General features: G+C 46.1%; 1 protein-coding gene across 1 annotated transcript; it reads left to right on the forward strand.

Moving 5' to 3' along the window:
* The first annotated feature begins 13,543 nt into the window (after nt 1–13,543).
* Nucleotides 13,544–86,859, forward strand: LOC142574992 (uncharacterized). The gene is made up of 7 exons (XM_075683968.1): nt 13,544–13,634; nt 15,803–16,146; nt 26,322–26,483; nt 39,018–39,079; nt 42,400–42,608; nt 69,884–70,004; nt 86,776–86,859. Exons 2-7 carry the CDS (start codon nt 15,927–15,929, stop codon nt 86,857–86,859), a joined length of 858 nt encoding a protein of 285 aa, XP_075540083.1. The 5' UTR covers nt 13,544–13,634; nt 15,803–15,926.
* The last annotated feature ends 57,320 nt before the right edge of the window (nt 86,860–144,179 follow it).

Below are 144,179 nucleotides of genomic sequence, written 5' to 3' on the forward strand. Positions count from 1 at the left end.
ATTAAGTTTCTTAACAGTTATCTCTCACGTAGACCGGCACGTGTACCCGACTGACACGTGGTGTTACCATTCCTGAGCATGCGCAGATGAGTTTTGTCTTCTTCTTTTTTTACCTCAGTGCTCCCTTCAGTTGATAGTCGGCGTTCGTGTTGTCCACTTCTCTACTCTTGTGTCCTGTCCGCACGCCTCACTTCTTTTTTGCATAATGAATCCTTACCAACTAACTCAGCTTTCTGTCGTTCTTGGCAGATAACATCCCCGGGGTTGGGGCACACGTCCGCACGGTGGCCGAGCCGACCGCAGGCGTAACATATACCGACCTGCATGCGGTATAGAGTTCAGTGCATAATCGCCGATCCATAGCACACAAAATTGGGTACTCGATGACCGTCGAATGCCACGCTTTCTGCAGTGGTGGTGCCTAAAAGCTTGGCCGCCAATGCCAGTAGGTTTCTGTTGGTGACGATTTTCAAGTCGATGTCTTGCACCCGTCGGCCCGTCTTGCACGGGAACCCCGCGGATGACACCCTTGCAAGTGGAGTGTTGTGCCGCCTGTGATGCGCTGATCTCGTGGGCTTTGCCTTCGATGCAAATTTTCTTTATTGTGACGTTGAGGTTAGTGTTTTCTTTACCAGGAGTGCTAGCCACTAAGATAGTTTGTTTGTTGCTGGGGCCTAGCGTGTCCCACTGTTGCTCTACCGAGCTGAGGCCGGCTGAGCCGGCAATGGTGTAGGCAACCATCGTGGGGCCAACCCTTACTATGCTAAGCCCCCCACGAGGCCTTATAATAACGCGGATATCGTCTTTTGGCAATGGCGCCATTGTGCTCGCGCGGATGATAGTGTTTTTAAGGTTTTCGCGGCCGCGGGTCTGAGTTCCTGCGAATTTGAACACGCCATATGGCGGAGTAGGGTTAACGCTCTCAGGTAGGGCTGCGGCGCGGCGAGACGTGGCAGCCTTGAAGCCTTTATACCGGGTTATTTTCTCCAGGGCAACAGCCTCTCCTGTCACTTGGTATTCCATATTTTAGCACATAAAATGCAGCCAAAGTGGCAGCGGTGGCAGCGGCGGCGGTGACGACGTGGAAGAGGGAAACGCGCCACCTTCGGCGCCGCGCTAGCGCGCACCACATCGGAATAGAGGCTCCCCCCTCGTTAGGGCTAAAACCCCTTAAACTTCGTAAAGTAGTGCCGCGCTTTGAAGAACGCCGCCTCCTCCTCCAGCGCTCTGGCCGAAACCGACGCCGCGTCGCTATTGGCCTAATGGCATCACGTGGCCCCTTGCGCCGGCTTCGTTTGTTTACAGTCGCCCTTCACTGCCATCTTTGCTCGAGAAGCGGCGCTTGTTGACGGCATTCCTTCCGTTCCTATTCTGTGTTGTTTTTATCTTGTGAACGCCTCGAAGGATGTTTTGTGGCAAGTGCGACGTCGCTTCACGTCATTTTCAGTTATCATGACCTGCTGCGCGTTTGGATGCCAATATAGTTTTAGCAAAGGCAAGAATATATTCGGGATACCGTCCGGTAAGCGCAACGCGTTAAGAAAAAAGACATGGCGTCACCGAATCGGGAGGGAGAACTTCCGACCAACTTCCTCCGCGCGACTATGTGATGTAAGTTGTGGCTCTCTCAGAGTATTGTATGTGCCAGGCTTGCGTATTGTGCTGCGGGCAATAACGTAGTAGATATTGCACAGTTCACGGTGCATGTTGTCATTTGTACGCACGCTTTAACATGATTTATACGCAACGTCTGCTTTGCTTACATGCGCACTACGTGGTCGTGTTAGTCATATTTGGTGCGCTTAATCGTTTTGAACGCCAACCGGCTTGAGTTCGCGGGCACGCGAGGTTGCTTGCGATAACGTGATTACGAAATTTTAAAGATTCAGCGCAGTCCTTTTGATAAAATTTCAGTCTCGATCATGAAAGCGCCTCAGGAGAGCAACTCTCTGCCTTTTGTGGTTACTTACTAGCCTTCTTTAGATAGACTAACTTTGTTTGCCACATTTGTTCGTGTTCCTCGTTGGCGGTCGCCCGGTGGATTTGCGATACAGAGGCACCGATGAAAAGCGTGCGTGCTCTCCCGAAACCGTGTTACGCGGTGCGTTCGTCGTCGAGCGACCGCATCATAGGTAATTGAGACGTATGTGCTAATTCGCGTGAACTTTAAAGTGTGCGAAGCTTAAGATGCGGTGGTGGAGCACTCGCAAAGAAAACGTGCGGTCGCCCGCCCGTTCCCTGGCTGGTTTAGTCGTCGTTCGTGCTTAGTCGTTTGCTCGTTCGTTCGCACGCTCGTTTAGTCGTTTGCTCGCTAGTTTAATTCGCGCGCTCATATAGTCGTTCGCTTGCTCGTCTATGTTACTATTAGTTTGTACAGTCATTATGTCTAATTGAGACGCGCTTGCTGTAGGACTCTTAGGCTGGTACGTTTATTTACGAAATGGAGACAATAAATGGTGCACACGGACTTGTGACTGCAAAGGCAAATCTGTATGCATCTATGTGAAAATAAACTGTTAACTTGCAACTCGAATGCCGTTTCATATCATTTTAGCCTATGGATAAAACATCATTTCACTTGCCGCAATTTCGGCCGCGTCATGGCGGGGGGATTCTTTGCGCGATTATGACTTCACTAATAAAGTCATTTCTCGCAAATGTTCCTTCGAAGGGAGTGCAACCGTCCTGAATGCGTGCACCTCAGTGCAACTCGGTTCGCGACAAGTACGTCACTTAGTAAACGGACGAACCAACGCACGATGAAGTGTTATTCGTGATAAGTCATTAACCTGAAAAAATTACTGAAGGCCACAGTGGTCTTGTTTGAGATTGAGTCAAGCATTGTTATCGCGCTCCCGCTTCGCGCACGAATGCTAAAAACTCATTTTATTTTCTTGTGTACGCACAGTCCCGACTCGATGATCGGCTGCGGTATTTCTGTCGGCGTTGAGACACGAGAAACATAATAGCACCAGCGCCCACCTCTGAGGCTTTGCGCGCGCTTAGATTGGCAAGCACGCACGTTGGCGGCACTGTAGCTTGCGATACACTTTCGAACCTCCAGAGCAGTGATCTCCGTCAGCCTTTGTACGTCATAGCTCATACGCGCCGCGAATTCACATGGTAAGGGCGGCGCGGATTCTTTAGGCTGAGGGCTTGCTGTAAGCCAAGAGGTTGTCATTCGATGGTAAACGTGTTATTTACAACCATTCGCAACAAGATCTTGCGACACGCCCTTGACAAATGTTGTGTACCTAATTGTAGGGCACGCGATACATTCGCAGTCGTCAACACACAGCGTTAACACTCCTTCAGATACTTTCTTAAGAAATAGTCATCAAAAAATAAACAAAAGCTGCCGTTACCGAATTTGTACAAGCATCCGACTAGAATTTCTATGCTGTACACGAAGTTACGCGGAGCTGGAAAGCCAACGTGAACGCCTAAAGAGCACTGCCTTGCTATGCGTGCATTCACTCTGCGAAAGGTCGTCTGCTGCGCTCAAGCATCGTAGGTGGCGCCATGGTTGAGGAGGGAGCGTGAAAGAGGAGAAACGAGGAGGAGTGAAGGCGGAGGAGGAGAGTGGCACTACTTTACGAAGTTTCAGGGGCTTTAGTTAGGGCTAGCGAGGCGGCGGCCGAGCGACGATGGCAGAACCGCTTTAGACGGCAGAGATAAACACTCACAGTGTCTAGGAAAGTGTCCACAGAGTCCTTGCAACTTTACTAAGCCGTTGTGAAGAAAAATCCTGGTGATATCATGAAAATTTGCCACGGAACTACTGGTAGAAACAAGAGCCCAAATGAATACGTCCGCACACTCCGGCTTCTCATTATCGGAGATCTTACTATTTTTCTACAATATAAGCTCTAGGCAATGGTTACTGTAGTGTACATGGAGCGATCGCGGTTCAGAATCACTAATCCTTTTCTGAACCCCTTCAAAACGCCCGAACATGTTGGCTGCCCCGTCAGAGGAGGTTCCACGAATGTTGCGGAAATAAAGGCCAAGAAAGAAAATCCTATCTCTAGTGGTCATATACAGTGTGTCAGCCCTCCTGTCTGGCGCGTTGTACTGGCCAATATAGATATTGTGGACGTTGAGTGCGTTCTCAGCCCAATGTATGATCATGGCAAACTGCACTTAACCTCTGACACTAGTTGTTCTGCGAGCTATTATGCCGTACAACGGGCTTCAAATCGCGACTCCAATGATTTCTTGCTGTATCACTTGGGCCATTATCGGAATTAGGTGTGCGCGTCACAGCTTTTCCTTTTGTCCGTTTTTGCCATCCTTTACCTCAATCCTAAAACATCCACTGACCCTTCATTAAACAAATCGAAAGGATTTCCATCGTATTTAGTGCGCCCAACCAAGACTTGGCCCGTGCGACACAGGTAGCGGACGGAGCTCAGAAAGATACGTAGTGGCGTCCTTGCTTCCTCCTGCTGCTTGCGACACTCGTGTGCTAGGAGCTGCATTATCCGGATACCCCTCCGCTCCAAAACGTGTGGTTCATAGAATCTCAGTGGAACTGGCCTCTTTCATACCGTCAGAACCTCTCCATAGCTTTTGTCCAGTTGTTAAAACAGTCTTTACAAAAGCTGTTTCTGCTGCGCCAGGCCTGTAACCGTTTCCCTTGTAAAATGATACGCGTTCGTGACAAGGCGCTACATCGATTTTGCTGCCGTAGAATAGGCACACAAATTTTAAAGCTAATCCCTCTGGCAGGACCTGTTTTTCAATTTTTTTGGAAATGCATAGCTTTGGAAAGGAAGCGAGCGATGGCCGGACGGAACTGACTTGTCCTCACTCGATTTGCTCCAAGGCGAACTTCCGCCACCAAGCAAGTGCATGCTCGTGGCCTCGCTCAAATCTACTCTCCTTCCGGTTGGGTCCACTGGCCCCGACGTCGGAGGCATATCTACGCAGGAAAGAAAAAAAATGTTTCTTACTTTCGCCTGCCTGGCCATCTCAGCAGATCCGTAATGACTGTATGCGCATACTCACAGTCTATCCTTCTTTTACAGTTGTGGGGCACGCATTGTAGCCTCAACACTGGGACAATTTACGTGCGGAGCAGTCTGCAGACCACGGCGATAAATTGGAAGACTAGATGCAATCAGGCAGTAGTCGTCATCTGTCGGCGATATCTATGGTGTTCGCAAGTTCCGACAGCATTCGTGAGAAAGTTACGAGAATTAAGTTGCTTCCTTTTCAAGCGCAGTTTCATTCGACAAGTTTTACCGTCAGAGGATGTTTCTTGCGTAATATGGCTGCATTGCTGGGCAGAGGCATCTACCACTAAGAACCCAAAATGATTCATTGAATAAAACAGTAAAATTTGCATGTGCGCTCAAGAAGTGCAAAGAAACATATACAGGCGTGAGATGTAGTGTCTTCCGGAACATAGGCAGTTAAGTTCTGGCAGGAAGAAACTGCCTCTCTTCTGTTCAGAAGGCGGCATCATGGCGTACATACGACTCGCGTGCGCCAAGATCCTTCTGAGACTGACGCGGACTGATAGAAACTATAGCCGCAAGATAGCCTGACAGTACATTACACGGTTGCCGCTGCCAGCAAATTATGTATAGTTGATCGGTAAACAAATCTTCTCAACCTTCATGAACGCTTGCACAATGTTGAAAACTTGCAATTTCGCCTTTTTGCGCTTGACTCTTTTTATTGCAGCAAACATAGCGCGACGCGGAGTGTGCGAAGGCGACATAACCGGGCAGGCGGCGCCGAGCGCGCGGAATGCAAGTGGCCGGGTGACGCAAGATTGCACAGGACTCTTCGCTGGAGTGTCTTGACCGCTGGGCCTTTAGACGTGCGACGCGTGCGCCGGTCAAACTGTTATCATATTCGTGACGCCATCGGCCTACACAGGCATGCGGTTTCCCGGAGCACACGGTGAGCATTTATGCATAACATGTGTGCGCAGTGAAGACAGAATGCGTATAAAATAAAAAGAAGATAAACGTCGCGGTACCACGTTTCCTTACAGTAAATGAGGTTGTTCGCTGCGGTGGAAGTTTCATCAGGTAGATGAAACTTCCACTCTGGCGTTACATGCTGCGCCGAGCGAACGCATACTCTAATTCTGCATGTCTGCTTGAGGTATTTGCACGCGTCCTGGGCGGTACATGCCAGAGGTGGGCCTTAACGCACTTTTCATGCCAGTGTTATACTTAAGGGAATCTTGTGGCGCTGGGTGCGGTGCGGTGTTTCCAGAATACTCGGCTCGTTGCTTATTTGCGTCTCCGTTTAGCGCTATCTCTGCAACCGTGTCACATGTGTTCTCGACAGCCAAGATTCAGCGAGAAGACACTGAATCTTGGCTGAAGACAACTTGGGAGTCAAGTTGGGCAGCTGCGCATGTGGGGTACTTGCCAGATCAAACATCGTTTTTTTTTAACCATTCCACAGCCTCAGAGTGAAGAGACAGATAACACGAGAAATAGGGCAGGTATGAATTGAAAACCACCTTTTTGCCTGTTGCACATGAAGGCCACAAGCAGTAGATGGAGCCATAGCAGGCAAAGGGTAGCGGCGTTTAAAAGCAGACGGAGTGGGTAGGCTCAGCTTTCTGAAGGAAAACTCCCGGGGGGGGGGGAGGGGGGGGGGCTCGAGGCTCGAGTCAATGCACGCGGGCACGACAGCAGAGCAACCGTGCGACAAACGCTGGAGCAAACAGATTCAGACTGCAAATCACCGGGCATGTATGCATCAAAAGTATACGGAGACATTTAACAGCAGGAACCCCCTCAATATTAGAACACCAAAAAAAAAAAAGCGTCAAATCAACGCTAACTTACTATTTTCTAACTCTATAAATAAAACCGTTTTTGTTTTAGGTGTATCTAGAGTTAGTGAATTGATCAAACTCGAGACGTTTAGTTTCACAAGCACGTTGTTTGCTGTGGTCCTAATTTGTAATAAATCTATTCCTAAAAAAAAGGAAAGTAGTATCGTTGGACTAAGCTAGCTGCAAATTAGGTATTCCTATGTGTTTTTATTACGTCATTATTGTTGCAGGAAGAAAGGAGGCCCACGAGTATAAAATAATGTATATTTACAACAGAGGTATATGGCGTTCAGCGAACTGCCAGACTTCGTCTTCCTCTAGTCCAATTCAACTTCTTCCTTCTCTTCACCGTAACATCACACTCCCGGCGGAGTAGCTCCGTGCCGGTGCAAGTTATAGAGCCTCCCTTAATGGGGGGACATAGGGCTTGAGCCTGGCGACGTGAACAACATCGCTAGTAACGTTTGGAGGCACTGAAGGCTGAACGACTGGGGCAATCTCGTGAGTGAGTGAGTCCCGTCGGGCAGTTGGCTTAAGATCTGGTACGGACCAGAATAACGTGAAAGTAGTTTTTCCGACAAGCCGACGCGACGTAAAGGCGTCCAGAGAAGGACAAGGGAACCAGGTGAAAAATGGGCGTCTCGCTGCCGAAGGCCGTAGCGTCGCTTTTGAAAAGCTTGCGAGACTGTGAGGCGATGACGGGCGATTTCTCGGGCCTGCGCGGCTAAGTCAATAGCATTGCGAGCGTAACCAGTGCTGGGTGATTGTACTGCGGAAGGTAGCAACCTGTCAAAGGGCAAGGTGGGGTCGCGGCCATACAACAGGTAAAATGGTGAAAATCCGGCAGTGTCATTACGGGACGAGTTGTAAGCGAAAGTGATGTACGGTAAAGCGATGTCCCAGTCGCGGTGATGGTCGGAAACGTACATGGCCAGCATTTCAGTTAGCGTGCGCTTGAGTCGCTCGGTGAGGCCGTTCGTTTGGGGGTGGTACGCGGTAGCAATCTGGTGTGCTGTAGAACAGGAGCGGAGCAAATCATCGACGTCCTTCGATAGAAAGTAGCGGCCGCGGTCCGTCAGCAAATGGCGACGGGCGCCGTGGTGCAGGATGACTTCGTGTAGCAAGAAGTCGGCGACATCTGTAGCGCAGCTGGTTGGTAGCGCTCGTGCGATGGCATATCTCGTGGCATAATCTGTTGCTACAGCAATCCATTTGTTTCCTTTGATGGAAAATGGAAAGGGGCCCAGGAGGTCTAGGCCCACACGGAAGAAGGTCTCTGTAGGGATACGCTGCAGCAAACTAGCGGGCGGCATAGCAGGCATCTTCCTGCGCTGACATAGGTCGCAAGAAGCGACATAACGGCACACAGAGCGACAAATACGGGGCCAGAAGAAGCGGCGCCGCAGGTGGTTGTATGTACGAGTGATGCCCAGATGTCCAGCAGTAGGAGCATCGTGAAATTGCTGGAGCACGGCGAGCCGAGGGTGCTTGGGAACGACTAGTAGGAGCTCCGGGCCGTCAGGACGAACGCTACGACGGTATAAAGTTCCATCGCGCAAGGTGAACATCCGGAGGGACGGGTCGTTGGGCGAGGAGCTAAGGCGTTCCATAAGTGTTCGAAGAACAGAATCTTTGCGCTGCTTGTCGCCAATATGGAGGAAGCCGGAGAGGGATTGAACGCTGATGTCCGAGTCTGCATCGGTATCGTCCAGTTGATCCACGGGATCGCCGGACAGGCAGTCAGCGTCTGTATGCAGGCGCTCTGACTTATACATAGTAGAAAATGTATATTCTTGTAGACGCAATGCCCAACGTGCAAGTCGTCCAGTTGGGTCCTTCAATGAGGAGAGCCAGCGGAGGGCGTGATGATCGGTTACAACGCAGAAGCTCCGACCGAAATGGTACGGCCGAAATTTCGCGACCGCCCATACGAGCGCGATACATACTCTCTTAGTAATCATTGTATCTCATTGTACCATATCATAATCATCCGCCACCTACCTTTCCCTGTATTTCCCTCTTCCCCATTCCCCAGTGAGGAGTAGCAGGCTAGAGACACACTCTCCAGGCCGACCTCTCCTCCTTTCTCTCCATTAAAATCTACTCCTCCTCCTCCCTCTTAGTAATGGAGTAATTTCGCTCGGCCGTGGAAAGAAGGCGGCTAGCGTAAGCGATGACACGGTCTTGGCTCTGTTGACGATCAGCGAGGACAGCGCCGAATGCCATGACCACTCGCGTCAGTTCGTACTTCAGTAGGCGCAGAAGGGTCAAAGTGTGACAGAATTGGTGAAGTTGTAAGCCGCTCAATCAGGGTAGAGAAGGCTTTCTCCTGCAGTGGTCCCCAAGAGAAAGAGACGTCTTTCTTAAGAAGGTCAGTGAGAGGGTGAGCGATCTCGGCAAAATTTTTCACAAATCGCCGGAAATAGGAGCATAAGCCCAGAAAACTACGGACATCGTTTGTTGAACAAGGTACAGGAAAATTTCGCACGGCGTGAACTTTCTGTGGATCAGGTTGGATTGCGACGGCGTTTATCAGATGGCCGAGCATGTAAATTTTACGGCGATCGAAATGGCACTTGGAGGAGTCTAGCTGAAGGCCAGCCCTGCGAAACACGGAGAGTATGGTTGTGAGGCGCCCCAGGTGGCTCTCAAAGTTCGGCGAAAACACAATCACATCGTCGTGGTAATAGGGGCATGTAGACCACTTCAAGCCGCACAGGAGAGAGTGCTTCATTCGCTCGAATGTAGCTGGCGCATTGCATAAACCAAAGGGCATGACTTTAAACTGGTACAGACCGTCCGGTGTGACGAAGGCGGTTTCCTCGCGGTCAATCTCATCGACGCCAATCTGCCAATAGCTGGAGCGCAGGGCAATTGATGAAAAGTATTGGGATCCGTGAAGGCAGTCAAGAGAGTCTTCAATGCGAGGCAGGGGATAAACATCCTCTTTTGTTATCCTGTTGAGGTGACGTTAGTCAATGCAGAAGCGCCACGAGTTGTCTTTTGTCTTTACTAAGACATCCGGTGATGCCCTCGGGCTACTGGTGATGTCCACGGGCTACTGTATATACAATATTGTATACATTAAAAACTGGGGCCCTAGGATGCTTCCCTGTGGTACCCCGTTGCTTACGGAGCGAAAACGTGATTTGCAGCCATTTTTTTGTACCTGCCGCTACCGATGCCTCAGGTGACTTTGGTTAAGCTTAAGAAACGCTCCACGAAATTCACAGTACTATGGCGTTTTTAAAAGTGTGATTGCTTAAACTAATCAAGGGCTTTTTAAAGGTTGATAAATATTTGAATTAAGTAAAGTCTGTTATGATTTCTTTTTGAAGAGGTAACGTAGATTCCGCTTAACGTTACATAGAAAAACTAAATTCAAATTGAATTGTCATGTTATGGAGACCTTAAAAAGCTATTCATTGTTATGTGTATCAACTTTTTGATGCAGTTAGACAAAGGAGCAGTATGTAAATCGGCCTGCAGTTCGATGCAATATTAGAACGAGAACTTATACAACGAGAACTATAGCAACTTGCAGCTCTCTCAGGAGATCGCCAGAACAAAAGAATAGATTAACCGTATGTAGTAGAGCTGGCGCAATAATATTAGGCACGTACATGATGCATGAAATTTGCCCATGATCAGCGCCGGCGAAGTTGCTATTTCTGAGGATTAAAAACACTGGTACAACATTTGGCCCTGAAACGGGAAATTAATACTGAGATTGAGGTGCTCACGAAGGCATAAATTCTATGCAGGAAGTATTACGGCTACGCTTACGGCTAGTGTAATTATTGCTATCAATACTTGAGTCCCAGTGGTACCAGCGTTTACTTCAGAATAGTCTTTCTGGAAAGAAAGAATTAAATCTTTTCCAAATAAGTTCTGACGGCTAGTGTAAGTATTCCTATCAATAATTTAATCCCAGTGGCACCAGCGTTTACTTCAGAATAGTCTTTCATGCAAGAAAGAATTTAATCTTTTCCAAATCAGTTCCGCCTTTGTAGATATTGCACAACTGAACAGGTTCTTAACGTATGGTTTTTCATGTCTTCTTAATAGGCTATATGTTTTATTCCGGTGATTCTTAATCGCTGGTAAATGAGAGGTGCTTTATGTCCTAAGGAACATTTGAAACAGTACATTTTTATTGCTCATTGTTTCTTGCATTCTGATGTATGTGATGGCTTTCTAGCCTTAACACGAGGGGTATTTCTGGCGTAAGGAAAGCTTTATGTGGAGGCTTTTAATTGCGCCCGTTGCTGGCACTCATGCGCAAGTAACTTTATTGCTGCCGTAGACGGAATGTCAGTCAGTAGATAATAACAAATGAGAACGCTGCGTTACCATCTGGTTCAAGTTATTATATGCTACAGAAGCTTTATTTCTGATTTTGAGGTTGGTTAAAGGAGGAGGATGAAGTGAAGAGAGGAGGCAGGGGTTGTTTGTTAAAGCTTTGTATTATGTGCATGGGTGAGTGTCATTATTAAGTGATCCGAGAACTTGAGTCGACGGTCTTATTTTCCCAGTTCGTTCTGAAAGCGTCAATACATGTTGACGTAACAACCGTGGAAGCGAAGTGGCAATGTTTTTGCGCAACTAAGGCCGACTGCGCAGGATTTAACTGAGGCCGCCTTTCGATAAAGGCGAAATGGAATATCGCGCAGATGCCGCGCATTGCGTGCGCGGCGAAGAAAGACCAGGGGCTTAAATTGGTCCACTACGGCGCTCCTGATAACAACGTTGTCGTTCTGGCTCGTAAAAACCTAAAATTAGTACATAGTAACGTCCTCAACCGTATACGTATTGAGTTTCTCTCAACATGTTTATCACCTCAGCCTTCTTTCGGCGAGTAGCTTCACCGAAAAATGGCGTAGGCGATCCAACGAGGAAGGCTGCAAGCGTCATTTGGCTCAAGCAGCTGAAGCCAAGCACCGAAAGCGTGCTGCAAACTGAGAGTAAGAATGTCATCGTCGGTTGACAGGAAGAGCTAAAGCGAAACGGGCTAAGCGTCAGCTAGATGACGAATAGCGACAAGCAAACCTGAGGCAATGCGGCGAAAACGGCAATAGGTGATGACTAGACGTCTGTCTAGCAGGAGAGACTGCACAGGCGGAGTGCCAACATCTTCTGCACATTGGAGCAACGAATGGCTTCAAATGAGACTTGCGAAGTATTAATGCGGTGCCATTTCTGCCGGATCAGCCAGTTCACGACTATCAGTTTTTCTTTCAAATTTTCGTGCTACATCGCAATATCTGCTCACAATCTAGCGCCACAAGCAGTTCTGCTATTGGTCTAATGAACTGCTTCTCAATAGTTTGGCTTTACATAAATTCCGGCATGCATGCTAGAGCTGCCTTGTTTATTTAAAGTGTTTTTTGCTTCTTTTAAAAGTATTATGCTTGAAAACACGGGCTTGATTTATGCTGTGGTGTTCTTATTGTCGCCTCCTTTCCTTTACGTTTCGCTCAAAGTAGGTCTCGGCGGCTCTTGGAAGACAAAGGCCGAGCGAAACCAACGGAACGTCGCCCCTCAGGGCGACCGACCGCGGGAATAACATGCGTCGGAGTTGAGTAGAGACCACCCGTTGAGAAGACGTCAGGGGCCGCGTCGCGGCGCCATTTAGGCGTGGTGTCGTTCTGCAGGCGACTAAATAACGTTGTCTCTCTCTGTCTCCCTCTCGCTCGAAGTGTATAGGGAAAGGGGGACGGAAAGATTAAAAGAAGAGAAAGTCCACTGGTCCAGTCGGTCACACAGTCTGGATCACAGACGCTGACTATATCCGGTAGCTTTCAAATATCGCAGCAGCGCTTTTGTGGCTTTTTGTAGCTGCGATATGCGAGGCCATGGTCCCAAGATCTTGTTCAAGGTGAACGGCTTTCCATCTAGCCGATTGAGAGCTATGAAGAGGTCTTGCCTTTCATTTTGAAAAGATGGGCAGTAGTACGATAGATGTTCTATAGTTTCCTCGACACCGCAGGCTTTGCACTCGGCGCTATCAGCCATTCCAATCAAAAATGTATATGCATTGGTGAATGCAACGCCCAAACGTAAGCGCCACAGCACTGTTTCCTCATTACGCGGAAGACCTGGTAACAGCCGCAGTTGCATAGAGGGATCGAGGGAATGCAATCAATGTTGAGTGAATTCAGGTGTGTGCCACTTCTCCAATGTGAAACAGTGCCCTAGCTTGCCTAAGTGTTGGGCTGCGTCGGTCCGTGATAAAAGTATAGAAACAAGGGTTGCTCCGTCGTGTGCTTTCCTAGCAACTTCGTCATGGAGGTCGTTGCCGGAGATACCGCAATGACCAGGCAGCCACTGAAACACGTCGTCATGTCCTTTCGCGATCATGTGATGGTGCATTTCGCGTATCTCCGACACGAGTTGTTCACATGACCCGCGACGAAGAAACCTGCATACCCACTATGCAGGAACCACCAAACAGCAGTAGGTTGTAAGATAACGCGCAATATATATATATATATATATATATATATATATATATATATATATATATATATATATATATATATATATATATATATATATATATATATATATATATGTGTGTGTGTGTGTGTGTGTGTGTGTGTTGAGAGTTGTTTACAACCTACTGGTTCTTGTTGGTTCCTGCATAGTGGGTAAATGTTTTGGCTTGGCAGCACGAAGAATGCGCGGTCACGAGGTCGCGTGGAGAAGAAGAAGAAGAAGAAGCTTTGCAATAAGCCCACGTCGGCAACAGGCCACTAGATTTACGCCAAGTCGTCGCTTCCAGTGACCCGTTTTACGTCTCCAGGCGGCCACCGTCGTTCTTCAAGTAAGTGCTGACGCGGCAAGACCTCCACAGGCACTCTGTAAGTGTCGTTCTTTTTTCACTAGTGTCCATCCTCCTGAACGGCGTGCAACGTTGCTTTGAGACATTAACGTGGGGTCTACGAGTGCTTTGTGATTGAGCACCAGAACACCGCAATGCGATTACACATAGAGAAAATATAAAATAACTTGATGTCTTACTCTGAAGATTGCCTTCCTTAAAAAAGGGGCAACGATATAAAGTTTGAGCTATGTTTCAATTGGCATTTGAAGTAGTAGTTGGCTCTGTGAGCTATCCACAACCTCTACTTAAACGTTACACAACTTTAGCGCATCAGTAACGCTTTTATGGTCTTTGCGTTAGGCTTCCGTTTCGAGGGAAGCTTCGTGCGTCTTTCTTTTTTTTCGCGATAAGTGACGATTGAAGCTTAAGATACCGTACTTAGCGTATAATTTAGATTACGTTGGGCTTTGCGGAGTCAACGTCTGGAAACTGGGCAGTTTTTTTTATAATAGACTCCGTATTGAAGTATTTATCATTATGTGGAACATTTGCGTTCCTCAACGCGCATCCAAACACTGCACACAAGTGTTTTCTTACATTCGGTCTCTCATTGCCATTATTAATGTTACGGCATCGAACGGGAGGCACAAGTATAGATAAAAGATTTGGAGAGGAGAAAATATGCGAGACACACGCAGCGGTCAGCTCTCTCTTTCATGTGCTTGGTGATACCGCTTCTATCGTGAAAAATTTTACGATAGATTTGTAATATGGTTGAAATGACCAGCCTGTCCAATATAATTGCTTGATTGTTTACGATGAACAACCACGACGAAATTGCAGCTTTAGTTTTAAGTTCGTTGTAAACCACCAACATTTTCGAATGTCTAGCAAAGTCGCCCATACATCCCCCATGTCAACAATGCAAGGTACTTCAAGGAAGGAATTCTAGCTGCACTGCTAGCTGCTGCGTTACTTGCCCTTTCTTATTTTGCTGCTATAGAAATTTTGTTGAAAGCGCACGTGCCTAAAAAGCACACACATAAAAAAAAAACGTTGCTTCGGTCACGTGCAGGAAAAAAAATTTGCCTTATGCTGTATAATTGCCCGTAAATATTGTCAAAGCACGGAAACGAAACCGACTAAACTAAACAGTTATCTATGAAGCGACAACTTTGTGGGGGCTGAAGAAGGGCCGCTTACTGAAGCCGCACGAAGTTATGTGAGGTGCTTTTTTTTTTTTACCTAGAAAAATTATTTGTGACAGATAGCCAAATTACTCAATGAGGTCGACAAAATTGCTACGAGCAATGTGATGTGAACTGAAAATTAACAAACTTTCACTAATTGTTTTACTGATTAATTTAAAGCATATATATCAAGTTATGAATTGTAGCTAGTTAACTTCTCAGACATATGGACTTGACTCACTTCAAAGGATGATGTCCGTTTCGAGAAATGCGCTGTGAAACTTGAGGTAAAAATGTTCACTTTTTTTCATTAACATTTTCAGAAAATGCTGCTTTATGCATTGAAGCACAAAAGTAAATGGAACGATAATGCGGTTTTTCGTACATTTTGAAAATTAGTGTCACAGAAGTGGGGTCAACCTGAAAATTCGTTCCATGTGGATACGGACAGCGAACTCATCGATTAGCATTCGTAAAGTGCAATATATGCCTCAAGGAAATCACTTAACATGGTAATGAGTAAATTTTGCTTAATTATTCGCTTACGCATATTCATTTACCATGAAGTAATGCCAGCCTCGTCTAGTAATGCAGTTCAGAGGATAGAATTGCGCCAGCTCTCAGATTTGATTTTGGGAATTTTGGTGCAGCTATGGACAAAAACGAAACCGGGTATGACTGTACTGCCGAGTAGAAGTGCACTAAACGGCCGTACAGATTATTGCGTAGCGCACCCTGCTTTCTAGAAGACGTCTAGCCTCATCACTCACGCAATGTCTGAACTAATACCATTCCATTCTATAATACCCTTCCATCATGCAGTTTCACACAGCACTGTACGAACTTCCTGCCACATTTCCATCATCTTTGAAACACGGAAAGCAATGTTGAATTCCTCATAATTATCTTCGTAAATGATTTAGTTTTCATCCGCTAATTCTACGCCCGCCAGGTTCAAACTCTTGTCCCTCTGCCCAGACCACGCGCAAGACACCAGCCCTGCCTCCAGTCCTCTCGGCGTCTACTCGAGGCGGGCGCGGCTTCCTCAAGCCAGCTGTGGTCGTGCGCTGCCCTATCATCACCGGCGCTGAGTGCTGGCAGTATGGGGCGCACCAGCAATCGGCGACTTCCGCAGCATCGCACGATTAACGAAAGACCCGACGCATGCCGGCCTCCAGCGCGCGCTCAATCAATGGCGGATGGCTGCACCACCAGGCTTCTCACAGATGCGCTGCCGAGGAAGGCGCCAACCTTCTTCCTTCTCCTCCTCCTTACCCTCCTAACGCTGTCGATGATGGCGCCTGTTGCGTATGCCACAGAGGGTAAGTGCCCTCGAAATGTCTGGTCAATGCTCACACGAGTACGGCGTCTGGAGAAGCTAACATGAGCACACAGAATGGGAGGAATTTTCGTGAGAATATCGAATCGAAACGGGCTTCGTTGCCGCACAGAAAGACGTGGATGTGATAGTAACTCAATACGAGAGTACAAAAATTAATGGGTCCGACAGCACCAACGCTTTGAAAATAATTATCCACAATTCCGTTAGGAACGATCTCTAGATGACAATAGACTTTAATGCGATAATCACTGAGGCAATGTAGCGATACACTGTACTGCCACAGCAGAAATATTTGGCGTGTAATGCTTGTACTGCAGTCTGTATCCCCGCAGTCTGGATCCTCTCCCGCTTCCCTCTGGTACGCTACGCAATCTGGAGGCGCTGCGGTGAAGTCTACGTGTGGTGCGTGTGCATATGTATTCGAACAGGATTGTCTCAATATCTATGACCCGTGTTCAATTCGCCCCAGAACCCGGGAAATATTAGATAAATGTTTTTCGTCATTCAGCGGGTGCCACATACCCAGTGCCATATGCCCGGTGGCACAAGTTGGTGTGAAAAACCTAGAGAGACCTGTAAGCAATGCTGTCAAACGGGCCAGTTGACCGCGAGACTCTGTTCTTTTCACCAGTGGGGAGGAAACGGGACGCAGAGAGGAGACACACACACCGTAAGCGCTGCACTGCAACAAAACGTTTTGGAACAGAAGGCTACGCTAGCAAGCACCATAAAACGCACAACATCTTACCGCGCTTGTGTACACGCACCTATCCTCTGGCAGAAATATTAGAATCATATCTGCGCGATGTCGACACAATTGCAGCTAACCTAGTTGTCACCTTCTTTTTTGATGCAAAATGCCTCAAACACCAGTCTTTTACATTCTGCTTTAAACCTATGCAAGCCACTTGTGCTCGAAAAAAATATTAATATAAGCACAAATACCACAAACGGTGCGAAGTACCACAAGAATGGTAATCCCATTAAAAAATGTCCGACAGATGATCCCGAACATCGTTCCTCTTCAAAGCAGCCCGTGTATTTGATAAAACCATGAACTGCCCGTTGTTCCTACTCGGTGCAGCGTTTAGGCCAGGAATCTCACAGACAGGAATAATAACGTCTGAATATAGGAGCAAAAAAAAAACGGTTTATTTTATGTTATTTACATTGACTACAGATATGAAAGCCTACTCCATGTAGGAGCACATCAAATGTCTGAGAACACATCAGTTCATGTCTGGACACACCACTGCCCCAATGTAGTCCACTTTTAACGCAGTTTATTTTTCTAGGTGAATAGACAATGGGATGTGGTAACCTTGTCTCGGCCAATCACAATCGTGGAATTCTTAGCAAAATCCCACCAATTACGTCGCACCGTACCGCCAGACTATGCCTCCAATGTGGCGCGATCGCCCCCACATACGAGGCAACCACGTGGCAACCACGCAATTTGGGAACTGAAGTCGAAGCAGTTCTCGCGGAATCCCTCGACATCGACCCTTGCATCAGTTAGTATGCTCTCCGTGACTGTCAGATTGCCAGTGTCAGGAGGCTGGCCTTCGGGGTACTTACATCTTCCACAGAGGGCGGCGGCTATTGTCGCCTCGAATTCAGCTACTTTGATTGTGAGTCACAGTCTGTGTCAGGCCCCGTCTCTCTGGGCGATTGCTGATGATGGGGTGGCCTTGCGGGAAATATCTAAGGAAGGCCCATTGCCGTTTTCAGACGTAACACCGTTGATCCAAGTAGGCGTGAAAGAATTTAGATTTATACATGTACCAAAGCGCGTGCAGTACCCTTAAAACAGGTAACCGCGTTAAACACACAGGAGCTTTTGTCTTTGTTTTTTCATGCTTGCTACAAGATATGTAACAATGTTGCCCAGCTAGACATCCTGCTACGGAAGGACAGGCTGCTTGTACTATACGGCGTGTTTTCTCCTTCAAGACTGTACGAAACTATTGAAAGTTATGTGGAAGATAGCGTATTTCTAGTCCTTAAGTTGGAATACTCAGGGAAGGGCATTCCCCGCAGATGAAATCAAAGTTAATAGCTTAACTGAAGAAAAATTACGGATTTATGTCCTAAATATTAACTTTATGGCAAATAATGCATTTTCCGTTCTGTTCGCAAAGCGTATTCATGAGAAACCTATCTTTCCGATGACACCAAGTTCGATAGATTGATTGACAAAGTGTGCAGAGAACTACATTTTCGTTCCAGGGAATTATATGCTGCAATTCATAAAACGGCGCTTAGGTAAAAAAAAGTGTAAAAGTACATTTTTAACTCAAATTAGCTTGCGCTTATCTCAAAGCTAGTGCCACGTGCACAGTTAACTGCAAATTGATATGCCTGGCAAGCTCATCAGCTACAATTGGTAGATTGCAGTTAAGATATTTGCGTAAAGTAATCACATAAAATCATAATTAGTGATTATTTATTCATTATCTGCAAATGCGTCTCCATATCTTATGTAACTAATGTCCGCCGCTTCGTGTTCTCCAGCTGAAGGAATACAATTATGACATGTGCTGCAAGCTTATTTTAGAAATTCCATTTGTTGTCAAAACAAGCATTCCGAATATTATCCGCCGCCGCCGCGTTCAGGGAGACATTGAGGAACGCACTCGGAATCGCCGTTTAAGCACTAAGTCTATTCTGTCCACATGAATGCAGCGACACGTCTGCAATGAAGTTATCACTTCTGAGGCTTCTGCGTTTTTGCCATTTTCAAAACGAATAGCTTTCTTCAGCTCATTAGACTAGTTTCGTTTCCTCCTATCCAACCGCTTTCATGGGCTGATCCTCAAGGCAGTGCGGTAAAAGACAGCGGCTCAAAGAACTACATGCCACGAATGAAGAATGCGAAACACTGGCTCGTGACGCGCGCATCTGACACTTCAAATCAGCGCTTTGGCACGATAGAAGCGTGGCGGGGTTCCTTGCCTAATATTTAGAGCATTGAGCTGTCGTGCCGGCACTCATATCCCATCATCGTGCCGGCACTTGGAAGCTTCTTTGTTTACGCCCTTGACTTTCTTGCTGCTTCGTTGTGCTGCTTAGCCGAATGTTTCGCACCAAAACAAAATTTTATTAAATGACCGATAGTGGACCGTTGGGGCAACACCGCAGCTGAATGTTACCAGGCCACAATCGCACGCGTATTTCCATTGTGTCAACGCCAACAAGATGATCGCCGTGCTTGCAGCATTGCCAAGCACGGCTGCGCAAAAGCACATGCGCGCGCATCAGTTTACGCCAAGGACGCATGAATTAAATGGGCTGATTTATGGCACTTCAATCCCCGCTTAAGAGGAAGATTTAGCTCGGGTGCTCCTATCTAAATACATGTAAACGGAGAATTCGTTTTGCTCGGCAAGCACTGGACCAAATTTGACGAGCTTTGTTGCATTTTAAAGAAAAACTTCATATCTAGTGACTGTTGGTTTTGAATTTTCGATTTAGGTTGTCAATTTTTATTAAAAATTGGTAAAATTCCAAAACTTTCTGAAAACTAAACTATCAAGTTTACAACTCTGTAACTCAGCAACAAAAAATGGTGCCACAATTTTTCGAGTTGTGTACGGTAGAGTGTATAAAAGACGGGACAAAAGAAGGCACACCTGGACACACACAGTGCTAACTTTCAACAATATATATTATCGAAAACCAGGTCGAACTTGCACACTCAGCCAACATGAGTCGCAGCCACGTGAACAGATAAACATTCAGAGCGAAGCGTTTGTATAAGTGATATGTTAAGCATGCGCAAAAATTTCAGTTCTTTTTCAGAGAAAGCTAATGACGGTTTGCTGGTGCAGGAATCCCCTAGGGCATCTATCTGCTCGGCTCCTGTTATAAGTCTAGTCAGTTCGCACGTACTTCTTCCAGTAATGGCTGTTGATTCAAAAACAGGAGAGCGCTTATGTTGCTTACACTGAAGGGAGAGAAACCCGTCTGATGCAACTTTGGTGACTCTATGTGTTCGCGCAGTCTATCATTAATGCATATGCCCGACTGTCCGATGTAATACTTTCCACATGATAAGGATATACGATATATAAATGATGTCTTACAATCTCTAAACTTCTTCGCGTGTTTAACTTGGCAAGGTGGGAGCACTTTCTTTTTTTATCTGGTCTTGTTTTCCTGCACAAGGCGATTAGTTTGTTGCGTGCAGAAAAAAAGACGTTAGTGTTACCACGGCGGTTTCTTTAGGTTGTGCGACAACTGGTGGACATAAGGTATCACTATTCGTCTTTTTTTCTCACGGTTACTGTTTCCTTCCGCACTTGCAGAAGTCTCATATTGCTGCACTTACCTAAGTATTCCCTCTGCAACTGATGCCATAACTTGACTGGGATACCCTGCTTCGTGTAGCCACATGGCCTGTTTTGTGAACGCTTCGTCATTGCAAAGATGGCGTGATTTAGTAAGTGCGTTAGTAATACACATTTTTGCAGTTCCGCTTTTTACCAGTTAACCGTTGTTGTCACATCATTCAGCCAATTGTAAACTGGTAAAAAGAGGAATTGCGAAAATGTGTATTACTAACGCACTTACAAAATCACGCCATCTTTGCACTGACGAAGCGTTCGCACAAGAGGCCATGCGGCTACACGAAGCAGGGTATCCCAGTCATGTTCTGGCATCAGTTGCAGAGGGAATACCTAGGCAATCGCAGCAATATGGGACTTCTGAAAGTGCGGAAGGAATCAGTAACCGTGAGAAAAAAAGACCATCAGTGATACCTTATGTCCACCAGTTGTCGCACAAACCAAAGAACCCGCCGTGGTAACACTGATGTCCTGGGACTGTAGCACCGGCATTTCAGATCATCACCGAAGGTAAATCAAACATCAAGAAACTTGATCTATCCTTCTATGGGCACTCCGAACGTAACTTCTAGTTGACAAAGGCACTGGCGTATAATATTACGAACAGCTGAACTTTCTATTTCAAAGTTGTCTAGCTTAACATTGACAAACACTCAAAGAATCATCAACAGATCTAAATATTTTAACAACTTTTGTATCAATGACGCGTGAATACAGGTCTCTGTCTCACTTACCTAAGTACATGCTGCTAAAAACGGCCGCTAAGCAGGATCCTATACAGACCCCTTGTTTTTGAAGGTACGGAATGTTATTTTTTTGCATAAATGTTTTGCATAAACGGTTGTGCCCGCTTTCGTACTAAACATTACAGCCCCAAATTCATCTATACATGATTGAACACAAGTTAACAATTCATTTTGCGGCAAAGAATAATACTGGCCCTTCACATCTGCTGAGAAGGACTTTAGTTCCCGCGTTACACTTGGCCTCTGCAAAGGCTAAAACTTCCTCAGTGTTTTTCGTGATGAACGGATCTTTCATGTCGAGTAGGTTAAGTTTGTGTAATAAATAGACTGCAATGGATTTCTGCCATGTGCCTTTCTCCGATACTATTACCCTGAACAGGGCACATTCTTTGTGCTAACTTTCGCCAGTGAAATTTCCTTGCGTTCATTGAGCACGGCAGTTATTGCTTCATTAGCTTTTTTTTTGTAGCCACCACGTGAAAATAATGTAAAGCCTCCTTGTTTGTCGGCAGGTAGGATAGACAGTGCATTTTAAACTAGGTACGAAACAACGTTTATCGCTGGTAACTTCGAACTTTGAAGCTTACATTTGTTCCGGACGTCCACGCCTGCAGAGTTCATCCTCACGCCTTCGTCTTCCGGTGCACGTCTGGGATCTGCCACACGAGAGAGAGTAGCTCCGGTTTTGTAGTCGTAGCTTCCATTGCAAACCCAGATCCTCGCTCCAAGACTTGACGCGCTTTTTCTGGCAGGGTAAGTTCTTCGGGAATGTGAACCTTGCTACTTGTGTGGCTCGATGGCATGTGCCGCTCCTTGGAACCTTATGCCCGGAGCTGCCTCAGCTTATGTTCTCAAAGGTATTCTGTGACCTGATATGTCAGAGCCGAGTACTGATGAAGTTGGTTATTTTTAATTGCATCTAATGGTACATCTAAACCGGACAAAATTGATAAGTTACACATGAATCTGAAAAAAATAGTAATACGAAAATACAGCTTTTGCAGAAACATTGTAAACAACGTAACAAATTCACGTAAAATATAAAGTGACATATTGAATTTGTCCGTTAGAGTAACAAAGTTCAGGCCATAAATCAATATTATGCTTTTACCCGTCACTAGAATTTAACTTTCTCTCTCAAATGCAACAAATTTCATTAAAATCAGACCAGGGGTTATCTCAGAAAAACGTACTGATGTTTGAATAAGCCGCGTCGGAGTTGGGCCCGAGCTACAGCTTCCTCTTAAAGTTTCACTCGACATTAGTTACAAGGTGTGCATTGAATCTGGGTAATGTTTTCGTAGCATCCAAGGCGGACTTCCGACACTCGAGTTATGTACGTGGCGCCTGAGTATGGCGAGGCCGCGCAGGCCCCAACTCGAAAGCGATCTGCGATGGCGACAGTCTAGGTGAGACGAGGGCTCATAGATTTGGGCGCGCGGTGTTCTCGCCGCCAAGTTGGCGTTGAAGCGAGAGGCAGCGCGAAAGACAATGCGGTCGCTGCTGCTGCTGCGCTTCTTTTCTCCAGCGTTTTGATAGCGAGTGGCCGCGGTCATCGAGTATGATGTGTCCATGTTGTGCGCGCCTGACACCGTGCTTGTTAATTTAGATAGCAAGCGAATGCTTGCAAATATATACGGCCCACAAAGCTACTATTCATACTTCGCATAGCCATCTACCATCGCAATCGATGCCTCGCTTATCGGCCGTAACTGCCAATCTTTTAATAACGTTTTATTAGTGTGATGGGGCAGTTGTGTATAAGCGAGTTTTAGGGCAGTTACACTTTAATGCACCCTTGTTTTTTACGTCTTGAAAATGGCGCCTAATTACAGATATTGATCGCGAAATTCCAAAGCACAATCGAGGTAATAGAGACATTTAGTTCAGCGGGTTCACGGGCCGCTGCAGCAAGGGGAACAGTGGAGACACCACAGGGCTTGCGCACAACGCAGAAGCGGCAAGCGGGTTTACGAAGTGGCACTGACGCCCGCTCACGTGCTGTTGGAGACGCGAAGAGAACGAGGGTCTTCGAAAACGCCGAAAGAGTGGTTCCCCTTGAACTCACGCTACGCGCTATAGAGGACCACGTTGACCTTTAGATTGGTTATTGGAGGCAGCAAGGCGTGAGGAACCTTCAAAAGTGAGTATTTAAAGCGAAGCTTTTTTGCCGAGCTCAAGATACTTCTTTGTACGTGTCTTGCCTCTAACGCCGAATGCCCCGGACGCATGCTTCGACAAGCAGCATAAGGCAGGCTTTCTCGCTGGCAAGCCAGCGCGTTAAGACGCTTGGCACGTTTTGGTCCGCCGTTGCACTAGACGAAACTGACGTATCAGAACGCGACAAGTGGAGCACGACACTGTAGATCACCACTTAAAATTTAAACAAAAAGGTCACAGTTTCGCCTAAAAGGCGAAGCGTCGATTGCGATAGCAAATTAGTAGACAGCAGTACTAAGTAAAGATAGTAGTTTTATCGGCCTTATGAAATTGTAAACATTCGCTTACAAACTAAATCAAGAAGCATCGTGTCAGGCGCGCATAGGCAAGCATGAACAATTCACACTCGATGACCGAGGGCACTCGCTGTCAAAACGCCCACGCGAGGGAGTGCGGCAGCAGCAGCGGGTCATGTGACCTTCTTGGTGCCTATCATTTCAACTCAAACTGAGCGGTGAGAACACAGCGCACACGAAGCTATAAGCTGTCGACCCACCTGGACTCTGTTCTCCATCGCAGACCGCTTTCAAGAAAGGCCTGCGCGGCCACCCTTATGCGCAATTGCCGCTAGAGTTACTGTATATGGCTCCCGCAGGGAGCCACAGTTGTTTATAGGTTCGCCATATTGCAATTCACCTTTGTGCAGTGAAGCGAGCTCTTGTTTGCTCAGGGGCTATTTCATTTATTATACCCTCAAGATCACAAAGGTGTTACAGAGAGAATCCATCTCACAAGCTGTTTGTAAGCACTGTGGAAGGTGCATGAATTCTTAGCCAATAGGAAGGCCGAATGCCCCTCGAGATGTGCTCATCTGCGTCGCGTCGTCTGCTCAGCGTCTGCTTGCCATCATGTTACAAGCTCCGTGGTTAGTGGATTGACGCAAAAAAAAAAAAATGTTTTGACGCCGTGACCATACGCTGCGTTTACAGCATGCGACAACAGGGCTCCGCTTTACCTATACGCTTTCCCGGCTGTTGCCTTGCAGCCTTCCTGGCAAGTAGTACAGCCAAATGCCCTTACAAAATTTCCTCCTGCGCCACAGCGTATGCTCGCCGTCTATTTGGCATCTACTTGGCGTTTGCTCGCTACCGTAATCACGTACCATGCTAAATCTGGGTAGTAAATTAATGATGTAGTGAATAATTAGGCTTTTATGGCCTTCTACATCGTTAATGCATCACCAATGCTAATGCTCTAGCGCCACCTGCTAACTAGAAAGGAAACCAGTTTTACGGCTTGGAGCCGTGTCTTTAGTCCTAGCAACGTGAAAACAAACAGTCGATCTCAATCATTACGACAAAAAATACCTAATGATTTTACTTCAGCTTGACATGAGACTCAGCGATGACAAATTTCGCCGCTTGTTACTTGCTGATAGGGAGGAGAGCCAGTCAAAAACGCGAATTGGGATAGAAGCGGGTGGTCGGCGCTGTATGGGCGCTGCCATGTTGCCACTATTCGGGTGGCTTCTCTGCAGTAATTCGGAGTTGCACGTGACTGCGCTTGGCGAATGGCGACGGAGCGGCACGTAGGAAACAGAAGCCCAACTCTGGCCTCCTTCTGGTAGCCATACACCGCAGTTCTTGTTGCTGCCGAAGTTGATCGCCCTGACTCCTCCCTCCCCTCCTCCCGGTGTCATGAGCGCAACCGAAGGCATCTCGCTTCTTTCCCGCTTTCCTCCCTTGCCCGTGAGATCGAGCCACCATAATTGGCTCAACCTCGCACCATTTCACTGGTACTTACACCATATGCCGCGCGACAACGATGTTATCACCCTAGCCCTTTATATGGAACATCACAGCGACAGTGTCGATGACGGCAGAAATGCACCTGGAGAGTCTCATAGTTGCCATCGAAAGAATAATGCCAACGTTGCTTCAATTAACTTGAGCCAAACTTAAAAAATATGCAAATGCTCTACGGAACCAAGATAATGTTGTGCGCCGTCGCTTGGATGTACTCAGATTAATTTTATCATACCGCCTAATGAGATAATTAGTCTTCAGTAATCATACAACTTCTCAGTTGGTATATTTAGAGATAAAAAGTGCCAATAAGAAAATTATACAGTAACATGAAAAACTCACGATACAGCTTTGTGTTGTTCAATACGTACTACAGAGAATTGGTTTTCCGAGCATGAAAAAAGCATACGAATACACGCAAAGTGTCGGGAGTGGCCAATCGCGAGGCACCTTATCGTGCATTCGCGGGCTTCAAGATTTGACGCTCAGAAAAAAAAAACACTTATGTACATTGCTCGACTAAAGTGCTCGATTAAACTTTCGATACCACTTACTAAGACTTACACTACCATTTACACCACTTACGCTTCATTTCTTTCATTCAGCTCGAGTGCGGCGGAACGTGTCAACAGGCCGATTTTACGAAGTTTGCAGTGCACACGCAGTGACTCTGCCGGCACCGCTATGGCTGTAGTACTCTCTACTTCCCGCCATACCTGAGGGTAATGCTGAGGGTAATGCATTCGTGGAGTTTTCCGCTAAATTTTGGGGGAAGGTATGAATGCCTATGCGCAAACCCACACCTATGTAGCGCCATTTTCCTTCTAATCTCCCTGCCTTGTTGCCCGAAGGAAAAAAATGGATTTTAATGGTAAAAACACAACTTGATTCTCACCGTAGCCGCTATTCACTTCGCTAAACTGTAATGCCACCGGTGTGCATCGCGGCGGCAGTAGTGTATGGTGAAGCTGGTCGTGAAGTCACTCTAACTGTTGCATTTTGCTACAGTATCTTGGTATGCATTTTCGAAGCTGCGTCCTCTTCCGTCGTCTAACTATGTATCTTGTCACCGCATGACCGCTCGGACGTGCCATCCAGCCTGCCTGCGATCGCCAGAGTCGATCAAGTACGATTCACCCTTGTCCCAAATGTACACCTTTTGGCCTCCTGTCAACAAGACTGAAGAAGGCCTCGGATGGATCTACAATGCCGCGGACGCATTTGGCGGCTTCCTCATCCCGATGCCCAAAATACCCGCTGGTCAGTGGTGGGAATACGGCGTCCAATTGTTATTTGGGCCTAGCAATTGTGATCTTTTTTCGTAAGAGGACTCGAGCAACATATACGGAAAGCGCGACAAGACCGTGCATAAATAAGGTTTTAGGGTGTTAGTACCACGTAGAGTTTCTTCATTTAATTCTATGTCACACTCTGAAAAAGGGATAAGGGTATTTTAACCCGCTGTGGTTGCTCAGTGGCTATGGTTTTGGGCTGCTGAGCACGAGCTCGTGGGATCGAATGCCGGCCACGGCAACCGAATATCGATGGGGGTGAAATGCGAAAACACCCGTGTACTTCGATTTAGGTGTAGGTTAAAGAACCCCAGGTAGTCGAAATTTCCAGAGTCCTCCACTACGGCGTGCCTCATAATCAGAAAGTGGTTTTCGCGCGTGATATGCCATACTTTATTGGTAATAAGGGTATTATAAAAGCATCTTTTGACTTCCGTAAAACCTTTCATAAGATGAGATACATTGTTCACTCGGTATGAAATAACAGTGTGAATTGCTCTTTATACTCCGTCTTTTTGAGAGAGTTGAATGATCGTTCTACTTTTGAAGCAAGCAAAAATAAACCACATTGAACGCTCTTGCTTTAGTTGCAGTAAGTCGGGCGGGAACATGGCGATGTAATTTTCCCAGGAGCTTGTTTTGTCTGGCATCGCCATAAAGCATCCACATTTTTTTTTAGACTGGCAAGATTTGGAGAGGTATCAAGGGACATGTACTCAACATTCAACAAACTTCAGGCTCGCCGCTTGGAGAACTAAATTTGGGGGGCTGAAAGCAGTCATATTTTTCATGACCGTATATATTTTTCCTGAGCATTCTTGGCTGTAAGTGGCAAATATAGTGACAAATGTGTGGTTGATGCGTAGATGCCCATGATTTGGCGATAGGAGCCATATACAGGAAAAAAAAAAACTAAAATGTTTCCCCAAGTGGCCCTTGAGTAAACGGTGTATTTGACAGTGGTGTAATGAATTCTAATTTTACAAAATAAATGACAAATAAAGGCGCGACATATAGCGGGAGAAAGTGGAGCACTGCCTTATATGGCTGATTTGTAGACTTCCTCTAATGCCTGGCGAACTGTTCACATATATAGCTTTGTGCCTGCAGGCATTATTCTTCAGTTAGCTCAAAGAGTGCGATGCCGGATAACCCGCCGCCGTTGCTTAGTGGCTATGGTGTTTGCCTGCTAAGCACGGGGTAGCGGGATCCTATCGCCCAGCCGCATTCCGATAGGGGCGAAATGCGAAAACAGCTGGGTACATGAATTTAGGTTCACGTTAAGGAACCCCAGGTGGTCCAAATTTCCGGAGTCCCCCACTACGGCGTGTCTGATAATCAGATCATGGTTTCGGCACGTGAAACCATATAATATAATTTTTTTTAATGCGATGCGTACCGGCCGATCGTCATATGTAATTGCGATGAATATTCTCGCCTCCTTCGCGGCCATGTTGGTTGGTTGAGCCGTATCTTCATAGAGTGTCGAAACGTCTCCCAGCAGCGTGCAGCGTCTTCGGCCGATGAATCCTGCAGGATTCATCAGAAAACTACAGCACTAGTAGTGTAAATAAACAATGTAAAGCAATCGCACCTTCTGCGAGAACTCTCCGCGAATAAAACTCATCATTAGGTCCGTAGTATACATAGATGATGATGATTTCACGTACGTCCACACTTAAAACACTGTTTTGTTCGCAATCAATCTCTAGCATCTCTCAGACTATTTGACTTGCTTTCCATTATATTTGGCGACGTCATCTTTCCGTCTTGTAAATAAATTATGCTGACAAATATGGTGTCGCTATTTCTTTCTCTTTCGCGGTTGGTTGGAATCATTTGACACGCCGCATGCTCGCGAATACTACCAGTGGCCTTACGATGACAGGTAGCCTTACGCACCAACTTACACATCCCACACTACAATTAAAAAAGAAACCGGTAGAACGCGCAGCGCTTTCAGTGAACCAATTTCATTCCATACGTGGATACATATTGGCGCGTGGTAGTGACGGTTGAGGAGACAGCAAGAAAACTGCGAATGATGAAACTAACTTTATTGGGCGAACCTGTGCCCGGAAAAAACAGGCTACACTCAATGCTCAACGAAAACGGCGAACAGCGTCCGCGATAGTCGAAAATTTAATCACCGGGACAAGCACATCGGCTTTTATACATAAGTCGTCAAATGTTCCAGTGTAATCCCTGGGACCTGCGTGTCAACCACAAAGTTCTACACTATTCGTGTCGCGCATACGTGCAATCAGATTACACAAGGTTCGGTGAGAGACATCGGATGCAACCATCGATTACATTCCAGGAACTTCCGATACATGCAGGCGCGTCCTGCCCTGTGCGATAACATTTGTTTGGCAGTGAAACGTGGTCGCCCGATAAAGATAGGCAAGTACACGTGTCAATAACCCCCTCTTAAAAAAGCATCGACCCGATGCGGCAAACAAACGGAAATAATAAAGAAAAACATCCGTAGCAAAGAAACAACAAAATAAGGAAGTTCGTCAGCGTGCGTAAAAGGGTTTCGGACGCACCACGTGGACAACTTCAGATCGTGCGCAGCGCCGCTGTGAATGCGAAATACTGTCTGGCACGACCTCATAGTCCAGTGCGCCAATATGTCGGATGATCTTGTAGGGTCCGAAATAGCGTCGCAATAGCTTCTCATTGAGTCCTCGTCGGCTTACCGGGGTCCAAACCCAAGTATGGTCGCTGGGCTGCTACTCGACGAAGCGTCGTCGGAGGTTGTAGTGTCCGCTGTCGGTGCGCTGCTGGTTCTTGATCCGTAGGCGGGCGAGCTGTCGGGCTTCTTCGGCACCCTGGAGATCGGTGGCGATGTCAAAATTCTCTTCCTCGGTGATGTGCGGCAACATGGCGTTGAGCGTCGTCGTCGGGTTCCTGCCGTAAACCAGCTTAAACGGCGTGGTCTGTGTTGATTCTTGCACCGTCGTGTTGTAAGCGAAGGTTACGTACGGCAGGATGGCCTCCCAGGTCCTGTGTTCGACGTCGACCTACATTGCTAGCATGTAGGCGAGGGTCTTGTTCAGGAGCTCCGTAAGGCCATTCGTCTGTGGATGGTAGGCATTTGTCCTCTAGTGCCTTGTCTGATTATACTGAAGAATGGCTTCAGTGTGCTCCGCTGTAAAGGCCGTTCCTTTGTCGGTGATGAGGACTTCTGGGGCGCCATGTCGCAGCAGGCTGTTCTCAACAAAGATGTTCGACACTTCTGCTGCGCTACCTTTCGGCAGAGATTTCGTTTGAGCGAAGCGGGTGAGGTAGTCCGTCGCCACGACGATCCACTGATATCCGGTTGTTGACGTCGGAAAAGGTCCCAACAAGTCCATCTCGTTCTGCAGAAATGGTTGGCAAGGAGGCTCGATTGGCTGTAGTAGTCCCGCTAGTCTTGTCGGTCGTGTCTTGCGTCACAGAGTCTCGGCATGACTTACATAACAGGCGACGTTGGCGGTCAGGCGCGCCCAAAAATACCTTTCCTGTATCCCCTATAGTGCCCTCGAAAATCCGAGGTGCCGAGCGGTCAGATCGTCATGTAGGGCGTGCAATACTTCTGGACGCAGCCCTGACGGAACAAGAAGGTAGTTTGCGCGGACTGGTGAAAAGTTCTTCTTTACTAGTAGGTTGTTTTGAAGCGAGAACAAAGAAATACTCGCTTGAATGCCCTAGGAAAAACGTCGGTGTGGCCGTCCAAGTACTCAAGTTTTTCAACTCCGTGTCTGCTCGTTGCTGTTCAGTGAAGTCTTTCGCGCTTAATATTCCAAGGAAGGCATCGTCATCCTCGTCATCTTGCGGCGGCGAGTCTAAGGGGGCGCGTGATAGGCAGTCGGCATCAGTGTTTTCGTCCGGACTTGTAGGTTACAGTGATATCATATTCTTGCAGTCTTAGGCTCCACCGCGCAAGCAGTCAAGATGGGTGCTTTATATTCGCTAGCCACCACAAGGCGGGATGGTCTCTTACGACTTTGAATGGCCTGCCATATAGCTAAGCGTGAAATTTTGCTGTAGCCCAAACGATGACGAGGCATTCCTTCCGGATGTAGAATAATTGCCTTCCACTTTTTACAACGACCAGCTTGCGTAAGCTACCACACTTTCAAATCCGTCTTTTCTCTTCACTAGAATGGCACCGAGGCCTTGGCCACTGGCGTCAGTGCGGATTTCGGCATCGGCGTCGTCATCGAAGTGCGCGAGTACTGGGGGCGACTGCATCCATCGTTTGAGTTCTTGAATTGCGTCGGCCTTCGGCATTTCTCACTTGAACTCGACATCACATTTAGTTATATGTGGCAGCAGCTCAGCGATGCGTGAAAAGTCCTTGACAAAGCGCCTGTAGTAGGCACACATGCCAAGGAATCTACGCACTGCTTTCTTGTCGGTGGACTGCGGGAAGTTAGCGATGGCAGCTGTTTTCTGGGGGTCGGGGCGGAATCCAGACTTGCTGATGACGTGGGCTCGGAACAGAAGGTCATCGTAAGCGAAGCGGCACTTTTCTATCTTCAGAGTGAGCCCTGATGACTTGATGGCCTCTAGTACAGTCGCAAGCCGCCTAAGGTGATCGTCGAAATTTCTGGCGAATACGACGACGTCATCCAAGTAAACAAGACAGGTCTACCACTTCAGTGTTGCTAACTGTTGCTTCAGTGTTGTGTCTATTACTAGCTGGAAGGTTGTAGATGTCGAGCACAGTCCGAATGGCATGACCTTGAACTCGTAGAGGCCGTCTGGCCTGATGAAGGCGGTATTTTCGCGATCTCTCTCGTCGACTTCTCTTTGCCAGTATCCAGACTTGAGATCCATCGACAAGAAGTATTTTGCGTAAGGGCCGATCTAATGCGTCGTCTATCCGCGGTAGGGGTGCATATCCTTCTTTGTGATCTTGTTTAGTCGAGGATAATCGACGCAAAAACATAAGCTTCCGTCCTTTTTCTTCCCAAGGACAACACGGGATGCCCACGGGCTTTTGGACGGCTAGATGATGTCGTCGGGCAGCATTTCCTGCACTAGTTCTGTTATAACTCCACGGTCTCGCGTCGAAACTCGGTAAGGGCTCTGGCGGAGTGGTCGAGGGCACTCTTCGCTGATTATGCGATGCTTTGCGACTGGTGTTTGTCGAATCCTCGATGACGTCGAAAAGCAGTCTTTGTATCGTCGAAGCAGACTTCTGAGCTGTTGCTGTTTAATCATTGGGAGACTTGGATTTAGGTCGCAGTCTGGTTCGGGACCTATGGTCGTCAGGGTATATGTGGTTGAATCCGACAGGACAAATGCATTGCTGGTTTCCATAATTTCCTCGATGTACGCGATCGTCTTGCCCTTGTTGATGAGCTTGAACTCCTGGCTGAAGTTTGTCAGCAACACTTTCGTTTTTCCTCCGTGCGGTCGCGCGATCCCTCTAGCGACGCAAATTTCACGGTCAAGCAGCAGATGTTGGTTGCCCTCGATGACGCCTTCTACGTCAGCGGGTGCTTTGGTGCCGATGGAAATAATATTGCTGGAGCGCGGCCAGATGCTCACTTGATCTTCGAGCACACTCCAGGCGTGGTGACTACGAGATCTCTCCGCCGGTATCGCTTGGTCTTCCGACAGCGTTATCGATTTTGACTTCATGTCCATGAGTGTGCCGTGTTGGATCAGGAAGTCCATATCGAAAATGACGTCTCCTGAGCACTGTTGGGGGATAACGAATGTGGCAGGGTAAGTCCGGTCGTGAACGGTAATTCTTGCCCTGCAGATTCCAGTCGGCATAATGAGGTGTCCTGCAGCGGTTCGAATTTGAGGGCCTTCCAATGCAGTTTTAGCTTTCTTCAACTGGGCGGCGATGTGTCCACTCATTACAGAGTAATCGCCCCCTGTGTCCACTAAGGCGGTAACTGCGTGGCTGTCGAGAAGCACGTCGAGGTCGGTGGTTCATTGTCTTGCGTTACAGTAAGGTCTTGGATCACGGCTGCGTCGTGTTGATCTGTGGCTGGTACGTGGCATTGCCAGGTTGTCTTTCATTGGCGTATTCTCTGCTTCCAGGCTTCTTCGGGACGGTGGCATCTCGTTATGTCGTCGAGGTAGTCTCCTCGGCGTCTTCATCGGCGGCTGAGGATCTTCATCAGTTCGGCGAACAGCAATCGCACCTCCATCGGTTGGTGCTTTTAGTTTTCCGGATATGGCCTCGCAGACCGGCCTCGGGAGGGGCCCATGTATGGTGCGCGCTGCTGCGGCGGATAGCGGCATGGTGACGGCGAACGGAACGGTCGTCGAGGGCTCCGCTAAGTGGCGGCGAGCTAGTCGGCGATATCACGAGGTCGTTCACCAAGCTGTGGTGCGGCGCGTTAATGGCAAACCTTCTCCGTCCCATTTCTTGGTATGGGCAACGGCGGTGGCCATAAACCGCTTCTCCGGAGTGGTAACACAACGGGCGTTGGTTAGGTGCGCGCCAAATGTCCGTCTTCCTCGCGTAGCTGCGCTTGGCGACGGGTGGGCGTGCTGGCGGCGGCGGTGGTGGACGACGGAAATTTGGCGTTAAAGGGCCGTGGCGCGGCCGCGCAGGGTGGCCTTGACAGCGGGCGGCGGCGGTGTAGGTCATCGCTTCCGGCTGGGGCTTCGGTGATTCTGATTTCTCCTCAGGAACTCCAAGGGACCGCTGAACCTCATCTTTAACAATTTCGGCCATTTAGGCCACTTGAGGCTGCGACCTCGGGTACAACTTCTGCAGCTCTTCCCGTACAACGACTCCGATAGTCTCGCGCAGATCGTCGCTGGCCAGTCCCTGGGACCCGCGTGTCAACCACAAAGTTCTACACTATTCGCGTCGCGCATACATGCAATCAGATTACACAAGGTTCGGTGACAGACATCGGATGGAACCATCGATAACATTCCAGAATCTTCCGATACATGCAGGCGCGTCCTGTGCTGTGCGATAACATTCGTTAGGCGGTGAAACGTGGTCGCCCAATTTATGATAGACAAGTAGACGTGTTAACATAATAGTCAACATTCATTGTGTTGTCTGGATGCACACACCAACTCAACTAGACTAGACTGAAGGAAGCGCCCTTAGAATGCCTTCACAATTGCGCGTAGACTTTGTCACTGTCACTGTCTATGAGAAATGTCATGTAGCTTGCAGTCCATTTGGGGATGCAAAACTTGCATTTTGTTACCAAGGAATTCTTCTTACTTTATTACGAATACCATGCGCTCCTCACAGCATCTCTGCGTATAACCTGATGTGATATAGATACGGCTGCACGCGGCATGATTGATTAGGTTGGCGAACTAAATACTCATCTTTCAAGGACACTGCGTGCGATATTGTGCATACGAGCCCATAATATTATCACCTATTTGTCGCATGGACGACTGATAGATGAATAACAAAGTAGATGAGTTTTGATTACTAATCTAATCGTTTAAGTTGTCCGCGCCACCTTCACCACGTACTTTAAGACTTCCTAGCAGCGGAAATTTGGTGACACGCTTGAGCTTTTCACCATAGGAGCACTCTATAAGAATTAGGAGAACGCGTTAAACAGCGACAAACGAATCTTTCGGGGGAGAACAGGCTGAAGAGTTTTCTGAGCTATAGTAGTTTGGCTAAGTCTATAAATAGTTTTTTTGAATTAATATCGGACTTCATAACATTGTTCTAGAGCACGCTGTAGGGCGTGAGCTCCTTATACTTTATTTGTGTGATCTCTGCTAATGAAATTCTTGACTTTGGCAACCGCACTGAGCCCCTCTTATCATTTTGGAACAAGATGAGCAGCTTGAATATTTATTCCTTAAGTATTGCATTTCAGTCCTGACACGTGGTTAAACAAAACATGTGTGCTTGCATGAATTTTCGTCTACAGGAAGCTCCAGTCGGCAACTACGAAAAAAAATTGACGTTCAGGGGCTATTTCACTTACTAGGGAACATATTGGTGCCTTCGCTTTCGTGCTTAGGTTTCAGAACTGTTTCTGCAATTTTGAAGAGTAGCAACGAGTAGAAGTTTCGCCTTGAATGTGTGAATACCTTCAATAATTGAATAATTCTGATATTCAACAGTTCAATTGCTATCATACTTCATACCTCGGAAACAGCTCAAGTTTCCTTTGTAACCAGCAATTTTGGACATTGCCCCTGCGGCTATCTGTGAAACTTCACCGCAATCATCATCATCATCAGCCTGGTTACGCCCACTACAGGGCAAAGGCCTCTCCCATACTTCTCCAACAACCCCGGTCATGTACTAATTGTGGCCATGCCGTCCCTGCAAACTTCTTAATCTCATCCGCCCACCTAACTTTCTGCCGCCCCCTGCTACGCTTCCCTTCCCTTGGGATCCAGTCCGTAACCCTTAATGACCTTCGGTTATCTTCCCTCCTCATTACATGTCCTGCCCATGCCCATTTCTTTTTCTTGATTTCAACTAAGATGTCATTAACTCGCGTTTGTTCCCTCACCCAATCTGCTCTTTTCTTATCGCTTAACGTTACAGCTATCATTCTTCTTTCCATAGCTCGTTGTGTCGTCCTCAATTTGAGTAGAACCCTTTTCGTAAGCCTCCAGGTTTCTGCCCCGTAGGTGAGTACTGGTAAGACACAGCTATTATATACTTTTCTCATGAGGGATAACGGCAACCTGCTGTTCATGATTTGGGAATGCCTGCCAAACGCACTCCAGCCCATTCTTATTCTTCTGATTATTTCCGTCTCATGATCCGGATCCGCCGTCACTACCTGCCCTAAGTAGATGTATTCCCTTACGACTTCCAGTGCCTCGCTGCCTATTGTAAATTGCTGTTCTCTCCCGAGACTGTTAAGCATTACTTTAGTTTTCTGCATATTAATTTGTAGACCCACTCTTCTGCTTTGCCTCTCCAGGTCAGTGAGCATGCATTGCAATTGGTCCCCTGAGTTACTAAGCAAGGCAATATCATCAGCGAATCGCAAGGTAGTAAGGTATTCTCCATTAACTTTAATCCCCAATTCTTCCCAATCCAGGTCTCTGAATACCTCCTGTAAACACGCTGTGAATAGCATTGGAGATATCGTATCTCCCTGCCTGACGCCTTTCTTTATTGAGATTTTGTTGCTTGCTTCATGGAGGACTACGGTGGCTGTGGAGCCGCTATAGATATTTTCCAGTATTTTTACATATGGCTCATCTACACCCTGATTCCGTAATGCCTCCATGACTGCTAAGGTTTCGACTGAATCAAACGCTTTCTCGTAATCAATGAAAGCTATTCACCGCAATGCTCCAGCGTAAATGCATGGGCATACATCGATTTTAGAAGCCCGCCTCAACTGCAACGGTTTTTAGTGAGCAACGCCGATAAAATGCGGTCGTCTAATAACATGCCTATGGAAGTTTTTTAACCCTGAACCCTGCACAATGACATTACGACTAAGTGACGTAAATACGCTTGGTAATAAATGGGCGTCCCTGAATTTCGGTTCTTGAAATTGAGGCGGACTTTCGAAATATAATTTTTTTAGAATGCTGCCCGTTGAGTTATGCTTGAAGTTGAAGTTTATTTTCACCACCAACAGTACAGTGTGTTTTACACAGAACAGTTGTGACATGGAAAGTGGGAAAAAAGTTGCGCTGGTGCAGCTTGACTAGCCCCACCTCCCATGCGTACAAGGCAGCAGAACGACAGCAGAGCAAACTTCATACAGCGTTAACGTATGATAGAAAAAGCAACTACATTCTTTTTTCTTGGATCGTTGGCAGTCGGGACTCTGTGCAAAGACTCGATATCAGCCGCAACAAGCGCAATACCTATTTTTTCTCCAATTTTGATTACTATTTCAGCGAGGTTTTCGCTGTCGTTGTACGGGATGCCTTTGAGCTCTACATTTGCATGGCGGGAGCATTGTTCAAGGTGCAGCATTCTGCTCTCGTGATTTTTCACCTGTTGAACAAGATCAGCGCACTGTGCCTCTAGTTTAGCATTCGTCACCTTAGGTTCCTTGTTGGAAGCCTTTATTTCTTCACAATCAGCATTTATGGAAACCAAAGCGGCCTTAATTTCCTTCAGTTCTTTTCGAATATCCCGCTTGATTGTGTCTCTGAAGTCTTTAAATTCAGCCCGGATTTCACGCCTTAATTCATCAAAAAGGGCTCTGATCTCTTTCGCCATGCTTCAACAACAGAAATAGGCAGTAACACACTTGTGGCAGCAACAGCAGCAGCAAAAAGGCAAAAATCCAGAAACCACTCAGGAATTGGGCACAAACCTGCGTGAAAAGGTGTGCAGCGTTTGAGTCCCGTGAACTTCGCTGCCGCTACCACTGCCAAGTGAAGAATGGAGACGTTGTTCGGTCAATTTGTAGACTCAGGTTGCGGGGTTGGACCAATGCGAAGCGATGATCCAGGCAGCGTAACAATCATACGAGGGCTGACGTATGATGGCCTTGCTCAATGCAGTTGAAAATTGCTTGACCGATATCAGGGCATCGGAGCCACCACACCAAGCCGGAAACGAAAGATTCCAGTAGCCCTGCGTGAAAAGGTGTGCAGCGTTTGAGTCCCGTGAACTTCGCTGCCGCTACTGCTGCCAAGTCAATGACATCAATGTGCAATGACATCATGTTCGACAGAACGCTGAAGGGTCAATGTCCAAAATTCCTTGCATGTCACTTATAGCTGTGTGATTTCGTGCTACCAGGTAATTGGAGCGCAGATCCGGTTTCGTAGTTTGAATGCGCCACGTGGAAATTCGGCACATTTTCGCAACAAGAATTAGCGTTTAATTAGCGAATGACTTGTACTTACAGTGTTTCCTTGGTATCGTAAATATATACATTCCTGATACATCGAGAATATCCTTCACTGTAGGCTTTGAGGGAACCAGTTCCTGCTGTACAGGCCTGCCTGTTCAGTTTTCTTAGCGCCATTTGAACTAATCCTACCCAGCGCGAAACGTTTATTCCTATCGATAACTTATTTATTCACAGCGCGAAGTGCGTTTGCCAATCAATTTAGCTTATGCAACAAAAATTAGACGACTGCGAATCAAAATGACTGAAATATCTATGCTGGGCAACGAGATGAAGCCTGATTTGTGCCCACTGCTAATTATGGGTGGGCGAATATTCGAAGTTTTGAATTCAAGTCGAACATTGCTAACTACTCGTATTCAAAGAGGAAGTATTCGGTATCTTCGCATAGTTGGGCCTAACAAAATATTTCGCAACAACCGACTCTTAAAATCTGGTTACTGTTCTCTGTCTCCTAAAGAAAGCATCCCAAGTTATCACAAGTGAAACAAGGAAACATTTTTTTCCAAGCAACGTAGGAACATAATCGACAATACACGCTTTGTTTTCGGTGGTGCGGCGGAAGCCTGCAATACATTTGTTTGTTTTTCTGTTCTTGTAGTCTGTCGTCCAATGCTTTGCACTCTAATCATGTAGCAATTTTATCTTTCACGCTATAAAGAGTTACGTTTGCCTGGCAACGGGTCCTCCTACCATGTGTCTACGGCACACAGACCCTTCAGCAGCGTTATTTCTTTGCACGACTTCTGATCTATTTTGGCAACCGTTCATTTAGCGTTTTTTTGGAAAGCTAGTAATACAGAGCCATTTATTATTGGAAAGCTTGTTCGCGACCTAGCTGCAAATAAAGGCTTCAAGAGGCTATTTGCCAAACCTTTAACGACTATGACCGATATTTTGTTTAAAGCTGGTCCTTTGTCTTAGATTGTTAGCTGTCCTTGTTTCCCTAGTCAGAAGTACAAGCATCCTACTCGTAATTACATCGATATGCTGCAAATATATGCGTCTGCGTTTCACTATTCAATATTCGATACCAAATATTCCTATATGAAAAAACTGATATTCGCCCACCTCAAGCGCTCATACTTATGACATGAATTATCCGGATGTTTTCATGAGGTATTGTAAACTGTGGCGCTAGGATAAAATGTTTGAATTGTTATTAAATAGTCTGACATTCAGATTACTTCCGTGGCACATAGATTGTGTCCTCCTACTTATACAGTGGAGCTGTCAGCACCTCGCTGGGTTTCTCTTGACGTCCGCAGTTTCGCCGAGCTGGGTGAGAGAGAGCTGAGAAAGAGTTAAAGCAGATTATAAGATAGCATCGCGCAGCGTAGCGACGCGGCGAGGATGAGTGGAGCATAGCGGGTGAGAAGGAGCGGCGTGGCGGGACACAGGTGGCGTGTCATTGCTGTCCAATAAAAACCCGTGCGCCCAACTCGGCGGTACTCTTCCTTGCAGTGGAAAAAAAAATTATGCGTGGCTCTGCTATCGCAAACACCAAATTCCGGCGGATCTGGGGGAAGCCCAGCAAAGGTTAGAGTAATTGTGCGGTTTGGCACTACTTTATTGGCCTTTCGTAGCTCCGCTGGTTTCTGGTGTTTGCTATAGCAGAGCCACGCATATTTCGTAGTAAACTTAGTAGTGTGAAGGAACCGCCCAGATTGTTGTCTGACGGATCAAACATTCTTCCCCCTCAACAGCCATCTTGACCGAAGAAATGTTCACCGCACCAGCCGACTTCGCCAGATACAGCTTGCCAAATGTAAGCGTACAGTTCATGTGTTTATTCGTGTTCAGCACCGGTGTGTTTAAGTAGACCCACTGTGGTTGCTGAGTACCTTTGCTGTTGCGCTGCTAAGCACGAGGTCGTGGGGTGAAATCCCAACCACGGCGGTCTCATTTCGATAGGGGCGAAATGCAAAAACACCCGTGTAGTTAGATTTGCGGGCTCCTTAAAGAAACCCAGGTGGTTAAAATTAATGTATAGTCTCCCAATACGATGTGTCTTATATTCAGATCGTGGCTTTTTTACGTAAACCTCCATAATTAAAAACATGCATAAGTAGTTCGTGACATGTAGTAAGTGACGTGTGCAGCGAGATTGCCGTGAATCGTAAAGAACTCGGGCAAAAAAATAGGAAATTTAATGGATTCTTTTGTAGATTCGCTTTCAGTAAAAGATAAGTTAGCCTAAAGAGTTGTGCTTTTCGTTATTGTAATACATAAATGAGAAAATAATGTAGATATCATTAAAGAAACATACAAATAATGTATATGTGATCATTTTCGCATTATATTCACTTAAATATTCAAACTTACGGCATTTCTGTTATACTATCTGTATCGGTGGCAGTACTTGACATAGTGTGAGATTCTAGGCATTGCTTGGTGCTAGGCCGATTTCTGACGTATTAAATTAGATTAGCACCTGTGGGGCGTTGCCCCGGTGTACAAACGGAATGAGACCTACATGAAATATATTGCTCATAAATTAGCTCAATGTTCGGACGCGCTCTCCTGGTTAAGTCATCAGCATTACTTTGTATGTGGGTTGGCTTCATGTGCCTCTTGCTATGGAATGATCTAAATGGGGAAGAGTGGTTATATTCGCTGCCCATCGAACGTCAGTGAACATCCGGCTCTTGCACAGGGTAATAAGCAGCGTGCCAAGGAGCCCTTCCTTTATCCAATGTACGTGGCACAGGCGCAAGAAATGATCTCATTGCACACAAAAGTCAATACGTTCAAAACCACAACTTTAATTGCAGAGCGCAATGTTTAACGGCTCTTTTTAGCTAAAAGAAATGAGCTAATTTGCAGCTTCATGACCAGCGTTTAAAGTTTACCTATAATAGTTACGGTTCTCAGTTTTCTTCTTTTTTTTTTGAGAAGACTACAGACGACAAATGCCTCTTCAGCCACACATTTTCTAAAGTGTAGGAGCGTCCTACGCCGTGTAGTGAGGGAGCGACATCGTAAGATCGCCCCAAGCAGACGAGCTCGAAGAAGCCATGCGCATGAAGCCTATGTGGTGGATCGGTACTCCGGCTCGTTGGACATTCTACGTGCGCCCATGCTGAGAAAGGAGGAGAGCCAATAGCACCTTATCAATAGCCCCTGTAATTCTTGAAGTAGGCGGCGCGCACGTTTAACCTGACCAATTATGGGGGCTGCATCCGAAACACTCGGTGTAACTCGAGGCCAGGCGAAGCAGCGACACGATAATATCACCAGGGAATTTCTTGCTTTCTACGCTGCATGTAAATGTCACAAAATATAACCGAAGGAACAAGAAGTGCAGCCATTACTGTGAGGATAGAATACAGCTATTGCAAGTGACTGAAAATTTTAAAAATGTTTGCCTTTTTAAATGTTGTCCCAGTGAGCACATATGCTGGTATAAGCAGTGCTTGGAATGCGACAACTGATCAGCAATGCAACGGGATTTTATGTACTAGCAAGTCTTGTTAACCGATGCTTGACGGTGGATTGGGTTAATTTCCGCTCTAAGGAATGGCAATCTTGCTCGTGTTGGCGCATTGGTTATGCAACGCAGACATCTACGTGGCCCGTAATGGTGAATGTGGTGCAAGGCATGTATGCTGGGTAGGTTCTTCCAATTATGTGTAGGAAGTGAGGCAAAGTGATTGCCCCGCGGCCGAGTGGTGCCAGAGTGATACTAAACACAAAAATAATTTCATCGGTAATAATAAGTTACATTCACAACACACCAAAAAAGCCACTATTACCGTGCGAGGAGCATCAGTCAGACAGAAGAGACGCAGGAAGAAATGGCGGCTAGATGGCTGCGGCACGGTGAAAATCGCTGCGACGTCAGCTTGGGGCTATTACAGTTGTCACATGTAAACATGGAACATATAGTATTCTAATATATCAAGTTCCATATACCTTTAAATTCGACAGAATGGACGTCCAAATATGAAGAAAAACAATAAACTTTTCGTATATGAAGGCATCACGTTAAATTCGCGCTCTGAAGTTTTGGTGCGAAATTGAAACAAAAGCGGAACTAAGATCGCAGCTTTTCATGCCATAATCAATTTCCTCCTGGGAAGCTGCCGAAAATATGCTTTTTACGGAATGCTATATCGGTGTAAACAGATTTGGTGTTTTGGTACTTGAAAGATACGGTAGCAGTACGTATGCTCAATGCATCAAATTCCGTAATAATTTGCGTTCCTGGGTCATGCTGACTATCTACAAAATATGTTAATTGAAGGAAGCACTAAAGGTAAATAACTCTGCAATGCTCAATTAATCATATACGTTACGGTGAATTTCGTTTAATATTGCGTTTCTGTTAACTGTGGAGGGAAGTTTTCGTCGCTGGTAGTTTAACAAGCGAAATGCTACGTAAATAATGAAAACAATGGTTCGGTTATAAGTAACAAAGATTTTTTTTTTTGCTACGAATGCGAACCATGCGCGCATCAACAAACCTGAATAATCTGTTCCGATTTTCCTTGATTTGTAACTGTTTAGGGCGTTACACGGTTAAGTCTGTCCTCGTCTCTGCAACTGCTTGATTTTGCGATGGCGATGCGCTCTTACAACCGCGCTTTATTAAAAGGAATTTTTCGCGAATAACTCCGTAAAGCGTACTTGTGAGATAAAATGTGACCTTGCGTCAAATTTGCGCAGGAGAAAACTGCGGTAAGCATTTAGCCGTTTGTAGGAGCTCGTAATAGCATAGCGCATGCGTGCTCACTCCGAATATGTCCTGAATTCATAGCGCAGGCACAGTAATTACATGTGGAGGCACAGTTTCACTTAAAAATTCATAAAATGCTAAGCTTGCCTGTCCAGAGGGAATTTCCTTTGGGCAGCATTAGTATTGCTTATATAGCCTTCTCTCCTTCAACCATGTGTGCCCTATCCATTGGTGTCTGAATAGCAGTATTCCTTGCATGTTTTTTATAGGGTATAAACGTAGGTCAGAGTGAGCGTAAGACGAGGGGTCTAGGCATACAGCATTACAGCATTTCGTCATTTAGTTGCGACGGTGGCTCAACATCCTTGTGAGCGTGTCGGGAATGTGTCGCTGGCGCTCTCTGTGCACAGGCGCTGCGCGAGTTTCCTCGAGTCGTCATGGCGGCCACGCTTGGCATCTCTCTCGCCTTGGTGTTCCCCGTCTTCGGCTGCTTACTGCTCACGTGCCGCTGCTGTTGCGGAACCTGCGGAGGAGCTAGCGACGCGTTCGAGGGAGAGAGGGACCACGTGTGGAAGTGCCTCTGCTTCTTTAGCCTCGGAATCTGCTGCGCTCTTATGACGTAAGTTGTGCAACAGCACTTGCATCTGCGCTACTGCAGCGGAACCTCTGCCTGATCAGCTCAACCCTTTCGCGTCCTTTCACATGCAGGCGAGTTATGTGCGGCCTGGTATTTGTGGTGGCAGGAAGGCGGGAGCTGTGGTGTGCTCGACCTCGCTACAGTCATTTACCGGCTATTTGAGCAACTTTTAAGTAACAAGTATTGGTCAATTTTTTTACAAGATAGAAGTGTGGTTTTTTCGGAGCCATGGTGTAAGTTCTAGCCAGATCTCAGTAGATATGTGGGACATGGTAAATAAAGGGCTACAGTAATGTCGGCAACCTCTGCAAATATTCTCGACCTGATCCTTACAAACAATCCTGACCTTTGCTCTGATATCACCCACTTAGATGGCCTTTCTGACCACACCATTATCTCGAGCAACCTCACATGGCCGTTTAACACACGACAAGCCACCAACAAAAAAATCAGATGCTACAACAGAGCCAACTTTGCTATTATGAATTCCGAATTATTGAGTTTTTCAGAGCACTTTATTGACAGGCACCTATCATTCACGGTAAAAAAAAATTGGCTTTTGTTTCAAAAATTCCTCAAAGAACTAATAGAAAAATTCATACCTACCATTACAATAATAAAGCAACCGTACTGCTCCCTGGTTCACGTAGCAGCTTCGGCGTTTAAACGTTAAAGAAAACGACTCTACAGACGGGCCGATAAAAACGTTACGTCGGTTTCTTGGCTGCGTTACAAAGCCTGCGATAAAAAATACGAACATTATTTAAAACCACACGCCGTTTTGCCATAACCTAACATCTATGATTAAAAATAACCCTCGAAGATTCTGGCGCATCGTGAATCCCAAACAACATCCTGATATCACTCTTCATGATAGCAACAACATTTCACTTCCGGAATCACAATGCGCAAAACTTCTAAATGAGACATTCACGGCTTTTACCTGGGAGGATATTACTACCGCACCTATGAAGGATTGTATATTTGACATCGACATGCCAGAAATCGATGTGACCGTAGCGGGCATATTTTCTCTGTTGAATAAACTGAAAATTTCTTCTACATGTGATCATAATGGTATCAATAACACTATACTGAAAAATACACGCCATGGCATGTGTGGTATTCTGACGGCCCTTTTTTTCACCATCCCTCGCGACAGGCACTCTTCTCGATGGTTGGCGAATAGCCAAGGTAGCGCCCTTTTTCAAGTCAGGCGACCGTTCATCATGCAACTACAGACCTATTTCGCTAACGAGTACTATATGCAAGGTCATGGAACACGTCATTCACTTCCAAATTGCCAAATATTTAGAAAGCCACAACATAATATACCAGTATCAGCACGGTTTCCGCAAGGGCTACTCTTGTGAAACACAACTTGTAGGGTTTGTTCATGACTTACACTCATCCATTGACATTGGTTTACAAGCAGATGCAGTTTTCGTTGATTCCTCCAAAGCTTTTGATCGCGTTCCGCACAACAGATTACTTCTCAAGCTTGCATTAACCCTAACGTCCTCGCATGGGTTAAAGCTTTTCTTTCCTCCAGGCTCCAGTTTACTTCCGCTAAGAACTACAATTCTTCTTTTGCCCAGGTTACTTCCGGTGTCCCCCAGGGCAGCGTGCTAGGTCCTTTACTTTTCTTAATATATATTAACGATCTCCCTTCTTGCGCTACATCCCGGGCTCGTCTCTTTGCCGATAATGTCGTAATTTACCGCACAATTTCCCCTGATATCGATCACCAATGCTTGCAATCTGGCCTTGATGCAATTACCTTGTGGTGCTGCAAATGGCTGGTGCCGCTTAATATCTCTAAAAACATGTTAATGACATTTAAAGGCCGAAAGTCTCAAATTGAAAACAGTTACTTCATTAATAACAGCACGACTGAGTCTTCCACTTCCTACAAATATCTTGGCCTTCATTCCAGTCTGACCCAACGTAGCATCACCATATCAATTTAACCTTGGCAGCTGCGAACCGTACTCATGGAATACTTAAACGAACCCTCAAGCAGGCGCCACCACTCGTATGAAAACAAGCATATATCACAATCATTCGCCCGAAAATTGAATATGCTGCGGCAATTTGGCATCGCCATCAGGTATATCTAGCCTCTAAGCTTGAAGCCCTGCAGAACCGTGCTGCTCGATTTATTTTTTCAGATTATTCAACATTCACCAGCGTTACATCTTTAAAGAAACGTGCCGGTTTGCAATCCTTGAGCCTTCGTCGAAAACATTGTCGCTTATCACTATTTCATAAAATTTTCCACCACTCCTCACTTCGTAATGATTTTTTTCAGTCACCGCCGATTATCTTTCCTCGCCGCGATCACCCTAACAAAGTGGAATGCATTTTGTGTCGGTCATCAACTTTCGCTCAACCCTTCGTACCACGCACTATCATCGATTGGAGCGGTTCACCCTCATACATAGCCATGAAAACTGACATAGCCAAATTTAAGGAAACAATTTGCACTACTGTGACTTGCTGTTAAAAATGTTGTGTTTTCTGATTAAGTGGGTTTCCCTGATATTTTGGTTGCTTTGTGAGTTGTTGCTTGCTCCTGATGTTTTTACGTACGTGAAATTTTTTTCTTTTTTTCGGTTTCTTGGCTCGATATGATAACTACACTGCCTTGTTGAGCGAGAAAAAAAATGTCTTCTAAATGTTCTTCTTTTCATGTATGCTGTACATGAATGTACACTTGTGCTTTTCCTTGTAGCCCCCCTCCCCTATAAGTAATACCCTCCTTCGAGGTCCTTTAGTGGTGCTGTAAATAAATAAATAAATAAATAAATAAATAAATAAATACGTATATTTAAATATCTTGTTGCGCGGTATTGTGTATACGTGCAGTGAACTTTGTTTTCAGTGAAACTTTTTTCCGCTTTATGGATATCTTTGCATTTGTATATTCCATTATATTGCTACGGGGATGCTGCGAGTATAGAAAGACTATATTTGCAATATATATACAGGCTGAGCCAGAGTAGTTAAGATGGCTGACCATCAATAATACGCAGCAGCCAGTGTCTGCGATTTTCTTCGTCCTCTCTCTTCTTCCATCCTTCCGTAACAGGAGCACCGGGTGGCGAAGTGCCGTCTCGGCGCATGGTAGGCAAAGAATTGCGAGCGAAGTATAGCTTCAGCCGCGAAACGTGCACGACGTCAACAGGCGTCTGACTTGAGGATGCATCGAAGTGTAGCGGCGAAATCTCGTAATTTACGTCGTTAACTTGGTGTGCGACTTCATAAGGCCCCGTGTAGCGAAAGAGAAGCTTCTGAGAGAGGCTAAGCCGACGAAATGGTGACGATAGGAACACCCAAGCACCTACCGCGAACTTAACATCCCGTTGGGAGCGGTCGTAACGCTCTTTTTGTATATGCTGCGAGGCTTATAAACAATATCAGGCGACTTGACGTGGCATGTGAGCGCAATCGATGACTTCTCGAACGTACTCATTTGCAACACGCGGCACAGAAGGGAGCATGGGTTCAAACTGCAATGTGAGGTCGCGACCATACAAGATATAGAAAGGCGCATATCCGGCGGAGTCATGTCGAGACGAGTTATACGCGAACATCACGTAAGCTAGCGTGGCGTCCCAGTCGCGGTGATCGTTGGAGACGTACATCGACAGCATCTCTGTGATTGTTCGCTTGAAACGTTCCGTAAGACCGTTCGTTTGTGAGTGGCAGGCGGTGGACATAGTCAGCTTGAGATTACGGACTTGACCTCGCTGTTATTGTGTGGCCCAGTTTAGGCGACTGCAGCAAAGCGTAGGACGAGCCCACACCTGCTGTATCGGGCAATAACCGGAAATGAGGCACGCATATGGGTTCCGCGAAGAGGGGACGCGGGCAGCACTCACGCGTGAAGAGAAAGCGGATCAGTGGCTGCACCGTAGAAAAGGCACTAGAACTGCACCCCCGCTCGGAACAAAAGGCTAGAAGGGAAGATGCAAAACCGAAGGGGAGCGTTCGGGGAGAAGAGCGTGAAGATGAAAGAAGGGGGGTGCGCTAATGCCAACGCGCTCCCCAAATGTCCCGTCACGGAATTTGGGCAACGCGACGCTGCCGAGCCGCTTTGATGTTTGGCATTCGCGTGCCCTTGCTAAGGATTGCCGTGAAAATGGCGGTAGCTTTATCACTTAGCCGGCACACAGCTGCACGGGAGACAGATTTCTCAGTACTGGCAGGGTAGCCCGCTGTCCGGCGGATATGGAGTTAATAATCCGCTATTTCACGGAACATTCTCCCCAGCTTGTATGGCGGCCGGTTGCAGGTGAAAAGAGGGAAGACATCAGGGGCCGATACTCGCAGTCCAACGTAGGGGAGAGGGGGGTGGCACGTGTCTTTGAGAAATCCTATCCCCTGGCGTGTTCTAAAGAGTGCCACTGTTTCCACGAATGCCGTGTGCGGCACGAAAGTGGTTGTGCTATTGGTTACAATGATGTGAACTCGCATGTGTGATTGGCTGGTTTGCGAATTCTTTGTACAACTGAGGGCTTAAAAAGTCATGTTGTGTGGAAAAAAGAGAGCGGAGCTTTGGGCTTGGACCCGGACAGACGCTTCGGCGTTTGAATAAAGCGTCACTTCATCGGATAACGGCTCTGCCTTCGCGTTGCCACCGCGCACTCGAGTCATCGAGGGGCGCCGACTTCGGACCTTCAACACCTTCCCTCCTTGACTAGCATTGAAGTTACAAGAGGACAAGGGAAAGGAAATTAACTGACATCTTCTGCTCAGTGGCACAAGAGCGGAGGAGGTCATCGACAACTTCAGCTATGAACGAGCAGCCGCGGTCTGTAACTGTCGAGGTGCACCGTGGTAGAGAATGACGTCGTGGAGCAGAAAATCGGCGACGTCTCTTGCGCAACTAGTCGGCAACGCCTTTGTTATCGCGTAGCGTGTCGCGTAATCAGTAGCGACGGCGGTCCACTTATTCCATCAAGTCGTCGTCGGAAAAGAACCAAGCAGGTCAAGGCCTACCCGAAAAAACTGTTCAGGGGGAACTTCAATTAGATGGAGTCGTCCGACAGGTGCCATTGGAGGTTTCTTCCGGCGCTGACACAGTTTGCAAGTTGCGGCATAACGACGCACTGAGTGGCAGAGACCCGGCCAGAAGAACCGGCGTCGTACGCGGTCGTATGTTTGCAAAATTCCAAGGTGTCCAGCCATCGGTGCATCGTGAAGTTGTTTTTTTTTCTTTCTTTATTCAAGTTCTTTATTTGCATAATAATCAGGTTACAAATGGGGATTATACATACATACAGAGGGAGGTCCCATAGTCAATAGACTGTACAGGGGACCTCCCATTACAAATGAGTAGGATATATGAATACAAAGCAGCTATATGCAAAGACAAAAGACACCATGTTAAGTTAGTCACTAGCTTACGCAGTAAAATATTTAACGAAACAAAGCACTTATTAATATAATGATAACGATCAAATTGTTATATTGAGTGCAAAAATTTACGAAGTTTTGATTTGAATGTGTAAAAATGAGAGAATATCCTAATATGACACGGTAATGAGTTCCAAAGTAATGTGGCTGAAAAGTTAGTAGTAAATTTACCATAATTAGTTCTAGGTTTTGGTAGTAAATAGCTGTTGGTAGAAGCGAAACGGGTAGACGTGGAAAATGGATACTGGCTGGTAGTAATTATAGGGAACGGGAGCTTTCCGTTAACAGATTTATAAACAAGTATTCCAAGTGAGTATTTATTTAGTTTCTGTAACGATAAAATGCCGTTAGATCTGAGCAATGGAGATGCTTCCGATGTGTAGCTGCTACGTGTAATGATGCGAATTGCTTGATTTTGGGTATGCTGTAGTGGAGATAAATGTGTAGAATACGTGTTTCCCCATGATGATATGCAATAGTTAATATGCGTGTGAATAAAAGCGTAGTAGAGGGAGATGAGTGTCTTCATATTAAAGAAATTTCGAACTTTAATTAATATTCTAATTCCATATGCTGCCTTCTTTGTTAAGGATAAAACATGCTCGTCAAATTTTAGGTGTTTATCTAATATGACGCCAAGAAACAGTGCACTATCAGTAGGATAAAGTACACCGGAGGCAAAGGTTAGCGATGGATACACTGAGATATGTTTTTGTTTAGCTGAGAAGATGACGAAGTTAGATTTGGCAGTATTAATGTGTAGTTTGTTAAGTTGGCACCAAGTTATAGTATTTGCCGCGTCGTGATTAAGCTTACACATCAGTGAATCAAGACTTTTGTCTGAGGAGAAGATGGTAGTGTCGTCAGCGTAAAGGATACAGTCAGAGGACTTTAGGTACTTCGACGGATCACAGATGACGACGAAGGACAAGGAGCAACTGGGGGACGTCAAGGTTGATACTACGGCGGTAGAGCATGCCGTCGTGCAGAACGACCATACGGCACATGCCGTCTGTGCGGCCAGATTGCACTCTGGTGATGATAGACTGTAACAATGCGTCGCGTTGTTGTTCAGTGCGCATGTCGATCATGTCAGTCAAAGCCACCAGGCAGGTCACGGATCATGTGCAACAGGATCGGGAGGATCTATGGGGTGACGCGAGAGGCAGTCAGCGTGCTTGTGCAGGCGTCCAGTCTTGTAATGGACACTAAACGAAAATTCCTGGAGCCGCAGAGCTCAGCGACCAAGCCGTACAGTCGGGTCCCGAACGGAAGAGAGGCAGCAGAGTGCGTGATGGTCTGTGACGACCGAAAACGTGCGGCCGTACAAATATGGCCGGAACTTCGCCACAGCCCAAACTAAAGCCAAGCACTCTCGCTCGGTGATCGAGTAATTTCTCTCGGCAGGTGACAGCAGGCGGCTGTCGTAAGCTATCACGCACTCGGTACCATTCTGTTGTGGGCCAGAACAGCGCCGATGCCATGGCCGCTTCCGCCTGTGTGGACTTCGGTCGGTGCAGATGGATCAAAGTAGGCAAGTATGGGAGGGTTAGTCAGAAACCCGATGCGAGCGGCGAACGCGTGAGCCTGCTCCGGGCCCCATGGGAATGGCTTGTTCTTCTTTAGAAGATCTGTCAAAGGCCGAGCAACGTCGGCAATGTTTTTGATGAAACGGCAAAAGTAAGAATGCAGGCCGACGAAGCAGCGCACGTCAGAAGCAGAACGTGCCACAGGGAAGCTGCGTACGGCGCAAACTTTTTCCGAATCTGGTTGGACACCGGACGTGTCAACGAGGTGTCCCAACACGGTAATCTGACGGCACCCGAATTGACACTTAGTGGAGTTCAGTTGAAGGCCGGCTTTTCGGAAAACCGCAAGAATAGCAGCGAGTCTGGTAACGTGGCTGCCGAACGTGGGAGAAAAAACAATAGCGTCGTCAAGGTAACAAAGACAGATGGTCCATTTGTAGCTTCGCAGAAGAGAATCCATTATACGTTCAAATGTCGCTGGAGCATTGCATAGGCCAAAGGGAATGACATTGAACTGATATAAGCCATCCGGCGTGATGAAGGCCGGCTTCTGGTTGTCCATTTCATCAACTGAAATCTGCCAGCAGCTGGATCGAAGATCGATGTACGAGAAGTATTTAGCTCCGTGCAAGCAGTCCAAGGCGTGGTCGATGCCTGGTAGTGGGTAGACGTCTTTTCGCGTGATCTTGTTTAACTGGCAATATACGATGGAAGAACGCCAGGTACCATGTTTCTTTTTCACAAGGACGACAGGCGAAGCCCAAGGGCTGGTTGATTGTTTGACGACCTCTTTGCGGAGCATTTCGTCCACTTCTGATTGGATGACTAGACGTTCAGCATGCGATACGCGTTAGGGGCGCCGACGAAGAGGATGCGTGTCTCGAGCGTTTATACGGTGGTGAACAACAGATGTTTGGCCTAAAGGCCTGTCGCCGAAATCAAAGATGTCACTGTGAAACTGTGTCAAACTGGTGAAGTATGTCCGTGGCTTCTGCACAGGTGAAGTGAAGTGCAATCATTTTCGCGAAGTGAATCGGTAAGGAACCAGAGCTGTGAGCTGCAATTGGCGCTAATAAGCCACTAATAAGACATTATTAATAATTATAAAATATAATTAATAATAATTATAATAATAATAATTAATAATAAGACATTCAGACTCTCATTGTCAAATTCAGAACCACTAGAGACGCTGGCCATGAACATGCCAGGCGGAATCACTTGAGGCCACAGGCTGAAATTCAGAAGCGGTAGAACGACGTCGTTATTAGTAACCGTGACCGACGTATGCGGAACCGCAACGTCCCGGTTGAAAAGCACGTCGATGATGGGGCGAAGCACCTATTCACCATCAGGAACCTGTGGCTGGGCGGTAAAAGTGACGTAAGTAACTGCCTCGGGTGACAGACGCACACCGTGAAGCGAGTACAAGTGCGATGGGCAGGTGCTCAGAACATCGGCGAGTTCAGGCATTTCTAACTGAAGAACACCGATCGCGCAGTCGATGAGAGCAGAATGAGTGGATAAAAAGTTCAACCCAAGTATACCGTCGTGAGGGCAGTTGTCGATCACAGCAAAGAGAACAGAAGTAGGGTGGTCGGCTATAGTTAAACGCGCAGTATAGATTCCAAGAAGAACGAGCACGCCGCCGTTGGCCACACGAAGCACTGGGGCCGCTGCTAGGATGAGGACCTTCTTTAAACGTCTACGTAGCCTAGCATTAATCACAGAAACGTGGGCTCCAGTGTCGACGAGTGCTTGGAAAGGTACGCCGTCTATTTTAACGTCTATGTCACTTCTCCTTGTGGCACAAAGGATTTGCTTCTGTAGTAGGCAATGCAGCACCACCTACGAGGGCTCCATTCCTTCGTTTTCCGAAAGGGGGCGGCCAAACGCCACAGAGGACGAAAGGGGACGTGGCTGTGGCGAACGGGATGATGAACGACGTGTTTGTGGTGAATGATACTGGTGTCCGCGCGGCGATGCTGAGCCACTGTAACATGTGTTCTTAGAGTTGTCGGCGCTGTTAGACTCGGTGGTGGACAAAACATTGCGGGTATTTGCATCAAAACGGCTCAGATTGGTCGGCTTGCGAGGTGTTGAGGGCCACAGGGCACGTGCGGCGAGTTCCTGCTTTGCGGCAATCTTACGGCCGGGTGATTTGCCAAACAACCTTGTCAATTTTTGTTTGCATTGGCCCCAGCTGGTTAGCTCCTCTTCCTGGTTTTCGTACCACACTTTTGTCGTACCTCTTAGGTAGAACAGGTTAGCTAGCATGAGCATTGGGTCCCATCTGTTGATTCCACTCACGCTTTCGTACATAGCCACCCACTCTTCGACGTCGGCGCTTTCGATCCCGCAGAAAGTTCCAGAATCCGTGTTTTGCGCAACCACAACCGAGCGTGACAGCGATGTAGCTGGCGACGGTGACGTTGGAGGCGGCAACGACGTTGATCCCGCGTGCTCACCGTCATTCACGGTGCGGACGGTGATGCGACGTCCACTGCGGAGCTCCGTTCCCTGCCATAGTATCCCCCACTTCCCACCAATATGTTACGGGGATGTTGCGTGTATAGAAACGCTATACCTACAATATATATACAGGCTAAGTCACAGTAGTTAAGAAGGCTGACCACCAACAACACGCAGCAGCCAGTGTCTCCGATCTTCTTCGTTCTCTGTCTTCTTTCATCCTTCCGTAACAATATCTTCACATTCCTAATGTACGATGGCGAGTCAAATGAAAGTAAAACAACCCACCCCGCACACAATGGTTCGGTTATGATCTGCGAGGCATGCGTGTAGCACAGAGGCAACTCTCTTTTAAAAAAGTGAGACGCAGGTGTGAGGATAAACGTTCTTTTATGCTCTCATACAGTGGGCTGAACATAGTTGCGAGACATAATGGACGCTCCAAAAGTTGAAGATCATGATGTCGTGAGGTTTTGACAGCTAAAGTTGTTTCCCAAAAAGAAATTAGACGCCGCATGGCTGCCATGTACGTTGAACATTGCATTTCATGGGCAATTGTGTAGCGTTATAGCAAAGGGTTCGAAGAAGGACGTGAAAGTTGCAAAGGCAATCCAAGACCGAGCCATAGCCACCGTGCAATAACTACAACACAATTGTAAAAGTCGATGAGCTGAACTGACAAGAACACGGGATAAGCATCGATGAACTGGCAGAGTGTGCGAAAATCAGTCACGGTTCGGTTCACACCATAATTCATGCACGTCTCATTTGTCGGTTCTTGTGTGCGCAATGCCCAAGATTTTGAACCCCAGCCAGAAGGCAGAGAGGTTCGGCGCTGCCATGATTCATCTGATCCGCTATCACATTGATAGTGACGACTTCTTGTCTGCAATTGTGACCGGGTAAATCATGGTGCCACTACTACGAGCATGAAACACGATGGCAAAGCTTACAGTGGAAACAGTCGAATTGACCACCCAAAAAAAAACAACAAAAAATGCCGTCATTTCGGCCCGAAAGGCACTGTTGACTTTTTTTCCGATCGTCAGGGGCCATTAAAGGTCGTATTTGCTAAACCTGGAGGGCCTATCGATCGTTTCTGATATGGTGAAACGTCGGTTCGGCTGTGTGTACCAATATGGAAAAACGTGCTCCGCGACAATTCCCGTCCCCGCGTTATGAATGAGGTTAACACAAAACTTGTTAAGTTCAAATGGGAAACGCTGCAACATCCACCAGACAACCCAGAGTTGTTACTTTGTCACTTTCACCTTTTGGGGCAATTGAAAAAAAAGCTCAAGGGAACCAGATTCCAGATGACGTGAAAGAGTCAGCTACAGGCCTTTTGAAGCGGTAACCCAGGGATCTTTATGAGACGGCAATCACGTGACTCGTTAGTGAGTGGAACAAATGTCTAAATACTAATAGAGAAATGCTCAAACTTTTGGATAAATTACCCCATTTGTCATATATTCACATTGACTGAGGTTCATTTGACTCGCCCTCGTATATTTTGCAGAACTTCAGCTTTTTGTACGTCCTCTCTGTCGCGACTATTATTTCGGTGCAATTACAATACACGACCGGTGACACCTGCGCAATACATTGTAACAAAGAACAGCGTCATTGAGATTTTTCCCTGGCCGTTGCATATGTACTAAAATGTAAACAAGGTTCTTGAATGAGAAAGTTTCATTACAATATTTGTCCTCACCTTGTTCATTTTATGGTCTTTAATTTTTTACATAAGCGCCATGCACTGCTTTGCTGGTTTCGAAGTGATAAAGTTGTGAAGTTCGTGTGATATTTGCTGTACTCATTAAATATCACTTATTTCGGGCACAATTTTCGGGACATGCAAGTATATTTTTATCAAGAAATACATATTTTACTCGTCTTGACATTGCACGGTGTTCCATAATTCCTTTGCGGAATCTTTGGCGATGGCACTGTAGTTATTATACAGGCATTTGATCCTTCGGCAAATTCTATAAGGTGAAGGCCGAGTGGCAACGTGAGACCCCCCCCTCTCCTTTCCGAACGATATTTCTGGCTAGGCGATTGAGTACAAGCACGCAAACAGTGTTTCACAGTGAAAAGGCGGCTAAGGTCAGTCGTCAGCTTACACTTTCTTTTTAACCTTGGTAGCGAGAAGTGGCAGCTCTCCATAAAAAAAATTTCCGAGGCCGGGACATTCCGACACCAAGGGAGCGGTGTGGCGCAGATTAACTGCATCAGACACAGGTATTGCGATATTGCGGGGTCACTATATTTACAGAATGGAGCCAGACTACACAAACATATTGGGAACTAGCGAGCTACTAATATATTAGTATCCTTTCACTTGCTGAAATTGTGCATCTCTGTGAGGAATGTCACACTGCACATTGCACTGTCTAGAAATAATTCTTACAGGGGTTTTAGAGAAGAAACGGGATCATTTTATCAAATTTAGCTCAGCTTCATCTTGCCTCAGAATTACAATTACTTTTATTTCACAATATGCTTATAATTTTATATCATATTATTCAGGGAAAACACTTGTTCGGCAATGCAATGTCACTATGAACCAGTCACATATGTGGTCCAAATCCAGCTGCATGCGTATAAATGAAAAGAAGACACAAGCTGTCATATTCCGCCCTAAAAATAAACCATTTCCCTCATCCCTCGAGATTAAGCTAAATTCAAGACGTATAGATGTGGTTCAGCAATTTAAATGTCTCGGAGTAGTTTTTTCCTCCTGTATGTCTTGGGAACATCACTTGGACGATATCACAACAAAACCGGCTCAACTAACTGGGGTTGTAGGTCGGCTCAGATACGTTCTTCCACGGCCAGAAAAATTACTCCTGTATAATTCCATTTTTTACTCCTATTTAAGCTATTGTCATTTAGTGTGGGACACAGCCACAATTAGTTGTCTTCAGTGCATCTACATTTTGCAGCGCTCACCGACCGCGGATCTTCTTCTGCAAAGTAGTGTGCTGAGGATCCACAACTTGTACGAATACCGCTTGAGTGTCCGGTTTATAATGTAAACACGGAGAAACGTAAATGGCATACGTTGCCTTGCTGATTTGCGTACCCGAGAAGCAACCTACAAGACAATGTATGCAGAGAATTGGGTACTGCCCACCCCTCGAATAAAGTCCGGTAAAGAACGCCTACAATTCGCTCTTCCTTCCCTCTTAAATGCTTATCTATATAATAATTTTGATCTCTTCAGTGCGTCAAACAGTGCTTTGCGTGTTATGTATGTTACGATGCAGGTTCTGTTTACCTTTGTGGCGAATATTGTCTAAATATTGTATAATTTTGTTATGTTTTCCTTTGTACTTGTTCATTATTGTATAAATGTTATTAGACTGCAACACCTTTGTTTTAAAAGCCTTGCTGTGAAGCCGCTGCCAAGTGAAAGGGGGCTGCGGCTTTGTGTAGCGGTTTCTGACAGGTTTCTCTGCGCCTCCGCTGTCTTTATCTTTACAAGGCCGAAGTAAAGAATTTGAATTTAAATTTGAAAGACCGGGAAGGTGGGAGGTGGAAATTCTAGACCATGAGCAAAACGAGAACAAGGTAAAAGCGGGAGCCAGCATTTGGACAAGTAGATGTTGGCTTCCGTTTTTACCTTGTGCTCCTTTCGCTCGTCGTCTTACATTACGTTATTGCAATAAATCATTAACATAATCATCGTCACAATTTTTATGTTCACTGGCACGACGAAGGCCTCTTCCAACGATTCTCAGTGACCACTATGTTGCCTAAGCTGCTTATTCTAAGTTACGCCAGCTGATTTCCCAGTTTCATAACACCACCTAATGCTGTGCCACAGCCCACTGCATTACCCTACCCTTGGCACCGGTTCTGTTATCCTAAAAATTATGCAGATCCCACTCACTGTGGCAACCGATGTAAGCGAAGGTTTCCGTGCTGGATGCTTTGATTGACTATAATTAGCGGTGATGTTGACTGCTAAAGCTTAATTTCTTCAACGTTTAGGCTAACACGACAGTGGTGAGTTCATGTTAAACGTTACCTTGCGTGCACCACTGCCGTTTGTCTGCTGTAGTGCACATAACACAAAGGGAGAGGAGTTTGCTTGAGGCGTTGTTGTAGGCCACATTTTATAACTTCTGAGAGAGTTGAGCGTTGTCATTTCCTCACATGGCACATCGCATTGTGGCAGAAGCATTAAACTTGAAATAGATTATGGGTCTGTAGGTTCCAAAGGCACAATCGGATTATGAGGCAAGCCGTAGTGGAGGACTCCCGGATTAATTCTGACGCCGTGATTTTCTATAACGAGTTCCAAAATCTATGTGCACGTGTGTTTTCTATTTCGCCCTCGCCGAAATGCGGCTGCCGTGACTGGGAACAAATACACAACCTCTAGCAATGCCATAGCCGCAAAACTAACGCGGCGGGCGCAGAAGTGTTCAGTTGACGGTCGACCGCTTCCCTAGTGTCTCCTGGACCATGCGGAGTGCTTTAATTAATGCGACTCTGCTTCTGCGTGCCCTGCGTAAGTTACCCGCTTGGCATATTTTCATGGAGTTTATTTTTCAGGAATAGCAGCAACGTACCGTACCATATCTGGAACTTAAGCTTATCCTGTTTCCCCGCAACTCTGTCATATAGTAATGGGGTTTCCTTGCCTTCTCATGACACCTCCCCAATATCTTATATTGGAACTGCCTCTTCTTCATCTCCTTCTTCTCCTCTCTACAGTTCTATCTGCGTCCACTCTGGCCTCGAACAATAGTATAAAGGGAAGCGCTGCAGTTTCTGCAATGCTTCTGAGGAGAGTAACGGATAATTACAGCTGTCAAGCGGCTAATGTGGCGACGGCCAGGGAGCTCCAGAGGGCATCGTGCACATTCGACGCGGTGGGTTGAAAATGAGTTTCTCCTGTCGTCTTTTCCCTCTTATTCGCGCTGTCATAGTGTGCGCAACAGCGGCCCACTGCAGCAGCAGCAGCTGCAGTGGGAAAGTCGAAGGAAGAGGCCAAAAATGCTGCGCTTTAATAGACCACCGGTTGTCTCTCAATAAACTACCTCCTAAGCCCCGTTTTTTCCCTCCTAATAGAAACTAGAATATCGGCCATCGCCGTTTGCTCTCTCATCCACACCTTCCATCTCTTCCGTTCTCTTAACCTTACGCGTAGCATCTTACATTCCATCACTTGTTGCGCAGTACTTAACTTGTGCGCAAACTACTTCGTAACCTCCAGGTCTCTGCCCAATACGTTAGTACCGGTATAATGCAATCATTGTACACTTTCAACGATAGCGGCAAGCTCCCAGTTATGATTTGGCAATGCCTGCCTTATGCGCTCCAGCTATGTTTCATCATTCCACAAATTCCCTTTTCATGATCACGATCTCCTGGAAGTAATTAACCTAGGTAAACGTGCTTCTGCACCAATTCTAGAAGGTGACTGCCAATCACGAATGGTTGTTCTCTTGCCAGTTTATTGAATCTAGTAATTTCCAGAACTACTCACATTTTCTCGGATATCCTCAGTAATTTATTTTAGAGCGCAACTTTTCGGCGTCCGTTCCTGCGTTGAGCATCGCCGTGGCTCGGCGGCGTTGCACGTCGTGACCGAGCGACACAGCACAGGAAAAGATGAAAGCGAACGCGGAGCGCAGCGTGAAATGAAAGAGCGTACTAGGAGGAAAGTGCCGGAGGAACAGCGGGGAAACGGCCTGTCCATGCACTGAGTTGCCGACGGCCCCAGCATCTGTCGCCACTTGAGCGATCTCATCTGCGCTTCCGAGGGGGCATGGGGGGGGGGGGGGGGTGTTGGCAGGGTACCGTCATGTGGGGCCGGCTACGCTCGTCCATCGCCTCAGCTGCAGAGGGCAGTGCTTGAGGAGGATCACTGTTCTTGCAAGGGGCGATGGCGAGCGGCTAAGCGTAATGCTCGACGTGACACTCCCTTGGGTGTGGTCGCCGCTGACACTGGTGGCACGCTTTCCACGCGACGAAAAGCCGTTCGTTCTCGTCGTTGTTGCAACGAAAGCGCAAGAAAAGCGGAGTGCCGCGCAACACGGGCTGTACATGTACCTATGTATTGTAACGCAATTAAGAACTCCGCAAGTGAAAGAAGAGGAAGAGAAGGGCATGCAGAAGGATAGAGTAGTAGTAGGTCAGGGAAATGGTTTGTTTTGGAAGGGCTGAGATCTGGGTGGTGTCGTGTATCGCTTGGAAGTCGTTCAAGACACCGGACTCTCGTTAGAATATCTATAATACAAAATACTGAGACGCGAAATTAGAACACGAAAGAGCTGTGCCCAAATATCGCGTGAGTATCATAATCGTCGACGAATTTTTTTACTTACTATGTTTATTTTATTTTATTTACAGATACTGCAGTCACCAAAGATAATTTCAGCAATGTGATATCACAAATTCATGCATCAATTGAAACATGTACAAAATTGGGCTCATGCCAACAAGAACAAAAACAATTACGAGCAAAAAAAACTGACACTAGGAACATATAAAGCTGAAACATTGTGGCACACACACGCAGAGCAAATTGGTCACACTACTGCTAAAGAAAATGAGGGTTAAATAGTCACAGTAATCATTACTACAATAATTACAGTAAGCATAACTACGTAAATACAGTATATAATTACAGTTTATGATAACAACATATCTTATTATTTTTATGCTGTGTTATTTCTTTACGAGGTCATTTTCTTTTGGAGAACTTACCTACTTGCTGCTTTGGTTCCTTCCCTCCCACTTCAGTTGATGCTTCTAAAATCACTATAATTATGGTTGCATTCATTACCCCTATCTCATGTTCATCTTCGCGTTCAAAAGCAGCATATTTGTTGGCAAGCACCAGACGGAACTGGCTTGCTTGCAGCCTGATTTCATCTAGGTTGGCTGCTTTCTTCTTGACTAATTGCGTTTTGTCTCTTCCAACTGAGACCTATCCTACACCTTAAATCTCTGTTCACTTCGCACCGCCCGCCTCCCTAGACCCTACGTAACTCTTTTACGTCCTGTACTATGCTTGGGTCGGCAAAGTGCATGTAATCTATTTCATTTCTCGTTTCCCTATAAGGGTTTTCCAAGTCGATTTCCAGTTATTGAGTTTCCTGAACATGACATTTTTACTAGTAGTCGATTTCTTCCTTTCCATGAATTCTACAAAGATCAGCACCTGGACCAGGACGTTACACGAAGGCAGGCACATCAAGTGCTGAACAATATGGTCGAGAGCGCGCCAGGCGACAAGCGTCTTCTTCATCGACGCTCCTCTAGATCAGTAGTACCGTGACAATATGCTGCACGTAAACGCAATCATACCAGAGTGAATAGCCATATGCAACGCCATTTCGCTGCCTAAATTGGTAACAAAATGAGCAGTATATACTGCAAAATCAATTTTCTGAAAGCTGCAGGGCTGGTCAACTTCGAATTTTCTAATAAGCAGTCCTTAAACAGCACTTAAGCCAAGGACGCGTGCAGTCGCAGCGCAATATGTTGGCCGAGTTGGTACATAGCTAATGAAGGTAATGCAGCGTAATGCAGGATAACATACGGTAGAAGTAAAATTCACGGACGATTAGGATACTCTCCAATGCAAAATTTGAGCGCAGCTCTACACGTGCTTTCATTTCGCGTGTCAATATTTGGTATTATGATTGCATATTAGGAAGCGAACGCTGTGAGCAGTGCACTTTGTTTCCATACATACGGCGCGCGCTACTCTGGCGCCATATCGTAAACATCGTCGCTACGCATCCCGAGTTGCGCAACACTACGCATTTCTTTTCACGCTTTTGTTGCACCAACGACGAGAGCGGCGATTCGTCGCGGGGAATTCGTGCCACCTGTGTTAACGGCGAGAACCCGCAATGGACCAGCGTCCCATCGAGCCTTACCCGCAAGCGCTCGCCGTCGCCCCTTGCAAGACCAGTGATCCCCGTCACACGCGCTGGTACCGCGGGCTGACCTCACCAGCAGACGCCGTGGACGAGCATAGCCCTGCCCACCTCACGCCATCATGGCCTCCCCTCGGAAACGCAGATGAGATCGCCCACGCGGCGGTAGATGTCATGCCCACCGGCAACTCAGTGCATGCGCAGACTGTTTCCCCTCCATTCCTACTTCACTTTCCTCATCGCGTGCTCTTCTTTCATTTACCGCTGCGCTGCGCGTTCGCTTTCATCTTTCGCCTGTGCTCGTTCGCTCGGTTACGAGCTATAAAGGCTCTTTCACGACTGGAACGACAAAAATCGGTCGAGTCGAACACGTCCCAATGCGATTTTAGAGGGCCCATTTCACATGATTGCGATTTTAACAGTGTGACTGGTGCGACGCCCAGGGTTCCTTGCTGTCAGGTTCTGTGGCAAGCGCTGCATAATTGTTTTAATGAAACAAAACGTGCACATTATAATATATTTGACCTGTCTTTATTGGAAGCAAATAATATGCGCGTTTTGTAATCAGAAAACGTTTTGAAGTTTAAATTTGCTTTGGAGTGCGCAACGACGGTTGCGCACTCCAAAGTTCAGTGCGAAAGAGCATGTAAACAACATTTGTTCTCAGCTAATCATTCAGCGCTGTGTGTTGTCTCATGTGCCTTCTATATACATCCGTGTCATTCTTCCCGCCATTTAACAGCTTACAAGATGGCCTATCAACAAGCCCATGTAGCTACCCTCACCGCATAAGCAGTATTCGGAAAGTAGGCTGTAGCGAAGCCGTCGTGTCAGCGCAACAAAATCCTCGTGCTACCGGTGCTCACCGTCAGCTTCGGTAGATAAGGGGCCCAATAACGTAAGACTATGCCAATTAGTTTCTATTCCAATCTCCTGACGTCGAAGTTGCGTGACTACCGACGCAAGCATTGGGCAGTGACCTGCAAGGTTGTCTCTTTTGTTTGCATTAAAAACGAATAACATTGCCTACACTGAGCATCTCGTCTTATCTAATTGGCTGATAAGTGGCGAGGAGCCCGCTCTAGTGAAGAGAGATTCGATGTGGCTGAGAGGGTGGCGCCGGCGTCTTCGATGGTACGTTTTCCCTTACTTAGCTTACGGTGACTGGTCGAAAATCGCGGCGGCATGCAACGAAATTGTACGAATGACGTTAAAAAGCGTGCTGAGCAAGGAAAAGTTGCCTGAGCGAGGTTGTAACGTGCTCAAAGTGCTCCAAAACGTTACACGGCCACGCAGAAAAAATTATTGTACGCAAATAATGCAATGGTCTCCGGCAGGTGCGAGTAGCCAGTGTCTGAGCGATCAGCGGCCGCCATTTCTTATTCCTTTCAGAACGGGGTAGCCAGTGGCTATCGGAGAAAAGTTCAGTTTTGTTCGGCATATTATTGCATCTTTAACGCGTGCAGGTCACTTTGACGCGGTGAGTTTTCGCGGTTTTGTGACTTCGCGTGACAGGTGGCTAAAGTGGGTGCAGCCCGAAAACTTTTGACCAATAACCGAGGGCTAATGGCCAAAAGGCATACATTCAGAAATAACTATTTTTCTTTTGTGCAGTCCAATCATGCATAATCAGAGTGTACACGTCATATCAGATTGGGAGCTATCGGGGTTTGCGTGACGTCAGGTAACTGACAGACAAAGTGGGGGTAGCCCAAAAATATTTTTGACCAATCACGGAGAGCTGATTGCAGAACTGGAATAGAAAAGTTTGGAATAGCTTTACGTTATAGCGCCCAGGATGTGCATATATTGCTAGCGCTTGCGCATTGTGTTTCGAGTTCAGGCGCTTCTGTGGTTCTGTTTCTTGAGGGAGGGGTAGTCGTCTTTGCAGCTCATATGCTAGCTGGCCTAGTATCTTGCGGCAATGTTCCGAGCTCTACAGACAAAAAGTTTATGCCACAGGCTGCATTTCTACACTTTCTAGGTGCTTGTTCGTTTGCTTTTTCTCGTAGAGGTCTTCAAGCTTGGTAAAGTTGAAAAGACCTTTCATTGTTCCTGCGTGAGTGCTTCATGCCTGTGTGCAATGTGTGTTCCTTTTGTGCGTTGCCTGTAATTCATACCATACAACACCTTGGACACCAGTATAGCGTCTGCTATTTTCCATAGCACTCCCCATGCCCTTGATATTATTCGTTTCACCAGGTGTACAATTTGTGGCCAGGCGTGGCATAACTGTTTAATGCACGTGCTGGCTGTGCCGTCTTGATATTACAATAGCTGAGCACTCGAAGATGTTGACTTGCGGGTATGTTTGTCCGGCAATGTGAAGCACAGCATGCAATCTGTGGCAGTTCTTGATTCTAGTCTTATTTCCCACGCAGATGTAAGCTTACTTATCAGAAAGCTGCATGCCGAATAGGCTAAGAAAGTCGGCAATGTTATCGAGAGCTTGTTGAAGCATTCTTGATTTCTGTATAAGATGGCTTTCCTATAGACTGTGGTACTCCGCAGACATTAGTACTTTTCGTAGTATGCCTGTATGGTTAGTCTGGATGAGCCAAATGTATCCCCAACTCATACCTGGAATTTTCTGCCTTTCAAAAAGTTACGGTTGAACTTGAGAGCCCTACACAAATTTTCTCGCTCATCGTTCGTACTATTAGAGTAGCATGCCGTTACTTCATTAAAAGCCTCTTAAACCTTTTCAGTCTTTCTTAGGCACTGTTATAAAATGATCTGTAATAAAGTTTCTGCTGGTTACCCGAAACTCATACCTGCCAGAAGTGACAACTCTTCAAGAAGGTTTTCTTCGTACTGTATGCATGATGTAGTATGAGTATTCATGTATTTTTACATTTATACATTACAGCCAGCTACGTGATAGCTTACTTACTATGTCAATTCAATGCTGCGCACTGAATAAGCGTGGAAACGCTCTTGCCGCGCTCCCCGATTCCGGCAACTTTGCGCACGTACGGCCTTTTCTTGTGCTCACATGCCATGACGGGTTCAAAGGACAAGTGCGATTCGGGCTTGCAGCCGTTCTTCAATCGACAACAATTTATCCGATGCTGTGGCCCTTGAGTCCACCGGTTCCACTGTACGTGCTTGAACATTGTTGACGAAGAATAACAGCTGTACACGTCCGTGGGATCCAGCCCGTGCAAGTGCTACCAGTGTAATAGACGCAACGGGTGCGACTGTATAGGGCTCCCAATGCCCCATTATGTGCCCCACTGGACCAAGAGGTGACCAAGAGGCCTGTGATGGAACCTGCGACCAACTTCGTGTCGTCGTGCAAGCCCTGTGCGACAAAATCGCGTCACTTACAAGTGTGATTATTGATCTGAAAAAGGATTACGACAACCTTCGCTTGCATGTGGCCCAGAACACAGAGATACGGCGCAAATGTGTGCAGCAGAAATGTGATGGAAACCAATGGCCTCCTTTGTCGCTTTCAGCGACGTTCCTTTGGTGATACGCCGCAAGTCTACCTATCGACCGACTTCGCGCCGGTGCGTGAACAACATTTCAGCGTCAAATCGGCACCCACTCCAGTGGGTGGGTCGTCGTGGGAAGCTAATGTACGTCTAAGCCTACAACCTATTAAGTTCCAGCCCAAGACGAGGGCGCAGACGTCGCTGGGGGCAAGGACTTCTATACACGCTGGTTTCTGTATCGGGAGGATGTCCGCTTTTCGTGTCCCACTTGGCCCCCTCGACGACTTGCGATGAAATCTATGCTACGCTAAAAGAAGCTCATAGCAACAATGTTCACTGCCAAAATCTCAAAGCGAAGCATGAGAGTTATGCTTGTTTCCAGATCACAGTGAACGAGAACGTTTTTGAAAAAAAAATGTACCCGGTAGATATTTGGCCTAAGGGCTTCCTTTTCAAGCCTTTCTACGGTAGGCATGATGCATCCGGGATGCCAGCAACAAAATAACGTGGTTTCTTTCCGAACCTCATTATGCAGTGCTCTGCTCTTTCCAAAACGTTTGTCGTCTACGCAAGAAATCCGCCTATTTCTGTGAGAACGTGCCAGCCTGTTCATACCTGTCATACGCTTAACTGAAGATTGGCTTTGCAACCTTAACTTGCTGCCCAAGAATTACTTTCCACTGGAATACACAGTCCATAGATATGACTGCGTGTATGATGCGCATGGTAAATACGGCGGTGGTGTGTTAATTGGCATTGCGGAACAAACTTACCGTTATAAGGCCTGCGGCCCTTGAGATTGTACCAGGGACTGTGTGAGTTGAAATTCCTGCTAAAAGCGGCAAGAATTGGTTGCTCTGCGCAGCCTACTTCACCCGTAACATGAGAAAGTGCAGTTTTCTTAGTATATGAATAACTTAGTTGAAGTTATTGATGTTGAAAAGTATAGTGTGCTGGTAGCTGACGATTTCAATGTTCCGTCTATTGTTTGGGATTCTTCATGTACGACATCCCTGTTTTTATCATCCCCTCGCTGCGATGCGCTGTTCTTTATCGAGTTTCTTAAATTAGCGCAGTTTAACACGGTTCCAAATACTGGGGGCGATATTTTAGATACAGTTCTAGCTAATTTCTGCGTTGCAGATTTTTTCGTTGCTGTTAGCGGTTTGGTTCCTGTTGACCCTTGGCATGTTCCGCATGAATTCGCAATTTTCTAGAGGCTATTCTTGTGTTGATGGAGCCTGTCCAGTCACTGGTTTTTCCGAACGGCGACTATCTAGGTCTTTACCACTATTTGAATGATGGTGACAAGTCTGAATTGTTCCGTGACACAGATATCAACAAAGCAGTTAGCATCGTTACTGATAATTAAAAATGAGCTTTCGAAGCCTTCGCTCCCTGCAATTAGCTTCGTTCTGCTCGATATCCTACGTGGTTTTCTAAAGAATTACTTGGTCTACTTCATAACAAGCAAAGGTACCATAGCAAGTTCAAGAAAACAGAATTATCGGAGTGGTACGAAAAATTTAGTGCCTTGCGATGCCAGGTGAAATGCGTAATGCATAGAAAGAGTGATGCATATATTAAGGTTGTCAAAGAGCGCGTAAAATGCGATCCAAAACGATTCTGATCATATATAAAAGCTTGCACTTCAGAGCGGGTGGAAATTAATGTCATAAATCATCCATCTCGCAGCATTTTTATAAACTGCGACAATATTGCCGATGCATTCGCTGAACATTTTTTTTCTGTTTTCATTAATACGGCGTATGCGCCTAGCTCTGGTGGCTGGCAGTATAGCTTCAGTGACCATTTCAACATTTCATGTTTTACAGAACACGATATCGCGGCGGCCATAAGTAAGTTGAAACCGAAGCATTCTCTTGCTTACGACAGTATACCGAGTTTTATTATCAAAGGCTATATGTTTGTTCATCTTCTTACGCACATCTTTGATCTTCCTTTGCGTCGCCTCGTCTTCTTGCTGGAAGAATGCAATAGATGTGCCAGTTCATAGAAAAAGCAACATGAGCGAGATCAAAAATTATCGCCCCGTGTCCTCTTGTCTCCGTTTGCAAAAGTTTCAAATACCCTTCTGTCGTTTTTTAAGCATAATGTTAGCATATACAAAGGTGGCTTTGTTCATGGTAGGTCTGTGGAAATAAACCATGTTTCTTTTCTTGATGCTGGAACACCCGTTGTTGCTAACTGATGACAGACACGGTATACTTCGACTTGTCAAAAGCATTTTATCTTGTTTCTGCTGATTTGATTCATATACTCTTGAGTTACGGCATTAGTACTAGCCTGTGTAAGTTGATAAAAGACTACCCGTGAATCGGTTAAATTATGTTCGCGTTGGTGCTAAGTACTACGTGTCTTATGAATCAACTTCCGGTGTTCCGAAAGGTTCTGTATTAGCGCCATTATTTACCAATACCTTTGTTAATAGCCTCCAAGAATTTTTGTGTTGTTCTCGTCTTCATTTATACACATACGATATTAAACATTACCGAGAAATAGAATCAGAGAACAATTGTGAATTATTAGAGGATGATGCGAATTCTGTTGCGCAGTGGTTTGCTTCCATCTTTTTGCGCATTATTCCAACTAAGACACTTGTTTACTTTAATCACAAAATGTACACTTTACTATACGAATACTCACTTTATTTGTGCGAGTTGTACGTGCGACTAAGGAATATTGTTTGACTCCAGGCTGGCCTTCGAAGAATATGATTAAAGCATCGTTAATGCTTCCTACAGGAAGGTAGGCCTCATATCAAGAATGACTAAAAAGTTTATAGAATGTCAACTCTATTATTCTCTAGTATTCTTTTTTGTCAGCTGGAAATTACAGATTAGTTTTGTTGTAGGGAACTGTAATAATTTGGCCAATGTTGCAAATATTGGTCAAATTGTGTTCAGCGACGTATGTGTGCAGCGACGTTCCATTCGTGTCCTGTACGATCGATTTCTTGGACGCCGTCTATTTTATGCCTGTGAGCGTGTACTGTGCATGTTAAGCCTTACACTATGAGAAGCTTGATTGCGCAGCATTTGGACGACACACAAAGAAGAGAAGCACACACCACAGAGCGAGTGCGTGTCGTCCAAATGTTGCGCAATCAAGCCTCTTATATGCTATACCAACACGCCCAGTCCTCAACCTTGGCAAGTAACATTAGACCCCTAGAAATAAGGTGGAAGTACCGTGATTACTTATTTTTGTATAAAGTAATCCACAACTAATTTTTCTGTCCGCGGTTACTGTCAGCGGTAACGTTCTGCGTGCCTCGCGCGAACTTGCGTAATCGTAGCATTTTTTATGAGAACTGATCTTGCACCTCTTACATAATAACACGTCTTGCAAACAAAAAAAGTTAATTGTGTCATTATCTTGATATATTTAGCTCTACTATTTGCTCAGTGTCCGAATTCTCTCTTTGATTAATTCAATTTTATGTTGCATTTTCCACCAGTGTTGTTTGAGATATTCTGTTTTGTTTTTCGCTTTTATGTTCTGTATGTAGTACCAGTGCACCAATATTAAGGCCTAAAGCTGTACTTGGGCACTTTCAGAAAATAAATAAACGATATGAATAGAGATGATATAAAAATTAAATAATTATTTGCACCGTGTATTGAAGAATACATATTGTCGCAATGAATGTTTTCCACATTCGAAGTATCGCAAAGATTCTTGATTTACAATTGTACCTTTTGTTTTCGGTTGGTGCTAGTATTGCTTGTTAGATTTCGCATATACATGCCTCCCTTATACAATGGTGTTTGGCTTCAGTAAAAGATGATGAAATAAATATAAGTGCAAGAGATTTTTTTTTTTACCTTTGACTCCCATCGAAAGCCGACTGCTATGGCTGGCAAATCAGCTTCTCACCTTGTGTTATTAGCAGAATGCCATAACCGCAGTGGCAGGCTAATAAATTGAAGAACAATTCCGTTGTCGACAGATTTCTGTTTTCTTTTCTTGCCCCTCTATGTGGGTAAGAATTACAATAACTGTGTTATTACAAAATAAAAGGCTGTTCTTGGCCCCTTATTGAATGAACTGCATATTCTTTAATGTTGAAATACAGAAATTTCTTTTAAAACGCCAGGGTGAAATGTCCTTGCAAGTAGCATGTGGTGCTTCATTACGTGTAAAGGTAGTAATGACAGAAGATATCTTAATATGAGTTTACACACTAACAAATGTCATCACAAACCTATCAGTAAGTGTTATAATAAGTATGTTACGCATGGATATTTCTGTAGCCTTGATTAGCTGTGGTTGCGCAAGAACTGTTTATAGCCTGTTTTATAGCAACAAAGGTTGCAATTATTCACAGAAATGGACGCAAGTGGCTAACTATACTGCACATTTTTGATTTGCTTTTGTTTCACCTACACAAGAACAGGCTGTTTACGAGCTTTTCGCACTGTCGCAGGAGTTTTTTATGACTTTGCAGGTCGGTGCATTGTCACTGTACCACTATAGTTAGTCAATAATGTTATATAAGTGTTTAATTACAGTTCAACGTAAGAGGTTATACAGGTGCGGAAGGGTGTGAAATCAGCAACATATTCAAGGTTTATTCGTTCCTGTACATGGAGAAAAAAATCATCCATCAGAGTTGAGATACAACTTAATGTGCATGAAATATTCGAAAACAATTTGACGACACTGTTTATTCAAGCCACGGACTTAATGCTATCTTAGGAAATTTGTTACGATAGCCTGCAAAATCGGGATTTCAAATTTATAAGCATTTGATGAGATAACCTTTCAAGATGCATCGGAAAACTTACGCGTGCAAAAAACCTACAGGAAAAGAATACAACCAAACTGTCGCGCGTTCAGTGCAACGTTGAAACTTGGGGTGCTTTGTTGCCTTGTCATTCACCCTTGAGGAGATTGCCATTACTGTAAACTGCTCGGTACGCGCTATTTTTTTGTGCTACTGCACAAAATAACATTCTGGCGACCCCAAAATGCCATGTCATCTCATGGAGGTCGAGCAACTCGTAGTATTGGCAACTCGCAAAGGTGTGTCTATAGCATACGAAGCAAGCATGAAAATGCACTTTATTTGCTACGTAGCGTGTCAACGTACACATAGAAATGGGAGAATGGAATCGGCGGGACAAGTTCTTTATTCTCCCTTTGCGTACATACCTGATTCGGCAATCCACGTTTCCGCATATTGCACTCGTTGGGCGAGACGCCATTTCTCAAAACCGCGAAATAGCTGGCGGCGCAATTTCCACTGAGGATCACAGCGATTGCTGCGAAGGCGTGACGCTTCAACACACCGGTTGGTCGCAGCCGAAAAGGGGTGAGGAGGGGGGGGGAGGCGTTCGGCACTGTGACTGCGATCGTCGTCGCATGCGACTAAAATCGCACTTTCGGTGCGACGAAAATCGTATCATGCGAAACAGCTTTAACGCCGGCGAGGCATAACAACGCTCAACGCGAGAACGGTACCATAAGAGTTGCGCTCCAAAAGGAGACAATAAACGGGCCACGCTATAATGGACGCGTGCACCTGGTGGTTAGCGGATATGACGTTGTCCACATCGCGTTGCCTGCAATATTTTTCGGCGTGCCACGAGCACTCGAAGCGCTGCGCAATCTCGCCCGCCATGCTAATTTGGGAAACCTGTGTTCCGATTCATGTGTCACTTTCTGCAAGTGGCAATGGCAGTCGATAGCGTTGTTTACGGTTTGGTTGTCAAAAATACCGCACTTCTTCGAGCACTTCGTGACGCGTACACGCCTATATTAAGCGTAAAAATTGACGTGGAGGCTGCTTATAGCTGCACTACATGAAACCAGGTTCTTGATAAGGTCCCAAATTTCCTACCAGTTGACTTCTTTTCTTGAATGTGGCAAGTCGCCAACAAATAAGTAGGTTAAAGCAGGGTCTAGAATGAACGAGTTAAGAGGCAAGACCATGACGTTGCTAATTCATCTGTTTTGCTGCTATCCACAAGGCCTGGCTTTATTGAGTTCCTAACATGCTTTTGCCTGAGCAACTCCTGAACTCGAGGGAAGGCACTATTCGACCTCAAGTTAATGCGCTTTCCGTAAATACTGGCTATTGTAATTGGCTACCGGTAGCAAACGGAGCACATGGTTTTCTTACAGTTCTACAGTTCGGAGCATGAGTTGGAGGAAAGAAGTAAATAGAAATGCATAGGGCTCGCCGATAATTTCTCGCATCGTCAATGATGCCTCCGTGTACGTTCATAATGTGTTTCCATGGAAGAGTATTACAACTTTCTAGTAGTCATGGTCTTGCAGCAAACGAAAATGCGCTGTTCAGCTGTCCTTTTGGACCTACCAATGTGTCATTGCATTACGACTATTTTTAGTCACCTTGAAACTGATACCTGCCGCAGACTTGTGCAAAATTGCGATTCGAGCTCACTGTATATAGACATCAAGAAGCTACGTTGTTGTACAAGGTCATCGATGTTTCGCAGAGCTGCTGCAGGGTTCGCCATCATGAGCGACCTCTACATGTTTACGGGCATCACCAACGTGCTTCCTTTCGTCAACCGTCTTCTTAGGGACGTGGAGACCCTCTACAACAAGACTCAAAATGTGAGTACGTGAATTGAATCCTGATAAGCTGCGGAATTTTAATAATCTCAAATAGCTTGGCATAGAAAGAAGAGCTCCCGATTGCCAGTCAGCCTCTAGATTCTGTAATGGAGTAGGTTTATCAAGGTCAGTTATTCACAGGCGACCCCGATCTTGAGAAGGAAATTTACAAAAGACCAAAAATGGGTTGGAGTGCATGCCGCAGGCACTGCGAGATCCTGACTGGGAAATTACCAGTATCGTTGAAAAGAAAGGTGCCCAAGCACTGTATTCTACTGCTGCTAACATATGGGGCCGGAACTTGGAGGTTACAAAGAAGCTCGAGAACAACTTAAGGACCGCGCAAAGAGCGATGAAATGAAAAATGTAAGACATAACGCTAAGAGGCGGGAAAATAGCGGTATGGATCAAAGAGGAAACAGGGATAGCCGATATTCTAATTGACATTAAGAGAAAAAAATGGAGCTGCGTATGAGATTTAACGCGTTGGAATAATAACAGGTGGGCCATTATAGTTACAGAACGGGCACCAAGAGAAGGAAAGTGCAGTCGAGGACATGCAGAAAACTAGGTGGGGTGATGAAATTAGGAAATTGGGCACATGTGCAAGGTCGGAATGAGTTGGTGCAGGAAAGGGGTAATTGGAGATCGTTAGGCATGGCCTCCCTCCTGTAGTGAACATAAAAAATTGGCTGATGACGATGATGACCAACGTGCGCAAAGGTCCTAATCATTCTATGCACCCAAAGCTAATAATTTGCTTGAAAAAGCTACGTTTTGCTCAGCTCTCACGAGCACGCCGACATTATACGCATTGAGGCGGCATGAGAAAGCTCAGTGCACATAAAACTGTAGCTTTAATAATGGTAACGTTTACCTAAGGAATTCAGCTAAATACATGAAAAGAATGAACTCGTTTCGGTCCCCATAAGCTGCCTGGAATGCCATATGCCTTGATTTTGTAAAAAAGGAACTTAATGCCTACTTATTGTAGGCAATAGGTTTTAGTCTAGGCACTCATTAAAAAAAAATTCTCGAAATTCTGCAGAATGACGACGTTTCATGTTTAAACTGTACACCTTAGCCATAAAATACCAATATCACAATTCCGTATTTAGCGCTTATAGAGACATCTAAAGCAGACAAAATTGACTGTACTAAAGAGAACTATCTGTTATGCCAATACTGAGGCGGAATTCCACAACAGTCTCGTCTATGTGCGCTTGGAACTGATCTATTAAACGTGTCCACATTAGATGTTCGAATAAATTTAGAAATATTTCTGTAGAAAAAATGACAGCCCCTCAACAATAACAAGAAAAAAATTGTTCTCTGCAGTTAAGGAAGTCACATGTTTTTTCTTAAGTGCCAGAAATTTAACAATAATAATTTCAGTCGTCTGATGCGACTACTTCTGCGTTTAGTATTTATTTCTTTAGTTTTCGCCTTGGGCTAAAGCTTCCTTTCATGAGGTAATATTTGTTGCTATTTTGCAGGAAAGCGAGGTAAACATATTGAGATCCTCATATGCGTTTATGTTTTCATGTGATAGTATTCTATGCACACAAGACATTACTGCTATTTCGACAAACACTTAAATTGAAGTGTTCTCTGCACAAGGTTCAATAAGGGTCCGCTAATACTGTGTGACTAACTTCCAGCAATTGAAGAGGGTTGGGGGGGTCGAGCGTACTATGACATTTGATGTAAGTGAAGCTATCGGTCGCCCTCACATTGATTCACTAAAATCGGCAGTGATATCTACGGCGAATGTTTAACTTAGTCAGCGCTTAGGATCCGTCCTAGAGTGGTGAGTTGATGTTAAGCCTTCCTTGCGAGCACCTCTTGCTTTGGTCTATGTAGTAAACAGAAAACACAGCGAGATGTGTTTACTTGAGGCGCTGTTGTTAGCAGCCCATCAAGCAAACAATAAAAGTTAGCACTGTCATTGCTTCACATGGCACAAGGCATCATGGCAGAAGTGTAAATAATAATTAAGTTATGGAGTTTTACTGCCAAGCCGGCATTCTGATCTGAAGGCACGTGGCAATGGTAAGGCTGGCTTTAATTTGCATTACCTGAGATAATTTAACGTGCACCTAAATCTCAGTAGGCGAGCGTTTTTTGCATTTCGGCCCCATAAAGATGTGACTGCCGCGTTCGGGATGGAACCCACGTTATCGAACAATATCATTACGAAAATCTACCGCACAGAAGTATTGATTTCATCGGCGGCTGCTTCCGTAGGGTCTTCTAGAAACTGCGATGCTTGAATGCGACTTTACGTGCGCACCCCTATAGGCCTCTAGGGGTGCACCCTAAGTTTGAAAATTTTGCGCGGCGTTTATTTTGCAAAAATACTAAAAGCGTACCATAGGGTAACTTGCATTTTCATTTATTCACTTGGTCCACAACTGTTGCCGTGTCTAGTAGGAGCGTTTCCTTGTTGCCGTCTTACTTCGCCTTTTCCCACTTCCGCGCTGCCCAGATGTATACGAGGTACGAGCGAAGTGGCGAGGCTTTTATTCACTCGTTTCGTTACGATAGTGGCGAAATTATGGAAAGGGCCAAAGGAGTTTCTTGCCTCGCCTTTCCTCTCTGCCACACTTCTGCGATGTATATTGGGGGCGAGGACAAACGGAATCGCCACATGTCGGAAGTGCCCTGCTGGCGTAGCATGAGGGATAACGCGGCGCGCTGCTCATAGGTTTGCTCTCGGTGCTCAATAAAAGCACCGCACGGGAGCCCTTCTAGACATTTCTATAAGTACTCTCGAAACGAAGGAAGGTTTTTGCTTTCAAAATGATAATGTTCGGCAAACAGAAAGTACAGAATGCTTTACAGACACTATCTCTTTACAGAATACGTACAGTGAACGCAGACCACGCGTGGTCGCCACCATGGAGTCATCTGAATTGGTTTCATGTCCAGGAATTCTGGACATTCTCCTTCGGAACTTCACAGCAACGCACAAGTGTAACTCAATGGGAAAATTTTTTTTGACGATTATATTTCAGAATATCGGCTGAGGGTCAAAAAGTTTCAACCGACTACAACAAGAGGGTAGCCCCTTCTAACAACATATGTATTTTGGCACTTAGTGAGAACATTGGTGGTGCGTTAAAGCAGTTAAAACGGGTCAGACAGGGGCGGTGAAGACCCACTACAGGAAGAAATCGTTGTGCACCCTCCCGCCAGAGGGCTTAATGACTTGAAGAAGCGCCAAATTTAAACCATAAAGCGGTTTATTACAGTTGGCATTGAGAAGGTAATGGTAATTCAATTATGGGGTTTTACATTCCAAAACCACTTTCTGATTATGAGGCACGCCGTAGTGGGGGACTCCGGAGATTTGGACCACCTGGGGTTTTTTAACGTGTACCTAAATCTAAGTACACGGGTGTTTTCGCATTTCACCCCCGTCGAAATGCGGCCGCCGTGGCCAAGGTAATGGTAGAGGGAGTGCTATGCAGCCTGTTAGCACGCGCAGGTTTTTGAGAAGCAGCCGAGATGGTACCGAGTGGTTATGCGTGTGCATGTCTTGAGCGCGCCTGGGTATGGTTGTATGCGCCTGTTCGCTCTGTATATGATTGTGCGGGCGTGTGCCTCCGTATTTGCGTTTGCATGCGCGCGAGTGCGCGTACGCGTGTGTGAGCCTTCGCGGCGTGTGTGCGTGCACCTGTGCGTGCGCTTGCGGTGCATGCGTGGCCGCGTGTGAACGTGTACGCGTGCCAACGTGTTTTCGAATTTCAGCATGCATGACTGCTAACAAATGTGTGCGTGTTTGTGTGCGCATGGATACCTGTTTGTGCGTATAGTGTGTGTGTGTGTGTGTGTGTGTGCGCGTATGACGGATGGAGAGAGAGTACGTGCGTGTGAGGGAGAGTGAGTTTGTGTGCGGGGGAGACAGAAAGTGTTTGTGTGTGTGTGCGAGAGAGAAATAGCGTGTGTATGCGCGAGGGAGAGAGAGACTGTGCGTGTGTGTGCGTGCTAGGGGGAGAGTGTGTGCGCGTGCTAGTGCCTCCATATTTGCATATGCTTGCACGCGAGTGCGTGTATGCGTGTGTGAGCGTTCGCGGTGTGTGTGTGCATGCCTGCATCTGCGTGTTAGTGCATGTGTGCGTGCGCTTGCGTGCTTGCGGCGCATGCATGACGGCGTGTGAATGTGCACGTGTGCTACCGTGCGTATTCGTCTTTCAGCATGCATGCCTGCGGACAAAAGTGTGCGTGTTTGTGTGCGTATGGATATATGTGCGTGAGATGGAGAGAGCGTGTGAGTGCTTGTGAGGAAGAGAGTGTGGGCTCGTGCGAGGGAGAGAGAGTGCGTATGTGTGCGTGCGAGGGTGTTTGTGTTTTTTCGTGTGTGAGTGAACATTTTCCTGCTTACACCTACTCTTGGAAACAAACGCGGTGTGGAGGGCATCCAAACCCGTGATTAAATCCTCGAGACAAGAACGAATGACACTGCATTTCTTGCATCTCTTTCTTGAAGCGAACCCGATAAAAAAATGCGCCTGTGACGTCAGTATTGCCGCCTTTGGCCGGCATGGCCCCGTAAGAAGCTGTCAAGCAGTCCAACTTCGTTATCTTGCTTCCGTTGGCGGCAGCGCAAAGCCTTGAGATCAATGACGCGCTAAATCTGCACTATCATTCAATCGTGCATCGTTTCTGTGACCAAGCACGTTTTCGGCAACGCACGTTCGTTGCTACATTGACATTTCAACTTTAAACGGCTTGCCTTCGGCAAAACGATGTTAATAAATATCGACAGTCGTCTGGCCGCAAGGAACATGCTCACGGAGCCGTGTCATTCATCGCAATATCTCGAAAGGCTGGAAGCGGTCAGGTCGATGTTACCCACGATCTTTTTCCGCGTCAGTTAGGCTTTCAGAGAACGCTTAATTACAAAATATTTGTTCTTAGCTCTTACAGAAGCATGATTAATAAGCATATATTCACTCAACTACAATATGTCGAAGACAGGCTCCAGTCTGCTAATTTGCTTTAGCCACCCCAAAACAATTATTTAAATGATAATTAACATACATTCCTAAAATGCGCACACAACTGCTCAACTTGCTCCGTATCGGAGGTTACCATCTGAACACTCGAATGATAACAATAATGTCAGGAAGATTTACATTGATCTATTCCTTAATATTTGGTGCCGTTAAAGAAGACCGCCTGTATATTGATGGTGCCGCAGGCACCTAATAAAGCAGGTGCGAATACTCGGACAGGTTTCCTTGACGCAATTCAAGTTGATGAACTTAGAACAGATGCACCCAACCGTGCACCTCTGTCTTTACAATGTTTTCTCCTACATTGTACAAGAAACGGCTCAGCGCCACGGTACATGAAAAAAGGTGTGCGGGAGCATTATTTGCTCTAATAGATTTCTGAGCATTCGTGGCATCAGGCTTGGTTTCCTTGCGTCATCAGGAATGAAAGGAGCACATACCTAGGGGACGGACGCACGGACGGACGGACGGACGGACAGACAGACGGACAGACGGACAGACAGACAGACAGACAGACAGACAGACAGACAGACAGACAGACAGACAGACAGACAGACAGACAGACAGACAGACAGACAGACAGACAGACAGACAGACAGACAGACAGACAGGTTCGAAATGTCTGAATAAAGGCAAATAATGCTATTTACCTTAATAACAAATGTCTGGGGGAAAGCATTGGATAATGTTTTTCCGTAATTCGTAACAGATGGGGCAGTGCGGACCCGATAAGATCTGGGTTGGGATGGAAAATATCGGAATTTTAGGACGAGTGCTTTGCTCGAATAGATTGATTGTTTAAGGTGAATTATAATAAATCCTTCGGTTTTACGAGCAAAAACAACGATATAATTATCACGCACGTCGTAGTGGCAGACTCCCGATTAATTTTGACTACCTGGGCGTTCTTTCAACTTCCACACAATGCACGGTACGCTACACTTATTGCGTTTCGTCGTCGTGGAAATGTGCCCACCTCGGCTGGCATACCAACCCACACCCTCTGGCTTAGCGGCGCAACGCCCAAGTCACAGCTTTAGGGTGGCTAGAAATGGACGGCGTGAAAACCGGTCTCTCCAAGCTTGTCGCGATGCGCGATCACTTCAAAGTGGCACTGTTGTCGGGGGGGGGGGGGGGGCGACTGTAATATAGTTAATTAGGGTCTGATTTATCTTGCATGAGTAATAGACAAATCGCGCAACGGAAGGTCCACGGACTGATGTATGACAACGACATTCTGCCACTAGCGGACAACGCATGTGATTTAGACACTTGCGAATATTTATGGCAAAGCAGCGACAAACCTAGACCTTAAGTTTAGCGCAGAGAAATCGGAACTTACGATCTTTAATGAGAGGACGAATAATTACATGGTGTCAATTCAACAGCAAGTCATACGCATAGTCAAACAATGTATATACCTATGCGTATATACAGGGTGTCCCACGTAACTTGAGCCAAACATTAAAAATATGGAAATACAATGTAGCTGAACAGACTGAAGGTAATGTTTGCCATCGCTTGGAGATACTCAGATAAACTTTTTTATTAGGCTTAATTAAATAACTAGCCCTAGTTAATTATTCTACTTCTGAAATATTATAATTCGGTGAAAAGTGTCAATGAGAAAATAGTATAGCAACAGGAAAACTCCGAATCAAACAAAAAATGCAATGCCTCATAGCCCCGTCAGACAGAGGCTTCAAGCCCTCAGCAAAGTCAAGCGAACAGTGCTTAAATCCTTTCTGATCACGCATACAACATACAAAACAGCATGTCGAAAAATGTCATCATCAATGGCTCGTACCCCAGTAAGCAAGCAAAAAATGCAATGACTCATAGTCCCGTAAGTTTCATGGCTACTCACTTTGCGTGAATTAGCTGCGATGACACTGCCTCTGTTGTCGTTGTCGGTGATTTCAATGTGTATGTGTGGGTATCGAAAAGGGAACGGTTTACGCGTTCCACGAGATTCCACGAGAGATCAACACGGGTCAAAAAATTCATATTTTAGATTTCATTGAATATTTTATATTTCTTGCGCATATCACTCGGTAGCACTACAGTGAATGTGGCTCCTTTTTTAAATGATTATTTTAGGAGGAAAAAGATAAGCAGATTCTTCAGTGTGGAGGTGCCTATTTTATGCCCCAAGCATTTTCACAAATTCACAACGATGTGAAATACAATATGTTACAGCTACGAAGAATACATTCTTGTGTGTAAAACGTAAACGTAAAGAAGGGTCAGCTAGCACTGTTTGAGGCTTTCGTGCAAAACGGAAGTGTTTTAGAAAAATTGCTTAATTTGGTACAATCTTCAAAAGTTGCTATATTTACGATTTTTATCAACTAAACCAATCCACGTAGGCGTTTGAAATTCGCTGGACTGTGAGACCTTAACTTACTCAATAATTGTGCTGAATGTTCTTGCTGTATCACAAATTGCCATTTCTAGAATTCGCCTCAAATTTGAAGTATTGACAAAAATGAGCGCTATTTAAAAATCAAAATAAAAAAAACCATCATAAATTTTTCTCAAAATCTCGTAAACAAGTGTTCACAGGCACGTGGAAAAGAATATTGAAAAACATGTTGCATTATTTTGTTTGTAATCACGATACAGCTGGTAGAAATGAGAGCTTTGCCAGAATGCAGCAAGGTGCTAAGAAAAAGGGACATCGGGGTAAAAAGAGCGTGCCTAAGGCTCCGACTTGCCTAAACTTGACCGTGATCGCGACGTAAAAGCAGTTTCGACCTCATAATTAATACTTCTGCATAAAACTGCGTTTAGTACACTAGATATTTGCTTGAATGGGAATAAAGAAGCGTCAACATAAGTATTACGTGGCTTATTTTATTTAACAGCAAGTGCCTTCTCCTTGAAGCGGAGATAATTTGTACCTTCTGTTAATGGAGGTTTGTATTTATTTGTGTGCTACAGAATTAACTGTTAACTCGGTATGAATGTACACAGGTAACAGAATGTACAGCAGGTAAATGCCTCTGAAAATGTCGTACTGGTCATTACATGAACATCATTTTACAACCTAAGAGGCGGTGGTGGGAGTAGCGATGACGTTGGTTAAGGCAGGGTTAGCTGGCACATAGTGCCAGCGATCGCTTACTTTACCGCCTCTGAAGAAAAAGAAAAAAGGAACTGTTAGATTGCTATATAATGAAAAGTTCACAGTCCCTAAGGATCACCACTTGTCGGAAAGTTCACAGTTTCTTAGAAAAGCTGGAAAGAAGCACGACACTTCCTATTTCAGATACTTGGGTCTTTTGGGAAACATTACCTGTTCCGCGCACTCATAAGGAAATTGCCTTCTGTGCAAAGCCTCAAGTAGAGCATTTATTTCTTCATTGAAGTATTGGCAGGACCAGATGAACTCTCGGCCAAACTTGCTGGTATACAATGCATGGGATAGTTGCAGAAGCACCACTGACGAATGCTAAACGATGATAGCGTGCTGAGAACACGTCCTCAGTTTTCGAAACGCTGCAGTACTGGCAGCTATTCGACATTTTTCTATAGGACCAACTGATCCAGAGGGCCAAATCACGCAGTTCTAATGAAGCGAATCCAATACGCAGTGGCACAGTTGCTTGCTTGTTGACTTACTGACCCGTCAGTGTACACTTGTTTATGATCCGCATATGCCTCATTGAAGTGCTCTAACGTGGAGGCAGGTAGAGAGCACAAGGAACTTCGAGCATAGCCGATGTATACGCTCAGAAAGGCTTGATCCTTTTCCAATTACCTGCAGCAGTGCAAGACATTAATACAACGCGATCGAAGTTGCTGGCGTCTGGCTCGCTTAACCAAATGTGCCAAGACCGTATGCCTGGAACACGTGGCAAAGATTTCCACTGGTTCTTTTTGAGGCGGCGAAAGTTCTCTACTTCTTCCGCATATGCATAGAGCAGTTTTACGTTTTTCAGCGTTGTAGTCATTTGCGCCACCATTTCAGAGGCTGACCTAATGACTGTAGTGCTGTTTGCTCTGAGATTGTAGAGCGAGGCTTGGTGCTCTACTAAGCCACCAACGCCATCGCAAGCGTTTTTGCCATGTCCTGTGGCCGAAAAAGCCACTTCGTTGAAGCGTGCTCCTTCTGTGACAGCTCGTAAAGCTGATACTTGTTTTTGAAATGCCTACTGGCGCCGTCAGACACGTATGTAACATGTTTGTCAAGCTGAAGTTCTTCCTTCATGCACTGGTAGATTTTTTCCAGTGCAAAGCAAGCGTGTGCAGCATCATGACATATGTCATCACTGATTACAGCAAAACATTAAGTGGATCCTCTACTCGTGACGACACACGTAAATAGCGAGACCTGTTTTTTGTGCCAATGGTATGATTATGCCTCGTTCGGTACAACATCTGTCCAATTCTCTGCAAAGTCAATGTGAAAGACACGGGATCCGTGCTGTTGATTCCGTTTGGCGTCGTGTATTGCTGATGCTTGAATTCCCCTTATGTAATCATGGGTGATCCACTTAACAAGCCATACTCCAAGCTCCCGCAGAAAGGTAGTAGCCTGTGCTGTCTTTTTGACGAGGTCGCCATTTTTCCATACCGCATAGTTTACCTCTGTCTCTTCAGGGATTCCCAAAGTTGTAGTAGTTAAAGCATCCTCGTTTGCACAATAATCACAATCACCCTGGAAACAATCAGTCGTGGGCGAGGTGCAAAGACATAGCTCTTTGAGGTGGGTAATTGTGTAGGCACCTTCAGTGAGCTCTTCTAGCGCGGAAACACACTGTGTGGCATTGGTACAATATATATAAAGGCACACGTCTTGTTGTGGAGCAAGGAGAACCCATTTTGGCCAGAGAGAATAAAACTTTGAGAGCCGAATAGATATATCTGGATCGGCTTCCTTAACGAGACGATATGTCTCCCGTACCGAGCGGGTCATGAACCTCTTGGCAGCATACTGTTTGTTCCCATCAATCGAAACAGATACTACATCCTTTTTGTTGGGACTCTGCCGAGAACATCCATGCTCGTCTTTGGTATAATATTCCACAGCGGTCTGCACGTCTGTTGGGTTCAACCGCGATCTCTCAGGTGCGTCTGGTGCTGACCATATTCCACGCTTCTCGCGCCAACGTCGGGATTTGTATATCATGTAGGCTGACAAATTTGGAATGAGAGCTTCAACTTTTCAGCGCACCAGTTGGCTTGGGAACAGAGTCAACAAGCGCATTCGCTCTTGATACGAAGAGCACATGTCATAGGCTTTTTTAAAGTTGGTGAACCATTCGGTGCACACGCCGCATTTCGTACCTGAGGGGTCCAAATGGCGCTTGCACTCTACGAAGTGAGATTTCGACCTTGCAGTGCCACCGAGTTGAATTTGCTTTAGCACCGGGCGAAAGTTCCTTAGTCACGAATTCGACTTCTGCTGATGAACGTGAGGCAAAGTTTCAAGTGGATGTAGGCACTCCTTTCTACCTCCCAGTTCGTCTTCTTCCGGTAAAAATTCATCAGCTGTTTCAGCAGGGGAAGCATCGGAAAAATAGAGCATTTCTTTTAGTCACCGGAAGCAATTTTGGCATACCTGGTCGTCATCCTGTGCATGGCGGGCAGCTCGCGGCAAGAGTTTCTGCAGTGCAGATACACAAATGTCTCCAACCTTGCAGACATTTCTTTGAAGCGGTATTTTCTTTTTGTGCACTTTCAAGTAATCTGCACAAAAGACCCTATCACCGCTGTAACAGTAAGCCATCGCACCTCTACTCACACCTCAAAACTACTGCGAACACTGTTAGCGCTTGTCTATGATGAATGACGACTGTGGGATGTGCGCAGAACCCTCAGCACAAAACTGGCCTGTCGTCTGTCTCGAGGTCGTTCACGCCTGATACAAGCAGACGTAAAAATAAGAGCGCCTACCTGAACGAAGTGGAGGGGAAAATTCATCATCATCATCATCAGCCTGGTTATGCCAACTGCAGGGCAAAGGCCTCTCTCATATTTCTCCAACTACCCCGGTCATGTACTAATTCTGGCCATGCCGTCCCTGCAAACTTCTTAATCTCATCCGCCCACCTAACTTTCTGCCGCCCCCTGCTACGCTTCCCTTCCCTTGGGATCCAGTCCGTAACCTTTAACGACCATCGGTTATCTTCCCTCCTCATTACGTGTCCTGCCCATGCCCATTTCTTTTTCTTGATTTCAACTAAGATATCATTAACTCGCGTTTGTTCCCTCACCCAATCTGCTCTTTTCTTTTCCCTTAACGTTATACCGTTATAGGCCGTTATAACGTCATAACGTTATAGGTGAAAATTAAGGTGTACTAGATTGATTCCGTATCTAATCCAAATTCCTTTTTTATAATAGGTAAGATAACTGTGCCATCACCTATAGGTGGTGTTTAAGGGATGGTACCTACGACATCTTACTAGCTCCCCGATTGCTTCCGGCGGTTGCAATCAGCAAGAGCATGACGTTCGAGATTAGCTTGTGTTACCCAAAGAGCGCCATCGCTGGGGCAATAATTTGGACGCCTGAAAAACCATAAACTAAATCATTGCTTCCGAAACAGGGAACACGGTGTCTAATATCGGAGTTGTCGAGCAGAAGGCAGCTCTTCAGTAGACGGCAGACGGCAGCGCATACGAAACAACGGGAGTGTTCAGAGCTTATTCTGGTTAAGGCGGCGGCCGTACTGCCAAAAAATTTCAACGTATTCACTTCATCCTTCTGCCACTGCCTCCCGTGGCTTCACTACCTATTCTGCTACACTCTGCCAACACGATCAAGAGGAAGAAGAAGAAACTTTAGTAAAGAATAGTCCGGCAGTTCTTGATGTTGTGGCCTCAGGTGACGGCTCGAAGTTCTTGGACTCGAGCGGCATCTTTGGCTTACACGATCAAAAGAGGCGATTTTCACAGCCGCCGCATCTGAAAGCATGAACTAAGTATAGGCGCCAAAGATGGCCGAGGAGAAGCATAACTCCACGAATTTGTCGGAAATTCAGACATTTTAGAAAGGCGTCGTTGAAATAATAATTCTAGCTTACCAAAACTGCCTTTACGTCGCAATCACGGTCAAGTTTAGGCAAGTCAGAGCCTCAGGCACGCTCTTTTTACCCTGATGTCTCTTTCTTAGCACCTTGCTGCATTCTGGCAAAGCTTTCATTTCCACCAGCTGTATTGTGATTACAACCAAAATAATGCAACATGTTTTTCAATATTCTTTTCCACGTGCCTGTGAACACTTGTTTACGAGATTTTGAGAAAACATTACGATGGGGTTTTTTTATTTTGATTTTTAAATAGTGCTTATTTTTGTCAAAACTTCAAATTTGAGGCGAATTCTAGAAATGGCAATTTGTGATACAGCAAGAATATTCAGCACAAATATTGAGTAATTTAAGGTCTCACAGTCCAGAGAATTTCAAACGGCTACGTGGATTGGTTTAGTTGATAAAAAATCGTAAATATAGCAACTTTTGAAGATTGTACCAAATTAAGGAATTTTTCTAAAACACTTCCGTTTTGCACGAAAGCCTCAAACAGTACTAGCTGACCCTTCTTTACGTCTATGGTTTACACACAAGAATGTATAAAAAAATATTATGGGGTTTTAAGTGCCAAAACCACTTTCTGATTATGAGGCACGCCGTAGTGGAGGACTCCGGAAATTTCGACCACCTGGGGATCTTTAACGTGTACGTAAATCTAGGTACACGGGTGTTTTCGCATTTCGCCCCAATCGAAATGCGGCCGCCATGGCCGGGATTCGATCCCGCGACCTCGTGCTCAGCAGCCCAACACCATAGCCACTGAGCAACCACGGCGGGTGGCCACAAGAATGTATTCTTCGCAGCTGTAACATATTGTATTTCACATCGTTGTGAATTTGTGAAAATGCCTTGGGCATAAAATAGGCACCTCCACACTGAAGAATCTGCTTATTTTTTCCTCCTAAAATATTCATTTAAAAAAAGAGCCACATTCACTTTAGTGCTACCGAGTGATATGGGCATAAAATATAAAATATTCAAAGAAATCTAAAATATGAATTTTTTGACCCGTGTTGATCTCTCGTGGAATCACCACCCCCTTGCGATGCCACAGTGATCCGGCCCAACCGTACATCCAGCGGCGTACGTGCACCGATTCGACATTCTCAAAGAATGTGATTGCAGTTGTGAGTGAAATGACGACCCTCAAGACAATAAATGAGTTTGTACCTTTTGTTCAAAATTATGTGTCACCTCCGAGTCATGTGCTAAACATGTGCTGGTCAACCACCTTCACGGAGTGGAATGGCTCATGATTTTTTTTACTTTCTCTCTGTCTTTCTTTCTTCGTTTCTTTCTTTCTTCTTTCTTTCCTTCGTTCTTTCTTCCTTTGGTTTCTTCATTCATATTCAGCCATTGCATGTTTGCTTGCTTACGAGGGTATGAGCCATTCCTGATTATGTCGTTCTGTTTTCGGGAAGGAGCCATTGCTGCTGGTATTTTTTGTACAATTCCTCTACTTTTCTTGTATCACTCTTCTGCTTTGTATCACTGGACTAGACACCGCTTATTGGGGGGGGGGCGGTTATGAGCCATTTCTACGAGCCACTTGAGCCCTTCGCCTTAATAAATCGTGTGCCAAAGTAGCCGTGCGGTTTGGGGCTGCTTCCACCTCGGGCACTAGGTCGGAACTCATGTTTTCCAGGACTGCATACGTAAATCAACATTAATTCTAAAAAAAAAATCCGGTATTTTTTTCTTTATGTGTTAACCATAGACAGTTAAAATATATTCCGCAAAGAACTCCACCCCAATACTTCAGTACCTTTTGTTCTAACACACACGTGTGCGCTACTCTATTTGATACAATGTACTAAAAAAATTATCCTTTGCTTTCCGCCCGGCAGCTGTCTTTATTCTTAATGAAGCCAGGAAACCGACCCTGATGCCACCAACGCTCATATAGTAACCGGTAGCGCGCACAATGTTCTCGCACACCTTGTGTGATATACCGTAGCGCTGAATTGTTTCTTGTATAGCGTAAGAGAGTCCGTCGTAAAAGCAGAAGTGCACTGTTGGGCACATTTGCTTAAGTTGATGAACTTGAATTGCGCCAAGAAAACCCGTCGAAGCAATCGCACCTGCTTTTTAAGAAGCCTACTGCACCATGAATATCCAGGCATTTATTTTTTAACGGCGCCAAAGTTTAATAGAGCAATATAAATCTTGCTGACATTATTGTTATCATTCGAGTGTTGAAATTGCTAGCCTCTAGATACGGAGTAAGTTGATTAGTTGTTTGCGTAATATACGAAGGTACGATAATTAAATTGTCAATAATTGATTTTAGGCAGCTAACGGACATGAGTAGCTTGGAGCCAGTCCTCGAGATTATCTAGCTGAGCGGATAATTATTAAACATGCTTCTGTATTGCACAAATGTTTTTCATGTAACCTCTTTGAAAGCATAACTGATGCTGAAAAGGAACGTTTATAAGGGCGACCTGACCGAGCCCAGTCTTTTGTGATAATGTGATCAATGGTATCGCTCCGTGAGTACTGTACATACATTCCTTGCGGCCAGTCCGCTTTCGATGGACACATTCGTTTTTTTCGAAATCAAGCAGTCTAAAGCTTTAATGTCACTACAACAGCGAACGTGTGCCGCCAAAACTTGCTTGGTCGAAGGAGGGATGCACGACGCAATGATGGTGCAGATTTAGCGCGTCATCGCCGTCGAGAGGCAAGGGGGATAACGAATGCGAACCGCTAGCAGCTCCTCGCGGGACCGTGCCAATGGTGATAGTGCCGTCGAGACAAAATACAGAGCGGCAATACTGACTGCACAGGCGCTTTCACAGCGAAGCTGTGTACCTCTGGCCCGAAATGCATTTGTCGTGTCAGGGAGCAAAAATGCCGGCCGATCCCGGAGGTTGCGGAGTATCGGGCTGTCATGCGGCGGAGGTGAAGCAGGCTTCGAGTGCTTCGCCAATAATAATAATAATAATAATAATAATAATAATAATAATAATAATAATAATAATAATAATAATAATAATAATAATAATAATAATAATAATAATGAAGATGCATTGTTCCCCGTCGATGGGTATGCTGGAATCGCACACGGCCTCACGCGCAGAAGGCATTGCCATATATGCAGAGGAGGAAATGTATGTATACTACCGTACAACCTTAACTCGTAAAGGAGAGGGGCAGCGACTGTGGGGTTGTGTGCTATACAAACGAAAGACGGAATTATGATATCCACTGCCTATATATATTCAGGCGCACCCAACTGTGGTATTAAGAAGTTCATGACCACGCACTTTGCATTGGTTAGCCGCGATGACACTACCCTTGTGATCACCTTTGGAGGCTTCAATGTGGGCATTTCAAAACCAGGAAAGAAATGGTTCACTAAGCTTGTGCAAGAAGAATTTGGTTTGAAGTGCTAGGCCAATCGAAGTAACTCAATAAGTAACAACGCTCGTGCATAGATTCTACTTTGGCCAAGATTCTGTCTAAGGTTGTAACCGGGCCAACCCGTATATGTCGCAGTAATCACAAGGCTATCGTCACTACCATTACCAAATGGGGAAAATAAATACATGACCCGTTGTGTAATCCTGTCTGATGTGCTACAGCTTAGCTGGTCATCCACCTTCACAGAGTGGAATGGCTCCTAATATATATATATTTTTTCTTTTTGCGTCGGTTTCGCGTTCAGAAAGTGATAATGGTAGCAGTGCCATTCAACCTTGTCTCTGTGGTTATAAATAAGATTCAAGTAAACTCTAGATCCGCGCCGTGCTTGCTTAGTGTCTGTGGTGTTGGGCTGCTAAGCACGAGGTCGCGGGATCAGATCCCGGCTACGGCGGCAGCATTTCGATGGGGACGGAATGCGAAAACGTCCGTGTACTTAGATTTAGGTGCAAGTTAAAGAGTCGAAAATATTCCGGAGTCTCCCATTACCATGAGCCTCATAATCAGATTGTGAGCTTGACACGTAAAAAGCCCATAATGTTAACGTCGATATTTCATTTGCATGCGAAAATAGGTACAAGTAAGGAAATGCTAGCATCTCACACACACCTATACATAAAAACATATTTTCACCACACTCTCTCTCTCAAGCACACAGACGTAAAGATAACTGGCATCTTCACCTCCACGCACATTTAGACGCGCCCACGCATGTACACACACAGAAAAATGTGCGCACGCACGCACCGACACTGAAATGCGCGCGTACACAAATGCGCGTATGCACGCAGACGCATAACCGCGCTCGTTCGCACGCAGATTCAAATACGGAGACACAAGCGCGGGCGAACACACAAACTCAAATACACGCGCATGCACACTCAAGACGTGCACACGCATATACACTCCCTCTCCCTCCCTGCTGCCTCTCAATACGCTACTGCGTGCAGAGTGAATCACACTTGCACTGCAATTGCAGTTCCAACACCAGCTCTAATAAATCACCTTACAGTTTAAATTTCGGGCTTCATGAAGTCAATAGGGCTATGTTTTTATATATACTGACTACAAAATTGCACTTAGTGTAGGAAGTCGCCATTTTTTACTTGGCTTAGAAAAGTTTAGCTCCGCCTACCTACCTGTCCTGACGCTCCCGAGGAAGTTCCCAGCAGGCTCTGCTTCGCTGAGCACTATCGAGTAGTCCCACAAGCCATGACCAGAGTCCTGCCTTATACATCTACACCTGTGCCTTATGGTGACTGTGTTGTGTCTCCTCTCGCGCAAGTCCTCCTTGTTCATCACGTTGCTCTTCAGCAAACCATCGTCAGCATCACCAACAACTCTACCAGCCTTCAGCTCGTCAACTTAGGCATCCGTGACCACGTCCTAGCACAAGGCACAGCTTCTGGTAGGACGCTGTCTTCCTCCCAAGTTTGCCTATTTTCAACCTCAGCTGCTTATATTACGTCGTCTCCCGTTGACTCTTCTTTGCCAGCTGTTCTTTCTCAGCTCACAAACGTTATTGCTCCCGAACTTCCGCCTCACCACGCCAACTAGCTGCTATCCGCGTTCAGCGACATTTCTGAACTGGGCCGCCCTTTCGGCCTGACCTCTCTCACGACACACCATACTAACATGGGTGACGCACACCCTATTCACAGGAGACCATACTGTCGGTCCTTGTACGAACGGCAAGTCCTTCCAACGGAGGTCGAGAAGATTCTCTCTCGATGAATCGTTGAACCATCATCCAGTCCTTGGGCGTCCCCTGTCGTTCTAGTTAAAAAGGATGCCAGCTGGTGTTTCTGCGTGGATTATCGGCACCTCAACAAGATCACCAATAAAGACGTTTATCTCCTATCACGCGTTGACCACGCCCTCGACTGCCTCCATGGCGCGAAGTACTCTTCCATTGACCTTGGTTCTGCTTACTGGCAGACTGCGTCGGCGACATGGACCGAGAGAAAACCGCCTTTATAACACTCGATGGCCTATACACGTTCAAATTTATATCATTCGGCTTATGTAATGCTCCATCTACTTTTGAATGCATGATGGACACACTCCTTCATAACCTGAAGTTGTTCATCTGTATTTGCTACTTAGATGATGCCGTTGTTTTTGTTCCTACATTTTCCACGCACCCGGAGTGCCTCTCGCTCGTTCTTTCTGCTTTTCCCAATGCTGGCCTTCAACTTAATTCGTCTAAATGTCACTTCGGACGGCGCTAAATTACTATGCGCGGTCATATTTTTCATTCATGTGGTGTGCGCCCAGGCCCGGGAAAAGCTCGTGCCGTACAGAAGTTTCCCGTGCCAACATGTGCTAAATATGTCCGTAGCTTCGTGGGCCTGTTCTCGTACTTCCTCCGCTTCATGCACAATTTTTTCGGAGGTCACTCGTCCTCTGCTCTTCTGAAGACAGATGCTTCATTTTCATGGGGACCTGAACAAGCAACCGCCTTCTCGAAGCTTATCTCTCTCCTTACATCTTCATTTCTCCTTGCGCACTTCGATCAGACTGCTTCAAGAGAAGTCAGCACTGATGCCAGCGGTCATCGAATCGGTGCCATTTTTTGCCAACGTCAACGACGCCACGACCGCGTCATTGCCTACGCCAGCCGTCTGCTTTCTCCAGCTGAGCGGAATTATTTCACTACTGAACGTGAGTGTCTTGCACTTCTCTAGGCAGTGGCGAAATCGCGCCCTTACCTATGTGGTCGGCCCTTTACATTCACCACAGACCACCATGCGCTCTGCTGGCTTTCGTCCCTCAAAGACCCTACCGATCGCCTAGGTCACGGCGCTACGCCTACAGGAATACTCGTACACAGTTGCTTACAAGTCAGATCGTTTATACCAAGATGCCGACTGCTTGTACCGCCACCCAGACGATGTTCCTGCGACCTATGCTTCTGCTCTGTATTTTCTCTATTTGCTTAGCTGACCTTGCTACCGAACAACGCCGAGATCCAAGCATACGTGGTATCATGGAAAAGTTCACATCTAGGTCATGTGACCTTTCACTTGGTGTGTTCCTACTCAAAGACGACATTTTATATCGGCGTAGCATGTACCCCAGTGGATTAGATGGTGCTGGTCATTACGCGGCATGTTCGCACTGCTATTCTGTCCAAGCTGCACGATCTACCAACTTTTGGTCACCTCGGGGAATCAGTACGTACGACTGTGTCCGGCGACGATTCTTCTGGCCTGGTATGCACGGATCTGGCCGCCGCTACGTCGTTTCTTGTGAGTTATGTCAGCGCCAGGAGAAACCATATGAGCTTTCCCCAGATCTGGCTGATCCAACAACTGCATTGCCGTCGCAGCACATTATACAACTTGGTTCGCGTTCCCCAGAGCCCTTCCAACTGACGTAATTTAATTATGGGGTTTAACATGCCAAAACCACTTTCTGATTGTGAGGCACGCCGTAGTGGAACACTCCGGAAATTCCGACCACCTGGGGATCTTTAACGTGCACCTAAATCTAAGTACACGGGTGTTTTCGCATTTCGCCCCCATCGAACTGCGGCCGCCGTGGCCGGGATTCGATGCCGCGACCTCGTGCTCAGCAGCCCAACACCATAGCCACTGCGCAACCACGGCGGGTAAACTGCCAACTAGCGTAGCCTACTTACTGTTGTAATGCATAACGTCATTATTCGCCCCGGCGCTCCTCGTCAACTTCTTACCGACAGGGGTCGCTCCTTTCTCTTTACCTCGGTGGACGAGGTCCTCCGAGGTATGTGGAAAGGTGTAATGGTTTCAGGACTTACTTTTAAAATGGTGGTTGTTTAGTCTAAATCAGGGGTACAATCAGGACTCGATGGTGTTATGATTGGGGGTTCAATCCTATCGCTCGTGATCCGTTGTCAAGATTGGAGTCGGGCATGAATTAGAAGGTAGCTGGCCCATGCCGTCGTCCAACTTATCCACGCTGAGGACGTTGATGAAGGGAAGGACTGCTTCTCATCGAGAATGAAGAATATGGGTTTATTTACATTATCTATATCAGTCTAACATGACTGTTTGAGAAAGTACATCAGTCTAACATGACTGCTTGAGAGAGTGTCCTGAGCAGCCGCATAACAACGGTTTTTAAACACTTGGTCCTCCCCTGATACCCAGGTTACAGAAACGGCCGTCCAAGCACCGCAGGCGAGTTGACCAGGCACCGTAGGGGAGACGAAGCACCATAGCGGAGACGACCCGGCACCGTAGGGGCATTTATTCCCCGAACTGCAGCGCGCCCGCCAGCCGCCCATTGTCTGGCGTTTTGGTCGGCGCGTGGGAAGGGGTGTCAGTAGACGTTCCCGCGGCTCAGTAACAATAGTTGGTCCGCCGAGCCGGTTTAGTTACTATGGCGACTTCGTCAAACTCGGCTCCAGCGATGCAGAGTCGAGGACGCACGTATTGTTGTTCGCACATAGTCGACTTAGTCACGCCGTGGCTAGAGGTGTGCGGCGACGCTCCCGGAATGTTGCCTCCACAGTCGCAACTGGTTGGCAAAACTTGCACTGCAGCTGGCCGTTCTTAACAATGGGAACCAAAGATCAGTGGGTCGCCTCGCATTGGGCGCTCACGGGAAGACTACAAATGAATCTGTGCAGGGTGATATGGGTTGAACTAGTTTTGAAGTGAGGGAAGCTCGCAGTAAAATTGAGTATGAAGAACGGCTGAGGAATATGGAAGAAAGTAAATGGGCTGGGAGAGTGTTGAGATATCTGCACAGGAAAAACATTGATTCGCACTGGAGGAAAAGAACTAGGAAACTTACCAGCAAGTATGCGGCCTGTAGGGTGGGCAACACAGCAACAAAGAACGTCAAGCTTAAAGTCAGAGAGGCTGAAATAATCTCATGGGTTGCGGCAATGGAAAAGAAACCTGCCATGGGTAACTACTTAAGAGGAAAAAACAAAATCAGGAAAGAAACCATTTATGATAACTCAAACGGAAGCTCATTACTTTTCGAAGCGAGATCGGGATGCCTTAGAACACGTTAGTATAAAGCCTAATATAAGAAGGAAGAAGAAGCATGTGCTAGCTGCGGTAAAGCTAGAGAAACTATGGAGCATGGTTTATTAGAATGTGAAGACGTCTACCCAGCCGTTGATTTAGGCACCACCGGCCTGCTTGAAGCCCTAGGGTTAAGCGGGAGCAGTGGAAAAGTAAACATGTCCGCAATAGGCATTAGTAAGAGGCGATTGGAGGATTGGTGGAAGAAAAGTAGGGAAACGACAAAAAACGGAGACGTACAAAAGCACAGTTCGCAATGGGGGATCAGGAATTTTGGGTGTGGTAGTCCATGGTGTTTTTTTTATTGTTTAACCTAGGTAGGACATTAGGCAGTATAATAGCAAGAGCTTGGTGGCGCAACCCACCGCCCCGTTCCAAAGGGGATGCTCATAACATCCATCCATCCATCCAGCTGTGGGCGACTTCGTCCATCCTTATTCAACCAAGCACAAATTTACTAATGCATGTCATCCGCAGACCAATGGTCTTACGGAGCGGCTTCATCGAATATTAACAGACATGTTCTTCATATATGTTTCTGATGACCATCGTGACCGGGATACTGCTCGCCCGTTTGTCATATTAGCGTACAATTCATCACGCCACGACACTGCACGTTATTCGCCATTTTATTTGTTGTGCGGCCAAGATTCAGTATTGCTTTTTAATACAATACTGCCTACCCCTCAAGAGTCCGTGTCTCAGTATACAAGCGATGTCATTGCTCGATCTCAAGAAACACACCAAGTTGCTCACCATCGCCTTTGTGCTTCTCAGAACAAGAGTAAAAGCATTTCTAACAGTAGTCACCGGGACGCCGATTATATTCTCGGGGATCTTGTCCCTCTTCGATGTCCCACCCGCCGTTTCGGCCTCGCGGAAAAACTGATATCCCGCTACTCCGGTGCTTACCGGGTCCTCTGTCAGGTAACCTACGTAACGTACGATATGTCTCCGGTCACACCTACTACTCGCTCCATCCAGACTTCCCATGACGTCGTTCAGGTCAGCCGCCTAAAACGCTACCAGTCCTTTTCTGCATAAAAAGCAGCGGGACGGCGCTTCCACGCCAAGTGGAAATATGTTGCGCAGCTCTGCACAAAGCTGAGGAAGATGAGCACGAGCTTCGGTCTGAAGAAGTGAACGCTTTAATGACTAACCTGCTGTAGGCTTGGCGTTGTCAATTACTGCAAATTACTGTACATTCTGTAAATAAAAAATAGGGGGTTTTATGTGACGAGACCACGATCTGATTATGAGGTATGGCGTAGTTGGGAAATCTGGAAAATTTCGACCACCTGGGCATCTTTAACGTGCACCTAAATCTAAGTACACGTGTGTCTTCGCATTTCGCCCCCATCCAACTGCGGCCGCCATAATGTATACGCGCTACTCGTCTTGCTTCTCTCAGCAGAATTATTAGTCTAAACCTAACTTAACGGGAAGCTTTATCTCCAACCTGGGAAATCATTAATCCTTTCTTCTTACAACCACTGCAGCGCAATTCATGAGTTATGTTGAACTTAAAAGAAACAGTTAAAATTAGATTTCAGACAGCCAATTTTTATTTAGCTTCCACTTTTCTAAATTCTAAAAAAATGCGAGATCTCAAGAAACAATACTCAAAGTATACGACTCTGTACCTCACCAACCAAAAACGATATCGGAATTCTCTAAGCTGCACCTAATATTTCATTTAATGCAGACAAAAATGACATATCATATGCCACCCTGAAACACACCACTAACACCTGAATATGGTATTCGCAAAATCTTAACACGCATTGTAACTTCACATAAGTTATAAATTCAAACATCGAATTTGTCCGGTTGAGATGATCCAAGGGATGCAGTTTAGAGGGATGCGATATCAGTTTTTATCCGAACTAACGGATTTGTAAACTTCGTACTTCTTCTTCAAATTTGCCGATTTCCGATAATTCTTGTCAATAATGGCATGGCCTAGATCAAAATTATTATTGCAGCGATCACTGTGATCTAACGTTCTCTCTTGAATGCAACAATTGTTATTCATATCGGTTGAGCGATTTTCTCATAAAATAATTTATGCGTTTTACATGTATTTGAGCAGCCGGCATCGAAGAAGGGCCCGAGTTAAAGCTTCCTCTTATTGAATCACGCTGGTTCTTAGAAAACACAAGAAAACGCTGACTATACGGAAGCCCGCGGCAGCAGTTGTGCACAAATAAACAGAAAAAACCGCGAAGAAAGGGAACCCAACGCAAGCTTTGCGGGAGCTGTTATCTCGGCCAGACATCTCACCCGGAATGCCGACGAGCTGTTTGGCAAGGTGTCTACCAAAATCGTCGATTCATTGCAAGTCGAGCAAGTGGCAGGTTGTCTTCAAGATAAGGCTGATACATAAGCGCGCTCGTTTCCAAGTGCCGAGGGGAAGCAACAGTCTCAGAGTGTGCTTCTTTTTATTGAGTTTTCTTTAGTTGTGCGTCATGGCTTACGTCACGGCGCGAATTTCAAATCTTTAAGGTTGATACGCCACGTGGTAGCGAAAAAAGAAACTAAACGGCTGTCCAGAATTCCTGGGTATGCTTCCGTGAAACGTCGGCAATTGCCGAGAGCGAACTATGTGAAAATATGTTCTTATAGTTTGCTGTCTGTATAAGCAAATTAACCATAACAGAATGAAGCCTTAGTGCAGCGATCTCACGGTTTCTTGGTTACCGACGGCGCATCTGCATGCACGTCCGCGCACAATGCTTTCTTTTCGCTTCAAGCGAGTTTTCGCACCGTGACGTGAACTTTAGCCTGCAGCAAATGTGCATTTAACAATGGAAAAGCAGCCATTATTGCGTCAATCAAAGCGGTTCAAAAATAACGTCGTCATAACTAGGGACTTCTAGACCTACGGCTGCAACTTGTGATGTGCCTTCGCGGCGATTCAATTTTTTTTCTAATGTCTTGAACGTTTCAACATTATTTCTCAAGTTGTGTCGCACAGTATGTTTCTAGGTCTTAGAGAGCAATTGCCCGCTCCTTCTCTTTCTTAATCCAGTACATTATTCATTGTTTGGGGCCACACAAGCATCAGTATATGCCGTGCCTTTCTTTAATGTGCGTTTTACCGTTCCCTATCCATTCCGGTGAACTTGCCAGTATCTACAGCATCAACAATTAAGTTCATAGCTTGAAGCTTTATGACATTAGCCGGGTTGCGCACGCGGGCGAGCGCCTCATTGCGCGCTTTCTGCTACCCACCGAACGTCGCTGCCCCAACGTCGCATCCGAAATCTTCCTCGCTGAAGTGCTTTCTGCACACCCAAGTTGTAGCCAATGGCTGGTGGCCCGTTCTAAGTTTCACGATCGAAGCTTCATGCAGCTTCTTGTCATGCGCGTACGTGTGAAGGCTCCCTTGTGTGCATCCGGCACTGCGGCACCGAGCAGTAGCCTACCATGCTGGACACCTTCAAAGGCAGCCATTACAGATTATAATGCTTGCAAATTGTGTCAAGCACACACCTTAAGAATTTAAACCTCCCAGTTTTCTCTAAACCGTAGTGCAGGTAAGTTTTGACACTATCGTCTTCTGTTCGCTTCCGCGCTTCCGAAGAAGCCGACGCGGCTGCTGTATTAACGCGATAGCGTTAAGGAGCTAGTGTCGCAGAAAAGCCGGTGTCGTCGTCGTTGGCCATGAGCGAAAATGGCGGAGGGCAATTCATAAACAAAAACAACTTGCAAGATGGGCTGGGTAGGAATCGAACCATGGTCTCCGGAGTGTGAGATGGAGATACTGCCACTCAGCCATGAGTTCGATGGCTCAAAGCGGGACAAAAGCGCCTCTAGTGAATGCGGTGTTGCCTTAAAAACGTGCCGTAGAAAGTTATACTGCGGTGTATATCGGTAATTATGAGCATGCAAATTACAGAAGTCGCAGTTAAACGGGTAACGAAGTACGTTTCCGCTACATTGCTTCTTCGCTTGGCGCACACGCAGAGTCATCTTGCGGCAAACACAGAAGGCCCCCTCCTCGCAATGTATGGCGCTGTCCCGACAGGTGGCGCGCCACTCGCCCGCTTCTCCCCTTCGTCTCGTTTTAGCGCATTGGGGCCGTGCGGGGACCGGTGCGAGGATGCCCCAATACCCTTGCATTTAATAAGCTTTCTCGCTCTCTCCCTTTCCAACTTCCAGCGAGCGTCACTCGAACCCTCGTATTTAGGCGACGCGGCTCCTCTTTCCGCTCACAGCGCGATTCCTAGGTGGAGCGTCCGGTGCGGGGTGCCTCTCGCGTGATCGCTGCGCCGTAGCGTGTCTGGTGGGAAAGCGTCCCCTGTGATCTGTGCCGTGCTGCTGGTGAGGAGTCATGGGTCTGCGTGGTGCTCCCAAGCGAGATAGAGGACGATCCCATCGAGGCGTCAGCCCCATGATCGCGTCCGCCTTCATGGCGCGTCGCGGCCCGGCTTTCCGTGCCTATCACGTCGTTTGGCTCGCGTAGATCGTTTCTCTCTCTGAGACACTGTGTTTTTAGGTTCGTTCCGCTTGCTCAGGCGCACGTTTCGTCTTTGTGTGACTCAAGCGCATGCCGAGCGAATGAGTGGGTGGTGCGAACGGGGTGTGATAACGCTATCACGTTCCACTCTTGAAGGCGAAGCTTAAGCGTCCTCCAAGTTTTTCACGTCATACCTCATACCACGTTACGCACACGGCAGCACCAGCTTCAGCCAGCCCGCAATACACGTATTAAGCCACCTCACGACGTGTCGCGCAAAACAGCGACAGCACCAGCAGCAAAAGTGAAGTTGAAGAAAGAGGCAAAGAAAGCTTTGGTTTGAAAAGACAACATTTTTTCGAAGAGTTATGGTCAATAAATTATTCTGGCAAACAGCAACTATGGCCGGTTGATACACCTTATACCAAAAGGTAACATTAAGAACGACTTGGGAGCTGCGTTTCATCCTCATTTTTAAAGCGAAGCGTTCCTTGCCTCTTGCTTTGGATTTGCTACTACTGTTGCCGCTGTTGCTCCTCTCTTGCACTCTGCGTCGAGAGGTGGTCCAAAACGTGCATATGTATGGCAGACGAGTGGAAGAATAGAAAGGCGAGGCTATAAACTTGGTTGAACCTTTCTATCGCGTCGCATGTCCACAATGCTCTCTTGAGCTTCCTTTGCATGGCAACATTATCCCCTTCGCAGCTGTCAACATCCTTGAACACCGCAAAAGCATTGCAAAAACTATAGCGCTTGCTTTTCTACTAACGCGTAACATTCCAGAGAAGAGGAAGAAATAATGGTAGAGAGGATGTGTGGAGAGGAGGCAGAGAATGAGTAGAAACGACGCAGTCACGAAACGCGTGAAAATCTTGTCGCTCTCCGCACACAATTCCCATTCATGAGGGAAGGGCGGGATTTGGAAAAGGAGAAGTGAGAGGGCGACGAAACGCTCTTGCTAGTAGCGACAATGGTTGAAGACAAACTGAATAAAGACAAGTTCAAAGTATGATACCATATGTTTCTGTTATTTACATGATGCAAATTTTTCAAGTGGACAGCTGACGCGCCGCGTGCAGAAGCAAAGACGCATTAAATCACAGTACCATTTAGGCGACACGCGGTAGTGGTCGCTTTTCAAACCAACACTACTGTGGCCGCCGCGCCAGCCTTGCGGCTGTGGAATTGCTCCAGCTCGCGGATTTGATCCACACGGCTGCTACCGGGTGTCAGCAGGGGGAAATATATATTTTAAAAAATTCTCGTGTTTAGATTTATATACGTTAAAAAACCCCAGGCGGTCCATTTAATACGGAGTCCGCCACTATACGGTGTTCCTCATAACCCGATTCTGTTTTGGGCAGGCACAGACCCATAATTCAAATTTAACCTTTCTGCCACAATGTGATGTGCCGTGCGAGACAATGACAATGCTAACCTTCTCTGAGGTTATGAACAATAGCGCACACCACCACCTCAAGCAAACACATATCGCTGTGTATTCTGTGTACTACACGAACAGCAGTAGAGCATGCAAGGTTAAGTTTAACATCAACTTAGTACTTTTGTATTGAACTATATGCGCTGTAGAAAAAAAATTCCCGCCCAAGCACTCCCTATATAGAGATAGTTATTAACCAGCGAAGCTGAAAGGTACGGCCCCGGTGTTTATGACTGAGTTAATCTCGAGGGTTCATTAAACGACGGCTTGGTAGGATGCTGGATCCTTAGTGCGCTGTTGCTTCTTGCGCTCGGCTTGCGCTCGTAGACGAGCCCGTTTCCGGTTCTTCGCCGCGTTGCTGATAGTACGTATGACGCGTGACCTACCCATTTTGAAGGCGGAGAAAAACTGCTGCGCGCGAGCTAGGCTATGGCGGAGAGCAATGGCATCACTACTGGCGCAACTAACCCAACACCGCCTGGATAGCACAAGGCCTTTTCATGCCGATCGATGACGTCATGTTACCTGGCCCAACTGTCATGCAATCTAATATGGATGCTCCCGAGTAAGCAGCAGTCATGTTGATGTCAGAAAAACTGAGAGCTAGGCGAGCTGGTGTGGTTTTATCTCAACGGAAAAGTGTTCGAAAAAGATGTAGACGAGAAAGAGAGAAACGACAATCAATCAATCAGTGCAAATCAGTTCTTGGTTAGCCAGCTTTGCTGTTGCCACGTGTATGTTCTTTTCATTTTCTTGTGCACACTTAAGAGGGTGGTTCTCCTTTCAGCGTAGTTTGCTAGGTATTCTGTTTCTTTGGAAATAAAGTGTTAGTTTTGTCGTTTCTATCTTTCTCGTCTGCATCTTTCTTGCGCACTTATTTGTTAAGGTTGAATTTGACGTCACCGCTTTCATCACGTCAGACATATTTATGGAAATTTCGGGCTAGGTAGCGGTATGTCATGGGTCGTAGTAAACAGGCCTTGTGCTATCTAGGTAATGTTGGCAAATCGCACGCTTCTCCTTCTCTCTTTTTTTTTCGCGCATGCGCATGGGTTTGCGCTGGAAAAGCTTTTGGCGTACAAGTGACCGACAGATGGCCGGACGGACGGATCGGCTAGCCATATTCAGCTTCGCTGTAAAAACATTGGGCGCGTTAAGTTAGCTCGCTCCGCACTCCAAAGGAGCACTCTCGAGTGCGCTCTAGTGCGACGCCTTCGGAGCTTAACTGAACGGCCATTTTCATCTACTGTTTTCGGGTGCACCAACGCGCCGACTGGCGAATGTTATGTTGTTTCCGCATCCGCTATGGCACTTCGCGCTCTTTTCGAAATTGGCCCCGCCGACCGCACTCCTGCAGTTCTTCTTAGATGCTGAAGAGGTAGAACTTGAAGCGCGGCGACGGAGGCAGCAGCAGCGGCCTACTTATGCGATGCAAGCTCAACGTTCGCGCCAAGCTCAAAGCGCGACAACACCCTCCTGATCTTGCCTGAGAGAGAGATTCTTGTTGGGAAGGATGAAAACTTGGGGTGAAGTGCAGCGCGGTAACTGGTCTCTCAGTAGAGGACACCTCAACTGCGCTGCACAGTGGGGAAAGGGAATTGAAAAAGAGGTGAGAATGAGAGAGAGAGAGATGCCTCAGCGACGGCCGGAGCGGAAGGACCGTGAGGGCAAGATTATGGCCTCGGCGTATGTGGCGCTAAGTTGCGCCTAGTCGTGGTGGAGCAGTGCTTCCTGCCCGGCGAGAGCCGCGTCACACGTCTGGCGTACATTGCCGTCGATATTTGGGCAGTTGTCCAGCAGGGAACGGAGCGCAGCAGCGAGTGCGGTTATGACCTCGTTTTTTGGGTGGCTGCTCAAGGAGGTTGAGGGGTCGTGAAATGGCTTAGCCGTAGCTGCTTGGGCGCTGTGGCCACGCAGGGCGTCACTGTAAGATGGCCTTGCGGGGTGCGAGCAGACATAGATGGAGCGGCTGTATGCGGCTCGGTCGGTGCGGCGCCGGCCAGCTCTAACGCTTTTCTGCGTGAGAGGGGCCGCTCGGACGACGACAACAACACGGCTGCCTTTCTCTCGTGCTGCCACTCAGGACAGCGCGGCTGAGTCGACGAGTGACGGCCGCCGCAATTAATGCAGCGTGGCATCTCTGCGGGGCAGTCTCTTGTGGCATGCGACTCACCGCAGCGGAGGCAGCGGGCGTCTTGGAAGCAGGTGGCGCCGGCGTGGCCGAAGACGCCGCAGCGGTCGCGTTGGAGTGGCCGGGGCAGTCGAGCACGAACGGCGCGAAGTTGCTTGACGAGCCGCACGTTGGTAGGCACGACGCTCCCGACGAAGGTGACAGGGACGTTTGCGCCACTTCGTGAGCATGAAAGCACCACGACGGGGGCTTGAAGGTTTTCTGTGACCGTGTGGCCATCGAAGGAAGGGTTGACCCCATGGATGAGGCCCACACAAGAGTTGCTGTGTAGCGCCTTCGAGCGCACCGCCACGTCGCCGATGCCGCACACTTCGAGGAGGGGCGCCAAGTTGGCACCGCGCTTCACATCTCCGGCCATCGCTTCTGAAGGAAATTGACGCGAACGCATCTCACGCCTAGCATAGAGGACAGCTGGGCGGCGATAGTGTCCCGCGAGAGGGCCAGGAAAGTGGCTTTGCGCCCGATGGGCCGGTATAAAACCGTGACGGTGTGATCATGAGCGACACCGCTGTCAACAGATGGGGTTTGCGGCTCGAAGTCAACTAACCGTCGAAAACGACGTCTCCTTCTTGCGGCGTTTTTGGGCTGTACCACTGCCGTCTGGCTCGCTTGGGCGTCCTCGGCGGCCGCGAGCGGCAGCGGAGAGTTGCTCAGGATGTGCTCCCCTGTGCCCTCAGCAAATGGGGCAGGGGTGGGCGTACTCTCGGCCGGTTGTCGTTGGACGAGGGGCTGTCGTAGGCATCTTCGTCATCGACGGGAGCAGCCACCGCCGCCGAGCGCGAGCCCTGCACCGCCGTAGGTGCTGTGGGCTCCGTGTTGTTGAGCGGGGGCGACGAGCAGGCCGCCGGCGACGAAAGCGATGAGTAATCCGGCCGGGCAGGACTTGTCGCGGGCAAGTTGGTCCCGTCTGTGCGGGAGAGTGCGGTGTCAGCATCAATCATACTGGCGGTTGGCAGGAAGAAAGTGCCGGCAGTCTCAGTGGTGTTAGCGGTCGACGGGAAGCTGGCGCAGTCGTCGGTAGAGGCAGCCGAAGTGGGGGCCTCCTCGGCGGTGTCCGTTGAAGCGGACGATGCGTCGAGGTGGCTGCTGTCAGTCGTCTTCGGCGCATCGAAACGGAATGCGCGGAAGGGAGTCTCCAGGACAGATGGGATGTGTGCGGATGGCGTCGCACTCATTTGCGTGGGCGGGTATGACAGCGCGGAGCGCGTTGAGGCACCGATGGCGCACGCTGGCGTGCTTGCAAAACGGGCATCCACCGCGAGGGAGGAGGCGATTTGCATACGCGAGGTTGCAGTCCACGTGGGTGGGGCTGCAGGCCCGTAGTCGTAGTCGTCGCAGCGAGGGGCAATGCAACCGCTCGCTACGAGTGTCCACCGCGACTCTCGCCTGAGAGCAGCTTCAGACGCCCGGCTGCGCGGCGGCGGGAGAAACGAGTGGGCAAGGAGAACGTACTTGCATCAGTGGAAAGAATAGGAAACACGTAATTTCTTCCGGAAGCTGTAGCAGGCATGTGCTCTCGCGCACCGTTTCCAGGCTGGGGCGCGTTGAGCACGCTCCGTAATTACGCACCGGAAGTCGATTTAACTTAACGCGCCCATTCACTTTCAACATCAGCGCTCATTATCGTCAGTCAAGGCAAACAGCACAGAAAGGTTCACTTACATTGAATACCACATCGCGCGGGATCCGAATAATTTCTTGCTTCTTTTTAGAGCGCAGCTATTAGGTGCCCGTTTCTGCGGCGAGCGTTGGCGTTCCTTGTAATCGAGCCAACAAGCACAGCGAAGGATGAAAGAGCGAATGCACAGAGCAGCAGGGAATGAAAGATGGCGATAGCGAAGACAGCGCGCAGGAGAGCGAAGGACGTTGCAGCGGAACCATGCGGCGGAAAGCAGACGAGGAGGGTATGGGGAAACCGTGAGAAGCGTATTGCCAAGCAAGCCGGGCTCTGCGGCGACGATGGCTACGAGATGGCGCTGGAGTCTCGCTCTCGTGTGTTCAACGATAATGCCACCGATAGCATAAATGAAAACAAAGCGGTGCGCGTGTGGATCTCTGTCTGAGGCGGCCGCTATGGATTGCGCCCACGAGCTGCCTCTCGCGATCTCCCGATTAACGAGGAAGTTGCACCATACCTCGCTCCGTTTGCAGCGTGCCGCACGACAGATTGTCCGGCAATATATCGCGAAATAAAAACACGCATAGAGCTGCGCTCAAATTTGACATTAGAAAGTACCGTAGTCGTCGGTGAATTTTTTTTGTCTCCATGCTGAAATTGTGACACGCTATAGACATCCCCGTCTGTTTTTATGTGCGAGGCGCGCTTGTTCAGCACCCGCCATTCTATAGCGATACTTTATTTAAGATTTAATTTGTAGGGCACGGCTAGTGACAATCAACAACCTAGCTTTACGCCATCATGTCGATTCTTGATATCCAACTGTAACTGAACCACTTACTGAATAAACTGTGATATTGTGTGAACTCGAGCCTAAACAGCACCTTACAAAAGTACCTTTTGATGCGAATGCATCAAATCGGTCCTTGAGCGAAGAAGCTGGCGTTTGTAGCAGCGAATGGGCACCAAGTAACGCACGCGCCTCGACGAAGCAAAACGGGCGAAAGGGAACACTTGCTGCTCCGCTGTCGAACCAAGTGTTGCGTGACGGTAGAGGTGGGTTGCCTCGACGCGACGTCACGCTCGATCTCGGTAGCCTCTGCTATCAGCGCGTTCCTTGTCCGCGCAAGCTCTCGCCTGCGCTCTGTTTACGCCTCGGTTATACCTGATATATATATACACACACTAAAGCCAATATAGGCTGCTCGACGCTATCTCGCGCGTTTTTATACCGACGTACATCAGAACCGACTCGTCGTTCCACAACAACCATTTCCTGAGTGATCGCCAGATATATGCCGAATAACTTCCTGTCATTCAATAAGAATGTCTCTCTTTCATGCAGCCTACCAATTCGCGCTGTTTCGGTTTAGACAAAGCAATTTATCATTCGAGGCGCACTTGCCAAGTTTGCCTCCAAGTAAAAGTGCCTGCGATGCCTATAGTGCAGCTCTTATCTCACTCAACATACACAGCTCTATATACGTGCATCCGGTGCAATGCTTTCCGTTATATCAGCAATTTCAATGTCATGGCCGATCATGTAAGCAAAAGTAGCTGTTTACTATTTACAATATCCAGAATTGATCAAACGTGAAGTTGTCACCGGCATTCTGAGTGGTTGGAAGGCATAATTTCTTTAAAAAATGGCCGCCAGAGGAGCAGCGTGACCTCGAGCGGCTTTATAGACTAGGAAAACTGCCTTAAAATATTAAGACTTGAGGGGAAGCTTCGTTAACAAACTATAACACGGCAATCAGCACTCGTATACGACGAGAGAAATTATTGAGACGTGGAAAATTCCCTTGAAATAAATCTGGTTTGCGAGACAAATGCTTGTATGTATTGAATCTCTTAAAAGATGAGGGGGGAAATATGCGCTCACCGAGAGGGCATCGTCAGCACGAGACCACCACCAGAGGCACCTTACTGAGATGTAGAGAGCTTCGCGGCCGGAACAAAGTCTCCCCTCTCCGCCGGCCCAGGGTGGAAAACGCGCTTTCCGATCGTTCAAGGTTGCGCGGACATTGTATAGCTCTAGCGTCTAGGATTGGCCACCCTGGTGCAGTACTTGGCCACAACCTCCTATATGAATACAACAATCAAACCCCGGCCCTCAGTCCCCAGCAGCCGCGAAGCAACTGACCACGGCGGCGGTCAGATCTGTAACGCTGCAGAGGGTGCTAAGAATACCTGGCTCCGGACAGGCCGCCATTGGAATCTGAACCTGGCAACGTTTAACGTTAGAACGCTATCTAGTGAGGCGAGTCTAGCAGTGTTATTGGAGGAATTAGAGGGTAGTAAATGGGATATAATAGGGCTCAGTGAGGTTAGGAGTGCAAAAGAAGCATATACAGTGCTAAAAAGCGGGCATGTACTGTGTTACCGGGGCTTAGCGGAGAGACGAAAACTGGGAGTCGGATTCCTGATTAATAAGGAAATAGCTGGTAACATACAGGAATTCTATAGCATTAACGAGAGGATGGCAGGTCTTGTTGTGAAACTTAATAAGAGGTACAAATTGAAGGTGGTACAAGTCTATGCCCCTACATGCAGTCATGATGACCAGGAAGTCGAAAGCTTTTATGAAGACGTGGAATCGGCGATGGGTAAAGTCAAAACAAAATACACTATACTGATAGGCGACTTCAATGCCAGGGTAGGCAAGAAGCAGGCTGGAGACAAGTCAGTGGGGGAATATGGCATAGGCTCTAGGAATAGCAGAGGAGAATTATTAGTAGAGTTTGCAGAACAGAATAATATGCGGATAATGAACACCTTTTTCCGCAAGCGGGTTAGTCGAAAGTGGACGTGGAGGAGCCCGAATGGTGAGACTAGAAATGAAATCGACTTCATACTCTGCGCGAACCCTGGCATCATACAAGATGTAGACGTGCTCGGCAAGGTACGCTGCAGTGACCATAGGATGGTAAGAACTCGAATTAGCCTAGACTTGAGGAGGGAACGGAAGAAACTGGTACACAAGAAGCCAATTAATGAGTTAGCGGTAAGAGGGAAACTAGAGGAATTCCGGATCAAGCTACAGAACAGGTATTCGGCTTTAACTCAGGAAGAGGACCTTAGTGTTGAAGCAATGAACGACTATCTCATGGGAACCATTAAGGAGTGCGCAATAGAAGTCGGTGGTAACTCCGTTAGACAGGAAACCAGTAAGCTATCGCAGGTGACGAAAGATCTGATCAAGAAACGCCAATGTATGAAAGCCTCTAACCCTACAGCTAGAATAGAACTGGCAGAACTTTCTAAGTTAATCAACAAGCGTAAGATAGCGGACATCAGGAACTATAATATGGATAGAATTGAACAGGCTCTCAGGAACGGAGGAAGCCTAAAAACAGTGAAGAAGAAACTAGGAATAGGCAAAAATCAGATGTGTGCGTTAAGAGACAAAGCCGGCAATATCGTTACTAATATGGATGAGATAGTTCAAGTGGCTGAGGAGTTCTATAGAGATTTATACAGTACTAGTGGCACCCACGACGATAGTGGAAGAGAGAATAGCCTAGAGGAATTCGAAATCCCACACGTAACGCCAGAAGAAGTAAAGAAAGCCTTAGGAGCTACGCAAAGGGGGAAGGCAGCTGGGGAGGATCAGGTAACAGCAGATTTGTTGAAGGATGGTGGTCAGATTGTTCTAGAGAAACTGGCCACCCTGTATACGCAATGCCTCATAACCTCGAGCGTTCCGGAATCTTGGAAGAACGCTAACATAATCCTAATCCATAAGAAAGGGGACGCCAAAGACTTGAAAAATTATAGACCGATCAGCTTACTGTCCGTTGCCTACAAAGTATTTACTAAGGTAATCGCAAATAGAATCAGGAACACCTTAGACTTCTGTCAACGTAAGGACCAGGCAGGATTCCGTAAAGGCTACTCAACAATAGACCATATTCACACTATCAATCAAGTGATAGAGAAATGTGCAGAATATAACCAACCCTTATATATAGCTTTCATTGATTACGAGAAAGCGTTTGATTCAGTCGAAACCTCAGCAGTCATGGAGGCATTACGGAATCAGGGTGTAGATGAGCCATATGTAAAGATACTGGAAGATATCTATAGCGGCTCCACAGCCACCGTAGTCCTCCACAAAGAAAGCAACAAAATCCCTATAAAGAAAGGCGTCAGACAGGGAGATACGATATCTCCAATGCTATTCACAGCATGTTTACAGGAGGTATTCAGAGGCCTGGAGTGGGAAGAATTGGGGATAAAAGTTGATGGAGAATACCTTAGCAACTTGCGATTCGCTGATGATATTGCCTTGCTTAGTAACTCAGGAGACCAATTGCAATGCATGCTCACTGACCTGGAGAGGCAAAGCAGAAGGGTGGGTTTGAAAATTAATCTGCAGAAAACTAAAGTAATGTTTAACAGGCTCGGAAGAGAACAGCAGTTTACGATAGGTAGCGAAGCACTGGAAGGGGTAAGGGAATACATCTACTTAGGGCAGGTAGTGACCACGGATCCGGATCATGAGACTGAAATAACCAGAAGAATAAGAATGGGCTGGGGTGCGTTTGGCAGGCATTCTCAAATCATGAACAGCAGGTTGCCACTATCCCTCAAAAGGAAAGTGTATAACAGCTGTGTGTTACCAGTACTCACATATGGGGCAGAAACCTGGAGGCTTACGAAAAGGGCTCTGCTGAAATTGAGGACGACGCAACGAGCTATGGAAAGAAGAATGATGGGTGTGACGTTAAGGGATAAGAAAAGAGCAGATTGGGTGAGGCAACAAACGCGGGTAAACGACATCTTAGTTGAAATCAAGAAAAAGAAATGGGCATGGGCCGGACATGTAATGAGGAGGGAAGATAACCGATGGTCACTAAGGGTTACGGACTGGATTCCAAGGGAAGGGATGCGTAGCAGGGGGCGGCAGAAAGTTAGGTGGGCGGATGACATTAAGACGTTTGCAGGGACAACATGGCCACAATTAGTACATGACCGGGGTAGTTGGAGAAGTAGGGGAGAGGCCTTTGCCCTGCAGTGGGCGTAACTAGGCTGATGATGATGATGATGATGATACCTGAAACAAACGAATGTAGGAAGAAGAGAACACATTCGAAGGGGGAAAAAAACTTTGGGGGTAGGGACTCTCGAGTCTAGAACTCCACGCTCAGAGGCCCAGCATCTTACCCACTGGTCTAAATTAGCGCCTCATAGATAGCCGGCGTTTACACACTGCTTTATGACATTGTAGCAACCGTGCGTCACTTCGTTGTCCCCGCCGAGAGGGTCTGTGGGAACCAAGCTGGGTCTCGGACAGGTGCACCACCACTGCCACTCGGCAAATACGCTTTTAGTATAAATAAAGCCAGTCGACTATCCGTTCTCGACCTGTAAAAGTGTATATAACTTGCCTCTGCTAAACTGAGCTCCCAGCAAGTGGTCACACGGGACATTTACGGCTTTTTTTTTTCGAACATTGGCCATGGACTACGCTGCACCTATTTCTGTTTACAGAGACGACGCCACGATTACTTCGTTTGTCGTCGCCGCAGAGCTTCAGCTTCCCAGTTTTTGGCACAGGAATTCTCGAGTTTGGTTTACGCAGGTACAGGCTCATTTTGAACTACAGGGCATCACTTCAACCTGCACGTCATTGCCGCGCTACCCACCGATATCGCCGATGCCATAGACGATTTGCTAGCTGGTACGCCTTCTGCCGTAGCATAGGAGGGCCTGAAACGCACGGCCCTGCAGCGCCTCAAGCCATCGCAACAGACTACGCTCCAGCAGCTGCTCTCCGAGGAACTCGTCGACAAACGACCGTCACAACTCATGCACCGCTTGCATCAGTTGCTGGGTGGCCACACCGCAAGCATACGAGAGCCAGCTTCCAATTTTTCTTGAGCTGTTCCTGCAGCACCTTCTACAGATTGCACGCATGTTGCTAGCAGGTTCTCACGAAACTAGTCTCGATCGGCTAGATACACTCGCTGACGGCATGTAAAATTGCTCGTCTGCGGCATAGCTACCTATCGCCACTGCGAAAGCCTCAGAGCCAGGAAACCGACTGTCGCGTCTGGAGGAAACAGTCGACTGTCTTATCAGTGCACTGAATAAGCTGACGACGAGTGGCAACATTGGTAACCAACCTCGGCGCAACAATTCGCCTTCACAGTGTCGCAGCGCGCCTAGAGATTTATGCTTCTACCACCATCGCTTTTTCGAACAAGCAAGTCGCCGCATCCAGCTCTGTTCCTGGACGTGAAACGCACTGACCAGTCAATAACGGTTGTATGCGACATCGGCCCTCGCTCAAATGCCCTATTCTTCGTAGTCGACCGCATCACCGGCACCCGCCTCCGCGTCGACACCTGGAGGCGAGCTGTCTATCGTCCATGGTACGGCCGCGGATCGCCAGCGTGGCATGTCCACACCCACGCTCCACGCTTTAACAACATTGTCACTGCTTCGCATGGGCTCCGGTCAATAACGCTAGGCATGGGACTACGGCGCTTGCACAGATGAGCGTTTGTGACCGCCGACGTCAGCTCTGCCATTCTGGAAGCGGACTTTGTCAGCCGTTTCAACTTAGATGTTAGTGTTCGCGATAGGCACCTCGGTATACCTCGGTATACTTGACTCACCTCATCTGGCATCCGTACGTTTCGGCCGGTCTCAACGTACAAGGTGCTTGCTGAGTACGCGCAACTCACGAAGCCCCGAAGCGATACGCTGCCACTGACGCACAAAGTGACGCATCATACTGTCACATCGGCGGTAGACGTGACCCGCCTCTCTGCGGTAGTAACAGAGCGGGCGGTGGTCAGGAGCCCGCAAGATGTCTGTCTTCTTTGGGGAGTTTCGCTGGACGACGGGTGGGTGAGCTGGCGGCTGAGGCGGCCGCGGCGGACGGCGGAACTTCGTCGTCACAGCGCCCAGGCGTGAGCGCGGAGGGTTACTTTGACGGCGGCCGGCGGCTGCGTAGGTCATCGCTTCAAGCTCGCCCTATGGCGATTCTGGCTACCCTTCGGGAAGTTCCTGTAAGCGCCATATTTTTCTCTCGTGGCGTCTGCGATCAAGGCAACCTGAGGCTGCGAACTTGGGCACATCCTCGGAAGCTCCTCTCGCACGACCGCTCTTATGGTCTCGCGTATAGGTCGTTGGTGCCCAATGTATGAATTTCGGCGTAGCTTCCTGGGGTCGTGCCACGGTTTACAGAGTTTTCTCAATGCTAGTGGCCCCCCGAAGAAACTCTTAGATGGTCTTCAGTGGGTTACGTATTATTCTAGCGAAAAGTTCTTCATTCACACCACGCATGAGTAGGCGAACTTTCATCTCCTCGGACATTTCCGGATCGGCATGGTGGAATAGACGGTTAATTTATTCTGCAAGAATGGCAACGTTCTCCTTTGGAAGATGCACTCGCGCTTCGTATATAACCTCGGCCCTTTCTTTCCGGACAACGCTCATGAAGGTCCTCAGGAAGCTACTGCGGAACTAGTCCCACGTTGTAAGGGTGGATTCCCGGTCCTAGAGCCATGTCCTCGCGGCATCTTCCAAGGAGAAGTACAAATGGCGCAGCTTATCCTCAGAGATACGGTTGTTGAACGCCGAGATCATTTCGAAAGTCCTGAGCCAGGTTTCTGCATCGTCCCACGAAGCTCCACGTAAGGTAGGTGGCTACCTGGGTTGTTCAAGCACCATGTGAGATGCTGAAGCTGCGAATTTGACGAAATTCAACATTGCATGAGGCGGCCCTCCAATTCAGGCAGGTAGAGGACACCTCATATCGCCTACTGGAATCTGCACGGCAAAAGTTGTGGTTCGTGACAGGACGTACCCTGTGCCGTTTGTCGTCCTCCAATAGTGCTCGCGAGACGTAATTCTCGGCATGAACTTGCTGAGCCAGCACGGCACAATTATCGATCTGAGGTCGAAGTCGATAACAAGGTCCAATGATCAAGCGATACTGACAGAGAGCTCCCGTGTTCACGATGCCTTGAGTGCGCTCGAAGATCAAGTGAGCATCTCGCTTCGCTCCAGCATGATCATTTCCGTCGGCACGAAAACACCCGCAGACGTAGCAGGCGTCATCAAAGGTGATCGATGTCTACTGCTCCATCGGGAAATGCGCTCCTCAAAATAAATCGCTCGACTGCACGGAGGAAAAGCGGAAGTGAGGCTAACCAACTTCAGTCAGAAAGTTCTACACAATTCGTTTCACGCATGCAGTCATATTACTCAAGCTTCGGTGACAACACAACCATCGATAAAATTTGAGAAACTTCGTATACATGCGGGCACGTCCCGCGCTGAGCGATAGCATTTGTTAGACACTTAAAAGCACTCACCCGTAAAAGATAAACAAGTTCACGTGTCAATATCACCACCATCAGTCACTCTGTCACCGCGCGTCCCCGGAGGCTCACTGGACCGAGGTTGGAAGTCAACCGCCGTGAGTTCGAACACATGCTTTAGCTCGGCGGTATTAGTCCTTTCCTGCAGCAATTAGTATATACCTCTGCATTTCGTTCGAAAGCAGGACAGTGGCGACTCACGGCCTTGTGGCGATTACCGAGCTTGGAATGCCGTCACTACTGCGAACCAATATTCCGTTCCCCACACACATTACTTTGCGCTGGTCTCGTAGGAACCAAGATATACTGCAAAATCGATTTGGCGAGCGCGTACCCCCAATCCTGTCGAACCCAGCAACATTCCGAAGACAACAATCACTACTTCATATGGCCTAATTGAGTTTGTCCGCATGCCTTAGGGTTTCAAGAATGCGGCGCAAGCTTTTAAAAGGCCCATGGACAAGGTTACGCGCGGACTCGCGTTCATATTCGTCCACCTTGACATTCTCGTTGCAAGTCGCACATATGAAGAGCACAGAGAGCAGTTTCGCCTTTTATTTGAGCTTGTGGGTCAACACGGCCCGGTGCTAAAACCCCAGAAACGGATTTTAGGTGTTGAAGCCCAGAATTTTCTCGGCCGTCGCATTTCCCCCCAAGACTTGAAATCACTGGAATCACAGGTGTGGTTAAACGTTACCCTCTCCAACCACCTGCTGGAAGTTGCGCGAGATTCTGGGGCTCATAAATTTTCACAGGGGCTTCACACCATCCTGTGCGCAAGTTATTCAGGCGCTTACCGACTTGCTGCGTCAAGACTCTAAAAACACCTACTTTCCTTGGAGCACAAACACTGCTTCCATGAAGCCAAAACGCGGTTGGCCACTGCAATGTTGCTGATTCATCTGTTGTCCGATGCACGAACTCTCATTATGGCAGACTGGTCCACAAAGGCAGTGGGTGCAGTACTGCAGCAGCACGATGGCACAGACTGGAGGCCGCCGTGCTCCTTCTCAAAGCGCCTCAAACCTACAGAAGCTCGCTACAGCTCCTTCGGGAGGGAAAGGTTCGCCATCTATTGCAGGGTGAAGCATTTTCGTTTTTTTCTTGAAGTCTGCAGCTTTTCAATTCTGAGCAACCACAAGCACTTAAACTTCATTTTCGCGAACAGTTTCACGTATGCAGAACGTGAGCTTCAGGAGGAGGAGGAAAAACATTAAAAAAAGAAAGGACAAGCAGGTGTCTTTCTGCTGGTGCGGGAGGCGCCCTTAGTCCAGTGCTCCTGCCGCTCTTGATGTCTGCCGGGCCCGCCGCACCAGTTATTGCTGGTTACGAGGGTCCAAACTAGTCAGAATTGCTCGGGTTTGGGGTTGGGTATTTGCGGGGCTGCCTTGACGTTGGGGCACGCCCATGTGGGGTGATATAGGGAGGCATAGTCGCTACAAAGGGGACATTTGTATAAGAATAGTGTAGGGTGTATTGCGTGCAGTCTCCTTAAATGGGGGTATGTATTGGTTTGTAATTGTCGCCATGCTACTGCGTCTTCACATGAGAGGGTCTTGTGTGGAGATGGGTATTGTCGTCTGTTCAATCTGTGGTGTTGTAGTATTTCGTTGTATTGTAAAGGTACGGGCTCCATAGATGCGGCCGTATCCCTCTCTTTTGGCGCCCGGGAGGCATGAGCTCAGACTACTGCGTACGTACGCGTATTTCCATGGAGGGACTCGTGTTCTGTAGTCCATACTAATTCAACGTCCGGGAATCGAAAGGCTTGTTTGAGCAGTCGGGGGACAATCGAATATATTCCGCCTCTCGCGTAGTTACGGCAAGCTGCCTGGGAGTCAGTAATAATTGCGACGTACTCGCTGGTCAGACTAGAGATGATGGCGAAGGCGATGGATGTCTCCTCCGCTACGAGGACGCTGGCAGCGCGGACCGTCATCGAGACCACCCCTTGAAGGTTATGGTCGACAACACTGGCCGGCATGGCTTCGTTTTAGGGTTACTGCGCAGCATCTGTGTATAGTGTGGTGGGGAGACTGCCATATTTTGTCTCTAAAGTCTTTGCGCGAGCTTGGCGACGACCGGCATGATGTTCCGGGTGCATGCTTCTGGGGATAGGGGCTACCTTGATGTGCTCCGGAAAGTTGGGCGCCAGATGTATTGCTTGTTCGTGGCCTTTGCCGTGTGTGGGGTAGCCTAGGTGCGCTAGGTCTGTTCTACTAGTTGGTGTGACGGCTAGGCGTTCTCGTTGGCTTGTGAGGTGGGCGTTTGTAGTTTCTATTATTGTATTATGGACTCCTAGGGCTTCAAGCTTGAGTGTCACTGTTCCCAGTGGTAGGCCAAGCGCTTGCTTGTATGCTTTCCGAAGAAGTACATGTAATAGATCAGCAACTTTCCTTTACCTCCGAATTTCTCTGGTACTGAAAATCAGGCAGATCAGGCACTGTCGCGGATTCACATTGTGTCTGCTGGCCCATTGGATTTCCAAGCTCTAGCCTCTGCCCACCAAACCTTCCCCGAGCAGCGCCGATTGCGGGAAAAAGGCTCGTTGTTCCAGCTTGCGGAGGTGACAATTTTCTACGCAAGAACATTGGTCGCGTGCGACACATCACAGACAGCTCCTTGCCCGTTCGTGCCCCAACAGTTTCGGCGGCCAATATTCGATTCACTGCATCGGCTAAGCCATCCTGGTATCAGAACGACACAGAGGCTTATCACAGACTGTTTCGTCTGGCCAGGGATCAAGAAAGATGTTCGAAGCTGGGCTAGAAGCGGTCAATCCTGTCAAGCCATGAAAGTGACCCGGCACACGCGTTCCGCGCTGCAGCAGTTTCAACGACCAGAGAGCCATGTCGATCATGTGCATTTACACTCGGTGGGGCTTCTTCCGCCCTGCCAAGATTTCAGATACATCCGCACGTGTGTCGACCGGCACTCAAGGCGGCCTGAGGCAACGTCTCTACAAGACGTCAAGGCCGAAACAGTGGCGGGAGCATTTGTTTCTATGTGGGTGTGCAGTTGTGTTGTCCTTTGCAAATAACTGCTGACCGAGGCCGGCAATCCCAAAGCTCAATTTTTTTGCCCTGGCGAGACTGATACGCACGCGCCTTCATAACACCACGGCTTACCACTCACAGAGCAACGGCATGGTCGAACGTCTCCATCAACAACTGAAGGCGTCATTGACCGCCACAATCTGCAGACAGCACTGGATGGAAAGGCTACCTCTAGTACTATGGGGGCTGCAAACAGCAGTCACGAATGACCTCTGAATCAGCGCAGCCGAGATGTTCTATGGGTCAGCAGTACGTGTTCTAGGCCAGTTTTTCGGCACCCAGCAAGGCACTTCACCAGCGGCCCCGCAATACTTAGAGTGGCTCAACAGTCCTGGCTCAACCAGATTCACCCTAACCCCCCCCCCCCCCCCTCCCGTATCGCGCTCGGAAAGCCTGTGTTTAGTTTCCCGATAATGAAACAAACGACGCACGTCTTTCTTCGACGCGACTCTATAAGGCCATTATTGACTCTTAACTATGAAGGCCACTTTCGTGTCCTTTCGCTTTCAGCGAATACCTTGAAGATTGACGTTCGCTGTAAAGAAGTGACAGTATCGTGTGATCGGGTGAAACCAGCCTATCTTGAACGTTAACTCTTTATTCCTTCTTCCATTCGCACCTAAGGTTTCAACATTCTAGAGGTACGGGGAAGCCCCTGTAGCGGCCATACGTTGTAGCAGGGACAGTGCTCTGCTCGAACCGAAGCGGCTGTACGACAGGGGCACTACCACTTCCACTCTGCAAACTTGGTTTTAATCTTAATAAAGCCAGTTGACTCTCCGTTCTTAACCTGTGAAAACGTGTACTACTTGCCTCCGGTAAACCGACTTCGCAGCAACATTATGTTAGTTGTTAGTCGTCAAACCAGGCATGACGAAAACGGTTACGTAAGAATCCCCTCGGTTTACTCGGGAGCGTTCCCACTAGGTTCTATGGCAGTCACGCAAGGTAGCACGACGTCACGGATCGAAATGCACCAGATTTGTGCTCTCTAGCAAGCTTTGTCCAAGCGTCTCAGCGAAGTTGCTTTCCCGCGAGGAGTTCATAACACGAAGGATTGCTCAGCGGCTTCAATTGAACACAAATGATTTCGCATTTACCTCTGAGAAGAAGTACTTAGGTATCCTCACATTTTCTTTTCTCTCTCTGGAATGAAACTGACAAAAAAATAAAGGCTTTCAGTCAGGTAGGCCCCCTTCTCCGGAGCTTCGCAGTCATATTTCCTACAAAACTGTGGCTCTACATCATTCGTAAATACAAGCAAGCTTGCTACCATTTTGGCAGTGACAGGAACCTTGATGAGGATTTCAGCGTGATTTTTTTGTCAGGAGGCTGAAGTGTTCATAATACACTTACAAATTGGTGAGCGTCAAATAGCTAGCCAGTGGTGGGGAACATTTATAAATTTTAGTTGCTGAAATGAAGAAGTGCATGCTGGCTGCGCATTCGATTCTGATTACACTGCTCTGTAAACTGAAGTGGGTACCTTAAGAATGATGCATTTGTTTTTACGTTTTCCTCCTAAACTTCATTTGTTCGTTGTTTTTTTAGCTACTTAAGGTATGAGGACGCTCACGTATACCTTTCTTAATATTTCTGCGTAGCTCAAGAGCTCCGTGGATTTTTCGTAGAATATTAATTTCATATGTTTTCTGTAATTATTCGGAAGGTTTGCTAAAGACACCGACCCTTGTGTTTGCTTTGAGCAGCTATACTGTTTTGCTCTTAATTTGAACCTGAAATGAACCATTTTCGCTGAAAAGGAACCAAAAATTTTTGGCTCAACAGTCTGCCACTGCTGCTCGGTTTCGGGTTGCATTGTGCATATACGTCATACGACCAGCGTGGCCCTATGCTTTTGTCGTGCAGCGTGTTCTGTTTACTCCGCTGAGTTTCTCACTGCTTAAGCCAACTCTATACCCGGTTTTCTCTGCTCATTAAACTCGATATTCTCCAAAAACCTCTTCTCCGTCACGCTGACCGTTGAGTCAATTACAACCCTGTAACGTGCTCTGGCCTCGAAGATATTGTCTCACTACGAGGTGTTGTGGCTATGCTTCTTAACGTGAAGACTAAAGCATCACCTGGCCCTGATGGTTTTCCAAGTGCGTTCCTTCGTCGCTGCGCCGAAATGATCGCCCCAATCCTCGCATGCATTTTTCGCGCACCCATATCATCTTCGGATCTCATGGCCGACTGGCGAACGGCGCGTGTGGTGCCCATACACAGGAAATGTGACACATCGCTCATTTCAAATGATCATCCAATATTTCTAACTTCTTCGAGCTGTAAGTTGCGTGACCATATCGTCACTAATTCCATAATCAAGTTTTTAACAGATAGCAACATTCTCTACTCTTTTCAACATGATTTTAGGAAGGGCTTTTCTACGGTCACGAAACTGACCATAATAATTCGCAATTTTGCAAGCGTTATCGACAACTTTTGTGAAAGTGACGTCATTTTCTTTATTTTCGAAAGGCTTTCGACCTTGCTTCCCATGAGAAATTAATCTTGGGGCTAAAATACATTGGCCTCCCCTCTCTCATAATAAATTAGATTTCCGCCTACTTAGTAAACCGCACACAGTCGGTTTATGTTAATGGTCGCCACTCGCGCCGTTTGCCAGCTACTTCCGGGGTACCACAAGATAGTGTTCTGGGACCACATTTATTTTTCATTTTGTTAATGATATTTTTGCGCTATTACTGAACCAGCACAGATACGTCTGTTCGCAGATGACTCCATGTTGTTTATAAGCTTGCTTGCAAAGAGGATCAGGAACTTTTGAATATTAACCTTCATAACATTTATTCATGGTGTAATCTAGGAATTGGCCAGAATCATATGTATGCGTTAAGAGACAAAGGCGGCAATATCATTACTAATAAGGATGAGATAGTTCAAGTGGCTGAGGAGTTCTAAAAGATTTATACAGTACCGGTGGCACCCACGACGATAATGGAAGAGAGAACAGTCTAGAGGAATTCGAAATCCCACAGGTAACGCCGGAAGAAGTAAAGAAAGCCTTGGGAGATATGCAAAGGGGGAAGGCAGCTGGGGAGGATCAGGTAACAGCAGATTTGTTGAAGGATGGTGGACAGATTGTTCTAGAGAAACTGGCCACCCTGTATACGCAATGCCTCATGACCTCAAGCGTACCGGAATCTTGGAAGAACGCTAAGATAATCCTAATCCATAAGAAAGGGGACGCCAAAGACTTGAAAAATTATACACCGATCAGCTTACTGTCAATTGCCTACAAACTATTTACTAAGGTAATCGCAAATATAATCAGGAACACCTTAGACTTCTGTCAAGCAAAGGACCAGGCAAGATTCCGTAAAGGCTACTCAACAATAGACCATATTCACCCGATCAATCAGGTGATAGAGAAATGTGTGGAATATAACCAACCCTTATATATAGCTTTCAATGATTACGAGAAAGCATTTGGTTCTGTCGAAACCTCAGAAGTCATGGAGGCATTACGGAACCAAGGTGTAGACGAGCCGTATTTAAAAATACTGAAAGATATCTATAGCGGGTCCACAGCCACCGTAGTGCTCCATAAAGAAAGCAACAAAATTCCAATAAAGAAAGGCGTCAGGCAGGGAGATACGATCTTACCAATGCTATTCACAGCGTGTTTACAGGAGGTATTCAGAGACCTGGATTGGGAAGATTTGGGGATAAAAGTTAATGGAGAATACCTTAGCAACTTGCGATTCGCTGATGATATTGCCTTGCTTAGAAACTCAGGGGACCAATTGCAATGCATGCTCACTGACCTGGAGAGGCAAAGCAGAAGAGTGGGTCTAAAAATTAATCTGCAGAAAACTAAAGTAATGTTTAGCAGTCTCGGAAGAGAACAGCAATTTACAATAGGTAGTGAGGCACTGGAAGTGGTAAGGGAATACATATGCTTAGGGCAAATAGTGACGGCGGATCCGGATCATGAGACCGAAATAATCAGAAGAATAAGAATGGGCTGGGGTGCGTTTGGCAGACATTCTCAGATCATGAACAGCAGGTTGTCATTATCCCTCAAGAGAAAAGTGTATAATAGCTGTGTCTTACCAGCACTCACCTACGGGGCAGAAATCTGGAGGCTTACAGAAAGGGTCTACTCAAATTGAGGACGACGCAACGAGCTATGGAAAGAAGAATGATAGGTGTATCGTTAAGGGATAAGGAAAGAGCAGATTGGGTGAAGGAACAAACGCGAGTTAATGACATCTTAGTGGAAATCAAGAAAAAGAAATGGGCAGGACATGTAATGAGGAGGGAAGGTAACCGATACTCATTAAGGGTTACGGACAGGATTCCAAGGGAAGGGAAGCGTAGCAGGGGGCGGCAGAAAGTTAGGTGGTCGGATGAGATTAAGAAGTTTGCAGGTACGACATGGCCACAATTAGTAGATGACCGGGGTTGTTGGAGAAGTATGGGAGAGGCCTTTGCCCTGCAGTGGGCGTAACTAGACTGATGATGATGATGATGATGAAACAATTGGACATGAAGCTGAATTAAGAAAAACAGTACACATGCAGATAACCAAAAAGAAAGACGTAGTTGGGCGTTGCCCTACAGTCTTCCCACTCTTCCTCTCGTTGAAGTAAATTTATAAAAATATTTGGGTGTGACAATAACTACCAAAGTTAGTTGGAATTCTCATGTCTAAAAGTATGTACTGCACATTCTCGAAAACTCTATTCTTCGTCATAAACTAAAACAAGCTCTCCCATAAACTAAACATCATGCATACCAATAACTGATGAGGCCGACAAGAGAACATGCATGCACCGTCTGGGATCTGGGTAATAAACACAATAATAGTGCACTAGAAATGATTCAGCGCAAAGCAGTTGGTTTCATTTTTTCCAAGTGCCGTATAACTAACTCACCAACAACTATCATGCACGATCATGCTGTACAGACATTACAACTAAGGCGGGAAATTCTAAGGATTAAATTTCATTTTCTACTCAAAAATAAACTCTCGATCCATCCTGTTCCATATGCCCGACCATTAATCACAAGGCAAACCAGACATCACTCTGAATCCTTAACTCTTTCTAAACAAGAATTAATGCCTTTAAATTTTCTTTTTTCCCGTGTATTATTGAATAGTGGAACGCACTACCATTATCATTTTTAAGGAGCACTGACTCAAATGATCTGATTAATTTTTGATCTGTTAATTTCGGAACAGAGATGTCAGCATTTTCTTTGTTTTCTTTTGAATGCTTGTATGATTATCCTTTGTAATTTTACCACTCCTGCTTGGGTCCGCAGGGGTCAGCAGTATATATGTAAATAAACAAATAAATTGTTAATAAATATCCATCTCGAGGCGTTCTTACAGCAGATGCAAAAAGGCGTAGGACTTCTCAATGTGCAAGCTAGTTATACGTAATGAGGCATTTTGGGAAATATACGTCTAGATAGAAAGAACACAAGAGCAATCTGAAGCCCTTTGCAATACTTAAATACAGCGTTTTGAAATGGGCGTATGGGGGATGACAAGCGCTGAGCAGCAAATATATTTACGCGATTGATAGGCGTTACAAGGCTGTTTCGTGTGTACACATGCCCTTTCATGCATTTAACGCTCGTTAAAAACACCCCATAGCGAAAGTGTTAGAGAGAAAATCGACGCAAATGTAGGAAATTAACAGCAAGAAGAGTGGTAAATGAATGTTGACCAAGAATGGGAGAGCAACCTGTTGAAAAGCTGTTTTTATATAAGCGTATGCCGTTGAAACGTAAATGGGTTAAGGGCGCGTTCCAAGCAAACGGAACTCTTTTGCTGCAATGCAAGGTGCATCTCGTGTATGATCGTTCGTAAAATGAAGCGGCTGATGATGAAAAAGCGTTCTTTTTAGCCATAACATGATCTACTACATATAAGACGCGTATTACTTAATATTTTTTTGTGTCAGCATAAGTAACGTTTTTGAGAGCTGCCTTCTTTAACAGAAACGTGAAAGTTCCGACGTTGACTTGCCAATGATACAAACCAAAAACAAATTGATACGAACGAGTCGATCAACTGCGGTCATCCATGATAGATTTGTGTCGCAGTAATGGCCACCTGTAACCACCTTTATTATTATCAGAAAGATTCCTCTGCTTCAACAACGCACAAGTTGTCGAACACGAATATCAAAACAGCGGCAATGTGGCTAGCGTGAGGCGCCAGCCGTGAAGTTCCCGGCTTCGAGTCCACCTCCGTGTGTTATTTTCGCAGTTTATTTGTTGCATAATTGCTTCTTTTACTTCAGTATTAACATGCGGATAAGACATTTAATTTTTAATTTTGCTTTTAGTTTCACCAAACACCGTTTATTTCGGTTGGTCACGAGTGCTCGTATTTGCACTCTAAGGGTGTTGTCAGTGCTACTAGCCAATTTATACCTTTTGGAGCGTGAAAATTCTTACTGTGAAGCCACATTGCGAGAACGTTTTTAATGTAACGTGGCTGTCCCCCCGGCGAAGCAGACCCGGTGCTTTTCGGAGTGCCTTTTTGCAGCAGTACGGGTCCACGGAGCTCAGGTTTGTACTGAGGTTGCGGGTATCATTGCCCAATATCCTCTTCAGCATGACTGTCCTAAGTGATATAAAGGTGTTTGATTCCCTTTGTTTTTTTTGCCATTGACAATAGTGACAAGCATCTGAAAACATGCGTTTTGCTTTTAAACCACTGTCGGGACGCTTCGCGCGTCAGTGGTCAAACGCGTAAGCCTTATGCCATGGCGCCGTAGCATAAGCCTTACGCGGTTTCCGTCCAAATATTGAATTTTGTGGATTTTTTTGCTTATAGGAAATCGACACCCTCTTGATGAAGGATTTCAGTATATTCGAGATGGAGATGGGACAGCGACTGGACAGTGAGTAATATCCCTATGCTTTATTTTCCCCTGGTTAACATGACAGTACTTCGTTGGAAAAATTTTACTTCAATAGAACACAATATACTTCAATAAGTATGCCTTGCAACGTAGAGGAAAACTTAAAGCACATCTAGAAAAAGAAAGTTCATAGAAAGATAAAGGCTTGAAGTGACCATCAGTGGCCGAAGGAATGTCTCTGCTTGTTGCCACAAGAAGACTCGTGAAAAGCTGCCTAAAGCGACATTCTTTATGTGAACATTGTTTATCGCTAAGGGCAGCAGCCGTTTCACTAAGATTGCGATGCCGACAGTTGAGATTATTGTGAGAGAATTGAAATTGACTTGGAGGGTTTTACGTCCCTGAGGATGACATGGGCTACTACGGATGCCGTTACCGAAAACCCTGGAATATGTTGAACCACTTCTCTTTATTTGAACTGCACACAAACCTAAGTGCTTGAATATTTCTGCTTGCGATTTTTATCAGAATGACGGCTGTCAACCTAGAAGTCGAAGTCCTCACCTCACTAAATAATTTTTGCCCGAATGTTTTCAATCGTATAGGAAACCTTAGGAATATATAAAATCCTCCTTACTTGTGTTATTCGTCCTGTCCGTTTAGAGATGTTCAATATATTGGATCGCTCGAGGGATGAAGCGCCAAGCACTCAGCAAAACAATTGCGTCTTTCTTTATTTCCATTTGCCCCATGCCATGTGGGCGTCATAGTTAGAGACCGGGATAAACGCGCAGTCTGCACCGTTTTTGAAACCAAGCTAACGTACCTGGCAATAACATGTCTTCGTATTCTGTCCAGCACAGGTCACATTTCGTCCCTTGCGCAGTGTGGGTCGTTTACTCGATCCCACTGACGTGTGAAAAATATGTCGGGCAGACTGCAGATGTCTCAACGACATGCTTGAGCACCCGAATCATGTCTATAATGCGGTGCAGGGCCATCTCGCCACTCACTGCCGCGATTGTGACTTCATTGCCCTTCTTAATCAGTTCATTGCACTGGCAAGGCACAGGCTTCAGTTAACTGGTGAAATAATACAAGCAGAAGCTATTTATAAGCTCGGTGACTGGTGCCTGAGCATTCCTCACTATCACGCACTATCACGCTTGAGCATGATTACTTGGCCGGCTTGAGGGAAAATCCTGGGCACGTGCTATAAACGATTTGACTCGTCTTTGTTTTCTCCGGTTTTGCGACTTTTATACACTTGTGCATATTTACTGCTCTTCTCGAAATAAAAAGAAAACAGAAGTCAGCCCTTTTTCTCGTCTGTGTTGCTGCTAAAACCATTCACGTGCTGTGAAAGATATCACCATGCGCAATTGCACAGTGGCCCAAGCTTCCACCCTTGTCAACGTTAGTTGAGCTTTGGCTAGCTTCTCGCCATCCGCCTGCCACTGGTTAGCTCAGGCTGAGGAGAAGATCACGAAAAGCCCTCGGTAGTGGACACGCAAAACTACGTTATACTGCAGGCGGGAACATGAGAGAAGAATGCACATCATTTTGAGAGAGTGTTCTCTTCCCTGTGGTGTGGGAAATGAGCATACTGTAGAGCATGTACAGTGAGCGTATTTTAGGCGGAACCACCGTCCTCTGTAGCTAAGGGGTACCCTTTTTCAACCCCTCCTACTTCATTGTTTAACGAAGAGAACCATCCTATAGCGGTTCCTCTAAATCAGTAACCTCGGCCACTCGCTCCGTCCTCTTTCACTAAATAATTATATATGGGGGCACACACATCTGTGCTCTAGCACGTGACATAAAAAATAGACATTTTGCGAATAATTATACTATGTCGATAAAGAACAATCGTTTAAGCAAAAATTTTTCCAAACAGTTCGCGCGTCGTAACACAACTTACTGTACCAAAACGCAAGTTTCATGCATCCCATTTCTGCGACTGGCGCAGTCGAAAAGCTTATTGCAAAGGTGAAGCCGCCAGAAAAAGATCATTGATATTTTTTCTGCTCGCACAAATTGCGAAGATTCTTAAATACTTAAAAAAATCAAAGGGCGCGTGAAGCCCTCAAACATTCGCAAATACAAAAGAAGAAAGACCGTCCATTCAGCTCTGTCAGTACTGAGCACTTGTTTCTATTGTACAAGCCTATTGTAAATGAGAAGAGGCGCAATTTTGAGCTTCAATTCCTGCAGATGATAATATTTTGGCAGTTTTATACTTTGTATAAGATTTCTAGACATATACTGTTGTATGCTTCTTTTCTTATTACATTGTTTGTTTACTTCACTCCTCTGGGGAGGAATTAGTGCTTCGCTCTTTGCCCATTTAGCGGTTCTTCTGCTGTCTTATTTTTTTTCGTGCTTGCTCCAGTTCATGCGATTGTAAGCAGGAAAGTTGGCTTTTTAGGATGCACTACTTGCTCGTTGTGTTAGAAAGGATTTATTTTACCTGTTGACTGCAGGACGGGTATTACTCAAAGCTATGCAGATACCACTGCGATGGTTGACAGTGTAAGCAAATAGCGCGAACGAATGAAGTAGAGCTCTAATTAGAGCCAGTTGGTTATACATTGTTTTCAAGGAACGCGCTGTTATGTACAGGGATAGAATGAACTGACCCCACTCCCACAGAATAGCTCTGTATGGGGTGTGCTCCTTGCGTGCGCTCACTCGTGTGCGTGTGTTTGTTCGTGTAAAAAAATAAACTTATCAATAGTATATCGGTCTCTGGTGTCACTTTTGCGTCTTCACTTCAGAAAAGAATAAACTTCACTTCACCTCGCTTTCACGTAGTAAAGTAGCATATTGGCCAGACCGGGCGATGCGCCACTGGAAGAGTGCTGCAGCTCCTTGAAAGGCGCACAAACTTCCCATCTTTCAATCCATTAGTCTTCTTGCGGCTGCATAAAGGATTTCGGAAACGCGGGCATCCCTACGGTACACAGAAATCAGCCTGCACACGAGGTAGCTGAGGCTTATCATAGCCAGAAGCGCGCACAAGTGTTTGTGCGATTCAGCGCTTTGTCTCATTAACGCACGGTAAAGGAGCATACTTGAGATATATTTAACAATACGCTTCTGGTGTTTGGTTTCTTGCGTTGTTAGTTTTGTGCGTGCTTTCCGCCTTCTTTTTATGTGCGTGTGCGTGTGTTGCTGCATATGTTTAGATCTGTCGCGTGCTTGTGTCGTCTTTTCTCCTCCATGTCACTTCCTTGATCTGTTACACAATGAATTTAGTTCAACTTTACAACTGGTTATTAAGTAAAAACCTAGGTTTCATTTGCCACTTCCCACTTCCGAATGATACATACATACATTCATACATAGATTCATACATACATACATACATACATACATACATACGTACATACATACATACATACATACATACATACATACATACATACATACATACATACATACATACATACATACATACATACATACATACATACATACATACATACATACATACATACATACATACATACATACATACATACATACATACATACATACATACATACATGTGCCCAAGGACGTGTAAGAATATTATCCTCTAAACTACGCGCACGACACTGTCGTATCGCCACCACGGTGCGTCATCTCAGCGCTGTGTACGTCCGTTCTTTCAGGCTGCGTGAAGCTCATAGCGGAAGACATTGACAAAGGTACAAGCAGTGCTGTTTCTCCCCTGCTCGCCGTGGAAAAGCTGATCAACCGTAAGCTCCCATTCTGGTTACGCAACAATCTAACATCGTTTTAGATAAGAAAATGCTGCTCGCAGAGTGGTTCTGTGTGATTGCGCGAACATAATTTTCAGTAGCAGCTTAAAATAAGGAAATGCATAGGCAAATTTTCCCACTATTTGTTTTCAGTTTTACAGGTGCGGCATCAATTTAGACGAGAAATTCAGGCACATTTATGAACTGAGTTCTTTATAAATCTTGTGTAGAAATTTTCTTCCGAGGCATTCATAATAAAATATGCCGTTTGTAGAGACAATTTCGTACACACGCGCGGGAGTTTACACAAAGGCCATCCCATTAGGTCACAGATGGCTGCGTATATCAGACCAGCAGATAAGCCACGTGAAGCTGCGCTCTTGTTCTCGACTGCTGCACAATGTCCTATTGCATTTGCAGTTCACTGTGTATCTTTAACTCAGTTGGCGTAAAAAGCTTCAAACCTAGGGAATACATCAGTGCACAAGTGCTCGGGAAGTATCAAACAAAACAAACTTTTTCGAATACTATTGTCTTCAAGTTTCCAATATAAACAGGCACCATAGTCTCGAAATATAACAAAATGTAATAAATTTGCACTATTGAGTATTTGCTGACTGTACGCGCGCGAGAAAATTATGTCTGCCAAGGCGCATAAACTATGCATATAAGTACCATTTGCACAACTTATATAGGTTTAATGAAGTTGTTTATACCTTACGTACAGCCCATTTCAATAGGAGCCTTACAGAGCCCCATTTGCAAGGTTCCTTGGCAAAGGCCGTTTTCATGCCTGCGTTTTCGGGCTCAACAAAACGAGAAAACGGCAATTGGAGTTCCTTTCCAGAATTTTTATTTTGTGTACCCTAAGATGTTCATGCTATATTTACCGTAAAACATTTTGTCGTGAAAGCTATTTGATTTTTCGCCACCACATGAAAACTTTCCTGCACGAGAAACTTTCCGAAGAGTAATTTCTTAATAATTATTAGGGAACAACTGTCCGGACAACTTTCTAGCAGCTTTTGATCGTTAGTTTCAAGTATCCATTACTGTTGTAGTAAGCGTTACAGCGATTTCCTATTGTTTTATTGTCTTTAATAAGGAATGCGTCGAATCAAAATTGTATAACATTTGTAGTATGTAAACCACTTATTATAGGTTAATTATTATACGCAGAAGCTACTGGCTTTCTTTTTTTTTGCATGTGTTGCTCTTCTGCGAGACGTTGATGTGCTGTGTACCACGGGTGTTTTATACTGTTGCCCAAATTTCAATAATTACAACGAAATAAATCTGCTAAGTTTTAAAATTTTCATTAATGTCGTCAGAGTTCTTGATTTTTGGTTTCTGTACGGACCGAACATTCAATCTGCGTAGAATGCCAAAGTTTGCAGACTATTCACTGTATGAATCCTCTAAAAATGCACCACGTCGCTATTGCGTTCTCTGTTTGAGCCCTGAAATGAAGCTAAACGGTGCCTCAGGAAAGAGCGGTACTCTCTCTCTATCTGTCAATTAGACATCGCCGCGATGAAGAAGGCAGCAGAAAAGGCGAGAGAGTCGGCGCTGCACCTGGCAGACAACGTTTCCAAAGTTGCAGAGGCGTTGACTTTTCCGACAACAATGTCCCACGTGTCAAAAGTCAGCGAAAAGTGCTTTGCCCTGGTCCCAAGGCCTCCACCCTGTGAACCAGTCCTGGACGCTAAGGCACTTCTAAACGTACAGTCCGGCTATCTACCTATGGTGAGATTACCATCTCTGTTTAACGTTCGCATTTTGCTGCGGTCATGGTATGCAATAGCGCGAAAATCGATTATTCAATTGTGAAGGTGCCCCTAGATAGCCAAAGCAATCGCTATAGTGAAGTGAAAGAACAACCACAAGAAGAACAGGAAAACCGGAAAATGCAGTAGAAGATAATGTAGCTTAATATCCGCTTAACCTTAAAGGCAGAAATTAGGCAAAGGGTAAACATGAGAGGTGAATAAGATTCGTTGCTGGCCTAGTTGGTTCTTATTGTTAAACAAATACTCGTAAGCGTAGGTTATTGACGACACAAAGAAGACGCCGACACACGGAACAAGCGCCACACGGGAAGGGCGTGTCCCATGCACCGATTCGATTGGTAAGCTGGATTAGTACCTTTCGCTGCAGTGCGATGGTCTTGTACTTCGTTGACACTCGACTGGCGGCTCTGCGGCTACGCTTTGTTGTTTCGCCTGATGATGCAGACATGAGCCATTCAACTTCGGACCGTTCGTGCAATCAAGACTCCCTAGTGCTGACATTGGCGTCATTCCTATCATGCTCCGTTTAATGAATCGCCAGGCAGGCAGAGCCCAACTATGTGCACAGCCTAGAAGATATTCATCACTGTCGCCTGTTGCAACGGTGGTGCCATTGTTAGCGCATCTTGAAGGGGCAGCGCAAAAAGACGATGACAGAAGGCAGGAACACACAGGACAGCACCACGCCTCGTCACGCCTCCTCACTGTGTGACTCATTTTTACGCTATTGCTCCTTCGTAAAAATGAGTAGTCAAGGTGTTTTTGCCTAAGGCATGCAGCAACGTTTATATTGTCACGTGGTAGTGACGGTGAAGAAAGCAGCCAAACTGGCAAAGACTAAACTAGCGTTTTATGGGCGAACTTGTGCCCTCAAAAACAGGCTACACTCAAAGAACGGCGACAGTGGCGAACACAGTCGGCGATGTTCGGAAATCTGATCAGCGGGTAGAGCGCGTCGGCTTTTATACATCAGTCGTCGAATGTTCCAGAGTAATCGCAGGGACCCACGTGCCTTCCACAAAGTTCTACATTATTCGCGTCGTGCACACATGCAATCAGATTACACAAGGTTCGGTCACAGATAGCGGATGGAAGCACCGATAACATTCCAGAAACTTCCAAAACATGCAGGCGCATCCTGCGCTGTGCGATAACATTTGTTAGGCGCTGAAACGTGTAGCCCGATAAAGACAAGTACACGTGTCAATATTTGGCACAGGTTGATAGTGATAGTAACAATGCCCCCCTGTCTCCCGAGAAGTTCATAGTACAAATTCAAAACAAATTTTCTTTGAACAGGTTCAACTTTTTCATACCAACGGTCACATTATTATAATTCCTAACGGCAGAGAAATCTAACTTCACGTTCTGGCTGAGGGGGCCAGATCAATGCTGACTGTTCCGCCCTAGAGCGGACTTCATAGCACTTTGCGTGTTGAGATACCAAAACACAAGCGTTATCAGCTACACAGCACACATGGCCAGTGAACGAAGCGTCTCTGAATGAAAGTCTACTTCGGTATCCCGAATGCCTAAGCCACTCGTCTCTGCTAACTACAGCTCAGCATCACACTGGACCGAATGGTTGTTGCTACAGGGGTTGATGGTGATATACAAGTTCCAACTTCATATGAACGAAGGCGTAGGTTATGTGCATGATGCCGTTAATTTTTGCTCTTAACTTTCACAAAGACTCGCTGCTCCGGAAGCTGAACAAGCGAAACAAAAGCCATGATAGCATAATACTACTCTTTACATTATCTCATAACAACGCCGAAAGGACAGCTCTAGTTTTGGTGCGCATGCTTAGAAGGCGTCGTCTAGCAGTCCTGAGGGTTGCGTGTTCGTAAGAAAAATGCAGTGGATAAGTTTTGCTTACATAGATGTAACGTAGCTGAAAACAGGCAAATGTGATAAATGTCAAGCGTGATTTTGCAGGCTATACATTTACATCAGTGAGACATTTGATGACACGATATATATATATATATATATATATATATATATATATTGACCATTCCGCGTTTGATATCTTTGCCTAATAGCTATAACACAGAGCCAATGTCATCTGTACTCCACAGCCTGTCATCAATTCTGAACGTGAAATTAGGTCTCCCCCGTGGTTTCGCATGCACGGGAATGTACGCAATGGCAGTTGGCTTTCTTCATGTTTTATCTCCATAAAGAATTTTTAGATTCTCATTTCGAGTATAATCGGATGAAGATTTTAAGAGCCTGACTCCGTTTGCGCTAGCGCTGTGTTCCTCCTTCTGTGGCATGGTTGGGCGATGCGTTGTCCTTTGGTCGGTTGTAGGCTATCTATATCAGATTGCAGGTAAATGGTACACTACGGGTTGAAGAACATATTCTGTTGTGAAAAACTTCACTGCCCTGGTAATTTTACGAGAGTTGTAGGTAACAGTGGCACGTACATTTCAGCCACGACCACGTAGGGGTCGGCACAAGAAAATATAAAGGTATATGCAGGGTGTCGCAGCTATAATTCACCAAGCCTAATAATATGCAACTACCACGCACCTTGACAGAACCAAGGCAGTGTGGTTTCCCGTCACTTCGAGATACTCAGATTATTTTTTTGCATTCTGCCTAATTGTATAATTAGCCCTAAACTAAATAATGGTGTTCCTAAATATTATAGTTGGGTGAAAGTGTCAATGATTAAATTCTAGAGCAACATGAAAATCTCCAGACGCAGCTTTCTGTTCGCAATACATGCTACTTGAAATTGTTTTCCCCAGCGTGAAAGCAGCCCGCGAATACACGCAATATTCCCGTGCGACTGGCCGCTCGAGGCACTTTGCGTGTATTCGCGAGCTTCTTTCACGCTCGGGAAATGCACGTTATGTAGCGCCTATTGTGCAGCAGAAAGCTGCATCGGGAGTTTTTCTTGCTGCTTTACAATTTTCACACTGATACTTTTAATCTCATTGTAATATTTGAGAAGTTCATTAAATTATTGAGACTAATTTAAACTAGGTGAACTGCGACAAATAATCTGAGCACCTCCAAGCGACGGCAAACAACATCCCCTTGGACCTCTCTAGCTAGGTGGCGTTTGCACATTTTTTAAATCTTGGTGCATGATAGTTGGGACAACTTGCATATGCAGAGGCGGCTTTGTGTCCACTGGTTTCGAGGCCATGCACATGGTTCAAGAGATATTGCATTATAGTTCGCACGATTATTCTAGAGAGTCGATATATTACAGGGCGCTAAGACCGACGGAAAATGTCGTTCTTGTTTTTTCTTTTATGCCAAGGCTATCCGATTGCGCAGTTCCGAGTGACCTTGTCCATCACAATTTCTCGGGTGTCTCCGTTTACGCACCTTACACGCAACGGAAGATTTAGTGCGTTGTATGGGGCTCTTCACCAAGCAAGCATTTAGGCCGCAGCTCCATCCTGTCACAAATCAAATTGGTTCATCTTTTGGGCAGACATTCGTGTGACTGAGTTTAGTGACTGCGATTCGAGCAGCACAAAATCAGTGGTTCACCTATTGCTATTCATGTCGAAACGGCTGCTATTGGCACGTAATATTCAGGCAGAATAACAGGTGAAGGCAGTTGCTGGATTACTCGATGACGCTGCCGTGCACATGACGAGACGATTCGGCCTTCATTGTCTTGATTTCGATCACAAGTGCCCGCCGCAGAGGCAAATGTTTACTTCAAATGTTTAACTCGGGCCTGTAACGACCACTCGCAAAGCGGTTCTAAGCGTGTTAGCTCGTTTTTGGTTCATGTTGAAGGTCCGTAATAGTCTCGTTATGATGTATTCTGGCTACTGGCACCTTGGCTACTGACACCATATGTAGAAAACATTTTTATTGTGAAGTCGAAAACAACAAAACGTTGCTCAGTGGTAGTCAGCGAATTTCGTGTTCAGCTATAGCCAATTCACTGGCTGGGGTTGAGACGCCCTTTAGGAAAGCGTACTGCAAGACCTTGATATAGGCAGCTGCACCGGCGGTGTCTTGGGGAAATTTTCTTCATTATTGGAGTGCTCAAACTCAGCATTCCTATCCAGCTCAAGCAGTCAGCCGCATTGGCTTATCATAGTCGCAGATTCTACGCGAAAGTAGGTGTAAGCCCTCCAATAAAACTACTGTGCTATTGAAGATCCCGCCTTCACTTTGAAGGGCTTTCAGGTGTAACTGAATAACGAAAAATACACCATCATGTTTGCCCCGAGCATGTTCCTGTTTGTAAAGTCTGCTTTGTCACCGTTACCAAAATCATCCTTATACATCTTAGCTCCTATTGTGTAGTATGATGCCCAAGGAAAGCGCTTGTTATTATGAAAAAAAAAAGGTTTTGTGTGTGTTTTCGGTCGAGCGCTACAAATTCTTTGGGGAATGATTTTAAATTAATACTTAATGTTGGTATTGCCTGAACATTAAAGCCTTGTGAAAAATCTGCAGGCCTCCGGTGTGCTAGACGTCCTCAGCAACTACACTGCCCTGCTTACCGCAATCGACGCTGTTGCCCAGAAAGCTCAAGTTGGACAGGCGAGTGAATGTTGAGAATTCGGCGACACGCGGCCTTTGACCCAGGCTATTACCCGCGGGTATCTTTAACTGATCATTCTTCCAGCAGATGTCGAGTGAGCCTGCGAGCTCCCATGTAATGCACTATCGTTTGTGAGGAACTTAGTGGTAAGGATTGAGTATAGTTCTATAAAGTGATTTCAGGAAAAAGCTTTTGTTAGCAGTCTCCATTGGTGCCACAGAACATAGTTGTCTGTGGCACCATATTAATAGACTCAGCAATAGCATTAATAGACTCAACTTTGTAAAGCGCTAAACATCTATGAACTGAACGCATTGAGCTACTGTCCCTTACCACTAAAACGCAAATGATTTAATTTTGCCGGGCAAATGAAGTATTTTCCGGATGGCCGCAATTCGAAAAAGTTCATGGGCGTGCTTTATGAGAAAATTAGTCTGCTTGGCTCCCTGAAGAGACAGCAAAAACACACTGTAATCAGGAACGCATTAGTATAAAATGAGAATACGGTGGTCCCTTTCTATGGCCTATACCTGTAGGCGTGTGTTGTAATAGTGTCGTGCGAACTCGCAGAAACCAATACACTGCCTATCAAAACGGGACACGCTACTTTTGTTTTGGATTAGAATTACTGCAGGTTGGTCTGTAGCACGAGTTCTGCTTTGCAAATTCCCGCACATAAAAACTCATATAAAATAAAAGAGGAAAACCCTGCGTTCGGTGTGTCAAGTCATGTCAGCGTTCCCACCAACAACCCCCGTCGTGCCCCAGTAAATGCCTTTGGTTCTTCCTAATGTTATAGTTTGCGAATATTGAAATAGACCTGATATTAGGCCTTTGGTCTATTTTGGTGTGTACAGCATAGACTGTGGACGAAATTACGCATATTTCGAATTTTGATTCTTTTTAGACTTTTCATAAGTTTGGCACAGCGCTATTCCAGAATGCTTATGTCGTAAAATGCCTTCCAGAACACTCCTTTCTTCGTCATTGATACGGCGCAGCGTGCCCCGGCTGCCCACACGCTCTCACCCTAGATGCGATTGGTGTTGATAATCACGACTAGTCGTACTCTGTGGCACGATGCCATTAACGATCACGAGTCCGGCTTTGCTAACTCTGTTCTAATGTAGTTCACACCAAAACAGTCTGGACGAAGAAAGCAAAACGAAACTGTCATTCATCGTCTTCTAAATTCAAACTTTGCACTCCCGCATCATTTCTCTTTCTACGTCGAGCAGTAAATTTAGTGGCCCTTGCGTGGGCTGGCAAGGAGGCTTGACAAGATTCGTACGTGCTTCCCGTGAAGTCCAAAAAACGCGCGCTGCAGGACCAGCTGATAGAAAAGAATGAAAGGCAGCGTATCAGCAAATTTGATGGTAGAAGAGTGGTTGGGTATGCGTGGTTCAGAATTGGGTTCGAAATTATTTTTGCCGGAGTGACGTCTGACGTCGGCTTTTCGGCGACACGAGGCCCTTAATGCTATCGCGTCAAACCATCATGGATACGTGCACTGTGCGGTCTTATCTAAAGACGCCAGATGGGAGCATTGTGATAGCATATCCTGCCAGTTTGTGGCTGCCGTGGTGTCGCAAGAACTACACCGCTAGCAGAACAAACAATTCGCGCCGCGCGATAATCAACATCGTGCCGACTGTTTCATCGCTAGAGGCTGCCATTAGAGTTTTACTAATGTCATTAGAGTTTTCCCAACATTAAATCATCAGTGACACTACCTTTCCTAGACTGAAGCAGAAAAGCTGTTCTGATCTGCCTGCTTTATAAAATAATATCCAGTAAGCAAAAGTACCTTCATCTTTCTCAAGCACTGCGAGCATCTCACTGTTAGCTTTCGCAGTAATGGGAGCTTCAAACGCATTTTGTACGCACCAATTATTCGTATTCATTAGGCTTGCCTATAGCATCTGGTCTAAGGAATGGTCTTCCTGGTAACGTGGTCAGCAATGATAATCTTGTAAAGTTTCCACATCAAATAATTGTCATTTTCTCATGAACTTTTGTTTTCATCGTTACCTTTTTTGTTGCTTGTCAGCCATGCACCAGCTTCTCGTTAGCCATGCTGTATAACCTCATATTGTTAGAATATGTACGCCTTTTACTTAGGTGTGTCTGTACTTGTTTCATCACTTCTTTGCTGCATTTATACCCTCGTAAAAATCATGTCTCTTACCTTGCTTCAAAATATATATCATACTGTTTTGCTTGTGTCAGCGTGTTGTGGTTACTATCTAACTTTATAACCCTTTCGCTTCTGATTACGAGCGGTACCCAAAAGAAGCGGGACTGCCTCCAAGAGGGAAAAACTATGAATTCATTCAGGAGGAAATGACCTAATGTTCTGGAAATTATTCCCCAAAGGAGTCCAATTTTTGTCTCCCACTGTTTGAAGCGACTCGAGAGCTCCTCGAGCGTCATTCTATTGAGTCGTCTCTGCAGTTTTTACGTCGTGCACCGTGGAAAATCTCCTTACTTGATTGAATGTAGCTTTCTAAGCATACAGAAAAACGACTCGAAGAGCGGGCCGACAAACAGGGAGGGTTAGGAACGCTGGACAATCCCTTTCAAGGAAATTTCACTGAGATTTTTCAAATCTAGGCAAAATATCAAACAATATTTCTTCGTTTTGTTTTCTGTCCTCTTTCTGCAGGGGGGAAGAAACGTCGTGACAATGCGTGGTCCTCATGCCTATTTCCGCACTTAAAATCCCTCACCCCCAAAAGAACACTCCCACGACCTTCAATTTATGCCAGCATCTTCTTAAACCTTGCCAGTAATTTAGAAACGACCTTCCTTGATTTTTGATGCGAAAGCATCAAATGGCCTATTGAGCGAAAAAGCCGCCCTCTGTGGCAGTGAAAGAGCACCTAAATTGCCATTCGTTGCGACGTCACGTCATGAGCCTACCTCGACGGAGCAGCACGGGTGAAACGGAACACCTGCTTCTACCAGGTGTTGCGTGAATGGAGAGGGCAACGCCGCGACGCGCCTCTCTCGAACCCCCCACAAGGGCTTAACAGCTGCGCGCACCTGTCGGCCTTGATCGCCGTTGCTGCTTACTCACCCCCGTATTCACAAACGCACCTCGACTAGACCATCCACTCGAAATGCTCCTTGAGGGCGGTTTATCATTTCACAAATCGCCCTCCACTTGAAACGCGCCTTGAGTCAAGGGAAGCTCGAGCGCTTTACTCGAGATTCTCAAGAAAGCCTTGCAGCTACCTTGAATCGCTCCTCGAGTGAAGCTAGTGCGTAAACGTGGCTGCCTTGCGATCTGTCGCTCGCCTCGTCAGCGTTTTCCTATGGACGCCAGTTGCCTCCGTAGCTTTTCTTTGGTTAACCATGGTTCGCATTTTCAAGGGCTTCGTTTTAGGGACCGGTACAGTCCTCTGGAGCGCTTCGGCACCGGAATTATTCCACTGCGGCACCGAAACAGATCGGCCGTCCTGTAAAGAAGACTACGAGCTAGTGCAGTGACTGTCGCCTTACTCCGTGCCTGAGCCAGTTGATGACCTGCATACGGGTATTCTTCGCGCCAGTGCTCCAAAACTACTATCGGCGTCAGTGCATTCAAGTGTTTCTCGCGGCTAATCGTACAGAGCCGCATCAGTTCAAGCACGGTGCGATACATACCTGCGGCGGACTTCGATCTTATAGAAAGAAAACAACTACGAATATTCCTGTCATTAGTGCGTGTATTGCTTGCGCGAGCGCCGGCAGTCGCCCCGTCGGCGCTGTTTGGACTCGGGTAGATCGTCACTGGCAACGCTAATCCAAGGACGGCGAAGCACACCGCAGCAATGCGAGCATCTCTATAAACGAGCAGGTGCGTCCACTTTTATTTTTACAATTTTCTCTAATATGATGCAGCCAGTTGCGCTAAGGAAAATGAGAAATGTACAGTAATTTCGCGCGGACCGTGTGCAGTTGGTGCAATTTAAAGTCATAAGCAATAATTACGTAATCCTAGCTTCAAACCATTTAGTTTAATTAGCTTATCATCCCTATGAAGAACCGAGCTCAACGAGGAAGTCACCAACCATGAAATGACATTCAGAATTATACCTGCACGTATACACAGGCTAATGTAATGTATTGTTTGAATAAAAGAAACAGAATAACAATACAACAGAGAAGAGTTTTGTGCATCACATTATTTTTTATTCCTATAAATAAAGGTGTAGGAGTGTAGTGACAGCTCCCAATACATTGTTAACGAGTGGTAGCAGATATATCTCGCACACCTTTATTGCGAACATCCCAGGTCTCTATAGGATTCATTATGTAAGAGTTTAATCGCTGTTGTCGGTCTTGCTGAGCAAACGGTAGACCAGCTAAAAAATGTTTCTTTGCAAATAAAAATAAATAAAGACAGTATGAGCTAATTAATGTAAAAAATCGCGCTCTAGAACACAAACTTCTTAAACGAATGTATTATTACGAAATGTAAACTAAAGAAAACGAATACAGTACCTAAGCTAGTTTTCATGGACCTTTTTTCACATCGTTGTATATTTATTACCAACCCCTTCTCTTATGCAGGAACCAGGTTGCCAACACACGCACGAAGAACAACTGCCTTTCCGACTGTGCTGTGTGTGCTGCGCTTGCATTGGCGTGAAAATGGAGGAGAGTTCCAGTTAATATCCTGCTGCACTATAATAGCGGTCGAAATATTCTGCTTACGACATCTATCACTTTTCTGACATCCTACCCCCCTCCCCCCCAGCTCAAACATCACCACTAAAAGCAGTTCGACTGCATGGATTTGCCTTCATTGACACGCTGTATCTGAAGTGATTGTATTTTTCTTCCAGATATCCTTTCTCTAGTCATATTTATTAAGACAGTATGTACCCCTTAATAATTTCTGGTCAATTCAAGAGCCAATTTTTTCTACAACAATAAATTAACTTTATTCTTGCCTTTTTCTACTTTGATAGTATGCATCACAGCCTGAATTCTTATCCTACCAGCAGAAGCAGTAATGGAGAAGAAAGGAGGTTAACCGAGGGTCGCTATTTTGAATAATCATATTATGAGAAGCCAACAAGCAAAGTCGCCAAAGACAACATAGGGAGAATTACTTGTACTTACTAACTTATTTAAAGAAATTATAATTTAATAGCATTGAAAGTGGATGAAAAAGCTTGCTGCAGGTGGGGAATGGTCTAGTTCTAGCAGTAGTATTAGTTTGTTCTAGTAGTAAAATATAAATACACAAGAAAGTGGATGGGAAAACGGCGCCGCGGTACCTCAATTGGTTAGAGCATTGCACGCGTATGGCAAGTTTTTTCAACCATTTTCATTGCCATTAAGTTGTCATTTCTTTAATTCAATTAGTAAATACAAGTAATTTCTCCTATGTTGTCTTTGGTGTCTTCGCTTGTTTGTTTCCAAGGATATAAACAGAAGGAGCAGTACTGCTGACAAATATATTCTAGAATAAAACACCATATCTGCTCAAGACAGCAGCCTTTCGGGTGTAGCCATCCGACGGCATGCAGTGGGAAATCCTTGTAGAATATATGCCATTTCTAACCTGGTTCTAGCTTCAGCTTAAGATGAATTATGAGGGCCGGAACAATGAGTTTCTTCCACTGGATGTATAGATGACAGTTGCCTTCCATGGGGCTTGCAGAACTTCAGCAATTGACCGAGTTACAAAACCCACGGAAGCAGCGTGTCTTGTAGGATCCCAAAATAGGCCAAATGGTGATGCAGACTGTCACAATAACAATGCTGAAATATACAGTGTAGAGCGCATTACTACCGTTATTTCAGAAAAGCTGAGATCAACCATCAAAACTATGGCATATATTAATCTACACTTGCTCATGCTAAAGTAGCTTCAGCATGCCACTAAATACTGAAGTATTAATACTAATACTGTAGTACTGTAGTAGTACTGTAGTGGTACTGTACACTGTAATACTGTAGTAATACTAATACTGAAGTATTAATACTGAAATACTACAAATGCTACGAAAGTGTTGCATCATGAATTGTGGGCAGCAAAAAGCTCCCGTCGCAAATGCAACGCACCACGGACAACTGATGACTTAGCCCATCGTATTCATGCTTATTCAAACAAAAATTATATGACAGCTGAGGAGGAATAAAATATTAATTTGATTTCATTATGGCATGGCTGTTTCATGTTTGTGGTTCGAAATAACACGGTGTCCATTTCGCCATATTGTAAATGTGGGGACACGTAACATGAATATTTTTACAAAGTTTATGAAAATTAGCACAGACTAATTACTGGGTAGGTTAGTCAAGTACTTCTTCAGCACCTACGTTTTTTCAGGGAAGCGAGCTGGTGCAATTCCAACAGGCAGGCACCATATCTATCGATGCTTTGAGGTCTGCCAGAAGCCTTAGTGTGCAGCACAGGCATTGATTTTTTAATCAGCTGGTATTTCAAAGGCCCAAATCCTGCACCAGAACGCCAAAACTTCTATGTAGATAGGGCGCTCGCGCGCTATAAAAATTCAGTATACCTAAGCAACAGAAATGAAAAGACGTAGCACCACTAAAAAAATTTGGACAGTGCGTGAACTTGAAAGCAGTTTATGGAACGTGCATCAGTTGCTACCACACAGCACCCTGAATAATGACAAGTGAATTTTCGGAAGATTAAAACATTGCGCAGCTTATATGTGAAGTGAGGAAGCACTAGAAACGCAGCCACCAGTGCTGGTTCGTTGACCATATGTGCTACAAGTTGAGCAAACCGACTGACCACCATGGCTTCTAAAACAAAGTAGAGGACTCAAAAACGCTTGTCTTTTTTTGTTCAACCTGCCGGAGCTACGCACTCAGCCATATACGCCATTCTGTCACATATATACTATAACTGCCTCTCCTCTACCGAAAGATTTCATACGCGGTAATGAAATGATTGTTTGATGCAGGCACCGATCCGTACCTTCTGCATTTTTGTTTAAAAAAGCGAAACCAACAGATTGCCGTGTCAAATCTGCCACAAGTTCCCATTAGCAAAAAAAAAATATATGTTTTGCACAAGCTTATGCTGTCTCGAATATGTTTCAGGTAATAATTAATGCCCGCAGCATGAGCAACTGGAGTCAATCATGCTTGTGCACATCGGGAACGGCTTATCGACAGCGCAGCGGCAACCTCACGAAAACCGCATTGGCATAATGTGCTTCCATGAAAAAATGGCTCACTCACCCATATTTTCTGTCCTGTTCTTGCTTTCAGCAAACTCACAGCGCCACTCGGTCTTGAAGGTAAACAAAGCTGCCTATCCGCCGTTCCATCTGTGGCCTCAGAAGTCATTCAGGCTCGGTCACCATACGCACAAGGACAAAATCACCCATCATAACCACGCTTAGCAACCGCAACATCAGTCACCAATGAATCACTAGGAAACAAAGAGCAGCGGACAAATGCCGGCGCAAATAATCGCAGTTCTCAGCCATGCGCCATGCTCTCAGCTGTTGGGATGCGATCGTTGCTAGACCTCAAACACAGCTCCCGCTTGCTCTAGCAGTCGAACGCTCACAGTGGCAGAGTTGCCGAGCTAAAGTTGTGCATCGCGCCATGTAGTGGTTTGATTAAGAGGACGAATTAACGGAAACACATATTTGTCTTAAATAATGAGACTTTTGATAAGCACATTCAAGAATAGTCTCGACATCAGGCGCTGTTCTCGGTCGGTACACTTCACTTGAGTCGAGGGCGCATTTTCAAGGCGTTCCTTGGCGGAGCAAAGGTGAAGTAGTGTTCATGAAACGCAACGGCGCCTTGAGTGAAGGAAGCCCCGTCGCCTCGACTTGGCTGAGTCGAGGAGAAGCTTCAAGTAAAGGCTTGTTTAAGAACACGGGGGTCAGTCTCTCGTCGTGCAGCACGCCAGTGCCATGTGACGTCGGCACCGCATGCTGCTCCTTGCTGCTTCGGGCAGCTCCTATCGCTTTGGATTATGAAGCATCTACATCTTCTGCTCCCGTAATCTCGGCAGCACTGAAACGTGGCCGTCCACGCCAGTACACCGCAGACGAAGTAAGGGAGCGCAAGAACGCAGCAAATACGAGCGAAGAGCCAGGCAACGAAATCCATCATCGTCGTCCACTCTCCCAACACATGACGGGCGGGAAGAGGAGTGTCGAAATGCACTAGCAGACAGCGCGAAGCCATTTGAATGCGCCCCGAAGACATCGTGGCTACTGAAGAAGAAATCGTCTGCTTGACTCCCCACAGACATTAGCAAACGCACTGCGTGGAAATAACTGCAATGGATTTCTCAGTAATATCGTCCAGATGATTCTAGTCTAATGCCGGCGGTCTCGCGTATATACTGTAAAAAAATCGCACCAATTTAATCGCGAAACGAGACAACACACCAGGAAAACTCGAAAACATTACTCGCAGCACAAAACTCGAAGGACCGCTTACCGCCGTTCACTTGGACATTAGCGCTTTTGCCTTCAAAACTCATAAGAAGTACTTATGTGTGCTTGCATTCTTTATTCAACCTTTCTTATAGTCTCGCAGATACTCCTGGTAGAAGATCCGCCGGAACTACCACAGCTGTTTACGCACATTTGTCCTCGCCGCCAAAGTAATTGTAGTAGAGATGTTGCGCATTCTTCTCACATTTATGAGAGAGAGAGAGAGAGAGAGAGAACTGATGAACACATGCAGTGGCGTAGCGAGAAATTTCATTCAAGGGCGGGGGGGGGGGGAGGGGTAGGGCTCACGTTGTAGCTCGGCCTCCTGCTTATAAAATTTTCAAGGCATCAAATACATGAATAATAACTGCATTGCCATTGCCAAAGCTGCTGCAAACCAATTCTTGAGCGCTACGCCCTGTCAAGACAAGTATATATGTATTCTTTCCTAAATGAATATGTCCCAAAAATTGCGCAGGAAATAACCGATATCAATGCTTCCATCTTTTTTTTGTGTAGTCAATAAGTAAAGGAAATATAACACGCACTTTTGAACTATATCAATTCGAAACCAGCAAAGCAATGCTTCGCGCTTTCTCTTTAAAACGACCTCGAAGACTATTACTGGAAGTAACATCTTTAACCATAAAATAATTCAGGTTTCTACAAAATTCTTGCCGATTTGCCTATTTTCATTTGCCCTTTATCGAAATAGTCTTTGTGAAAGTTTTCTGACGCATGGTATAGGCAAGTATGCTTTGCCTGTACGTGAGCCATGTACACGGCACTGTATATTTCCTTTTTTTTCTGTTGCGACTGCCGTTACGCCAACGTGTGTGTAGGGTGGCCTAGTCCTCTGAAGCTGTATAAACGGCTTTTACCCCTGGTCTCCCGCAACATTGTTGAAAACTCAAATTCACTCAATTCAAAAATGCTTCATGAACGCGCCTGGAAAGCCGTGGCATGACCGTTCGGCCCGGCCAAGCAGCCAGGAATACAACTACGGCTGCCACGTTCGCTCCCATTGCAGCCCGCATGGAGGAAGGAAGAATATAGGAGGGAGCATTTTCGTAACGTAGCCAGCCTCTGCAAACGAACGCTCCGTGAAGCCACACTGGTGACCCAACGCGTGACCTATTGCGTCGATATCCCGGAGCAACAATCTAGATTTACTAAGACGTTTGGTTCCCAGTAGCTATGCCAGTAGTTTTCATTCGGTGCGCGCTTGTTCAGCGGCCCTGCCGCGGCTCTGCCTGCAGAGCGGGAACGCTAGATTCTCGAAAAGCGTTTGACACTGTGGATCATGACATAGTGGCTGATGATAAACTTCTGAGTGTTACCCAATGGTTCGTTTTAAATAAGCGAGCTCTGAATACCAAGAAAACTAAATATATTCTCTTTAGTTCTTTGTGGAAAGGACCTCTAACAGAATGTCATTCGCTTTCTCTAAACCATAATATACTTGAGCGGGTGAGTTCAATTTAATACTTTGGTGTCACACTAGATGAGCATCTTCATTGGAAGCCTCACATAGCATTGCTCTGCAATAAACTTAAGCAAAGCTTGTTTTATGCTGTACAAATGCCGTTATTACTTCACTGTCACTGCAACAGCAATTTTCCTTAGCATATTCCTTAGTCATCTATCCTACAGTCTTGCATCTTGGAGTAACACGTACGTTTCATATCTAGAACCTATGGTTCTTCTTCACAAAAGGGCTTGCGATGTGTGACTTTTTCGGATTACAATGCTAAATCAATGCCGCTGTATCAAAGCCTAAATGTGCTGCTTTTTGATTTAATGCTTAATTTTAAAACATTATGTACTCCCAATAGCATAACCACTAACTGCCCTTCGCGTTTATCAAATCTTTTATATTCCAGAAGCAATGCGCGCAGCTAACTTAAGGGCAATTTTCTCTTGTGAAAAATGCATAATTTATATGAGAGGAGGAGATTAAACCGCACTGGAGCACTCATATGGAACAGCTTGCCATTGGAAGTAACAGAAGAAGATTTTTAAAATTTTAATTGAAATCCCATTAACCTGACTAATATTATCTGCATAGAGTTTTCATCTCGCTGGTGTATTTATCTGTTGTTGTTTTCAGTCGCAGTGTATAGTATCTAAGTACAAATTCCTTTATGTAGGTTTCCCGTAGCTATTACAAGTACCCTGCCTTTTTTTCATAAATGAATGCTTATCTACATATGATTTATTAATACTTTGTCGTATTGCCGTTGTAATTGGGAATAATAACTAGCACGGATCTCAACTACCATCGAGCTAATACTAATAGAGATTCAGATGTTTGTGAAATATTTCCTGTGTGTTTTTCCTGATTTGAATGAACTTTACTATCTATCTATTTAAAACCAACCACGCACTTTGATCTGGGATAAGGTGTGGGGCCGCCAGGCTAGCATCAGTCGCGTTGCGGTTATGCTCCCACCTATCATTTTCCTTTCTCCACCGCCTGACGCAGCAGGCCACAACTTTTCTTTTTTATTCCGGGGACCGGGACACTTCTGTCAAAGACCGTTTTCTGTTGAGACACTCGCGGGTTTCTTTCATCCGCGTACGCTTTTCTCATTTATCCCGAGAAGGGTTTCGCTCCATCAGATTATGTACCAGACATTGGCAATTTTTTCTCGTCATAGCTTCGCTTTGGTGCAAAACAAAACATCATGGGACAAACATGCAGGAAGTGTGTTTGCACCGAGAGAAGTTTCACCGAGAGATCCTGTTTTCAGACGAACCGTAGCGCAGCGTCACCGACGTTCGCTGCAACCTTTCCTTCGCATATCACGGCTGGGATCAAATGCACGCTCCACAAATAGTGCATCGTAACCTCACAATGATATTTACAGCATGGTAGATCACCACAACCAGTTAGGGAAGTTATTTTGGCGAGAGGCAGACGCACAGAGCTGAGGGGACTCGGCCCGGCCGTCCACCCCATGACCTGCGCGTCCATTGGCGGAGGCTCGTGTGCGTCCGCATTTGAGGTGAAAATACCGCTGCCTTCTACTGTTGTACCGCACTACATTGTTCGGCCCGTTAAAGAATAAATTCTGGAGTCTTACGTTCATTACCCACGAGTGGGCTAGGCTGCAGCGGCACCGGCACCATGTTTAATCGCTGCTTGTTCTTCGTGCAGGTATGTTACTATTCTGATGCCGAGTGTATCCGATCTGATGATCGCTTTCTGCTGCTGCTCCTTTGCCCACAAAATCTTGTATCCTGCTGCTCGCATGCACTGTATTGCGCAAGTTGTCTCCTCTTGAGCGGAGATGTGGAAATCAACCCTGGCCCGGGCCCTGGGTCTAAGTCTAAGCGTGGATCCGGTTCCGCTCTCGATGAGAATGATGATGCTCACCCTTCCTTTTATAACGATGACAACAACGACCCTTCGATATCCGAAATGTTCTCTAAATTATTGGAGGGGCAGGCACAGTTGGCACGAGATGTTGCGGAAAATAAATCATTTCAACATTCAGTTGCGCGTCGCTTTGATGTTTTAGAGTCACGTGTTCAAGCACTAGAATCCACTCCTATGTCCAAAGACCCTAGTTTACTGTGTAATTTACGTGTTGAAATAAATGCCTTGACTACTCAGGTAACGTACTTGGTCTTAAAAAATGACAGTCTTGAAAATCATTCTCGCAGAAACAATCTGATAATACACGGTATTTCTGAAGTCCGAGATGAAAACGCTACCACCCTGATGACTGCAGTTTCATCTGTATTTACTGAGCACTTGAAGACTAGCTGATTTCATATTGAGCGCTGCCACAGTCTCGGTAGAGCACGCACTGGTTACATTCGTCCCGTCATTCTAAAGCTTTCTAACTTTAACGACAGAACCTAGGTTCTTAGGAACATCGCAAAACTCAAGAGCTCAAATTTCGTCATTAAAGAAGATTTCTCTTCTAGGGTTCGGTTAATTCGGAAAAAAATCTGGGACGCATCAGCCTCTTTTCTGGACAGCGGTTCTGTTGTGAAGCTGAGATATGATCATGCTTTCAATGACAAGGTTCGTTATAACTGGGATGACAGTTCAAACTCATCAGTGATGGCACCCGCTCAGCGTGTTTCTTCTGAGCCTGGTCATTTGACTTCCGTTCCATCCACTTCCTGAGTTCATCCTGGCCGTTTTTAGAACCTTGTTGTCTTGAATATAAACGCTCGTAGTATTGTTAAAATGTTTCCCGATTTATTGTCCCTTATATCTTTTCATTCCCCCCATGTTATCGGCATCACAGAGACTTGGCTGCACAATGGTATTTGCGACTCTGTGTTCACTCCACCCGATTTTGTTGCCGTGCGCTTAGACAAGATTTGTGGTACTGGTGGTGGCGTGGCACTGCTTATCCGGTCAGATCTACGATTCTCAGTCTTGCCTTCTCCTCCAGAAGCAAAATCCGTGTGGTGTAAAGTTTACCTACATAATTGGTGTATTGTGATCAGTGTTATATATCGCCCCCCCCGGCTCTACTCTTGATGTCTTTCATGCTGTTGCAAATTTCATCAGCGAAAATAACATCGCTTCGTCGAGTTTCATCTGTATGTGTGACTTCAACGCCCCTGGCATCCACTGGCCATCATTGTCTGCAGTCGGTCGCGACACAGCCATTTGTAAAGAACTAATAAACATTTCATTGTCCTTTGGTCTCACCCAGGTTGTTCCTAGTTCAAGCAGGTTAAATTCCGTCCTTGACTTAGTTTTGTAAGCGCTAACCTAACCGAACGTTACTTTTCTTGCGAGGTAACTGATGGTATTTCAGACCACAAGGGCGTTTTAGTGTCACTCTCTTGTCCAATTTCTAAATCCCCCTACACGTTTACTAGTTTCCCTGATTTCAGTCGCGCGGACGACAACTCCATTGCTGAAGCCTTATCTCATCATTTTGATACGTTTAGTGCACTTTCAGATAACCAGGACGTCAATTGCCTTGCTAATTACTTTGAGCGTCTTGTCAAATCATGTATCTAACGTTTTGTGCCCATTAAAACTAAGAAATTCTAACATTCCATGGACGACTCGTGATATCTTGCATTTGTCCCGTCGCGTTCGAAGGTTAAGGCGTTCCAGAACAGGCAGTGATCCCATCGCGCTAGTTAGATTCGTCAAGGCAAAGAAAGCACTCAATCTTAAGTTGCAAAAGGCCAAGGATTTCTTTTTTCGCATTCGCCTGCACAATTTGTTAAGAACTAACCCCCAAAAATTTTGGTCTTCTATTTTACCTCGCGATGCTTCATGCACTTGTTTCAGAATAGATAATGACGTCATCAACGACCCGGCGGCGATATCCGATGCTTTCAACAAGTATTTCCAGTCCATGTTGGTTTCCGATAACAACTTTATCCCAACACTTACCAATATAGTTTCTTCTGAAGCAATCAGTGACGTTGAGATAAACTGCGAAGGCATCCTCAACCTTATATTAAACCTGGATGTTAAGAAATGCAGCGGTCCGGACGGGATACACAACGCGTTCCTTGTTCGTTATTCGTTGTGGTCATCGAAATATCTGTCAGTCATATTCAAAAAATCCGTATCATCCGCTACTGTACCTTCTTCATGGAAGTTAGCCAAAGTGCTCCCTCTTTATAAATCTGGAGATAAGCAGTGTTTGTCGAACGACAGGCCAATTTCACTGACGTCATAGTCATGCAAAATGCTGGATCACGTCATTCATAAGCACATCACGCTCTTTCTGGAACCAAATAATTTACTTTCTAACATGCAACATGGATTTAGGCGCGGTTTTAGCACGTTGACGCAGCTAGCTGAGTTCAGGCATGACATTTCACCTAAGCTTGATGTAGGCAACCAGGCTGATGCCATTTTTATAGATTTCTCGGAGGCATTTGACACCGTTTTACATTCTAAACTTATTGCTAAACTTAATGCTGTACTGAATAACCCTCATTTAGTTAACTGGATTTTAAGCTTTCCCTTATTTCGCTCCCAGTTCGTCTCTTACAATTCGACTGACTCCGCTACTGTTGATGTGACATCAGGTGTGCCCCAAGGCTCCGTCCTTGGGCCGCTTCTTTCTTTATTATATATAAACGATTTGCCACTTCACTGCTCTTCTAACATCCGTCGCTCTGCTGATGACTGCGTTCTATATGAAGTGATTAACTCTTCTAATGATCATTATCGCCTTCAAGAGTCGTTTTCTAGGTTTTGCAATTGGTGTAACACTTGGCAAATGAACATTAATTTCAACAAAACCGTTCTGATGTCTTCTGCAACAAATCTTCCCCCTCGCTTTTTAGTTACTCGTTCAATGGCCGTGCTGTAGATAAGGTTTATGAGTATAAGTATCTTGGTGTCATTTTTACGCATAACATGTCATGGTCCACACACATTGATTACATATGCAATAAAGCACTAACTAAATTAGTTACTTGAGGCGAACGCTAAACCGATCTCCTAAAGACACAAAGTTACTAATGTATAAATCTCTAATCCTCCCTGTTCTTGATTATGCATCTGTAGTTTGGAGCCCGCATAAGCAGTTAGAAAATAATAAGCTAGAAACAATACAGAAAAAAGCTGTGCGATTTATATGTCATCGTTACGATGGCGACTTTTGGCCCTCTTCAACACTTTCTTGCTTGAACCTAAACACGCTCTCTTCTCGTTGCCGTGTCAAATCATTAAAATTCTTGCATTGCATTGTCAAGTCTTTAATTAGGCTCTCAAATGATAAAAACATTAACTTCGCGCCAGGATCATCAACGAGAAGACATCATGATCTAAATTTGATACCCTACTACGCACGTACTAACATGTTCAAATTCAGCTTCTTTCCCCGCTCATTCGAAGACTGGAATTCATCACCTAGGTTCATTCGCTCATGCTCATCCAAAATTTTTGCGACCGCCATACTAGATGCATAATCGTGCTCACCCATGCGCGGCAGCAATTGTATAACTTCTTGTGTATTTTCCTTTCATCGGTGCTCTTTTGTAAAACTGTTCACTTGTGTTTACCGCTGTATACTTCAGTGCATTTTCTGTACCTTTTTCAACCCACTCCTGCTATAGCGCAAATTGCGCTGCAGTATGTATAAATAAATAAAATAAATAAAATAAAAAATGATTTTGAGACACGCCGTGCCAGAACTCCGGGATAATTCTGACAACCGCGGGTTTTTAACGTGCACTCAATGCACGGTTCACGGACGCACCTC

Source organism: Dermacentor variabilis, chromosome 3, assembly GCF_050947875.1.
Source record: "Dermacentor variabilis isolate Ectoservices chromosome 3, ASM5094787v1, whole genome shotgun sequence".
Classification (NCBI taxonomy): Eukaryota; Metazoa; Arthropoda; class Arachnida; order Ixodida; family Ixodidae; genus Dermacentor; species Dermacentor variabilis.

What these genes read in the sequence shown, in the direction of transcription:
- LOC142574992 (XM_075683968.1), top strand. Translation starts at nt 15,927, where the DNA reads ATGGGGCGCACCAGCAATCGGCGACTTCCGCAGCATCGCACGATTAAC. An exon ending in GATGCCCAAAATACCCGCTG is followed by an intron (nt 26,484 to 39,017) that starts GTCAGTGGTGGG and finishes CCCCCTCAACAG; the next exon opens with CCATCTTGACCGAAGAAATG. An exon ending in CCAGATACAGCTTGCCAAAT is followed by an intron (nt 39,080 to 42,399) that starts GTAAGCGTACAG and finishes CTCTGTGCACAG; the next exon opens with GCGCTGCGCGAGTTTCCTCG.